Source organism: Centroberyx affinis, unplaced genomic scaffold (genome assembly GCF_046629955.1).
Source record: "Centroberyx affinis isolate AG114_WGS23_722 - 3 ecotype Tasmania unplaced genomic scaffold, CSIRO-AGI_Caff_v1 ptg000730l_1, whole genome shotgun sequence".
NCBI lineage: Eukaryota > Metazoa > Chordata > Actinopteri > Beryciformes > Berycidae > Centroberyx > Centroberyx affinis.
The window spans coordinates 140,190-283,114 of record NW_027279345.1 but is presented as its reverse complement, the minus strand read 5'-3'; the positions used below and the strand labels follow the sequence as shown (position 1 = coordinate 283,114).

The 142,925-nt window shown below is 40.7% G+C and overlaps 1 protein-coding gene across 1 annotated transcript; it reads left to right on the top strand.

Annotated features, from left to right (window-relative positions):
• Nucleotides 1–22,254: 22,254 nt before the first annotated feature.
• Nucleotides 22,255–100,573, top strand: LOC139644379 (VPS10 domain-containing receptor SorCS1-like). The gene is given in 28 exon segments (XM_071519746.1): nt 22,255–22,398; nt 42,319–42,386; nt 52,694–52,793; nt 65,129–65,287; nt 71,907–71,980; nt 74,582–74,646; nt 75,704–75,822; nt 76,023–76,112; nt 78,315–78,494; nt 80,038–80,107; nt 80,110–80,183; nt 81,195–81,297; nt 83,573–83,649; nt 84,382–84,473; nt 84,847–84,954; nt 86,403–86,520; nt 88,141–88,274; nt 90,174–90,287; nt 91,186–91,357; nt 91,851–92,037; nt 92,776–92,909; nt 94,002–94,125; nt 94,389–94,501; nt 96,410–96,544; nt 98,410–98,509; nt 98,986–99,091; nt 99,776–99,933; nt 100,463–100,573. Coding segments are annotated over 28 exon segments (3,162 nt in total). The 3' UTR covers nt 100,507–100,573.
• The last annotated feature ends 42,352 nt before the right edge of the window (nt 100,574–142,925 follow it).

The window sequence follows — 142,925 nt, the reverse complement described above, 5'->3', positions numbered from 1 at the left end:
ACAACAGAGACAAGTAAGGTAGCTAAGTGCAACAGAGATCCAACAGAAATGTCTCGTGAAGAGGTGATATCAAAGTCCCTTTAAGGAAAGTCGGTTCACTCGGGCGGTTCATCTTGGTAACGTTTTCTTTGTAAGTTTGTGACTAACAAGACAAGACTCCTGTCTCTTTGAATGGGGAGTCGTCTGTATCTAAAGTTCTGACATGCATACAATCATTTGCATTGCATATTTACCAAAACCATAACAACATGGAGTGTTAAAATTTGTTTCAAAGGACACTGTTGTCACAGTCTATATATCTGAGGATATCATGTTATTAAATACAATTATTTAGAATGTATTAATAAAACAGTTGCTGGCAGAGATAGTTGGTGTTGCCTCCAACTTGCGTGAGTTGTCGTAAATAACAAAGTTTTGCCATTGCCTAAACCTGAAAGTATGATTGGCGGATTTTCATTATGATATGCACACATTGGCCACTTTCGCTGATGACACGTTTTACATTGAGCCGCCACATCAAAACTGATAGAGTGCACTGTCTCTATATATAATACTGTCTCTGGTAATATATCAAGATGTAAAATATTGCAATAATGATACTGCTTTGTCATTTGCTTTTTTGTCTTGAGACCAAAACATCTTGCGTTGCTGGGCACTTGCTTGTAGCCCCGTCCTCCATCGTTCAGCAGTTGAAAATGTCTGGGGTTTGTGCCAAAACAAAAAGAGTACATACCAGAAAGTCAGTTTTGAAAGCCAGAAATCTCAGCACCTGGTGAAGTAATCCCTAAGCCCATTCAAACTCCTGCAGATATCCCAATTTTGTGGTATGTGACAGCAAAAATCTTACTTTGCATCTGTAACATTGGACTTGGATTAGTAAAGGTGAAGGCAACAGTTTGAAAAAAAAAAAACTGTGACAGAGTACATGATACAGAAATAGATCTAATTTCAGTTCCATTCCCTTCAGTTTGAGCATCAGTCTGAGAAGTAACACTTCATCAGCTGTCCTGTTGCTCAGAGGGTTCAGCTTTCCTTTGCTGGCAGTTGTAAAATTCAAGCCAGCTCAAGTCCACTCTATTAAGAGACTGAATGAAGGAGCACTGATATTAAATGAGGCTTTATGAAAAAGAAATCTCTGGAAAGCAACATCAAACAGCTGCTATAGAGTGGATGGGTGTAATCTTACAAATGAGAGACATTTCAAAGGCAGGTGTGAATTAATACATTAAATAAATCATGCCCAAAAAGTGTTCTTCTACACTAATGCATGTAAAAAATTCTCCTACAGTCTTGCTGACTTTTGGCACTCACTCTGCATGAACAGTCTCCATGTTTTGATGTCTTAGCTTTTTCCCTGGCATCGGCAGCGTTCGTCAAACGGTGTCCATTTGTTTGCGAACCAAGAATAGTTACCTAGAAAATCACTTCCTGCTTTTTGGCAGGCCCCATCTGTGTCTGGAGTCATCCTTGAAAAGACACGCTGGGGACGGATGAAGACATCTGGAGATACAGTACCTGCCACATCTGCCCATGTCTAAGCACATTTACCTCAACCCTGTCATCACCGGGCGAATTACCATGTATCCCTCAGATGAGGCTTTGATCGGTCCCGCTGCCGGTGTCACCGCTCCCGAAGCCAGCATCCACCTATCAGACCCCATTAGACGCCAGCAAAGTGAGGCTGGTGACACTGCACCTACTGGAGCTGCACTGGGTTCATATTTGCAAACTATCCATCTGCTGGTAACATGCTGGAAAAGCTGCATGGAGGATCTAGATGTCAGCTTTTGGCCAGTTTATTATCAAAATGTTTTTGTTGTTTTGAGTTAATTTGAGTAATTAGGGTTAGAGTTAGGGTTAGGTAAGTGAGTTTGTTTTTAGCTAAACAATACCGCATTTTGCCTCTGAGTTTTGTTATTTATCATAACTGGCTCCAGATCACCACTGGCTAATTACAACCGTCTGTTTTTACTGTCATTTATCCTCCATTTATCAGATGTGATATGCACAACCAAACGTTGCATATTAGACGGGCCTAGAATAAAGATTGCATTAACGGTTGTTTTTGGTGTGTAATTTATATGTAAAGTAGCGGAGTGAGGGGGTGCAGGTGGCAGAATGATAGATTGGATAAGTGTCTGGCTACATCAGGCGTTAGCTCATTAGTATTTGGGGTCTTTCTGGTGGACGCCGGGAATCCAGGGGTCTAATTAATTCATCCACTCAGCAGCGAGTCAGTCCAGGGGACGGCAAAGACCCTATAAAGGGAGACTACATCACACCATGAGTCCTTTCCAGCGCTGAGATGGAGTAGAAAGAAATCACCCCAGACTAGATAAAAATGTGTGGCAGTCATGGCCAATTGAGCTCTGTCTATGTGCGTTATACCTTTCATACTTCTTTCCGCTGTTAAGGTAACGCTCAGAGAGTCAGGAAGAGGCTTATACTTCTCACCACAGCTCCAGAAAGCTTGAGTTCAACCGTGTGAGATAAGGTGATACTCTGTTTGATTATCATTGTGCGAGCTGCGGTAGGTACTTCACATCTCTCACTTGCCGCTTTCCTAAGTTGAGCTGCGTTTCGGAGGGATGTGGAGGTGTGTGATAGTGTGTGGCTAGAGGGATCGTGTTTTGAGTGGGAGCTGAACTGTCTCTTAAATAAAGAGGCAACATGTGTATTTGCCCAAACGGCAATCAGCAGCGGTGTTTGTGAGGCACTCTGCTGGAGTAGTTTGATCTTCAGTAAGTTAAGCTGTTAAAATGATACTGTGAAAAAATAAAGCCAGCCCTTAACCTGAGAACCCAGATTGAATTATGTTGTATCTGTATTAGAATTACCGTGACTATTTTCAATTCCATATTTGCTGATTTTATCGCTGTACAGAAAATGGTGAAATCATTTTACAGTATATAGTATAATAAAAGTACATTATTTTTCCTTATCCATACATCCTCAGATGATCTAACAGCATGCTCATTGGTGAGAAGGCTCCTAAGCAAATGTATTTCTAAAGCAAAGCCTTTTCTGTTAGGAATAGTAATGGCATCACAGCATTAACCCTCCCAATAACACAATCCAGTAGTCCTCTCTCCATACAGCAATGTAAGCAGAGAGGAACAGAGCCTTGCTTATGCCACAAGAGAAACCTTAACTGCAATCTTGGTGTTTTTTTGATGTTAAGTGAATTTCTTGACCATTGGGCCCATGAACCATGTTAAAAACCCGGTCAGTTCATTCATATGCTTTCAAAAATACTGGGGTGTCAATGACAAGATGAGGATGCCTCATTTCTGAAAACCATACCTTTTGGAAAATACATGGTTTTTGCCTGACAACAGTGATATTCATATGGAAGTCCAGCGGAGCTGCCCTTTGAACTTCCTTCCCTCCATTTGGTAACCTTCCAGCCAGAGGATCTCCATGCTGAGTTGTTCTATCCAAATCAAAGTGGTATCTTTCCATATCTGGCAAACTGCCAAGGTGTATGTTGCCAGTTTTGCCAGGTGCCCATGGCCCCAGTATAGGGGCCTGTGTCAGGTAGCTCTCCCCAGGCCAGATGGCCCTTGCATGGGGCTACGTCACTCAGCCCTCCCCCTGAGCCCTTCTGGTGACCACTGACCATCAAAATGAAGAATGATAAAAAATGACTAAAAACTGCATTCATATTAAAGCTTTAAAATTAAGGACCCAGTATAGCTCTACCAATTGCTATGCTGTATGTCCCCTTACCTTGCAAAACTGTCAGAAATATTGCCCAGTGGAAATGTTTGGGTTTAAATCAATATGAGACGTATGGAAGTCCACTGAACGTAGATCCTTCTTACAGTATATTATGGTCTGGGCCAGGTTTGAAGTGAAATGACAGCAGTTCTTGACACAATAAAGGCAATCAGGATAGATTTAAATTCAACTTGACGCGTCGTTAACAGCAAAGTGCATCGATGCAGTCTACGAAGCCATTGGCCAGCTAGGCTTTTTCAACACTTCTCCAGTGCTTGATTGCTGTAAATCAAGAAAGGAACAATCAATGGTAAAAGGGCAGACTGCATTGCAGTAGCATGCTGAGGGAAGTTGGGGCTGGAAGTGATCTGGCCGCTCTTTCTACACAATGCACGCCCCCCTCCAGGCCCATACAAGGTCAAGGTGACAGGCAGAACCAACTGTGCGGACATATATATTAACTTCATATCTGTAAAAACCGCAGTCGGTCGCTCACATGAAACATGCCCGGGGCTGCGCACAGCCGAGCCGCTGCCACAATGTTATCTGCCTGCGGATGAAGATTGTGTGACCAGATTACAAGTTAAATGGCTTTTAATACAAATATCTGTGATTCCTCAAGATGATAAACACAGTTCTCAAACAGTGTTCAAACAACCGAGCCCCCGCTCTCCAAACATGTTTCTCAGAATGTAATGCTGTGCTAATCAAGCTGTTTGGCCTCTGTACCAACAAAGTTAAAGATGTAATTAGCTGAATTCATAACTGTGTTTATTCTTTATTTTTCAATTAAAAGGTGTTATATTTATTTTAGGATTTGACGGCCTCCATTCTGGATTCCTTGTTAAGTTTTCCTCTTTAGTCTCCGCAGATTAGTAGTCTCTCACCAGAGAGTAGGAGCAATAACACAACATTCTTCTGGTGGAATAAAAGTAAAATAGAGCGACCCTTGAAAGAAGTTACTACCCACAACATGGCACCTCTCACATTTCTCAGCGGCAGAGCAGAGACAGGAACAGTATTTGCTTTGTGTGGGGGTACTTCTATACATATCTCTCTGTTTCTCTGTCTCTCTCTCTCTTTGTCTCTCTCTTTCTCTCTGTCTCTCCCTCCCTCCCTTCCTCCACTGTTTCTTTTTCCATCTCACTCTCTGCTGTCAGATTTTGACTGAATCAGGTTAGACATGGGAGGCACAGAAACAGAAGCATTGCTGATGAAAATGACAATGCATCTATCCTCTTCTTATATTCAGATGCACAAACTAGCTGCCTTCCCCAGGAAAACATCAACTTATGTAACTGGTAAAAAAAAAAAGAACTGCAAACTTCTGGTACAGGTGTGCTGGATTAATTCTACAAAATTCTACAAAACAACAAAAAACTTCTTCGCGATGACTGCTAGATCATTCATGCAGACGTTCATTAGAAGAGATTCCTAATGATTACCGCTTATTGTTATGCGAAGGTGTTTTGATTTATCGTCAGAACAGAAGCAAAAAGTAATAAAGAGCTTCGCAGATAGCGATGAGATTACAGTATGCTCTTCTGTTTTATTTGATGGCACTCTGACATTTACTGATTTGTTATTCAAATAAAGCCTGACACAATGAGCACAGATAGTCTTGACATGAAGGAGCTCTATCTGCCTGCCTGTTGTCTACACTGCTGCTGCCATTAGTCTCAACCAAGACATATTCCTCTCTCTCTATTTTCGACGCCATGCTCACCTCAGTGCTTTACGCTTGGCTCAGACTTTTAACACTTCCCAGAATAACGCGATAATTATCTTCAGTGTAACGCCGATGCCGTGAACAAGCATACAATGGATGTTTAGTGTTAAATATTTGAACCAAAATTAACTGTAATCCAATCTTTTCTGATGGCTGCACTCAGGGTTTTCTGAAAATTAATTAAACATTCATGGTAAAACAATTGCACAGAAATAATCAAGTGAAAAAACAAAAAAACAACATGCTCATTGTTAAGTCAAGTTAATCTGCTCATTCATACGTAAAACTGCATCTTGAATTTTATGACTCATAGAGAGACGGCTGAATTTCACCCAGCTAATACAGCTTTTATATATGAGTTCAGTAAATAGCTATAAGTTCCCTATTGTGCATTTAAAAGCAGATTTACATTTGTGTTTACTTCTTACTTCATACTTCTCTTCTTCATACTGTAAAGTCAGTTGGGGTGGTCTTGAAGATATTTCCATCAGCATGTCTGGAGCAGTGGCATTGACTGGTAGAGCGGCGTCTTTCCCCAGCAAGCCTTGAACAAAGTCTCCGCTTGTTTGAATCTGTCTATTTTTGTCTTGGGGAAGATTTTTTTTCTGTTTATATGTGCTTCGTATGCAAGTACTTCCGATTCTCCACCTGGGACTTTAAAATATTGCTGGTTTGAGCACTTTTACTTTTTTTTTTTCATGGCGGGAAATTTGCAGAACGGCAGCTTTTTTTGAAAGCGTCTGTTCCAGCGCCGCCGAGGCACTCCGAGACGAGCGCGATATCTGTGTCAGGTTGCTGCCTTTTTCTGAGCGGTGTCCTTAAAACTTGAGTGCTGGGGTTCCTTAAGCTCGACATTGTGATGGGGGGGCCTGTGTAGAAAAAAGGCATGGTATTGTGCCTAATGAGATTTCCTCATGCTTTTCCCCTCGCCCGGGGGCTTCGAGAGCCTGCTTAGTTCAAATGGAGGCCTTATTACCGTATTCCTCAATCGGAGGACTCCTTCAGATTCACACCTCAAGCAAATTCCATCATGTTTGATCCCTCAACCCAGCACTGATGAGTTGATCTGAGGTGAAAAAAAAATAAATCTGAGGTGCTGCACTCCCAGATGAAAGGTGGAGGCACGCTGTGTCTACCGCTGGCACCTCTTTCCAGATTTTTAATTACTGGAGAAGGAAGCATTAGGCATCAGTTAGGTCAGAATGACGTAGGCATTAGGCATTAGATGACATTTTCTCTCTTGATATTGCTTGTCATGAATTACCCATATGGATTGAATAGATAGGATGGACAGGGTAATTACTACAGATTTATTTGGTATACCTTTCAATGACAGATGGCAAAGTATTGCTATAGTGATGATAGCCAAAAGGTATGTACTGTATTTAGTTTCCATTTTTGCTAAATCTTTCCTGTTTTTTTGGCTGGACCGCAACAGCGGGGCCAGCCCTACAAACGCGAATGTCTGTCACTGACTGACTGACTGACTGACTGACTGACTGACTGACTGACTGACTGACTGACTGACTGACTGAGTGATCAAGTTACACCATTGGTCGGCCGTGGCACATGGCACATCATAGCGTCACAGAGCCAGAAATTTCAGTTTCGTTTTCTCCGCCATCTAGTTTCTCCGCTGAGATCAGGAGCCCATTTCTCCCACACAGTAAGCAGGCTGACCAATATCATGCATGTAAGCTGAAGCTAAAGTAGAATCTATACAATTATATCATATCACCGTTTATGTCGATGCATATGCGCGAGCTCAGTCCACCTGAAATCCTCCGTTCTGTCGGGGGAGAGAGACACACAAACAAGCATGGAGGTTTCATCACGCTGAGGGCTTATTGCCGACCTTCCTGAAGTTTCCCGGGGCCACGGTTCCGGCCAGTGCCACTAGCTGGGCGCCGATTTGTTCCCGATGATCCGGCCGAGATTTCGGCACGGTGGAGACGACAGCGGTGGAGAGAGAGACGGGACGCGCTGGAACGATCAGTATGGATGTATGGACTATTATTCTGTATTAGCAGTCTACAGCGGAGTTAGTTACACCATTGGTCGGCCGTGGCACGTGGCACACTCATACACGGTCCAGCCATATACTAGGTTGTGACCTAGTCTTGTTTTTTTACACTATTATTTTGGCTTTTGGGTATTTCATGGATCACATAGATGCAGAGGGTAGCCTCATACATACAGTCTTTCTCATCTGTTTTCGCATGCAATATCCTTCAAAAAACTTTGCTCTGAGGGGAGACTGATTTTCTCCTTACAGTTTCCTGTTTACTCTACAAACTTATAACACATTACCCAAGCAGAATACCTTGTGCCTATGCATGAGTTGTTATGGTAATAACACCATAGATATCACAGCATCCAAGAGGGTGCTGAAGTTGAAAACCACTAATGAATAGAGTTGGGAGAGTTTTTTCATTACCATCAATCATGTTATTGTTAATTTCAGTGATTAATGTTGGCTTCAGTCTCCTTTGCTATTTCTGCCTGTCTTTACACACATATTTAGCTCATAGCCATAGTTTCATGCAAAGCAATGTCACAGCAAGGATAAATTAATGGACTTTTGTATAAATTAATGTTGCAGAAATTAATATGAATGGATAATTGGTACAGGAGTTTTAAGCAGTCTTCATTAATAGAAAGTGATTTAAGACTTAATGATTAATGGAAATTAAATTTATGTCATCAAATACTTTATTGGCAGCAATAGCCGATTGCATATGGTAGTAATGTTGCAAAACAGGTTGAATGCTCACACTCTTTATTTAAAATTCAAAACTTTACATTTTTTAAGCTGTCAGTGAAATATTTGTGACTGCACTCTGTTGCATCATTTTGTGTTGATGCTGGATATGCAATACACCACGCAGCCAACTGTACTGCCTTCAAGTTTTCAAGGAGACCGAAGATTATTTTGTCCTCTGTGAAGCGCTGCTGCATAGCCACCTATTGTAAGAAAAAATAGATATCAAGTGTAGCAGTTTCTTCTCACTCCTTATTACTTGCAGTAGCTCTTCAGGTGCACAAGGACGCTTTAATATTAGTATGATAGACAGCATGGCCTTGGCATATTTAAGTGACAACATCTGTCATGTGAAAGAAGTGGAAGTCAACTGATATGGAATGATTAGATGGCTGAATTATGCATAAAGGCACTCTACCTGAACCTCCCAGCACCGAGTCTATGTTATGGTGCTTTAATTATGATGCAGAAAACGCACAGAAGTGTCAAATTTCCATGGAGTGACCTGATACGCTATCCACTAATGTTTTTATACTTGTTTTTACCATATAGAAGGAGACACTGAAATTGAAAAAGACAGCTGCTCTGATCTGTCATTAAACGTCTCTGTAGATTCATGCCTCCTATGGATAGAAACAAGAACGTGCGATTAGCAGCACCTTGTTTTGATTCCACATACATTTAGGCATCGCTGTTTGTGACAAATCCAGAAATTGGGACAAATGGAGAATGAACAATTTGCAATTTAACTCCATTTAGCCACAAATTGGACAGACATCTGTTTTCTCTTCCCCCATATTGACATGTCGCTGTTTATTCACCCCTACTTCTAAGTGGTGGTGATAATCCAGCTCATTCCTGTCATTTGGACAGCTTTTTTTGAACTGATTCCTGTAGTGTGCAACACTGTGGATAGCTGTGTGATGGTTTTCCATGATCTTTCCCCTCGAGGGCCATAACTCTCTTTATAATGTCAGCGGCATCTTTTATTTTGACTCCAGCCTGTCAGCGCCCAGAAGAGAGGACAGGTTGTGTATATCCATCAGTCATTGTGTGTAGTCATTACATCAAGCCTGGCATCAACCAGGTAGGAGTTTCAGCTCTCTGATGTGCACCATATTGTAATTGGTAATTCTTTTTCACACCTCCTAGTTGCATCTGGGAAGATTAATGCTCCTGCATGCCTCGGTCTAGACTGCAGTTAGACTTGAATGGCAACTTTTTTATCACTCATTGCAGCATGATGGGCATCTTCATTAGCATTAATTAGAAAACTTGAATTAAATCACCATGTGATACATTTACAAAGTCTTGATCTAATGTGCGGTGTGCCCAGAGGCCTTCTGGTTGTAAAATATTAACCAAATCATTGTTTTATTAAAGGTCTTGATAAAATTAAAGTAGTTTCAGTTATTCACTGAATAACTCAAGCTCTTGAGGACAACAGTGTAATATAGCAGAATATGAGCTGTAGGTGAGATAAGCAGAGGGAGTCTAATATGTGTTAAAATAGACTAGATCCTCACAGCATCTTTAGTCTCACATTTTAGACAGTTCACACCTCGTAAGTGACATAAAAAATTCTCATGCATATACATTTTTTTGCAGTGAGCGGCGATGGCTTGCTGGACTACCCAGTCAGTGCATCAGTAGTCCCTTTATCTCATGCGCACGCTTTCAACAAACAAGACACATCAGCAATTCTTAAATTAAAGTGGTGAGACTTCTACAAGAAAGCCCATTCCATTTAATCCATAGGTTGAGGCAGGAAGCCATTTTCCTTTGGTTATAGTGAAAATTAGAAGCAAATGGCTTCATCTATCCTTAGCTGGCGTAAAGATCAAAAGCACTGCTGTTTTCTTTAGAGAAAAATATTACGGTAGAAAATAGTTTTCTGCTCTTTGATGATAACTATGATTGGAAATACAGTATGAGAATAGCTGCATATACAGCAAGTAACAAATGCATGTGGGCGGCTGGTAAACAAATAGTGATCTAGAGACAAGCTAGTAGAAGAAAAATGAGCTAAAACCAACACCAAACAACATTACAAATTTTATAGTCTAGAGGTTAAAGAAGCAGGCTTGAAATGTCTGCTCTGAATTCCAGGGTTGAGTGGGAAACTCTGGGTGGTGGAGGTGAAGGAGCGACTGAAGCGACTGAAGCGACTGACTGTTGGGCAAGGCACTACACTCAAATTCAGAGTTGTGATAAGCGCACATAGTAGGGATTGTGGGGGTCAGTATTCAGACTGCAGCCTTGTCCGTGCACCGAAGCTCTCGCTAGGCGCCTCTGGAGCAGCAACACATGCAGGGCAGAGTTTCCCCAAAAAGAAGAGCGGCCCAACATCTCTGGGATTCTGTCTTCTCAGCATCTTGTTCTTTTCTACTTTGTGATGTCTGCTCTGGAGAAAAGATGGTGCAACTTCAGCAGCCACTATGTGTTTTTGATTAGGTTTGCATTCAATACCCAAAATAAAGACAACAGCTTAATTTTATTTAACCTAACTGACCTCTTAGACCTCAAGCCATTTCCAGATTACAGCACTTGACACTGAAATCAAATTGAATAAAAACACATATTAGCTCTTTATAGTCCTAATGAACAAACAATGCAGTGATGCAAGCCTATATAATAATGCTAATAAAAGGCTGTCATATAATTGGAAATATGGCACCACTTTTCTTTTTTTATATATATAATAATAATAATAATAATAATAATTACTATATTTGTATAGCACTTTTCTAAAAACAATGTTTACAAAGTGCTTTACAAAAAATCCAAAAGCAGCAATAAAAGAAAATAGGCATAAAAGGTAATATATGAGGTAGACAGGTACAACTAAAAACCCACAAACAAACAGAGATACAATTAAAAACAGATCGAACTTTACATAAAAGTGTGTGCCGAAAAGAAATGATAAAAGTATATGTAAATATGTTTATGCTATGTTTCTCTTTAGGCCTATAGAATTTTCAGGTCCTTGAAATTAAAGGCCAGTACCTCTCTTAACCCTCATCCTACCGACTGAGGTACCCGCAGACCCCAGAGGTATAATTTTTTGTCATATCTCACAGGTGCTTTGTTTCTAATGCCCTCATATCATTGTTTTCTGTTTCTGTTTTAATCCGTGCTTTTTAAAAAATAACAATGTATTGCAGTCAAAAGCATCCAATTCCGCCTATGGAGTTTTAATAGATGGAACTATTTATTGAGTTCATGTTTGCCATGGGTCCTAATTTAAAGTATCACACACTATCAGGGGGGGTAGGGACACTGTCAGTCAATTTGAAGGAGACAGACACAAGCAGCAGACAGATTTCCTCATGTGCTCTGTGACGACCCTAAATACTGCTCTTCCTAAGGTAAGATGATGTTCAAAGTCAGAAATACAATACATAATTTAATTAACTTTCCTAAAATAATAATAATCAGATTTTTTTTCAGATGACATTAATTACATAACTAATAATGTTTTGAGAAGAAATACGTTTTTGCTATGATGGTTGTTTCTTGCAGTAGTTTATTATTGCTATTATATGGTAGGATGAGGGTTAAAGGGAAAAACGTACTAATGTCAGAAACATGGCAAGAGATAATTTAAACATTCTTCCCTACACCGCCCCAACTCAGAGCTATACGTCTGCGTGGCACAGGTCAAAATACAGATATTTTGTCTCACGTATATTTTGCCTTGGCTGAAGGAGCTCCAACTCTGAATCGGAGCTGCTTCCCAACTGCTCTACTGGAACTACTCAGTGGCCAACAGAAGAAGACAGTGTGAATGCTCGTGATGCTCGACATAGCTTCCTTGGATGAATAACAATTAAAAAAGTGGCATTATCAGTGGCACAATATGGAGGCTTTTGAGCAGGATTGCAATGACAATCACAAACTCGTAATTTCTTTCTGTTTGACACTTTCCATGTTCTTTCAGTGGAAGCAAAACAGTTGAGTTTCACGCTGTTCAGTTTGGATTGAGGCCGTTTTTTTTTATCCCCATTAAACAGCTTGTTCAGACAGACAGGTCTGTGTTGAATTGAAGCAGATTGTGGTTTGGGTTTGTTTTCCCTATCAAAGGCAACAGAGATTAGAGCTTTATGGAGAACTACACTTCCCTGCATAATTACACCGAATTATGCGCCGTCATATGTCACCCAGTGCTAAAAAGCTCATCAGGCAAATGTTTGGGCTCTCGGATGTTATTGTCTGTATAATAATATTGAGTTTCTTTTTCATGAGAACAACAGAGTCTGTAAAGTACAACTTGTCAGGATTTTACTGAAATTGTAGTTCTATTGTAGTGAATGTGATATGGTTTTACTTGGATTCCTGCATAATTAATTTCTCTGCTTAATGTCAGTCATTTTGCAGCTGAAGTACAGTTTCCATGTTATCAAACCTCTAAAGGTAAGTGAGCTTACTCCAATGTCAGCGTTTAACTTATTAAAAATAAAGATTTATATCACCTTTATATCCCTCCTCTCTTTGGCACAGATCAGGTGCTGGGAAATGACCCATAACAATTGCACAGTCTTTAAAAAGCATGCCTTTTTTGGAAGGCATTTATTAAATAATGATTGTAGGTGTATGAAACCACACTGATTTCTGCCAACACTTTCTGTACATCATGTTAGCAGCCGTCATATTTAAAGAAACAGTTTATTATTTATGGTCTTGTGTGAGTATGAGTCTCACGCACCAGTCAAGTACTAGAGACTGAGGCTGTTTAACTATATATGCATGTGGGACATAATGAAACCAAACAAAATCTGAAATGTAACTGACTGGTACAGACCCACTTCTTTTCTAAAATCTAGGGATTTCTTAAGGCTGTGCTCTATCTTGAAAAGTCTCGATCTGAGGGAAAATATATAAAGAGACACAGCATTACGTGTATGTGATTTGCTTCAATTGACAAGACTACACAGTCCAGAGGCCTTTGAATAATAGCATTTGGTTCCTTACATATTCCCAACAAGCCTGGATCCAACTAAATTAAGCTCTAAATAACAGTAGCTTTAGCTGCCATTCTTAAATCTGTCACTCGGTGCCCAGGAGATACAGTGCTACAGGCTACAGCTAAATTTGCTGTCTGTAGGACTCTGGGCAAGCGAGAATAGAGTGAAACTCAACTAGGGGCTTCTGGGCTTTCCAGAACATAGGCTACTCCACATGATTTATGTGGATTTTTTGCAAAAATCCCTATTCACTTAAGAAATCCGAGAACATTCTGTCCATGGGGTGGAACAAGCTGTCATGGAGTTTTCTTTAGTCCACGATCAATGACACAGCAGTGCTATACAGTCAGTGGTGGAGCTATTGAGACACTCAAGTGAAATTGCTTTGTTTTGCTGTAAACTTGTGAAATTTGTATTTCTGGACAAAAGATAAGGCAAACTGTAAACTAATGATTTGGGTAATGCCTTTGTATGTTGAGCTGTTAACATGTCAGTTGTCATCAGTCCCTCCAAACTCAGGTGAACATAATAATTCATACTTTGATTGAATTAAAGTCCTGAAAGGTCACAAACCCCGTGTATAAAATAATTGTGTGAAATTTGGAGAGTGACTTTGAATAGGACACTGAATGCAGAAACTGTGATGGTGCCCAGATCAATTTTCCATGGATGTGCACACCAATTTGGATCAAGCACAGTTAACACTCCTATGTAATAATGCTCATTTTAGTGTAAAATCCACATCATTCACATTTTGTGAGACCATGAAGTCAGACTCTCAATCACTGTCAGAGGAGCAGTTCTAGAAAATGTGTCTTGATGACATCAGGGACTGGAGTCATTATATTCCCAAACATTAATTAAACTGATCAAGCTCATAGGAATAACATGCAAATTCTGTATTACTGGATCTTTTACTTTAACTGTGCATTTGAACTAGTTTGATTCAAATGTTTGTTTAAGTGATATGTGTTTGAGTGTTATGATTGGAGTAATTATATTATAAATGGATATAAGAGCTTAATGGGATGTGTGATCTGAAACATTGGTCCAAAGCATCCTCTTTATTGGCTCTGGAAGCAGAATATTCAGTTCTTGATGAATTACCCCGGATCCCCAAGCCTTTCATTTGTCAGCACTAATGACCACAGTTCCCTCCCTCTCGCTCTGGTGTTGTTTTACCTGCAATAATGGATTGATTTGTGACTCTGAGGCAAAGCAGTGAGTGAGAGAAAGTTTGCATTGAACTCATTAAAGTTTGTATTATCCAGTGTTTAGCACACTGATTATGGCAAAAGGAGCCATCTGCTTGGGGGAGCTGGGTTCCCACCACAGCTCTGTATAATTTACCAAACAAAGTTTCTCGCTCCAGTCAGAAATCAGGAGCCCTGTTGGGCATAGCCAAGGTTTCTATCGCTTGGTAATCTAAAAGCAGGTGGATCTCAAGTGAATCAATATGTAGATGATCTTTTCATGTTATCTTCATGCTCTCACTGTGAATCAATTAATGTATGTAGTCATTAATTTGTTCCTCAAAATTAGATTGGTTTATTAAGGAATCAGATGGAGTTATGTGTCATTAAAGGGTAATATCATTGGGCTTTCTCTTTGCTATTGCCAAGATGACCATATTTCTCTTTTGTGCTATTAACATTGTGGACTGTTATTTGAGTGATCACATGGTATTTAGGATATTGTTGATTTTTAACCTATGTTACTTTAAATGTCATGATGGGACTAGCCTGTGAAAGAATACACGTGTCACTCAAAGGAAACCGCACATGCCACAGACAAGCAGGGCAAATGGCAAAACGAACTGAAGGTATTTCACGACTCTTAAAACATGACAAATCGATTTGGAGTGAAGCAATTTAATGGGATGGATTTTGTGTTAGTCTCTTGATTGCCCCAATGGAATACAATGTGATAGACAGCTAACTCGCTGACTGTTATCATCAGAAGAAACAAGATTAATGATGAATTAGGGCTCCATTCTTCAAACGTCACACCCCATTCTGAAGCAGCTGATGGTCTTAGATCATTTATGCCTTTGAGGAGTCTTTGTGGAGGACTTGGAAAGAAGTTTGAGCATACAAAAATCACAACTAAATGTTTGGCTGGATTTTTATTTGCTGCAAAGCTGACTAAAAGGACCTCTGTTGTATTTTCAGGTAACCTCATTTATTTAGTAGTCAATTTTAGTGTCTGATTTAAGTGCCCACTCCATTTGTTGCAGCTAATAAAGCCAGCAACTTCATAGGGATAAAAAATGTTCATTACCTTTCAAAGTTCAGTGGGTTTTTATCTGTCCTGTTAAGAGGGTTTTAAGTGCCTTGTTAAGTTGCCCATTAATTCAGACCATATTGATCTCACATGCCTGCCGGAGAGCTGGCCAAATATCATATTTTTGAAAACTTCCTCTTGACTTCGTAAAATGCTTACATGCTAATTATTTTTGAAATGTTGGACCTTCCACACCCTATCCTAACCATTACTGATCAATGTTGTTTGATATTTCACTGCAAGCGGTCATTATTTGTGTCGCTGTTGCAATTACTGCACGGTGGGTATTGATGCAAAGCTTTTGCCTCTCTCCAGGGTTTCATACAATGTGTTAGTTAAACGTGTGACAGAAGATTTACCCCGGCTTGATCCTCCGCTAATTGTAAGACTTTCCACCGCCTGCTTGCCTCTTACTTCTCCACTCCTGCCCCCTGCCTCTTGGATGTCTCGGTCAATAGTTTCCTCAGTGTTTGATCTCATAGTTCAAACAATGGCTTTGTGTCAGTCAGACATCTCTTCACCTTTCAGTTTGGCGATGTCCATTCTGCTTGTTTCTGTCATCAACAGCAGTCTCCTATAGTTCGGCATGAACCGACTAATCCCGTGCGAGTGCCATGTGTGAGACATAACTTTTTCTGTAGCACCTATGACAAGCCAGAATAGATCAATGACACGCAGTCATGATTCACAAATAGTTTCTCCCCTTCTCCATCACAGCCGAGGATCCAAGTTTTAGACAGTGTTACAACAGCTGTAACTTTTTCCATCGCTCCCCTCATTCGTAGAGATGAGAAGTTTCTCTCATCCAGCTCCCCCCCCCCCCCCCCCCCCCCCCCCTCTCCCTCCTCTCTTGTCACGTCTTTTGCCTGCCATAGACATAGACAGAGCAGTCCTATTTTATCAGTTATTTACACTCATCCCTATTTATGCCTTTCCTTCCCTATTGGGCAACGTAGTCAATTATGGCTGCAGGCATCCTTCCATTCCTCCCTATCATCCAGTGATGCAGTGGTAAATATAGTCATGGGTAAACAACAATATGAACCGGAGTCGGTGAGTGTACCAACACTAATATAAACAAAAAGCAATTACATGTATATGTAGCTCAGAATATTATTAATTTAGATTTTATCTTCTGAAAAAGAGGCTAGTTTAATGAGGTTCCCATCAAAGACAGCTGTTTACAGAAACGAATAATATGAATTTGAATCATTAAGATTGATATCATCATTAACAAAAGTGGGTAAACAATATCACAAATAAGACGATGGATAAACTCAGTTCAGGCGAGTTTACCCTCTACTAGGGATGGGACAATATGTTTACCTCACCATATCATTTGAATACGCAATATGGGGTTCACAATTTGATACAATATGATGTAATAAATAAAAGTTCAGTGACAACAAAGTATGAATGTGCAGATTTATGTTTATTTCTGAGCCACAAATCTTTCTAGCAATGGCATTAGCTTGCTAGTATGTAAACAACAAAAAGTACAAATAACATAATTTAGATGGAGAGCTTGTGAAATTGCAATGGGCAAGCCGTCTCATTTGTGATTACTACAGCAGAATAAAATGTAGGTAATATTGCAATTCATTTTTTTGCCCCACGATATGTATTGCCACATTTTTGTATTGCGATATATTTAATTTCGATATATCGTGCCATCCTTACCCTCTACTGCATCACTGCTTCCCTCGTTATCCCTCCATCCATTCCCTACTATGAACCTCTATGACCCTATTACTATGTAATTTATATCAGTCTGATAATACTTTAAAATGTATGCTAAGATTTGATATCATAAAGATATTTCAGCTTAAAAAATGCGGGGAATTCTCTCTCAAAAATAGGAAGGTGGGTAAACTGAGTCCACTGCATCCATCCCTCCATCCCTCCATCCCTCCATCCCTTCCCTGCCACGCACCTTCAAGATTAATCCTGGGGCACGGGGGCCCCGGCCAGCAGCCAAGGCTCCTACCCGAGCCACCTCTGCCTTCCTTCAGGGAGAGGCCTCCGCTCTTTTTACCACAGAGAAGAGCGATGACCTGTCTGAAGTGATTGAGCTCCTTGAAATGGCGGCCGGACGACACGCTTCCATCTCTTCCTCCTCCTCCGGCCGACTGTGCAGGGAGACCTGTGAAGGTCAGGCTGCCAGGCATCATTCATGAGTATTCTGCACGGACACCAGTAATGCTTTGTAGGTTTTATTGAAACAGGTAATAATATCACGAGTGTGGACTCAGAATGTGTATTATTAGGTTTCCTCAACCATTAGATGACTTCATACTTATATAGAGTCATGCAACTTTTTGCCTTTGGCATGTCCAGGGACATTTTAGAAGTTTTCTGTATAAGAATGAGTGACTGTGAAAATAAAACAAAAATAATGTGATATGCATTAGTTTTGGTAGTGTATGTTAGAGGCTAGGGATAGGATGATATATCAAAATTCAATATATATCGCAATACAAAAATGTGACATCGCATATCGTGGAGCAGAAAAATAAAAATCGCAATATTAGCTACATTTTATTCTGCTGTAGTAATCACAAATGAGATGGCTTGCACATCACAATTTCACAAGCTTTTCATCTAAATTATGTTAGTTGCAATTTGTAATGACATTTGGAAAATTGTTGTTTACATTCTAGCAAGACAATGCCATTTCTAGAAAGATCTGTGGTTCAGAAATAAACATAATTCTGCACAGTCAGACTTGTTGTCATTGAACTTTTATTTATTACATCATACTGTGCTTGTATTGAATTTTGAACTCCTTATCACGTATGGTATCGTGAGATAAGCATATCAGCCCATCCCTATTAGTGGCTACAGCATGCTTTATGTTTGGCATACCAATAATTCAAATACATGTGTAGTTATACTTGTTGTGCAATATTATAGATACAGTACGTGACCCCAATGAAAAAAAGCAAAAACAATGATTTCTTCATTCCTAAAAACAAGACAATAAATTTACAGCATTACTATGCTGTACTGACACTCACCCTTGACTCTGTATACTCATCCACTCCTGGTACTGTACTACAGTGAGTTGTTATTCGGTTACAGTAGAGTTAAGGGGAACATTGGACCCTACCAGTGGTGCAGTTGAGGACATACACAGGTAGACAGAGTAAACACATATCTTTTTTCTCAGTATTTACACTCAGCTAGAAATCTAAATAATAAATATCATTGAAATGCATATGAAGGTGGAATTCCATCTCTTTAACTACCGCTACCTGGGTTCCACTTGTTTTCAGTCTCTCTGCTGTGCTTCAGAAGTACAGATGTAACTGTTTATGTGTCAGTTTTTTCTAATATGGGCTGTTTTCCACAAGCGCTGGCTGTCAGCCATATAGCTGATTACTGACTCCTTCCCAGCCAGCTATTTTTTAACACTAACTTTTGTTTTAAAACACTTTGTTTTACTTTGTTTTAGTGCTGTGCAAGCAGCACCACTGCATCTCATCCAGTTTTACAGAGCCTATCATTGCAAAAGCAAAAGCGAAACCTAAAATCCTACAGTATGCTTGTGAAGGTGTGTGGTAGACAGTAGCTTGACAGTGTATGTAAAATAGCCTAAGGTGAACATGAGTACACTGCTGCATTGCCCCTACTCTCTGCTCGCTGCTTTGATTTGACCTGACACACTGCACTGAAATTGGCAAGGACAGTTCAGCAATAAGCTATGACAGGCTGTGCTATATTGTAATCACAGTTAAGCTGCATTGTCTGCGCCGTGTGCAGATACTCAGCTTTTTGTTTCGTTGTTACATATGATGTCAACACATCTTCCACTGAAACTATTAGCAATCGATAACTAAAAATACACTGAATGCATAGATTTGCACATAGTTAATGATCTTAGTTGGAAAGTATATATTTTCTGCTCTATATACTAATGCTCAATTCTCAACACCACAAATCACAATTAAACTGGAAAGCAAATCATGCTCATTAATTAAGACAGTGATGTTGAATGTGATCAAGGTGTCAGAAAACATGAATAGACACCAAAATAAAGCTTGTTCATCAAAAACATTTCCCTTGCTGGCTACTACTTCTGTTTGGCTGGCTACTCAGTGGGCTTGTGGAAACCACTGATATGAACAACATTTGTTTTATTCTTTTTATGTAATTTAATCGTTGTATGTTATTTAATTGTTAGTTGTAGCGAGTGTGCAAATTGAACGGTTACTCTCCATGTAAGTCATTTGCCACAAAAACAATTCAGAAAATGTTCTCATGCTTTGAAAAAAAATAAACTTTTTGATTTTCCTGTGCTATAAATATACAGCCGCCGCCTCTAGACCCATGAACCTCTTTTAGTGGAAAATATGGCATTGATGCATGATCATTCCTTGGTGGAAATGATTGATACCACACATTGAAAGGGCTAAATTGCCACAATTTGTTTAGATCCTTGGCAGAGAATATTTTGCATTAATAAAACATTATCAATCATTAGCATGTAACTGATTGTGTGAGGCTGGGTGCAAATTAGTCTCCCGTTTTAGCCTGAGATGTGCTACCCAGAAAAGCAAAACACATATGTCTTGTCATTCGCAATCCGCCCCAGTCTGAAAATTTAAATAAGCCAAATAAAACATGTTAGTGTACTTGAGGTGTGTTTCAGGGAGGATTGCTGACAGTGTGACAGATTTAAATAACAGTTTCCTGGTTGTACAATATCCTTGATTGTAGTGTTTGCAGCACTCATAGTATTTGCCTTACACTTATCAAATTAAAAAGATTTAGGATGGGAAATGACTCATCTTTGGTGTAGCTGGTACACGGGATGTGATGCCAAACCTATAATTGTCTTGTCAAGTGTGTAATGCCTCGGCGAGTAGATGTTGTGGTAGAAACAAATGAAAATAAGTGACATGATCCTTTGACCCTCTCAGCATGTTACTACTGATGCAGTGGTTTCCACACTTTCAAGTTCTCCCTTTGTGTTCCCTTAAAATCAGATGACAGCAGAAAGCCTCATAAATAAACCTGAGGCAACATTAAAAAATAAGACCTGGAAGACAGAAAAGAAATGAAAGTAAAGGGGGAAAAAAACAACATCTCTGTCGTTCATTCCTTCTCTCCACTTTATCATTCTCTTCTGTTAAATATAGACGACGACTAGGAATGAGCAAGACTTCAGAAAATAATTAGTCTCCACAGGGATGAGAGAGAAAAAGAGAGAGAAATAGAGATTGAGGGAAAGACAGAAATGAAGACAGAGAGAGAGAGAGAGAGAGAGAGGGGGAGAGGGAGAGAGAGAGAGACTGTTTTGTTTTTTTCATCCCTGGGCCTTTTCTGCGCCAGGCCTTTTTTCTTCATTCCCAGAGAACACAGACATCACTTTGTTTGTCCTACCTGTGATGTTTGGCTCTATTTGCTCTGATTTTAGCAGTGGTAATTATTACAATAACCACAGACATGCAGGGGCACAGGGGGAAATTGAGATTTTGTTTCTCTCTCTTCTGAGATCTCTCCGGGCCAAACAAATTGCCTTTTTTTTGGGAGTGACACAACATGAATGACAGATGCGGTATGAATAATACCCTCTTGATTGTGAATAATATGCAATGTTTTCAGAGATGATGTGCTGTTTTCACACTGAGTAACTAATGTCAAATTGCCATTGTCAAATTGCAAGACATTCTTGTTTCTTTATGGTGGGGTTCCCTGAGAAAAGAGAGGAAGCGTGCTCAAAGCACAGGTGCATGAAACACCTGTAAAGGAATCACTCACACATCATTTGACTGGGAACACGATCCCAGAACTGTAAAATAGTGTATGTCTCTGATGATAATCTGAAGCTTTTAAGATTCAACTTCTTTGAAGCAAATGGCTATGTATATTCAATAGCTCATCTCGGGTTGCTATATTTCTGGGGATCTCGTGATGTCAGAACCATTATGGAGAATGCTACTGTCTGCAACTTGGCAGTTGCGGTGGTCCTGATGCTTCCCACATGCAAATTAAATAGACAGTGTGACATTTAAGTAAGTGCCATGGCTTCGCCTTTGACTTTCCTCTCCCAAAGTCTCTAACCCTGTCTCATCTTGGGAACTGATGCAAGCAGTCCCCGGCACGAAGGCTTTGGTAATGGATCCCCCAAAGGAACACTGTGTGTCACTCACTTATGCGGAGCCACTGCGGTGGTAAAATAGCCCGCAATCTGGACCAGTATGGGGGAGAGGTAGACACGTCTGTAAGAAGTGTTTTTTAAGGCGCTTTTTTACTACAAATCACTGAAGACTCATGCCATCCCACAGACTTGCTAAGGCTTTTAGAAGGATCCCACTGAGCTGAAAAAATCCATCTTGACAATTTGAGCTTGGGTCACTGAAGATTGTATGAACAAAAATGGACAGAATTGGATGAATTTTAGGAAATGTTTACACCTCAAATGAGGAATCCAGATTGCATCTGTAAAGAGGGTAATCATTTTTTTAGAACAGAATACACTGGAATTGCTCCGTGACTTTACATCTCACAAAATGTTGGTATATAGTTTGCTGCTATGGAGTGTTTTCCTCTGTCGTTTCTTTCTAAATGGTTCAACGGATCACTGATTTGCTACTTGTATTTCTGTTAACAATTCTGTTTTTTATCCGAGTTTTCTCACTGTTGCTCTCTCCTGGTGTCTCATCAATGAAGCAGAGCTCAGATTTCTTGTTTATTACTTTTTCTCCCCATATAATATCAGAAGGTCTCTTTCGATACTTGTAGAATTTGAGCGCTGGTCTTTTTCAAGGATATTTCGCTGCGGTGTATGAAAAATGTACAAGTGCAGCACGCTCCGACTGCGTGATACAGCCTCATGGTGTATAGGGTATGGAGCTACCCACACTCCCATCAACCCCACAGAGGCCCTTCTTATTGGAGCACTGCTGACAGCTTCCCGTGCCTCCATCCACTTCAAGGTATTTAAGATAAGGTCCGGGTGGAGATGGAGAAAGAGAGAGGGGGAGAGAGAGAGAGAGCCAGAGACAGACAGAGCATTTTCTTTTGTTATCAACCATGCCTGCGGCTGTATGGGATTTCCCATGTGGGCCGGAGTGCAAACAGACCTTATGGGGAACAGAGTGAGCGAGACTCCGGCACAACCACTAGGGCTGCGCTTGGTATCCTGGGACTTTAAAGGAAAACCTATCTGGACTTCGGTAGCCAATCAGTCCCTCAGAGAGCTTAATTCAATCAACACATTTGGAGCGTCCTGCCTTTTTTTTTTTTACAGCTCAAGATTGCACTCGGAATGGAAGATTTCCATCCGTGCATTTTTACCCTTTAGACCTCATCATTGCTTTTAAATTGGATCATCCCTACAACGGTCCCTAGTTACGCTCGGTTTTATGTACTGATGAATTTAATGGCACCACATTGTTTCCAAATTGGATCAGAGATTTAGTCTTGCAGTGTGTTCCCATAAGTCCTTGGCATATAGGAAAGGGTCTTAAGTCGCAGGCTATAGTTAACACCTTGTCAGCAGTAAAGGATTCCTTCTAATCTATCTGATCTCATTAAAATGCTCTATATGCTATGGCTGGATCTCTACAGCTGTCAGTTTTGAGCAGTGTGGGGGCAACGCGTTACAAAATAATGTGTTACTGTAATCACATTACTCCTGTAACAGAGTAAAGTAAGGCATTACTGTTCCAATTCCACTTTTACAGTTACTGATCGAAAAGATACTTGCGTTACATTCTTTAGCCTCTGTAACCTCTTTGGCATAATATTACATTACGTTGCATTACATTACATTACATGATGTCATTTACCAGATGCTTTTGTACAAAGTAACTTACAATAAGCACATTTTGTCAACAGTAGTCAAACTGACCGTACAGTCTTCATTAGCTAAGCCTTCAGAAGGAATGTTTATGTCAATATGTTTGGGAAGATTCCCCTCGTCTTATCCTGCCTTCAAGTCATGTCGGTAATATCGAAATTACAGTAGAGCGAACATAAACGAGCAGTGGTAAATATGACTTGGACAGTCTGAGTTTAATGCTGTAGGCTCTGTCTTTATTAAAAACCTTGAAAGAAAGATTTTGTGACTGTCATTATTTAGATGCTCCTGCTGGTAATGTGGCTTAGCTCGACAATATTTATTGGCACAATGAACACAAGTAAGCCTATAGCACAACGTTTTAGGGTGAAACACAAAAGTAATGTAATGAGCAGTGTAACTAATTACTTTTCTTGGGGAGGAATACATAAAATAATTAATTACTTTCTAGAAAAGTAATGAGTAATGTGTAATTTATTATTGTTTTTCCAGTAATCACCCCAACACTGGTTTTAGGCTATATTTAGTGTTTGTACCATATTAAGCACTTGCAAAGGGGTGTGGGGTATGTGTGTGTGTATGTGTGTGGGTGTGTGTGTGTGTGTGTGTGTGTGTGTGTGGGGGGGGGGGGGGTATTGGGGGGTATTGATATTGGTTCTTCAAAGTTATATATGGAGTAAGTGCAGTCAAACCATCATTAATTTGTGACCTTACTAGTAGTAAATAACAACTGAGTTTGCACAGTATGTGTCTTCAAGAGAGTATTTTTATGAAAAGTCCTTCAGGTAAGTTGGCGAGAGACAGCAACTTGGTGCCAGTGGGGAGAGTATGACTTTGGTGTCTGGCAAAAGTCCCCCGTCCCCCAGTGGGATAGGACAGAATTTACATAAGTAACATCTTGATTTGCTGTAACGTGAAATTAGGGCCTGTGCTATGTTCAATTAACTCCACGGATCTTGTTGTAATTAAAACTCAGCGGTCCCCCACTGTTCAATAACTCCTTGCCAGGAGAGGGAGGGAGGGCGAGAGAGGGAGGGAGAGAGAGAAAGAGAGAGAGAGAGAGAGAGAGATAGAGAGAAGGAAAAAAAAGTGGAAAGATAAACTGCTGCTTCATCATGATTTCATCAGATATGACCTTGGCAGTCATAATGGTGAGGTTGAAGATATCGTTGGAGAAGAGCCACACTATCCATAAGTTGAAAGTTAATGTGAGAAGCATCAGCCATGGTGCCCCCTTTATGGTGCCCTTGCCAGCTGTTGTATGGAGAACGGTGGCTGCATTGCTAGCCCCTAATGAGATGTTTCTCCTTAAATTGATTACATAGGGGAGGGATTATGTTCTGCTGTATAATGCTAAGTAGTTTCGCTTTTGAGGTTAACAATTTGCTATTCCCTCACGAGTCCCTTGCTCTTCGGTAATTGCTGTAATGCCAGCATTTAAGAGGATATGGGACGGAACCCTGTGTTTTGCATTATTTCTTATCTTCCAATCCCTATGGAAGGCTTAGAGAAAAAAACAAGACTAATCACTTCTTTGATTCCTGATTTTGATTGTTGGGGAGTCATGATTAGGCTCTTTCAGGGACTAAGCGTACTCAGGAGTGCTGCAGTGCAGCCTCGCTCGGGGAAGGGCTGTGCTGTGATTCAACCTGGATAGGTGAAACACTTGTGTCATTATGATATGCCGCTATTCTAAAACTGCAATTTAGCTCTCATGCTTTCCTTTTATGCAAGCCATTAATCTTTATTATACATTTACCCTGAAATTGAAGAACCATGGAAAAGCAGCGTCTGTAGTTCTTTCTTTGCCTATACAATGCATCTAAAGTGGTTGTTTTATGAGATCAGTTAGAGAATTTTAACTAAGCCATAATCCCCAAATTCATAAAATTGCCTCCAAATATACTGCAATGTTTAATTCATGAGCAGTAATATGCAGGTAATAAATCTGAATATGAGAAAAAAGGACCCAAACCATATTCACACACCCTCTTCAACAGTTGTATAGTGCTGCAAGATTTTTCAGTTGCCTTCTTTCTTTAAGGTTATCCTGCATGAATAGTGGACAGTTTTATCAAACCTCTCTGTGTCTTTAAATTATTTTCTTGTTTCATTAAGATACAACTAGTGAAATATCATAGAACATGATGCAAACATGGAAAATAGATATGTACAGCAGAAGATGAAAAACTGACCTTGCATTTTTAATTCATATATTGTATTTTTTTTTTGTTTTTATTCTGTTTTCATCCTTTTCTTTTTCTCTCATGAACCTATAGAAAATGAGTAGAACGCTCTTAGAAATTAGAACTTCTAGAGGACGGCTGATTAGCATGGCGGTAAAGACCAGCTTGGCCATGTTAATTTTGTGCATGTTCTGCTTACACCTGCAATTTCTAGTCCAAGCTATCACCCAACATCCCCAGCTTACTATAAAATGGGCTGCATAAATTACATCTATATTAAATGCCTCATCCTTACTCAGGAAATATACTCCCTCTGTGGGATCACTACAGTATGTGGTCTATTTATAAAAAGTAAAGACACAATTGGCTAGCGTGGGGCTGTTTTTGCTCTTTGGGAAATAATGAACATTTGTCATCTTAAAGTCCAGCTACTTCTAATTACAATGGTCTGCATAGCTCTTCAGAACATCCCGAATAAGATTTTAAACATGCTGACAGACATGATTAGTCAAACAGTGAGTGAATGAAAGACCTATGTTTACAAGTAAGTTTAAAGCTACACTAATGTATAGCGAGAGATAAAAAAAACAAGACGATATCCTCAAAAGAATTAGCTAGCGCCTTGGCAGCGTCTGTCCACTTGTGAGCATCAGTAGAGCAATGCCCTGCTGTGAAGCGCTGCTTGTGGATATCATAGATTCGCTGACAGTAACGGGCGCCAGGGGTGGGGGGTGGTAGCAAAAGGCAGGATACGGCCTAATGGCTGCACTGAGGCAGCCCTCTGTGAAAGAGTATTTTTTAATCACAAGAAAAGTTAATCCTCAATCAATGAAAATGTAAAGCGGCGGCTTTCTGTTCTATTTGTGCTGATAGCAGCTTAAAGGATCTCTATTGAAGGGCTCAGACCGCATTTGCAAGAGCCTGGCACGACTCCTAGTCATGTCTCGCCCGGCACACACACTGGGGAAAAAGGTTCCTTTTTTCGTTTTTAGAGGCCTCTGAAATGGGGGGGGGGGTGCATCTATTAATGTCTTACATTTTTCTCAAATGCCAGCTCACAAAGGCTATTAGAGATTGTTTGCCTGATATATTAATAGAAGCTTGCTGTGTGTTTAGAATAGGTGTTTTTGTTCTAAATCTGGAAGCTGTAACAGGTTTTCCACAGCCTTATTGCTGAGGAGTTAGCAATACCTTAGCATTGAATGCATAATGAATGTGATTTCAAAGGCTGCCGTTCCTGTATCAAACTCCTGTCTATGGCATCTTTATGTCTTCAGATCAGAGGTATGCATGTTCTTACACTTGTAGCCATACAATTTGTTTTGCTGACACCAAGGTTTTTGCCAAGTCATGAAAATGCACTGCGGCTTGTTAGGGGAAGACTTTGTCAGCTAGCGTGTCAGACCCTGATAAGGAAAGTCGAGACATTATTCACCCTTGAATCTTTATGGCTTTCACTAAGCGGCTCCCCTTTAACGGCCCTAAGAAAGGCTGCATCAAAGGGAATAAGGGTGTGCAATAATAGGCAACATTAAACTTGCATTTATGCATGCTACGATTCTCAATGTGCATTGACGATACACTGCAGCTTACACTGCCATATATTTGGAAGATATAACCCTTAAATGACTGTCAAACTATTTGTTTGCCCCTTCTTTGCTGCTTATTATTTATCACCTCCATACTCTGCTTTATGCCATACCTATCCTAGTCAGACAGTGTGGCTATAGGCTGTAATGGAAGTGGAAGTCTAGTCAAATATAGTTTGTTATTAAGTTAGGTAAATTATATTCTGTCAAGGTATTTATCTACAACATGATGATACCACAGTCTTTATGGGCATATTATTGATGTTGCATCAGTGGATGCATTTGTATCATTTGAACGCTACCCATTTTGTCCACTATAAATCATATCTGCTTTGCCTCCAAGGATGGCCTGAGGATAATACAGATTCCTTCTATCCTGACACCATCGTAATCAGATTTACCACCTGTTCATCTAGCTGGTGGTACATTTTTCACCTCAGAGACACCTAATTATGTATCATTTGATGCTATTTTCACAATAACATTATGGAATTGTTTGAAAGGCTTCCAAGTTTTGCATTAGATTTTGTTACAGATTGTTGTGTGTGTGTTTGTGTGCATGTGTCTGCGTACTTAGAGGATAATTCACTTAATTCGTAACTCCTAAACCTCATGGCCACTGCTTGTGTGCATGGAAACGTCTGATGGACATAAACTGGTCATGTCTGGATTTTTTTCGAGCATCACAGTTTTTGCACCAATACACCATCTGCTCAACATCATTTATGCAGAAATTACCCAAAACCTCACAATATGATAGAAGACATTTAATTTTTTGAGTTTTACCCAGTAGACTTTAAGATTATCGTCTCTGCCTCTGCTACCAAACATCAAATTAAATTTGGCTCCCAGGCCTATGTGAGTTTTACTAGATTTATTACAGATTTAGCAGTATATTCGAAGGATTGGCAACAAAGCAACAAAACAATACAAATAACACACAGAATTGCCTGCTGATTCAGAAGTATGGAATTAAACTTGGCTTTCCTAAAGTGTCTTGGCCAAAAATGTAGTTACTTTACAGTAGTCTTTCGCCTGAAACAGGAGCAATAAAAACAAATGCTTGATGGGTCCGCTTTTCAGATGAAGAAACCTTGTTCAGTGAGGAGTCTGTCGGTGAGTGCAGGCCAACCTGAAGGGAAAAAGAAGACTATAAATTGTTTTGGGAAACCAGCCCCTGGAATGGTTTTGTCAGTCCCAGAGCCTGGTGAAAATTGAAGCAGAGTGAATGTGTCTGAACTTAGACAGATGAGATATCAAATTGGCGGGCGAGAGTGTGATAATCAGGGAATTGGAGAGGGAAAATTGCATCAGAATGGAATCATAAGCCCGGCCAGAAGTGAGGATTTGCTGATCCCTGACCTTCTGTTTCAGAGCTGAGGATTTTAAGTAATGAGATCCATGCAGTGAAACAACTCCACTATCAGACTGCCAGACTTCAACACATTGGGGTGAGAGTCTGCCTCTACGCTAAGCACAGCCAATGAATTTAACGCAAATTTGGAAATATGCTGTGGCAGCAAAGAAGGACACTAAGGGTTAAGGTAGGGGAATGAGGAAAAGAATGACATTTTGTTGCTATTAATAGACCTTCCATGAAGGTATAATGGTGTGCTGAAGGACTTTCATGGTGGCTAATGTAGAATGCTTTAACCATTGGCCTTCTGTTAAAACAAAACACTAGGAAATATTTGCTGCCTACGGAAGGCAAGAAAGAAAAAGGAGGTTTTTGAATTAAATAAGCAGTAAGGAGACAGTTGGCCATAAAGCAGTTCTTTTAACCCTCTCAGTGTATTATAGTTTTTTACAAGGCTGGGTGCTGTATGAGCCAAGTAAACAAGTAGCATTGTTGTTGGGTCATCATCTTGAATACTTGCCAGTTTGAATTTGGATGTGGAATTAATATGCAACCGCCGTAATCACCATATGTACTTCTAAGAGGTTACACAAATACACCAAGTGAAGGTCCCTTGTGCGAACTTGAAGCCTTTCATTCCTACTCTTTTTCATATTATTCATCAGTTTCCATCCATGGACATTCAAATTTACACAATACAGCTTAACAATAATAAGGACAACATGCAATGAGGCGCCCTCCTCCAACCCTGAACCTTGAACATCAGTCCCTTCTCTCCTCATTTAAATCACTCACTAATTGGTCCTTACTTGTTGTTTTTGGTTGGAAATGATCCCAAGTTAAAAGAAGAGGGTTTGTATGCCAGGCAGCATTGAAACTCCTCTCATTAATCCTGCCTTTATCATTGATGTGAGGAGGGATCATGTTTTTGAGAAAACTGCAAGAAGGTCAAAGAGCTTGAGATGTAGAATTACAAATTTATTCTGGTCTAAAGAAACCTTGTGAATGACATAATTTATTCAGATAATTAGTCTAAATAATGTGGCTAATTGGTCTAATTTGTTCAATTATCCTCTTTCCACTGAATGTTTATAGCTGGGCGGTGCATGTTTTCATGCCAAATTTATATAATTTATGAAAGCTTCTTATGCGCAAATTGTGCGCTTTCAACCAAATCCAAATCAAAGCTGTGGAAAAACTGATCTTGATGCCAAATTCAGTGGGTACAGTGCTACATTTATTTTCTTCAGTTTTCTCATATATACAAAGAAGATTCTAATTTCCATCATCAAAGGTGTGAATGCCATAGATACAATTTTAATGATGTTTTCATCATATTCTTTGAAATGATACAGTGATACAGTGAACTAAAAAACAAAGTCAAAGAACATTTTTATAAATGACGCCCCTTGAGCTGTACGTTGTATCATGAATTATAAGCCGATGTTTGATGTTTTCTAGTCACCTTAGACATGCTGCTGTACATGAAGTGGAGTCATAGTTAAAATAATGTATGACCTGAAGTATCTCAACTGTAAAAATAAAGCCTGGTACAGGGACGTGCACAGACATTTTGAGGGGCTGTTGCTCTAACCTGAAAAAAGGGCACCCCCCCCCCCCCCTTTTTAGGTGTCACCCATCAGCATGTACCTGAATGGTGTAAAATATGGTCATTTAACTAACCACAAATCAATTTTAAATTTGTAAATTGTTTTAAATTTTAAAGATTAATGAAATTAAAAAAACTGCACACTGTTAGTGCAAGTTAACACATCATTGCAGATATAGTTTCTTGTAACTAGTTTAAGCAGCAATATGATTCTGCGTCTTAACACTGCCATCTATCAATTTGTAGTAGTAATATATCTAGTTTTGTATGTAAAAATATGTACTAGAATACAGAATAATTACAAAATGTCATATAGGGTTTCATGAACATATTTTCTGGCCTTACCATCCCACATTTCACTATAGCTATTAGAAGTATTTTACTTGATCACCAGGCTCTCCAACGCTCTCTGAACTGGAGCTTTTGGGGTTAGCCCCCTACAGAAAAGCATTCTCTTTAACATTATGTTAAAGATGAAACTCATTCACAATACTATGCACAGATATAATATACTGTGCATTTATCATTGATTGAAATATTCGTTTTTAGTTAGTTATTAGCCTACTCCAACTTAAAAAAAAATGCTTCTGAGAAAATAGGCTTACTTCACATTAAATTATTATTATCCCTCTACTGTAGTCTCCTCCTTTTGGAAGGCATTGTAGCCTACTGTAAGCACCAAAATTAACATTACATTAAAAAAACAAAACATGCATTCCATTTTAACCAATTTGAACATTACAAGTTACCATCTCATAACGAAAAATAAGGCGACTTCTATCAGCTACATCTGCTTGTTGGTTGAAAATTCATCACAATGAAGCATGTTCAAGAACATAGCTAGCAGCTCATGTCACGAGCTAGAAAGAAGCTAACGTGGCGTTAGGTTGGTCTGTTCACACATGACACATAGCTTCATATTGACTCTAATCTACCATGATTCAACAGTCAAAACCATCAGATCCCCGTATCTCTACAGAACGCACACTTAATGTCATGGTCGAGTTATCTTGCATATAGCCTGCTGCCTATATGTTAGCCAGCTAGCTAGCTAGCTAAGATTGGTTCATGTGATAGCATAATATAAGGCAATATTGCGCGACGTGATGCAAACGTGACAAGCTGCATATTGTTCAGAAGCATATGTGGAGATTTTTATTCACAGGGCATCCCATTGGTTATATAACATTACCATCGTAGTTAATCATCTCCACAACTTCAAAAGACTCACCCGGAGCCCTCACACAGGGGCAACAATACCACAGTGTCACATGACAGGGGGCATAGGGCATCGCTAACATGACATGATCTGGGCCGCCCCATCTCTGTGTCCTGCGGAGGCATGCCTATCAAAAAGTAATAAAGGTTTGGATGATATGGCGATTTAATTTGGTCTAACTTTAAGAATTATGGGCTACTCGTATTTATGCAGCCACAACAGCAAAAAAAAAAATATATATTTTTTTTTTCCCTCCAGAGGGGCAGCTCAGCCAAAGAGGGCAAATGGGCTGTTGCTCGGGCAACTTTAGCCCAGCCTTGTGCACGTCCTTGGCCTGGTATATCTAGAGAAATGCAGGTTCAGTACAAAGGATGAACCAATGTCCAGCTCACCTTAAGCCTTCATTGGAAGAACAAGGCTTATGAGACACATGGATGCCTTAAGGCCCTCTCATTTGGCCCCATCACATGTAGCCACCACACAGTCTAGTGCTAGGGGTCCTTATAGCAATCAGACCATCCTATGTTGATGGGCTTCGATGTCTGCTTGCTCCAGTTAGCTCTTGCCTCTAGCTCACCACAGAAGTCTGCCTTTGCTGCCTAATTCTGACCATCGATGTGAAAAACGGGCCTGCCCTGCCATTGGATCCCTGTTTAAAGAGATGGGGATGATTGGATTGAACAGTGGAAGACAGTGGAAAGGATCGTGTCCAGGCAACCAGAGGGAGAGGTGCTACCTTAAATGAAATTGGACAGAGGGAGGACGAGCTGCAACACTCTCAGTGAAGATTGGCTCAAGATTGCACACCCGAGTTTAGACTTGGTTTCACGCACACAGACATTGGATAGCAGACAGAAGGAACAACCACAGATTCATTTCCATTTTTCACCACCTACACTTCACAGAGGCCTGAACTGCTCTCTGTCCTGGAGAAGCATTGGCATGTTCTAGCCTCAGACCCGAGCCTGGGTCCAACACTTCTTGCATGAGCCTACTGCATTTCCTTTGTGAACACACTAATTGAAGAGGAATGTTATATTTTACAGTGAAGTAATATCAAGATTTGTGTCCACACTTTCCTCTGAGATTTCTGTGTTGGACAATATCCATGTTTGCTGTGGGATTCTGTCTGTGTATCTGTCTGTGTCTGTGTAACAATTTTGTAGAAAAGTGTCAGTCATTTAAGACTTGGGGACTTTGCTAAAATCCCATGAAAACAATCTCCTTGTCACAGCAAAGCCATCAGAAACTGGACTTTGAAATTTGACAGTTCTGTTACACAGGACCTCGTTTGCCATGTAGTTTCGCTCATGAGTAACAATTACCTCCTGCAGCAGTGAACCAATTCATCAGCCAATTTTTAATTATGGAAGGTAAATATGCAGACAGTGAAATTTATCAGGCAACTTACTTGTAAGTGCTGATAAGGCAAATTTGGTGAGAGATGGAAATGAATTGTAATGTTGGGCCAGGCCCTTTCTCCTTTATCTAGGTGCTCACACATCCTTTGCTAATCACAATATCCCCTGGATACACAAAAGTAATTACATTTCACTGAACACTCCGAAGCTGAAGTACAATAAAGCCCCTCCATTCACATTTTTGTAACCATAGAGAACATTTCAAAATGTCATTTACTCAGCAGGAATGTGCAGATTTACCTGGGATTTTCAAAGCCCACAAATCAATCTACTCATAACCATTTGACAAATTAGTTAGTGACCTTTCACAGATTCACTTTCTGATTTGATCATGGTCGGGAGAAGTTTTATTTCATTAAATCTGTGTTAAAAATGACAGCTCTACTGAAGAGTCTTCAACAGCCCCAATATTTTGTTCATTCTGCAAAACATCCAAATCCTCTAAATCATGTCAGTCTCTCAAATGCTTCTTTTCCTCTCTCTCTGCTTTGTAACAATGAAATGATTGTAACAAGGTCAGCTTCCCTTGGCTTTTATGGATCTTAGTGCTTAGACTTTGCCAATAAGTCAATTGATAAAAACTTAAAGCTAGGTATATGCCTGTCAGTTGTTAATTCCTCTTTCCATAATCTGCCTCTAGCTTCCCTGAGGACTCCCTCCCTCTCCTGGTTTTAGCTGACCATGGAGAATCCTACTCCTGCACTCCACTGTTTTCTAGTGTGCAGAGGTGAGCTGAGCTTTTGTGTGTCGCTATATGAAGCCACAATATGCAATAAATATGCTTGCAGATAAGGGAGTGGAAAGTTTATGGTTTACCAATAACTCTGCGTTTTATTGCTTTCGACGGTCCTATGGTTGACTTCCTTGTTTTCTGAGTTTCCTCTGCTCCCTACATTCTCCAATAGACTCCACATTCCCTCCCAGTCAGCCACCTATTAATTTATGCATTAACTTGGAACAGGTCCAGTCCGAAATTTCCAATGGCATCCACTCATCGGTGCAAGCCCAAATGATACCACAGTAAGTAATTGGATGGTGTTAGGAATGCCATTAAAAACGGTAAAGGGGCAGGCGGAAGCAGGTCAACAATCAATCACTCTTGTTTCCAAACCGCCCATACAACAACACAACTCATTTCCTTAGAGCTTTTTAATAGGAGTTTGCCTGTGTTCTGCCCAGTTCCTTGTACCCCTATGGTAAACAATTACATGGCATTGTGTGTGATATAGAGCTTCACACACTGTATACAAAGGTCAGCATTAAGATTGGTCCCGCAATTATTAGCTTAAAGCACTGCCTTGGGAGGGAGAGACTGATATGATATCCCACATGTAATCACAGCGGTGAGAGAAGCCCATAAATTGTTCTTCATTTTGGTTTACAGTTAAGGCCCTTGGTCATTTAAGCCATGCTGAGAGACCACATGAGATAGACATTGATCATGTTTACTTGTGTCCTCTACATTAACCTGCAGGTAATGGCACCCATTCAGATCAATGTTTCTGATTGCATCCTCTATAAATGGATCCTGCGGTTAGAAGCCAGCACTGAGCTTCTACAGATGATACTTAAAGAGAGAAACGACTCGATTCTTCTGATTCGGCTGCTTTCCTTTCGCTTTCGGCCCTGCCAAGCTTTCTCATTTTTCCCTGGATTTATTCCCCTAATAGGGGAGCCAGCATCCCTTCTGCCTGAGCTTGTGCATGCGTGCTCCAGCCAAGGCGAAGGTTGGCTCGATTGGCCTGGCCTTGAATGACTTCCTGTGTGGGCTGGGTTGAAGTCTTGGTCAGGACTGATATCATGAGGAGACGGATCAAATGCCAGCGCTAACTGGACCCCAATAAAGTCTGACAGTTTGCTCGCCATCATAACATCTGACCGTCCTCGTCAAGTTTTGTATGGGGGAATAATGATTAAGCCGCATGCACGCTCACATCTCTTGGTTTATTCAGCGTTGTGGTGTCAATGAGCACAACGGCAGTCGGTGATCTGCACATTAGTTAGTGTGCAGCACATGTAGCCTAATTCTATCCCAGAGTCGAAGCTTGTGATAATTTTGTGGGCCTTGATACAGCTGTCTACATACATGCGGAAAACAGCTGGTTGTAGGCTCCCAGGGGAAAACAGTTGATCATCTCATTACGGTGGCGTTGAGACAAGGTCAAGACCTGTGTTGATTGCAATTTTCACTCCTGTGCAATAACTTCTCCTTAACCAACATGTCAACTTCCCTACTTGAAAGCTTGTTCGTCTTTTGTGTTATTATCTATCTACATAACACTCCTGTTTTTTGGGGGTTTTTTTTTTCAATTTAAACTCTCTGTCAGTCTTTCTTAACAGATATTCCACACAAATGAATGCATAATGCTGGTATTTGCAAGTACAATTCGCACCGTGCTTGATGATACAGAATAAGAAGTAGGCATAATAAAAAAGGGGGTCAATGTCAATTCTGCATTGTTGTCTGTGGTGATTAAGCTATAGTGGAGGTAGGGCGAGCGGTTGTTCGGAAGAAGTGCTGCTTTGTTCATCACAGCGTTGTCTAATCACCTTTAATCACATGCAAATGATGGGAATAGGGAATCTTTGATTCTGAATAATGGGAACAAAGGGAGAGAAGGGAGGAGACATAAGAGCTTGTTAGTTACCACCATCGGTTTGCTCTCCCGGCAGGTCCTAAGGGGACTTTTTTAATCTAGTCTCGCCTTGGGCTACAACTACCCAGCTCGAAAGTGTCCATGCTGGATGAAATTAAGCAAAATCAATTAGCCTTGACTCTCTTTCAGAAAGTTGACAAATTATTTTTCCTCCGCTACCAGACTGCCTTGGCTGCAGATGATGCCATTGTAAATTCCTTTAAAGGCCTATTACCCAATTAGCCGACTGATGGTTCTTCTGACAATGTCAATTTGAATAATTAATCTATAATGGCAGCAAGTTTCCTCTGGTTCAATTCATCACAATCCATCTGTGATAGCAACTGTGGTTAGTAAAGTAAGCTGTAATGGTAAGACATGGGAGAGATCTGCCTGATCCTCTGCAGGGTTTTTTTTTAGGTCCAGCTGTCCTATCCAGTTTTTTCTGATAGATATGCATTCCATCTCTATTACATTAAAACTTCTGGTTCTACTTTATAATACTGCTGGGGGACAAATACATCTATCTCTGGGGCTGTGCAGCACCTTCAGCAGTTCTCACAAACTTCAGCAAACTTGATTGTCTGCCATGTGCCACTTGCATCCATGGTCTTATTTATTACTGCACATGAACATCCCTGGGTAACAGGGAAATTGATACATTTGATTAAAATTCATATATTCAGTTTGTTTGTCCAAATGATCAGAATGCAGAAACTGCATCCTACTCAAGCAAGATTTACTATTTACTAGGTGGGTAACCCAGTTTTGAGGTAAAACAAGGTTGTTGTTCAGCTTTTCATTCAGCACAGGGAACCTTTACCTGCTCGAAATGATGTTCCGTCTGTTATCAGTGTGTTGAGTGTCCATGAATTCCATTTCAATAATTGTGTCAAGTGTTATCTCCCCCTTATGACAAAGCACTAAACAGTGATTTATTACCTGAATAAACATCCTTTTCAGACACATCACTCATTTAAAGCTGCGTGTTTGTGGATGCGTAGATTTGTGCACACACATAGACACCCTGCGCACACACAGCACAGACACTTGTTTCACATAGTTTTGTGCATACACGTTTGCACATACAAATACATTTGCATGCACACACACAAACACACACAAACTCATAAAAAATAGTTTGCATAATTCATAACCCTGTGCAATGAAGACACTGGCCCAGTGACAAGGAGATATCGCATCACAAAAAAAAAGAAATTCTGTCGTCCTGTTACATGTGCAATTAGCATGAGGAATAATCACCCTGTACATTTAAATATGCTTTTTTTATGCTTATTACCAGTAAGTATCCTGTTAATGTCTTGCTTTAGCCTTTCATGTCTTGAAATGCATTAGCAGCTCCACACTTGAGAGATACTTAATTGCAATATTTTTTAATACACAGAATCCATCCACGACACTGTAGAGTAACTCTACAAGTTGCAAAGTAGGTTAACAACCAAGTAGGAATAGCTAATAGCTACAGATCAAGGAACTCCAAATGACTCCCAGTGTATCCAAAGGCTGCGTCATCCTCCTTTCCCTCACCAACAAACAAAACAAAAAAACACAGAGACAGTTCTACATGCATCAAACAAACAGCCTCCATACACAACAAAACTACATGATACTCAAATGCAAACTAAAATTGGAGACACAGCTGGAGACACTGTCAGTATTCCATGACAAACCGCACATAACAATATAATCTGTTTGTTATTCTCCAACGCAATCACAAATAACGGAAAGTATGTTTTTTCTGCAAAAAAAAGTGGGAAATGAGATTTTAACAATTTGACGGATAGCCTAATAGAACACAATGCACGTCTGGCTGGTTGCATATTTAAATAAAAGTCGTCCAAAGCTTCTGCGTGTAACAGTAAAGACAGAGAGAACTCAGCCTAAATGAGGCCACAAAAGACTGATGATTTGCTGAATAATAAGCAGCCCAGATTGCCTGACATTAGTATGCGACAGCGTATAGCCTCCCTGGGACATGCACCTCTGACAAGCCTTGATCAATTTTGATCCCGATGAAGATTATTTTTAGATATCTGACAAGTGCCTGAAAACCCTGCTTCCCAGGTATGTTTCACTTTTATATTAGCAATAGGCACAAGTGGTGAATTTTCCAAAGGAAGATATGACAAGCTAATCCACAGAGAGAAGCGTTCTTGGCTCAATGATCCCCCAAGAGCTTGACAGTTTCAGGTATTTGGAAGAGTCAGTCGGTAAAACTTGTTTACATAATTATATGGGTGTATTTGGCTGTTTTTCCTCTCCGAGTCCTGATTAGAGAATGAATTGATTTATTAAAGAAGGAATGTGATAGTGTAAAAACAATTTTCATTTTCATTAAAAACCTGTGGCAAAAAAACCCGCCGTCTATTTTGTTTCTTAAAATATGCATTGACTACCGTGCTCATATAAAGAGACTTAGAAGATGTTTTTTTTTTTTCTCAGCTTTATGAGTGGAAAAAAAATAAGCTTTCCTCAGGAGAAATCTGGTCTCACGTGATTACAAAAATGAGATGTGAGAAAAACAAATAGTTCATATTAATGCCCTGCAGAACACGAACCTAACACATTCCCTTTTTAGGGAGGTTCAGAATCTGTGCTAGGATTCTGCATTTCATATTTGTTTATTCTGCCTCCTTGTGCCCTAGGAAATAGTAATTGTTGTTTGTATATGCATGTTTGGGGATTTTGATCCATGATGATATTTTCTCTCCTCCAACCAAGGACAATTACCAAACAGTATAGGAGATAACATTGTTTGCCAGCAGCAAAGGCACACTTTAGTGAAAAAAAATAAATAAATAAATAAAAATAATGGGGGAGATATTTTAAACACCTAAAGCTTTGCACAGACACATTTGTTATTGATCCATACCCGGAGCTTAGGCTTCCCTTCGCATCTGTAATATCACCGTATTTTTCCCAGAGACATTTGCAAAGCTCATAAAACAATCTCATGAGACTAATCAAAGTTTCTTCATTTCAAAAGCGCTTATTTATTCTTTTAAAATCATGCACTCTCTAGTGGCTCCTGACATTAATTATTATTTTGAGTCAGAATTTTTGATGCTACGATTATAGTCTAAAGAAATAAAGACATTTAAAAAAAATAACAATTTAATTAATAATTTATTTTTACAACACTAAGGATGGGGACAATCAAATGTGCATTTTATAATTAATTTTATTATATTTTTTCCACAGCATTTATTTTGGCCCGAGAAAGAAAGCATGTACTCTATACTGAAAACACATTCAAATACGGTGGAAAATAGTATGTAGTTGCTTTGTAGAATGCACAGTAGCCGCCTTTTGAAACATAAATAATAATGCAGTAACTCTTTTGAAAACACCGTGGAATAGGTTAGTCTTTTACAACCTGATGCATGCTGCATGATGGCAAAAACTATGAAAATAAGCCCAGGTTGAAAATAACTGGAATTTTCCTTTTTCTCACTGTTGATTGTAAGTGACAATTTTATATGTAACTTTTTATTAAAGCTAAAAATGTTTCAACTTAGTTTCTCTTATTATCTTGACTTGAGCAGGGAAGGATGGATGGTGGTCTGGAAGATGCTGTCGCAAGTTAGATGTGTTTGACACTTTGGCAGCCACTTTTTGCCGACACGTTTTGCAAATTGGATATCAGTCATCTTCAGCAACCCCCCCGGTCATTTTTGAGGTATTCAAAATGCTGAGTTAAGGCACTTTTTAGGTGGATATAAGTCTGGGATGTTGTCTCCTCTCTGTTAGCTAATGTAGCCCCCACACAAACACACACAAACATTGTGATTCACTCTTGTGAGAAGTTTTGACAGGCGCAATCTTGTGCAAACGCAAGGCTGCATTCAGTGAGTGTAGATCCATAGACATTGTAGCTTCTAAAACGCTTACGGTTGGAAAATTGTGGCATTTTAAAGTTAATAGCAGAAGTGCAAAGTAAATAAGTACATCTACTCAAGTACTGTACTTCAATACAATTTTGAGGTACTGAAATGTTTCCATTTTGTGAGACTTTATACTTTTACTCTACTACATTTCAGAGGGAATTATTGTACTTTTTACTCCACTACATTTATCTGATGGCTGGAGTTAGTTACTTTGCAGAATAAGGTTTTACATGCAAACCATACAATGAGCTCATAAAATATGATGCATTGTTAGAGTTTAAACTACCCAACAGTATATGGAGCAGTTAGACCTACAACATTAAAATACTTCTTACAGGTTATTGCATCAATAATTTAACACTCTGAAAGGGGCCATTCTTCAGAATGAGTACTTTTACATTATGGTATTGCTACTTTTACTTAAGTAAAGGATTTAAGTACTTTTTTCTCCACTGGTTAATAGTGACAGATCAGATAATCGCTGCATCCCTATTTTCAACATAACATACGACCACCAGCTACATCCTGTTCAGCTCCTACGCAGAGTTACATACTTCTCTGCACATCTCCAAAATGTCAGAAGTGAGTGTGTGTCTCTCCACAGGCCGGCTCCCCGGGCCCTGATGGGGCGGAACCTTGCGTTATTGCAAAGTAATATTTACAGTAGGAGAAGCCCACAGGCTTAATTGGCATGGTCAGTGATGGAGCATATGCACTTTCCAGTGGGAGCCCATCTGACATGGCCACTCGCTGATGACCACCCACATTAGTCTCCATATGTGGCAGACAGAAGGGCCCGTATGCACACTGCCCTTCAACTAATGAAGCCAACTCACCCGGCTTATACCTCAGCCTTTTAGAGGACTTTATCCAGAGTCTGGAGCCAGCCCCGTACCTCTCACAGCGTGCACACACACAAACACGTGCACACACACACACACACACACACACACACACACAAACATATACACAAGCCATATGGTGTAACTCGGAGTTGTAAAAGCATAACTGTTCCCTCACCTTCACCTCCGCACACACACATACAGAGACCCAGACAACACACGCACACACGCACACACACACACACACACACACACACACACACACACACACACACACACGCACACTCAGTACGCAGTAACTCAGAAATGTTAAAATATAATTGCACCGTCACCCTCACCTTCACCTCGCACACGCACGCACACACCCTTAGACTCGCAGCAAGAAAACTGTGTTGAGATGTGAGGAGAGAAAGAAATAAGGAGAGAGAGAGAGAGAGAGGGGAGGAAAGGAAAGAAAGAGAGGGAGAAAGTAAGAGAGAAAGAGAGAGAGAGAGAAGCTGCGTGGTGCGAGTGTGAATTCACCCTCCAGCTGGGCAGCTAAATGGACTCGGTCGGTCATTAGCATGCATAGGTCTAGTCCGGACATTTAAGGTTATTCATTCCCCGGGCTAATTCTCTCCACGCTGAAAATGCCGGGCTACTTCCTGAATCACTCTTAATCAATGCCTTTTTACTAGTTGTTGTTGTCCTAGTTGCTGTTTCCCACTTACACATCCTCGACAACAGCCTCCACTCTGCCAGCCAACAGGTCGGCGGAGTGCGCCGCACGTTTGGGTGTTTTGGGGCTGCAGATGTTAGCGCATACTTAATAAGCCCGATCACAGGAGCCCCAACCTCGCAATGTAATTCCGCTACCCAAGGTGCATCTGTTCTGCTTGTACTCACAGGAACCCCATGCTGGCGGAACTGTTTCACAAAGTCACACAAGTCATACAGTGACTCGGCGGCTGCCTCCCTAACAGGCGGCGGAGGCATCAAAGCAAGCCGGGGCAAGGAGAAACAGCCGGATACCACCGGTGCCCAGCGTGGCACTTGACTTGGAGGCAACAAATACAAATTGTATAGACTCGGGTTGTTTATTTTACTCTGTGCACTGGGAAATATCTGTGTGTATCGTCTGCATTGTGCATACACTGCAGTTTCCCCCGATAGCAAAGTTTGAGATAAGGATGTACCGGCGCATCAAGCGATACATTATGTGAATAGACATTTCTCCGCTGGCAGAATCTCTTCTTCGCCCCCGCGGTATCACCTGACCATTGTGCTGTAGGTTACCCCCAATGCATAGGGGTCATCAGATAACTGTCAAAGTCACAACAAAATCCCCCCGGGGATTTCCGCACAGTGTTATCGAACTAAAGCGTAACTCGCGAGCAAGAGAAGTGAGGACACTGTACAACTGTTAAAATAGACTATATTGAACTGAAACTACAGCGCTGTGAAGATTCCTCCCCTCCTCTGCCTCTTCTGAGTTTTATGCATTTCAAATACACCTCCAGTCACAAAGTAAATAGATTGCGAGTTTCCGCGCTGCTTTACTTCTTTTATGCTGGGAGCGGATTGTGATGTTTCTGCCTCTGTTTTCCCCGGAGACTTCGGCTGACCCACTTTCCCCAATCCCGTGCACCTTGAGGGTGTTAACTGAATAAGGAATATTTACAGTGGAGTATTTAGAATCAATCTGATATGATTAAGTAATGAGTTCGAAACAATTAGAGGGAAGCACGGAGGGACTTTGAATGAGCTCGCCTTTTCAAAAGCCCACAACAATGTGGTGTGGGCACAGACTCCCATTGTCGAACAGAATTGAGTTTCGTTCTAAAACGATATATCCATCATTTCAAAAAAGTGACTCTATCCTCTCCCAAAGTGATTGGTAGCACAAAATGAAAACAAATCATGGTGCTTTTTGTAACATAATTCCATGGTTGACAAAACACTGCATCTTGAGTATTTTTTCTTTTTTTTTTTCCTTTTCAAAAAGGGATTGACAGCATTTTGGAATTGGATTTTTCATATTCTTCAGCAGTTTGAGGCGATAAGGTGGTGGTGGTGTCTGTGTGTGTGTGTATGAGCGTGTGTGTGTGTGTGTGTGTGTGAGGAAGTGTGTGTGGCAAATGATCAGTGTTCAATATTTTTTTGACCGCTGTTTGCTTTGTTTCCTGTCAATTCTGTATACATACTGTATAACTTGTTGACCAGAGGTTCGGTCAATAGGCCTATATGTGTGTGTGTGTGTCTGTGTATGTGTGTGTGTATTCATCACATTGCTTGTTTTGTTCCGCAGGTGATTCTGATGCTGACCAAACTGTTTGACTTCAACCTCAACAGTGTCACAGAGAGTTCATTGTGGAGGTAAGCTTATCACACTACATGAGCTCCTAACATTTCTTTAAACCTCAACAGATTATAATGTTGGCACAGTAAATTAGTGCAGAGGTGACTTTGTGTGTGCGTGGGACTTTGTTCTATGTCTTTTTGATGATTTTGAACTGGCGGTTTGGGCTGCTCTTAGCACCACTCTGAGGTGTAAAGCACAGCATTACCTTCTTGGATCTCGTAATATGAATCAGTCAAACATTTCAAGATCCAAATAGAGGCAAGAGACTAAGAAAGATCTGTCAGTTTAAGAGCTGGAATAGTTGACTCTGTTGTCCCTCAGCACCACAAACGCCTCACATGAAAGTATGAGTCACAGATCAATGTCATTGAAGCTGTCGGTGTTATCCAACAAATTGCCTTGACCAGCCTTGAACGCAGCATAGCCTCGCTTGGAGCATCATCCTCATTTCTGAAACGGGTTGCTGATGCAATCTTTGGTAGATGCCTGTTAGGAAGGAATGTGTGTACATTTGTGTCTCAAGGAAAGAGAGTCTCAATCAAAGACTGCAAGAGGTCTGCAAGAGTATTTCGTATTATGAAATGTTTTTTTTTATTATTATTGTTGCTATTCCTACCTCCTAAACTACTGCAGCTGTCATGGACCTCAGTGGGAGCAACCAGGATAAATAAAGATTAACTAAATAAAAATAAATGAAATTAAAAGTAAAAATATATAAATAAAAATGAAAGAGAACCATTATAGACTGTATTTGTTAATATATTAGAGGGGGTAAGCTCGCATGGTGTGATGACGCTGTCTTGGTGTTTGAGCTGGTTCTCATTGCATATGCCAATTTGAAAAAAAAGCTTTTGCAATCCTCAAAATTAGTGGAACGTCATAAGATGTTTATATGAAAGCCATTCTTGCAAACTGCATGCAATAGCTGGCGGCAGTTTGTTTGTCTAAGTGAAAAGAAGAGCTGGATTTTGACAAATTAAAGTTTTTAATAGTGCAGGATGGCAAGAATTTGAAATGTTAGATTTTTTTCTCACAGCTCATTCTGCCTCATTCTTCAAAGTAAGAGCAATCATCTTTTACCATCCTGACTCATTGCCAATGATTGACATCCATTTTCCCATCTACCAGCTCACTCTAAATGCAGCTAAACCTGTTTGAACGCTACAGATTTGTGTCTCTCTGCCTCTTTCGAAGGCTCACCGTTAACAGCATTTTTTCCTAATTCCTCCTTGGCCTTTAGCGAACAAGAGAAAATTAAATACTCTTAAATTTGTTCCACATCACTATCATTAAAACTGATGGAATTGAATTTTGGGCTGAGGGAACAGTAAGGCTGTTAAATGGACCTCTGTGAACCAGTAGTGGTGCAGGAATTAAATTCACTTTACTTTGCTTAACTCGGGTAGTTTTTAGAGTAACAGTACTTTTCAGAGTAAAAGTTGTGGCATGAATATAGTGAATACAAGCAAGATCTGGCATTTAAAGTGAATCATTAATTTGGACTCGCTGCTACTTGCTGCCTTACCTGCCATAACTGCCATAATAGCTTCGTTAATATGAGCTAATAAAGGAACCATTCACAAACCTTGTATGTACTGGAGGAAAGATTTTGGAACATGCACATCATCTCAATCAATTTGTCTCAAGCCCAACTAAGCACTTACTAAGCTACTTTTACATCCAGCTCACTCTTTTACATTAACCTGTAATTTTCTTGACAAGCTCTTTTACTCTGATTTGAGTGTTGAGTGAAATTTAACTGAAGTAGAACTGCCTCTGCTTGAGTCAAATAGTGGAGGAAAAGGCAGGATCAGGGAGAAAACACTGTGCATGTTCTCCTTACACTTCCAGAGGTTGCCCCAAGGCTTTGGCTCTCACCCACAGCAATGGTAAATGTACCGTTATATGGCTGCACTTATCTCATGGTGGCCTAAGTCAGGTTGTTTCTCTGTGTCAGTGGTGTTGACAGCACATTACCCTCTTAATGGTGCGTCTACCATTGACTTTTCACTCACACTATTATGAATCTAAAACCTAGCGAGAACAGAGCTTCGAACTGTGCTAATGCATGGGTGATTAAGGCTGCATGTGCATAAGCTAAATAGATAGATTGACAGAAAGACAGTTAGACAGATAAAAGACAGAGAGAGAGACAGAGAGAAGAGGCTAATGAGGATGCAGGATAGCAGTGGGGGTTTTACAGAAAGGAAGATGCAGAAGCAGAGAGTTGTATTTGAGTTGCTGCTTTGTGTCAGATTGCTGGCACTCCTCAAGGTGAATTTAAATCTAAACCAGGCAACTCTGCACGTCAGCAGCAAGAGGTAACTGTTTGAAAAATGTGAACTTCAATATGCAGAAATCATATGACGTGACATTAGCACGCTCATGTTTATCAACCCAGACAGTCTGTGATTGCTTTATACTAGTGCTGAACAATTAATCGGAAAAAAAGAGAAATTGTTTTCTAAACAAGGTGTTTTGGAGCTGCAGGTAATCTTTGGTCCATGAATCAAGTACAATATTGGTGAAAACCTTTCATCATACTCAAACTCAGTAAACTCCTGCACACTGACATTTTTTTTTAACAAAATCACTTTTCTTCAAACTAACAGAAACAAAAAAATTTAAGAAAGTTTTAAGAAAAACTTGTGGTGATATGAATCGCAGTTTAAATCACAATTGCAATATTCTGTCAAATAGTCGCAATTTGATTTTCTGTCAATATCGTTCAGCCCTTGTTTATACCAAAGGACAAGAGAAGCAAAATATCTAACATTGGTTAGCTCAGCTTTCTCTGGACCGAGCGCTCCATCACTGCTGTTTAGAAGACAGAGAGAGAGAGAGAGAGAGAGAGAGAGAGAGAGAGAGACAGAGAGAGAGTCTGTACCTGATACCAGAATTTAATTTAGACAAATAGGGCAAATCTGTGAGGTCTCAATTAGACGGGATGGGAAGCTCTTCTCTGTTGCAGCCCCACCTTGTGATTCAGGCTAATAAGTGGGGTGTATTTCCACATAAAAATCTTAGCTTAGTGTAGCTTTAAGAATGGAAGTTTGCCATCAAACCTGAGGGCAGCAATATGAAGGAAGGGGGTGGATGCGGATGTGGAGGGAGGGAAGGGTATGCTTTCGCCTGCTGCTCAGAAGATATACTGTCTGAGCGGGCTGAGCGTTTCATAAATTCATCTGGAACACTCAGCAAAGCTGCCGTCTGTCCAGCGTCTCGGGCAGCGCTGGTGGTGTTTGCACCTTGCTAATGCAGTGAGTGACCTCATGTTAACTATCCCAAAATGCAGCTCCCATCCTCCAGACCATGATTAATCAAACCCCAATAGAGAATGTGAGTGCTGTATAGTAGCTGTCTATCAATGTACAGTAGACTTGGAAATTGGAAATTCTAATTAAAACTCCAGCGTAATAAGCCTTTTTAATAAGCGAACATAGCCATAACACTAATCTATTTCAGGGAAAGTGAAATAAGGGGGTCGAATCAAGGAGGTTTAAGGCTTTTGGTGTGCATGTTTTGTGTGTGTGTGTGTGTGTGTGTGTGTGTGGGAGAGAGAGTGTGTTTCAGTAAGAAGGGAGGAGGGCTCCGGCTTTGATGGGGAATAGCTCAATCGCCTCCAGCATATCCAGAATCCATTTTCCTCAGTGAGCCATATCACCTTAATAGGACTGATATCATTCTTGTGTCCTCGTATAATGTTTCATTAACTTTCCCTTGTTTAATCCAACATGTGGACAGTCTGAATTGTATTGGCTCGGCTACGGATCCTGCAGAGCCAACAGCCACACGGCGGATGAAATCACAGCAGTGTGGTCAGGGCGGCGTTTTACACCCACACATAACCATCGACTAGCCCTTCAAAAAGCACTAGCAAAGCCCAGAGTTGGGATGATAAAGGAGAGGGACGAGTTTCACTCAGAATCATCGTCCTTGAGAAACTATCATTTTCCATTTAATATAACTTTCATCTTCTTGAGATCAGGTGGGGGTGAGCCGTTTTATCGGTTCATGTTGAGAGTTGCTGTGACACTAAAAGTAAGTCATTGGGCCTTAAATCAAGCAGCTCCGTGACAGAGGCCTCTGAGGAGCAGATCAATAGCCTGATGATGTCATTGTCCCGTGGTCCAGAGTGTCGATGGTTTCTCCTTTTGATAAACGATATTGGACTGATCCAGAAGAGTTCACCTAGTGGCAGTGTATTTCCTTACCATGGAAACCAGCCCGTAATAAATCTCCAAAGGGGTGTAAATGAGAAAGTGTTGCCAATGCACCATGAAAACTTCTGTATTTTCATGGGTGTTTGTCAACTTCAAGCAAAAAAAAATGTGAAGCACTCAGAAAACTCAGAACGCTTCTATTTCAAACAAGTGCTTCAATCTGGACTTAACAGCTGCATGGAAATAGGATGGGGGAAAAAAATATATAAAAACACATCAATCGATGTCACTGATTGCTTCATTTGAAGTGACAACAAGCATTCTAAGGTGATTTTGCTGCATTTTGAAGCTTTGCATGCTTTAAGCTTTTTTTTTCCCTAACTTAACATGAAATTAGAATAGCTCCTTGATTGAGCCTCATGCCTCTCAAAATAAATTAAACGTGACAGCTGAGATAAGATTTTCAGACTTTTTAAGACAGCCTGAAATGTTCAATTTCAACCGAACACAAATTTCGCATTAGTACTTTGACCAACATTTGAATATTTCAGCACTCATCTCATCCAGTGTTGGTCTTGATTCAACTGTTTAAAGCTGGCTTAACTCTTTTCTATGTAAATGAAGTTTAAGAAATTATGAAGTGCCTCTGCTTGCCAGTCACGTTGGACAAGACCCATTATTCCACTTCCAGAGATGAGTGAAATGTGACTGCCCACCCGAGGATCCACCCCAGGAATGCAGAATTATGACCGGCAATGGTCAATTTAATGTAGTTTAAAGGTGCACTTGCTTGTTCCATTTTCTGTCTTTATTTAAAGGCATACTGAGCAGGATTTCCCCCCTTGAAATAGCATAAACTCATCCAATAATTATCCTACTCAATAATTACTTATGACCCATTGGTAGTCTGTGACAGTGTGTGTGTCTGCAGAGAGCCTGCCTTCTGCCAGGATTTTGTTATTTCTTAAAGGAATAGTTTTTTTTAGAATTAAAATTCGGTCATTATCTACTCATTCTCATGCCAGTACAAACTCGGGTGAGTGTTTTTTCTTCATACAACTTACCTGGAGTTCTCCAGGCTCGTTGCTGGAGGAGCTTCTTCCAGTGAATGGGGAGCTGGACGTTCTGCTTCAAAAAGGGCAATAAATGTCCATAAAATTCCTCCATAAAGCTCGTGTAGTATAATCAATGTCTTCTGACGCCTGGTGATCGCTCTATCAGTTGAAAAAAAATGTAATTTGATCCATTATTTCATTAAAATCCAAGTCAATCGCCATTGTCTATATATGTCTATATATATGTCCGGTGTTTGGAGATTCCCATCCCATATCTCCACTAATGGCCAAAACTGAAGTAAATTTATGGACTCCCAAAAAAGATTGAATAGCTCTGTGATGCACAGTGTTGCAACTTGTGTGTTCACGGAAACCCCAAACACCAGAAGCATAGTCAGACACAGGACACACACATGAATTATAGAGTTGTGTATAAGTATGGAATCCCAGATTAACACATTGTTTAACTTTGTTTAGTAGAAAAGCTGATAGCTAAGCTAACTGGCACCTACCTGTCCAACAGAAAACAGACCAAGTCTGTGTCGCTCTTCATCCCGATCTTCTCCTTCAATACTTGCCAACCCCAGATTCACTCTCATTTTGGAACGTACCTTGTCTGCTTGGTGTTTCGCCCCGCTGAACTTTTTCACAGTTTTTTTTTACTGTTCTGGCAACCGCAGAGAGGAGGGGTCAACTTTGAAAGTTGTGTTTACAAGCCACAACCAGCAAAATCCTGCTCAGTATGCCTTCAACCAATTTTACTTGAATTTCTACTACAAATGCAAGCTATGCAATCAAAACCTTATGTCTCTGAAAAGGGACATTTCCACAAGTCTAGACTCACCATTTATTTTTTACCAAGACATGATAGATAGATAGATAGATATATAGATAGATAGATAGATAGATAGATAGATAGATAGATAGATAGATAGATAGATAGATAGATAGATAGATAGATTATATATAATGTAATGTTTCCAAACACAGCTATGCATGAGTTGCAGTGATGTTCTGATGGCACCGCCATATTGACTCCCAATTTGACTCCTAATACAAACATTCACAGTTAATGAGAGAATGTACCACAGTTTTATTAAATAATGCACTTTACTTACCGAGTAACAATTAAAACGCCTTTAGTATGTTGTGACATTGGCTGTAATATTCATGTTGAGATGGAAGGGCTGAAATTTCATCATCTTCCCACTGACAAAGAGACACGTGACATAGCAGTAACAATTTAAAAACGTAACATTATCTCACCTGCTCGGGGATCAGAAACTTTTCCTCTTGAAGATGAAGATGAAGTACTTTTGGATAGTTCACCCACCCCGAAGTGAGATACCGAAATGCATTGCAGTAACCTAAGTTTAGAAACAAATAATGCCTCATCAGATTATTCACTTTTACTTATACCCACACCACAACAGTCTTTTTTCAGGTAGCTCTTTTTCTAGCTTTGTTGTTATATATTTAGCCAGCCGGTTGCTAGGCGATTTGTGACGTAACTGCAAAGCCTCTACACTACAGGCCTACCAGCGCTCACGCACTGAGCGTCACACTCATGCAATTTGCACCTCTCACACGTACTCACGCCACACTCCCTGTTTCCCACACTAGGAGAGAAGTTTTTCTTAATTCTTGGTATTTTCAGGAATTAAAAGCCAGGTTTCTGCCAGCACAGGTACTCCTCCTGTCCTGTGTGTCTCTCATCAAAGAGTGCGCTCCACCTTACCCTCGGGTGCAGCATGGAAGCATTATATAGGCATTAATCCAGTTGTTTCTACTAAATTACCACACCTGTCTTAAAGTAAACAAATGCATAAGGAAGGAACACAGGCAACACAGTTTCTTAAAGAGACAGTAATGATTACTCTAACACCTATATGAACAATACATTGTGTTTCATTAAATCATTAGAAAGATTATTGCATTTTGCAGATTTTTTTATTTTTTCGATTGTCACAGTTTCAGGAGTCTTCAACAGATGTGACTTAAAATAAAAGCCGTTCATTACCTGTTCAGTTCATGTGTTGGCATGACTGACAACAGGCAAGAATCACTGAAAACCTGCCCACAAAGCTCCCAAACCAGCCAATATTCACTTGCCAGCACTGAATGCCATTGCAAAAATTAGTTCGTGTAATTTTAAATTAGATTTATTACTATATTTGTATTGGAGTCATAAACAAAGTAAAATATAAATAGAGATAAACATTATTTATCTTCAATATATTTATTGAAGATATAATATAATATAATATAATATAATATATAACCTCAATATCCTTTATTTGACTAAAACTAGGCATCCTTCCCAAGTAATCAATGTAGTCTAATCTCTCAAGTAGCAAATACAGTGGATTTACCTAGAGGAAAACTGATGTAGTCCTTTCTCTCACACACATTCTTCTCTCTCTCTCTCTCTCTCTCTCTCTCTCTCTCTCTCTCTCTCTCTCTCTCTCTCTCTCTCTCACACACACACACACACACACACACACACACACACACACACACACACACACACACACACACACACACACTCTCACTCACACACACACACACACACACTGCATTTGTGTATTATACATAAAAGATAAATGCATTAAAGTTATTTATACTTAAAATAACAAGTATAATTTCTCCTTTGTGTCTTGTGCTCTGTGTTCTAATTGCACATAATTTAATTTTGTTTTTTTCTACAAACAAAACAGCAAAAGGACAAATATTGGTTCAGTTCATTGCACTTGCCTTAATCTTTTGGCTAAAACTATCAAAAAATAGGTTAAAAACTACCAAGTTATGATAGACCTCTTGACTTTGAATTGTACACATACAAGCCCCCCAAACCCCCATTAGCATTGCATTGCCAGCTGTCAGCAATTACAAGTAACAGGTAAGGTACACTTGAACGTTGCCTTACTGCCAACAGCTATCTCTTTATTACGTTGTGGCTGTGACTGTTTTGCCTAACATTTGCCGTTTTTCTTAGATAGTTAAAGAGATACAGCTACAGATGTTTGGCTTTGCAGCTGTCAAGCTATCATGCTTGCTGATTTGACACTTGCTGTGCTTAGCTAAACTACTAGACATGTTGCATTTTATGGTAATGTTAGCTAACTGCCTGTAGTCATATTTGAAAACACAAACTTTGATCAGTATGCAACACTGATCAAGTGTTTAGCAGTGACTGTTGTTAGATAACTTCATCAAGACACTTAAAAAATTGGTGTTTGGCGAGATGAAAGTAAGGCAAGAGGATCAATGCACTGATATAGGGCAACACGACAGTTACTATGCATAAATCACATTACACTCACTTGTGGCCAATTTGCCAACCTAACTGGTTGCTTAATGACTCACCCGCAGGTGATCACTTACTTATAGTCCAATTTGGTCTATGTAGTACATCTAGGGCGTTTGTACGGGGGCTGGGGTTGGTGCAAGAGGGACTGAAACAGTATAATTCAGAAATTCCTCCTGAAGCATTGCACTCAGAATGATTAATAGAACACACAGACTTTAGCTTTCCTTTGCCAGTGAAAAACAAGACAGGTGATGCCCCTCACTGCTTATTTCCTTGTGTGATTATAGAGGATAGATAACTTTATCTATAGATCTGTAAGACATTTGTTGTTTATTTAATTTACAGATATCAAAATCAAAGAAGGCAAGCAAGGTATCGTATTGGAAAGGATGCATTAAAAATGCCTAAAAGTGAAATGACTAACAGTGAGCTTTAGAAACATCAATGGACATACTTCGGCTACATAATTTTGCCATAGACTTCATACGATTAAAAACCTTAAGGATTAAAACGTAACTATATGGTTGTATTCCTGCTTTGGCAGTTGAATCTCCCTCCCATGGTCTGCCTGCACACTTTAGCTGTGATGTTGCAGAGAAACACATCTGTATGCAGTAACTCCTGTCTTAGTCATAAGACAGAGTTTCATATTTTGGAGCACAGCTGATGTCCTTTCTTTTCAGCCAGAGCTACCAAAGTACTAATATGCAATATATCAGCTAGCATGCTGGAAACAAACACATGCTTACAATGCATCATCATTTATTGACAACTGATAAATATGCAGTCAGGTGCTTTACTAATTCAAAATATATTTTTCAAATTTAATGAAATGGCTCTAGCTGTCTCCATCTCTAGTGCAAAAAATTGCTGCTAACACAACAACCACAATCTTTCTTAGGTCATGTTTTTTTTTCCATTTTCATGTTCCATGTGTTGCTTTTATGTTCAATCTGTTCTCGCAGTATTTCACCAAAGTGATGAATACTGCACCGTATTTAAGTTGTTTATGTCTCTGTATAAATGCCACCAAGACAAATCCCTGTATGCTGTATTTTATTGTACATATACAAATAGTGAATATAATTCTGATAGTGGTTATGTTGTTCTGTCATGTTTAAGAACATAACTGAAGTTTCTTAGCATATTCAGATTTGACTAATAGTGTCATAATACCAACAAAAGTAATACTGTTAAACTGCAGAATGCCCTGCCACAGGTACAGCACAGTCAGAACATGGATGTTGGACCTATGTCAAAAAATCAGTGGAGGAATAGTGTTATGATGTTTTATGCATGTGTGAGTGTGTTTGTGTGTGTGTGTGTACGCATGTTTGTGCATGCATGTGTGTGTGTGTGTGTGTGTGTGTGTGTGTGTACATACAGGCACATGTGCATGTACAGATGTATTGATGTGTTCATGTGTTAAACAATGCACGGCATACAATTCCTGGAAACTGGCACTGCATAGGACAAGAGAATTATTACTTAGGCCGTATCAATTTTATATGCAGTGATAATGATATAAACTCAACAGTAGGAAGAACGTACGCATTTATTAATCCGTGCTGGGTCTTGTTTATGTACAGTCTAAACAGCTGAAGTCACCGCACAGTGACCGTAATGATGTGGCCCCTGTATTCTGGCTGCGGCTCAGGTTGCTGTGTTGAGCATAAAAGGGACTTAATTGCGTCAGTGCTTTTTTCCCCTCTCGCTCTGAATTCTCGAGGGGACTTTTAATTGCAACAAGTAATTCATCAAGTGTTCATCAGCCCCTTCTGATTAAATTTCAGGTCAACTGACTACGGAGCAACGTACCAGAAGCTGAACGAGAAAGTGGGAGCAAAGACAATACTCAGCTATTTGTACGTCAGCCCCAACAACAAGAGAAAGGTAATGTTTTGTTTTTTAACATCTCCTTTCAGTTTGATAGTCGTTGCTTTGGTTGATTTTTCACTGTCGCTCAGTTTAAGGTGTGATATTGTATGCAGTGTCTAGTAGTAATACTAATGTCAGATCCAGGTGCAATCTATAGGCAGACATATTGATGCTGTCTGTCTCGCTGGCTGTGTTTGATCTCTTTCTCTCCCTCTGTCACACTCTATAATGTCAGAGAGATCCATTATAATTCATTCATTAAAATGTGGTACCCACCCAGAGAGTTATCCGACCTCAAAGAAAATACTCTCCAATTTTTAATATTAATAGCTGGGCTATAGTTTCTCTTTTTTCTCTCTGTCTCTCCGGAACTAATCAATTATAAACCAGATGAAGAGGGGTAAAAAGGGAGGGGGTTTTGATAAATTCCAGTGTTTTAATCAAAGACAGACAAGGATGGGTTCATATTTACAGCCGTTCCTTCACTTGGCACCCCAACCCCCGCCCCCCCCCCTCGCCTTTCCGGGTTTAGGCCAAGTGATGGTTGGAGCCATCTGTCTCTGTTCGCTCCTCCTCAACCTCTCTTTCCACGTCTCTCCTTTAACATGACTCTAATCAGTACGGGTCATTTTCTCCTAGTTAATTATTGTCTAATAATGAAGATGAAATGCAGCCCCACCTCATCCCCCAATCCCACCGGCCCACCCTCCCAGTCTGATCCAATGAGGGAGTCTGTCAGTGGGAGGGACATCCTTGAGGTCAGGAAGAGGTGTCAAGGTAGCGAAGGAGAGAGAGAGAAAGCGAGCGCGTCCCGGACATAGAAAGAGACGCTCCTGGCTGCATGGTGGGGCGAGGCTGCGCTCATTTTGTTATCAGGGGAGGATTGAGATGGAGTCTCACTTACATTATGAGAGATATTACTCTGTGTTACACTGTGAGGAATATAAAGACGAATGACTTCCTTTGGCAATGTATGAAAAAATACCTTGAGAAAAAAACCCACTGTATGGCAAGGAACTAAAAGGAATATTCCACCCTCACATAATCGTACATTGTAATATATCATAAATCTGTAATGTAACGCATTCCAGTTCTAGTTTCTTAGTGATGAAGGGTTGTAATTTACCTTTTTGTTGTATCAACTGTCCCTCGACCTGCCTCGTCTACTTGTCTACAGGTCTACTTTTTTTTTTCCTCTTTCTGTTATCGCTATTATCGTATATTGTTTTCATTTTATGGTAATTTGGTGAGATACTATAAGCCTCTCTCGGCTTGTTTTCCTCACCTGCACATTCTGTGTTTAGCTGCATATTGTGTATATTTTGTGTTATTTTCTTTGTGCGAAACTAAACTAAACTAAACTAAACTAAACTAAACTAAACTAAACTAACTAAACTACTTCAGCTTCAGTTAGTGGTTCCTACATTTCCCAGAATGCCTTTCGACAACCCCCAGAGAACTTGCCTGGACTTGTTGCATCCAGCATGGTGTTAGTGTAGGTGATAAGCTAGATAGATATAGATAGTAACAGCAAGAGAGCAAGAGTTTCCAGAGTTGACAAAAGCAAGATTGGTGCCCCTTACTCAAAACACAGCATGTGGCTGCATTGCACTCTGGTCTATTGATGTTGCTGTCAGTGGAGAAATTGGTCTCTCTGCCTCTTCTACGATGGATTTCTCCCTGTATGATTGTTGAATGTTGGTGCAAAATGGCGGCTCTAGAAAGAAGCTCTTTGATTCTGAGGGACTGACACCAAAACCTGATGTTTACCAGTGATGTTTTAGATCATGGGAATAAGAAAAATACACCACCAAACAACAAAACAGACTCAGGAATGCAAGGCACATCAGCAATAGCTGTTCTTTTAACAGCGTTAAGGTATTTTAAGGTGGATTTTTCCTTTAAATGTGCAATATTAGCTGCAAAGGTTGTTGATGTTCATGATTGCAACGTTAAAAAAAAAAAAAACAGCAATACTGAAGAAGTCTAACTTTTTTTGTTCTGATTGTAAATCTTCCGTAGTGAATGAAGTTAATTTTGTTACCTTGGTGAAATATGGAACTTCTATGCCATGCAAATAAAAAGCACCCATTGAATTGACTTGAACAGAATTGAAAAACTGAGAGAGAGAAAGAGAGACTGAAGTAGCAAAGAGTCTGTCGTATTTGCTGCTACCTTTTGTTGCCGCTGCTTTCAGATCCCAAATGAATGGACGAACAGCGTATGTTGTGTGGGACCTTGGCAAACTCACTGAGGGAGACGGTCACCAGAAAACACAAAGGAAATGGGGTGGGTTCTTCTAACGAGGCAGAGCTGCAGAGAGCGCAGTGGGGGAAGCACAACAGCCGCCGAGTCCGGGAAGGCGGCTGGCCCAACAACGGCCGGCCTCGGTTTAAACACACAGAGCAGCGAGCAGATGAAGACCTGTAAACAGCTCGACGGGTTGCTAATGTCTCTCTTCGCACACAGGGACACAGACAAACAGCTAGACACACACACTCTCACGTACACACAGAGATACACACTGGGGTACACTTGGGTACAGACAAACGACAGACGCGCGCGCGCACACACACCGTCGCTCTCTCACATGCTCTCTCCCCCTGTCTGTCTCACACATGCACATACACATAGACACGCATGTTCTCTCTCTCTCTCTCTCTCTCTCTCTCACACACACACACACACACACATTATCCTTTTCTCACATGCACACTCACATAGACACATACTTTCTCTCCCTCTCTCTTTCTCTCTCTGTCTCACACACACACATACACAAACATTCTCTTTTTCTCACACATTCACACATATGGACACATGTACCTTCTCTCTCTCTTTCTCTCTCATGCACACACTTCTCTCCCTCTCTCTCTCTGTGTCTCTCTCTCACACACACACACTCATTCTCTTTCTCTCACATGCACACACATAGACACACGTGTACTTTCTCTCGCTCTCTCTCTTTCTCACACACACATGCACCCACATTCTCTTTCTCTCACACATGCACACAGACACACATGCATTCTGTGTGTCTCTTTTATTCTCAAACACACACACACTCTTTTCTTCTCTCCCACACACACACACACTCTCTCTCTCTCTCTCTCTCTCTCTCTCTCACACACACACACACACACACACACACACACACACACACACACACACACACACACACACACACACACACGTGTAGGAAGGTGGCAGGGAGTGCAGGTTCGTCACTCCTGCTGTCACCCCCGGCATGGCGCCATGTGACTGCTGCTGGTGGCAGACAAAAGCCCCTCTCTTCACCCAGTGGTTGAAGTAAATCAGGCCTCTGTGGCTACAGGGGATAGGGGGAGTAAGGCATTGGGAAAGAGAGATGGAGGGAGAGAGGGAAACGATGGAGAAAGAGAAAGAGACGGTGAGCCAGTGAAAGCGAAAAAGTGAGTGGGAAACGAGAGAGTGAGAGAGAGAGAGAGAGAGAGAGAGAGAAGGGGTGAGACAGCAAAAGACAGACAGAGAGCAAGTGAAGAGTGGAGGAGAGAGGAAAGAGAGAGAGTTAAAGAGTAAAAAAAAAAAAAAAGAGAGAGGGAGTGAAAGAGAGCGAGACGGCCCAGGGGTCAGACATGGACAAGGTTCTGCACAAAACAAAATGACAACACGGCAATTACATCAATTTTCATATCCTGGCTTCACATTGAGCCAGCGTATGAGAGAGGGCTGCGTCTCCAGCACACATTAGGGGAAATGATTTGGGGTTTTAGCCTGAAATGTTGTGTGAGAGCATTATTACGGGAAATAACCGCGGATGGTGGGCACTGGCGAATATACAGAGAAAAATAAATTAAAAAATAAAACAACTTGTGGCATAGTCACAGATTGCTGTCTCGTACAAATGGGTATTGCCTCTAATGGTTTCAGAAGAAAGAGGAATTTTCCAGGGGAAGTGCATGAGTGACAGATGGATTCAACCTCTGCTGCTTTACTTTCAGTCTGTGAGTTCTCTTTAAGGAATAGATGACTGCTTTTTCTCATGAATGTATTGACTAAAACAACAATCACCGGGCTCAAGTGTTTTCACGGCAAAGGCCTGTATTTGTGTTCCTGTGTATGTGTGTGTGTGTGTGTCTGTCTGCCTCTTGTGTGTTTGTGTGTGTGTGTGTTTGTATGCATAGTGTTCAAAAACAATTACGGCCTTGTGTGGCTCAGACAGCAACAACAGGCAGGTGGGTGGAATATGAATTCACCCCAGATGAGATCTCTCTCCCACTGTCGAGGTTCAAAGACTTTTGTTCATTGCCTCACTTTTGGAACAAGCTCAGACTTAAAAGTGAACTTAAATATTTCATGTCCTCGAACTGTCCTCAAAATGGCAATGACAAAAAGTAGAGCAGGAAGAGAGACAGAATCCACACACTTTCAGGAAAAAAAGGGAGAATGTCCAAAGCTTTATGATGCAGAAAGTAGAAGAATTTAAGACATAAACACTGTCCGTTATATAAAGTCGATGCTTGTCTTTGTAATAGAGTTGAGTAGCACCCTAAGGGACCCGGGGAGTTCGTTCTAAATATCCAAGGTTTGTGCAGTGTGAGAACGAACTGATGATGGCATATCAAAACGTCTTAAATGCTTTTTGTTATTGCATTTTTTACTCATTTTATACTTTAAGTTATTATTTTTTTGCAGCACAATTCTCTGTTTGGACATTCTCCTTGTTACTGAATTTATGCAAATGTATACCAAGTTCATTTTATGAACCCAAAATGTCAATATGAGAGCTACAGCTTGTTTATGGAAAATAAATAGCACGCGAAAGGAGTATGCAAAAGTCATCCTCACCTGTAATTGATAGCATGTTTTCTGTACATAAAAAAAACATGAGGCATTAGATTTGCATAAACTACATCAGAATCAGTCTTTCGTCAGCCAGCCAGCTCTTTAAGGAGACAATGCATGCAAGGTAAGTCACAATGAATCAGCCATGCTTTGCTGGCTGGAGCCGCGTGCATGCGGTGGTGGCAACGCAATCGAGGACAACCTAACGGATGACGGTTTTGCGGGCGGCGGGGGCTGGTTCTGGGGGGGATGGAACATCTGTCAGCCCTAAGGCACAATCTCCAAATGGCTGCCACGAGTGGAGAGGCAAGCACCCTGGAGCCCATGAGGAGAGGGCAGAGAGAGACAGAGGGAGAGAGAGAAGTGATACAGAGGGAGAGAGACAGAGGGAGAGAGACAGGCTGAGAGAGGGTGCGACGCAGATATAGACGGACAGAGAGAGAGAGAGAGAGGGAGAGAGGAGGAGAGGAGAGGCCGAGGCAGACAGAGAGAGGCAGGTTGACAGAGGGTATGACACAGAGAAAGACAGTTACAGAGTGAGAGAGAAAGAGAGAGAGAGAGAGAGAATAGGGGTTGTTAGGGAGATGGAGAGAGTATAGCTAGGCTTGCATTGGAATTCCATCTACACAGAAAAATAAAGGTGCGAACTGAAAATACTGTAGTTCTTCAGAGTGATGCCATAGAAGAACCATTTCTGGTTCCACAAAGAACCTTTCAAGAACCTTTTTAATGTCCCAAAGAATATATGGTTATATGCCATACATATGGTTCCTTTATTAAAAGGTTCTTAAATCTTATTTATTGGATGGTGGGTGATGGCATAAATGTGGAAAATAACCAAACTCCTCCATAGTATATGTTGTGCAATTGCAAATTAGGCTTTACAAGGGCAGATAAACAAAAATACAATGCAGGTGTCTAAGCAAAGAGAGTGCAGAAAGAAAGAAACGTTCTTTGTGGAACCAGAAATGGTTGGTTCTTCTATGGCATCACTCCAAAGAGCCATTTTCGGTTCTAGTTCGCACCTTTATTTTTCTGTGGAATTGGAATTCCATCTCTTAAGAATCATAATGGCACATCATCCTCTTCCTCAGCACGTCTATACTGAATCAATGTTTTTCAATTTTCTACATTCCAGTATTATTGCGTCTGTTGTCCTGTATAGCTCAATGGTTAGAGCATTGCACTGACGCTGTCAGAGTTCAGCTACTGAATCCCACCCATACTGAAAAGACATTAACTCATGGTAATGTAAGACACGGTGGATAAAAGCATCCACCAAATGGCATATGTTGTTATGTTATTTATTAATGACCACAGTGATGAATTCATGCGTTTCAGCAGCTCATAACAGATCAAGATGTCTACACTCGGAATGCTTCTAGTTAATTAACTAAACCTTATCTTGCTTGTCTCGTCTCCCTTCATTCATATGTAATGAATCTGTAGCTCTGTGTTTGTACACACAGCCTGTATGCTTTTCCAATTTATGTATTTCCATGAGGGCAGCTAGCCTAGCACGGAGACTTAAACCCAATTACCGAAAGGCTGAAACTGACATGTTACTGTTTGTCAGGTCCGGCAGGGGTCTGGGTGAGCCAAAATGTCAGGCAGTATTCAATTAGCACAGGCTGAAATGCCTCAGATCAAGAGACAGCACTTGTGTTTAATAAGATGGATCAAATAGTTAAAAGCACCTAGTCAATGAACTGGATCAGGCAGAAGGGAAAAGAGAAGTAATAATTACGAATATCTGTATCAAAGCATTTTTGTTTTTGCATTTCCTGCACTCACAGCCCGTAGTTGCATATCATGAATATTCATGTTACGAAGTCATGAAAGAGATTTGATTTGCTATGCTGTCAATGTAGACAGTTTGCCAAGTTAACATGGTTCTGCATGGATACACACAGGCCATCCGAGTACTTTAACCCCACAAGTTAACTCACTAGCGATGCTTCCTGTCCATCTTTATGTCTATTAGCATTGCAAAGTTATTAATTGTTACCATTTTATTTATATACAAAGTAGAATTTTAGATGCATGTATTGTACACATGTATTGGCTCTCTTTGTATCTGCTACATAATGTTGCATCAATAACATAAGCAAAAAGACATTCCATATCCAGCAGTCACGCTTGAGATACAGTAGGCACTCTTTGTTAAGTTTTGAATAGCAGCACCTTATGGACTAAATAAACTTCTCCTCCTTTTAAATACTTACCTTTTTTTTCACTGTGACTTAAGAAAAACATACAATAGTGTGGCATTATAAAATTTTGATCTCATCTTATTGTGTTTATCTGTTTTCTTACATAAAGCCTTACGCATTTATACTGTAAGTCGGCACTATACTGAAGTGGCCTCAGCCCACTGCGAATGCATTCAGATTTTCTGAAGTGCAAACAAAGTTGTTGAGTGTCTTGGTATGGGCAAATAGCAAAACTGACCCCGTTTCAGAGTTTAAGGGCATTTTGCGATTGTCCAAAGTCTCTTTAAGACACTTTTAGATGCATTTGAACACATTGGTGGCTAGGTAAGTCAGCATTAATTCAAAGTTTTTGAAGAAGCGATGAATGGAACTTGAGTTAGAGGTTGGTGTAAAGTAATTTCTTGCCACTGGAGAAGCAAATTACCTGAAACTGGGAAACCTTGGTTCTATTATTTGTCTGTATCTAAATGCAATACAGGACGGAAGCACAGACGTCGTTAAATGTGGCAGAATCACAGTGTAGAGTGTATGAAAAATGGAAATCGAACATTTATGCATAAATTTCAGAGTTGGCTGACCTATGGATTGTGGCATGCATTCCCTCCCAAAATAAGTTCAAGATGTGATCATAATTTTGATAAAATAACATACTAGGAGTGTAAATGCAAAATCGCTACATTTCCCTGGATTCTTGCCTTTTCACCTTTTTCTTTAGGCTGTGGGCCGGTGGTGATGCCAGGAGGTGTTGAGACCTTTATCCGGTGCAGCCCATGTTTACTACTGACATTTATCACCCTCTTGTGAATACCTCGCTCTTTGCTAGCTAGACCTGCTCCGCCCCCCTCACCCCCCACCCACTCCTCCCCCAACCCCCTCCCTCTGGCTTAAGTACGACCAACAGCTGACATGGGTGTAAAATATTCCACCGCGTTCCCTGGCTCGGAGGAGTATTCGTACAAAATAACTTGTATCTCTTTTATCCCTTTTGATAGCAGGTACATTGTGCCTCATCAAAGAATCCCAGATGAAACGTAAAGAAGTGATTTGGCAAAGTAGTCCCCTCTCTCTCTCTCTCTCTCTCTCTCTCTCTCTCTCTCTCTCCCTCTCGCTCTCTCTCTGGTTCTTTATGAAACACTTTTCAACATTTTCAAACATTTGAGTCAGTGTAGAACGTGGACATGGGAAGAGAAACATTCTCAGCCAGACACAAAGAAAGGTAAAAGGAATCTTATTTTGAAAGGATTGTATGGACAAATCAAACTCACAACCGAATATGCTTAAGACAATTTACACAGAGGTTAGAGAACATATACGAAGAGCTGCTCAAACAATGGTTGCAATGGGAAGAATGTGAAGTAGCTTTGATCCACTCATTGTCCCACGTTAGCTGTTTACTGTCATGTAAAATTGATTTAATCTGCTGGATATTAGCTGCCTTATAGGGTCCTACTGGCTCCGTTAATACCAGTTCAAGGCCTTAAATTAATCATTACTTTTCAGTGGTTCTGAGTTTGCAGATTGGTTTGACTCGGGAATCAAAACAAACAGGAAGTGGCTCTGCTCTGAGATCAAGTTGTTTACTTGTATGAAGTCATTCACAACCAAGTTGCTGTCACTGGGAAGCTAGAAAATTGGCTTGCCCCAGGGAATAAATCTCAAACCCTGTCTTTGTTCCACTTCTTAAACGTCTTTTCCATTCTGAACCCACTTGAACCTCTGACAACAACAAAAAAGCGAATATTTATTGCTGGGGTATTGCAGAAAATTAGGCATAGATTTACAGAGAGGAGTCACAATCCAATTACTGAGTGACCGTGTGAAATGGAAAATATGGAGCTAATTTCATTAATATTCTATCTCTGAGTATTTACTGCGGCAGTGGAGTTAACTCAAGTATTCCTTACACATATCTTAAATGTCCTCCAGCCGGCACATACGCTTCATTAACCTTTGTCATTTTCAACCTTTTTGGCCTCATAATTTACAGTCTCTCACACACGCTTACATGCACTCGCACGCGCACACACACACACACACACACACCCACACACACACACACACACACACACACACACACATTTACTCTCCTATGTCTCATAGAGAGTGTAGAGCAAAGAAATTAAACAATTCTCCAAGTGTAAGTGTGGATTCCTAACACTGCCCTGATAAGGACAGTTTCATGGTTAGTGAAGGTCCCAGGGATTTGGGATCCAGGCTGTCCGAATTCTTAAAGGTCTGCTTAAATGAAGTGATGGGAACAGCAAATCATCAGTGTCCCTGAAATTCCTGCCCTGGTCATGACCGCAGCACCAAGTAAAACCATTTAAAATGCATTTTCAAGCTCAAATATGGGTAGCAATGGTAAACTCAACCCGTTTTCTTTTTCTCATATCCTTCAAACTTGACTTTTTTTTTTAAATTTTATTTATTTTGACTTTATTTTTCAAGTATTTCGCAAATGTTTGCCTTGATTGTAGAATTTCAACAAGGCAAGGTTGCCACATTTTCACACTATAACCTCATCAAACTCAATAACATTATCCTATCTGTCCTCCAACCTTTTTCCCTTATTTGTTTTCCTGGAGAAGGTTAAAGTGAAGGTTCTTTTACACATTCTAGGTTAAAGTAGAGCAAACCAAAAAACACAGCCTCTTGCATCAGAGGCTTAGAAATCTCCATATTCCATTTACACACCTCACCGGGGCATATTGATTTCCATATTCCGATGTATATTACTGAAATAAGCATTCCTGCGAGTATGTCAAATCGTATAAAGTGCCTATAATCCCCCATTCAACACAACTGCTCCAGCCAATTATAAACCTGTCTGGTATTCCAGCGGTGTTGCAGTTCCAGGGAGTGAGCAAAACGTTAATTGGGATTTGTAGTTCAGACAGTGTTCGAGTGCATGTGATTGGATCGGTCAGCATGTGGCTCACGTATGTGGTGCTATATCTGCCGTCTGTGATTGATGAACTGGTGTTTGTGGGTCTGCCCACCATGGCTGCCATTACCCAGACGTACGCTGACAAATGACTCACCAGCATGAGGGACCAGAAACACTTTGCAATATGGTGCCGTACTGAGAAGGATATTGACTGTGAGTGCAGTGCGTATTTCCGTCCTCACAGCTGTCTGAAGACAGTAATAATGGGCGTGCAGACATTGTCATGCCAAGGGCCATGTTTGATCCAGATGTCAGCCCCTGTGCATGACATTAACACATTTGCTGCCGTTGCTCTTACAGTACACACCAGCACCTTTATCCTTCAATGCAATCCATTTATAGTTCCTATTCAGTGATGAAAGTATTAAACCACATACTGAGAAGCTCTTATTGTACACTGATAGGCTTCAGACCTTTCATACTCCATTACGGAGCGAACTTAAAGGGCCCTTAACAAGTTGAAAATGTCAGTATGTGAGGTGGGGGGAGTCGTTGTTCCAGAACGGAGAGTGCATTTTGAAAGCCTAGGAGTCGTTGGTATTGATCAACAACCCTGTCATACCCCAGCAGATGCATTCTGGTCATTTTGTGCTATGAGACAGTAAAAATTGTACTTAATGCTCCTTTAATGAAGCCTGATGGCCCATAGTTTGCTCCAAGGTATTTTGTTTTTTTAGCTACATTGGAGATATGTAGCATATGCAGCTACTGTCTCTCTCTAAAGTAAAAAAAAACATGACCAAATGAAATTTCTAATGGTAATTTGCATGATTTTTTAGTTGTTTTTTTATTTCGCTGACATTTTTTGTGCTAAGTGTTCATTTCTATGGTGTTCCTGCACTACTCTTCCCAGAGATCACCTGTCAATCAAGCAGTGTGTCCAGTACTGTGACATCTTTTTCCTTGGATGTTCTGTTGATGGAGTTTGAGTTTGTGCAGGTGGCGCTCTTTTCTTTATCTCATCTTTGTCTGTTCAGCCATGGTGGCTGTCGCTGCTCATGCTAACGACCCAGTTCTTCTTCTATTTATTCTAAAGAAACCGCTGTTTCTGCTGCTAGAATCGTAAAACGCCAGAGGATTTTACCACTCACACCGGGTGTTTAGAATAACAATTGTAAAACCTTTCATGGACTGGGTATAGGTTGAATCACTATTGCTCTGCTCACTTTTCTGCTCTTGTTATCAAGTATTGTTGTTGATGTATGTTGATGTGAATATTTTGAGATAAGTTTGTTGATCTCATATTTCCCATCATTATTTTTGTAACACTGCTTCAGCAGCATTGATGTCTATGTTTCCAGTTGGCTGGCATTATGAGACCAGTGATTTGGCTCTGCAGTGCAACTAACCTCCAGTTATACTGGTGGGAGACATGCTGAGCAGCCACTTAGTCTGTTATGAACTGGCCGCCCCACATCTTTATTTGGGGACCTGGAGTCGATATGCATCATTACAAACAAGGTTTACTCCTGAGGCAGATATTTGCCAGGCTAAGTGCCAGTCAGTCCTTAGTACTGGTAATAGAGTTTATTTGCAAGCACACACACATGAATGTAATTGCACGCACAGACACACACGCACACATACACACACACAAATGCATGCATTATGATGCACATACCCACAAGCATGTATTTCCAGACTCTCTGCTTTCTGCACTCTGCTAATGATGAGAACGTTTGTAACTGTTCAGGTCCACTGATTTAATTATATTTGCGGCTGATTTTATCTGAGCATTTTTTTTCTCTATCCGAAACTTGGCACAGTCACAAAAATGGTCGACCTCTAAGAAAAGAAGGAAGCTCATGGGAAATTAGCGCTTTCAAGGCCTGACTGAGCATAGGCGGCGAGAATGAAGAGAGAGAAAAACACAGCAGAAATCAGAATGATGAGACACACGCACACAGCCGCTCACACACACAAAAACACACACACACACACACGCATTTGCTGCAAGATGTATCGAAGAGTGTCTGTCTCATACTGATTATGATATCATCAAGCCGAACAGATACAAATTATTAATTGAGATATGGCATGATCAGTGAATAACTCTGACAGCAAAGATGACAAGTTTGAAGATGTTAATCTGGAGCCACAGTCAGTTATAATAATGTACTTTATATCTCAGATTAGATATGGTAATCGGTCTTGATTGACTTGTCTGTCTTTGTTCTCTGTTTTGAATATGTAGGCCACGGTTTAAATGGACTGTTGTTTAGCCCAAAACCAAAGAGATATTGTTTTAGTCGTTTTCTGTTTTGAGCATTGAAGTCAGCACAGCAGAGCTTCCCTAATCTTTGCCCTGTCTCCATCCATCCATCCATCCATCCATCTATCATTCTCTCTGTTGTGTTCTGGTTCAGATCATGCTGCTAACTGACCCGGAGGTGGAGAGCAGTCTGCTGATCAGCTCCGATGAGGGAGCCACCTACCAGAAGTACCGGCTCAGCTTCTACATCCTGAGCTTGCTCTTCCACCCGGAGCAGGAGGACTGGATCCTGGCCTACAGCCACGACCAGAAGGTGAGAGAACGGGCTTGGCTAGTTTGGGGCTCGGTTCGCTATTTAGGGAATCAAAAGAAGCTGGGTGGTAAGTCAGATTTAATAACCCACTCCAGCTGCTCTGGAATATCGCTCTGGCTGAATGCCACCTCCACATACGATGATACCTGCCGACGATATCCATTGTCTGGTGTTTTGTTTTGTTTGGTTATTTTATTTTTTATTATTTGTGATCTTTTTATACTTACTGTGAACAACCCAAATGTGTTGCACTGCAACCTAAATTTCCCCATGCGGACAATAAAGTTCCTGTTCTAGTCTATTCTATTCTACAAGGAACAAAAGGGTTGCAGAGCCTGTCACAACATCATCTCACGATCTCAAAAAGTTGTGAAATGAGCATGAACTCTGAAACGCAGATTAACCTGCTGTGGACATGAATTATGGGAAAATTACATTCCTCCACCACAAACTGAGTTCTGTGACAATAACACAAATTGGACACAACATTTTCAGCTAAAGGTTGGCTAATGGTTACGTTGCGGCAACTAAAACAACTTTGGTTAAGGATAGGGTTAAGGTTAGACAACTAAAACAATTTGGTTAAAACTCTAAAAATACTCTACAGTTTCTGTCACACTAGAGGGTGACAGAAACTCGCCCACTGCACTACAGAGGCCTACCAAGGACAAACATTGCAAAGCACCGTACATAAACGCTAATAGCTAAACTAACTTTGCGAGGCCTTTGTCCTGCAGAAGGTTATGTCTCCACAAACAGTGTGAACAGGTAGGTAGCAACTTTACTAGTTTACTAAGTTTACTCCATTGCTTCATCGATTCCGTCATTATGAAAAACTTTTCAGGAATGGTAGTGGGTGAGGGCCGCTTTTACAGCGAGGGAGGTGCCAAGCTAGTTTTAAAAAGACAATCAGACAGCTACTGAATGGAGCGAGAGGAGATTCGTTCCGGAGCGGAATTTGACAACAAGCTTTAGAAAACAGCTGAAAACAGGACTGATAAGGACTGATATCGCTATAAGGACCGATATCGCTGATATATTGCAGGTTTAAGGTTAGGGAAAGGCTTTGGTCATGGTTAAATAAGAAAAATATTAGCTAAAAATAAAAATTTCACTCACGGTAGAATTTCCTTTGTACAAGCTTGGACTTGAACCCCGGTCAATGGCATTGAATAGAAACACATAGCCTACACCCATCTGCCACCCTGACCACAACACCCTTACTTTCCACTGTGCTACTTCAGTGTGAAACTACATCCTGTCTTGCATATTTCATATAACCGTTTTGTTCTGGGAACGCGGAATTCACTTTACGTGCCACCAACACATAATTTGGTGTTAAGTCCTGTTCATTTCACGTATTTGTGTGAGATCAAGTTGACCTGACAGAATGTTGAATCAATGTGAGATGTTGTTTGGTTCAAAACACATACCCAGAGTTAATAAAGTTTATTTGTTTGAGAGCGAGGGGGAGAAAGAGAGACAGACAGGTAAGGATGAATCGTATAATTCTGTCACTTCAGGTCGTTCCACACTCACTGTGGGTGTCAACTCGCAAAAGGAGCAATTTTTTTTAGAGGAGCTGATTGTTGACACTTCCGCCATGTGCAGCAATAACTGAGTCAGAAGCTCAAATACGCCAAATTTACTTTATTCATAACCCACTCTAAATGGCACAGCTCATATTTGAGGCCTCGGACTTGGGAGGACTTTCGCAGCGCAGCAGTTTTTGGGTGATATTTTTTTTAAAACTATGAATCCCTGTAAATCTCTAAGCTTTGTGGACAGTAAATGGTCAACTGGCTGGGATGTGTTCCAGGAACATCACAACAAACGGAAAAGCAACAGTGAGGGAGGAAAACTGATTTTAATAAAGTCCAAAACACATTACCATAGGTCAAATGCTTCCCCCTCTGCGCCTTACACATGAAGCCAGACTAACCTGACAGTCCGTCGGAGTGACTCAGTGGTTTTATATGCCCATAGAGCTCGGTCAAGTCAAATTTATAATATATTAAACTGTAAATCTTCAGAATTACAGTGCTAGAGACCGAGTTCAAATGTTTTTCAAATAAATAATCATCTAATATAGGAGACAGTGTCTGGGCAAAGATAATTATCTGTGAACTAGTGAGGGAGAGACAGTAATGTAGAATGGATATCTTCCAGTTTTCTTCAGAGGTGCAATTTATAGCCATTTTAGGAATGACCATTTGCATTAATAAAATGCTTTTCTTGCAGCCGAGCCCATTTGGGTCTAATGTTTCAGTTCTGATGAATAATGAAGGCATTCTCCTCTGCTGAGGAGACTTGTGTGTGTGTGTGTGTGTGTGTGTGTGTGTGAGCATGCTTCTCAAGGGGCTCTGAGTTGGCTGTCCCTTCTGGAATGTACATCACACCTGCATTGTGCAGCGAATATAATCTCTCATGCACACACACACACACTCATGCAGGGACACACACACGCACGCACACACACACACACACACACACACACACATTTTAACCTAGTCAAACATTTTATTGTGTGATGACTTCTAGACACCTGAAACCCATAAACACCACCAGATTCTTGAAGTTCCCTTTTCAGCCATTTTGCACTTCAGTTTACTTCTGTTACAATTCACCTGAGACTCCAAATTATACCAGCTAGTAAACAAGAGCCTGAGTTCTCACACTAGTCTTGAGTCATCACGCTCCTACTACAGTGAGGTTACTGTGTTGTTAATGTGCTGTCAAAATCTGTACCAATAACAGATTCTTGTACATTTACTAAGGGATAAAATTCTCATTCTGGAGCCAATAGTGCAGATACTTATGGAGCTCACTCTACAGAGTATATCTGTTCCTCCTCATATCGCACTCATATCCTGCCACTCACTCTCCCACTCACAGTAACACTGGTTACTAACGTACTGCAAGCAAGCAAAAGCCCGGCGATATCGCTTTGGAAAATGTCTAAACGGTTGCTGAGGTACAAAATGGCTTTGGCAGTTAACGCCAAGTGTGGGTTAAGTATGGGCTTTAACTCTAGTTTGTGCCCTTTTCCTGTGTTTTTTTCCCTATTTCTAAACCATACTAGAAACACTTTTGCTAGTTTGTATATTTCTTCTTTGTCCTGGTGCAATCTAATGCTCCAAAAATGTATATTTAATCAGTTTTAAGTGTACCAATCCTAACATAATTTACAGCCTAAATTATTGGGTGGCATAGGTGTACCAGCAACTTATTAACCACTTGACCAAACAGTCAAGTACCCAACCCACATGTTTATTAAAGGTACTGCCTTATTTTCTAAGCACTGTAATGTGTTGGGGCTCAACAAGAGAAAATCCATCTGCATGAGACCCCTAGTTTGTCCCATTCCAGCCCCTGTAGTCGGGCAGGACCAGTGGCAGGAAATTTTCTGGGTTCACAGCAAGTGATGCGTTTTATGTATTAGGTAAACAAGGAGAGAGAAGTATGTCATGATCTGCGATTATTTTGGATTGTAGCAGGTGCAGTGTAGCATGGCAGAAACAGCTCTACAGGGATCAAATGCCTGGAAAAACGAATAGATCTTTGCAAAATATCTAAGCAAAAAAGGAGAGTGATAAGCAGCACTAAACAAAAATAAATGCCTTTACTCAATGGAAAGACTTCAAGGAGCAGAAACCTTTTAGGCATGCAGTAGCAAAGATGGCTTCTATTTTTGATTGACAGGTAAAAAAGGCATCTTATGTATTATGTATTAATTTGGATTACTATCAATCATTATTACCTCCGCCAAGGAGGTTATGTTTTTGGTGCCGTTTTTTTGTCTGTTTGTTTTTCTGTTAGCAGGATTACGGAAAAACTACTGGCCCGATTTTCATGAAACTTCGTGGAAGGGTGTAGCATGGGCCAAGGAAGAACCCATTAAATTTTGGAGCGGATCCAGATCCAACTCACGAACAAGCAATAATAGCACAAACCTTGGCGGAGGTCTGCGCTCTCCGAGTGACCTTCTAGTTAGCAGTGTGAATATTGGCTCTAGCCTTGTTAAACCACTGAACTGTTACAGTTCAGTTACAGAGTTAAAGTTACTAGCTTTGAGTGTGGGGTTAGGGAGTACAAGAACTCTTTTCCACCATTACAACAATCCAACAAATAGTTTTGAGGCAGGTTAACCTCGCAAAATGTCGCTGGGATAGAGACAACATGACAGATTTTTGAGGCCAGAATGAGTTCACTGACAAATGCTGTCAATATGTAATCTTCATTGAAACCGCTGGCTGCCATTTCCTTATTGCTGCTGGTTGCTCACTCGCTACGCTGTCTGTTAGGAACCGATGGTACTCACTCACTCATGCACTCATCCACTCACTCACACACACACACACACACACACACACACACACACACACACACACTCCCCACCCCAATACTGCTTTTCTTCCAGTGTCTTCAGCCTCTCTTGGCAACGCTGCTGCATTTGTAGATTGAGAGACCTTTGGAGTTTTCAGAGGCAGTGCGTATTTCAGATTAGACCCCCCCCCCCCCCACAACACACACACACGCACACACACACACACACACTCCCATCTCCTCCTCTCCGATTCTTCACTGTGACTTGCTTGACTAAATGCTAACTTGGTGTTGGAGGATAATTAGTCAAAGTGATTTCCTGCACCCCTCCCCCTCCATCGCATCTGCTTAATGCAACTCGGCATGGAAGTCATATCTCATTACCCGTGCCGTTTTTCTCCCCTGGTTTGACGTGGAAATATACGGACCGTATTCAGTAGTCGCAGGGAACATATAGTTTGCATATGCTCCCTGTCTGTCGTTCAGTGATCCGGTGAAGTGGACGCAGGGGGGAAAAATGTACATGCTAGACTTTATATTGGAGCAGTATTAGGTCATGCCTCGCTATTTGTTTAGTGTCATCCTCAGAGGGGCGGGACAATGCCAAGTCTGTAACTGATTTGTGCCTAAGCAAAGATAACTGATCTGATGAAGTCAGCAATGCCGCTCGTCCTTGAGCCCTTGACACTTGGCCAAAAGATTTGTTTTTGTTGCTTTAAAATGCAAGGGAACGTAAGGAAACAAAGAAGAAGTTCCAACAATAGCACACAATTTTCTGACATCACAGCATTTTCTGGAAATCCTCATACTCATTTGAATAAAAAAAAGTATCCCAAATTTGACTCATCAGAGGTAATCTTGGGTCAACATTTAGAAGCAGGAGCACTCCGTTTTGGATTAGATGAAAGACAATTATTGTCTCCAGAGCAGTGATGATCAGGATAGGCAATGAGATTGGATGCTGTTTAAATGCAGACCTCGACTTCACCCTTCGGGATAGAGTAAATAAATACAATTAGAAAATAAATTAATATAAACAAACAGAGTCACAATTTTGTTATCCGCTAATAAATGATTGTTTACACATTACATGTGGCTGCTCATGCTTAAAATGGAAAAAGTCCAGCCAAAAACATTGAAATAAGTTTTATGCCTCATTAAATTCCAGCTGTAATCTATAGAGTAAATTAATTTATCATTGTGCTTTGCCAGAGGATGCAGGTGTTTTTGGAGACAAAAGAAAACTTTTGCGAGTGTATCATTTTGACAAGGTTGTTGACTTACTGACTAAACAGCAAAATATGCAGACAAAACAACCAACCTGAAACTGTTTTTTGTTTACTTTATCCTGAACCAACACTTAATGTTGGCTTAATTAATTCATTTAGTTTAGAAATTCCACTTTAATCAAATGGAAGAGGGAACTCGGGAATCTCAATGAAACAATTCTGGGAACAAATTAAAAGGCACTTGAGGTTTTTTTTTTTTTCCTACAGTTAGTTTCAATTATACAGCGAGTTCACACACGCTCCCCGCCCTTTCTGTGTAGCATGGAGAGATTGTGAAATCTCAGCAAGCCAGTGATCTGCTGACTAGTGAACAATGGCTGTATTGAGACCACCCGCCACGGTCTGCCCCCCCCCCCCCCCCCCCCCCCCCCCCCCCCCCCCACGTCTCCCCCTGCTATTCACAGCCTTGTTAGAGCAAGGTGCATTTCTCTAGTGCAACAAAACTCACACATTTTCCTTTACAGTTCTCGACCTGGTGTTCATTATGTGTGTGCGTGTGTGTGTGTGTGTGTGTGTGTGCGCGTTTGTGTGGCAAGATTATATTAAGTCTCCGTTTCTGCTGTGTGCGATGTGAGACAATGGTATTTTTATCCCTAAATGTCCTTAAGCCATGTTACACCTCTGCAGTATTTGAATCATATGTAAATTCAAAACTAATTTAGTGGATTCAAATAAAGAACTTGTACATATGTGTCTGTATGTGTGTGTGTGTGTGTGTGTGTGTGTGTACAGGAGGCTATACAGCCTGCTAGCACAACACTGTGAGAGAGGTTGTCTCCCACTCGCTATTATTCTACTGCTGTTAAAAGGATGACTGAAGTACTATGCAAATCAACGCATGAAAACAAATCCAGAGAAAAATCTAGTGCAAATGCATAACCATTTCTAGTGCAAACACACCATCTGATAGAAGGGTGATTTATGTCTAACAAAATGGCAAATATGCTCAGCTGTTAAGATTTTATGTGAATAAATACCTGTTTGTGGTTGGTTGTCTCCTACAGCTCTACAGCTCGGTGGAGTTTGGGAGGAGGTGGCAAGTGGTGCATGAGAGAGTGGCGCCCAATCGTTTCTACTGGTAAGCACGGGATACTGGGCAATATTACCCAAGCTGCTGGGCAAGGAGTAAGCCTCAGGCAGAATGAAAATGTCCCTTAAAGTTAAAGTTTCTGTTTATATTCTGGTGGGTCTGTGGCTCCCCATGGATAGGATTCCTCCACTGAAAAGTCTGGAAAGGTACACTACCAGTTTGGACACACACATTCTTCTTTATTTTTACTATTTTCCAATAGAATAATAGTAAAGATGTCAAAACTATGAAATAACACAAATGGAATTATGCAGTGACCAAAAAAGTGTTAAACAAATCAAGATTATCTTATATTTTAGATCCTTTAAAGTAGCCGCCCTTTGCCCTTAGATCAAAATGGCTTTAAGAGAATGAAAAACATAGTTCATCTAATCAGGTGTGTCCAAACCTTTGACTGGTAGTGTATGGAAAATGAATTTCATTGTTTAGAGATAATAAAAAGTTACAGAATTGTACAAAAAGTCTAGAATAGTATGGATGCTCATTGTTCATTCCCCACACATATCACTATACATTTCATGTAGTTCTACTCCCACTGTCATTTCAAATATCATGTTATTTGTGGTTATGGAAAATAATTGCTTGGCCGCTATCAGCAAAACACCATATTGAGCACCAGCCAAAGCCAAATCCAGTCAATAAATTAAGGTCTTGAAAAAGAGGAGAATTTTAAAATGGTAAATGTGTAGGAAGCCTGGATGGACTAAGACATCGCCTCTCCACAAAGTGAAGAGGAGATGAGCCAGAGAGGTTTTTAAGTTTTTTATTATTCATGTGTCTGACATGCTTGATCTTTCTCTGAGGCAGACAGTTACATTATGCGACCAACAGCGCTCAGCTTTGGAAAGGAGCTTTGGAATCTGGAATTTGGTTTTGTGTGCAATCTCAATATTGTTATATTCTTTTGAGTCCTAAAGAACTGTGCAAATGTGTTTGTCACCTCTAGACAAGGCCTGTAAAACCAGATTATGTTCTTACACTCCCACCAGGACTTTGTTGCATAGTCATTGTTTCAATTCACTTAAGGAGAACAATCCTTAACACCTAAATTTCTCACTGTCATGTTCCTCAACCTTTTTACCGTTACATTTAATGTCTCCAACTGTACTCCAGCTAAATGCTCTCACAGCCACCACGCAGGTGCTGTCCAAGTCAGTAGTTTTTAGCATGACTGGCCTCTATAAGTAACGTGTAACAAAAAGCTTTCGCCCCAACAAACTGCCGAGGAACTGTCAGGGTAGTAACAAGCTAAGCAGCCAGGAGTGAAGGGAGCCGAGAGGGCTGATTCTGCAGGAGCTGACAGAGTTCTATTTTGGGACGCGCGCTGTGCGGTAGGTGTGGTGTAGCCCCGGTAATGAGGCTGCAGAGGGAGCTTATGTTCGATGTGCGTTTGGCCACCAAACATGTAATGAAGATGAAGAGTCTTAAGCCGATTTTGCAGTCCGGTCACGACTCGCGAGCAACCTGAGCAGTGTTTCGTCAAACAGTACAAGCCGGGCGTGTGAGAACTGAGAACGCCTCGCGAACTTCAACAAACAGCGGTCTAAATTCAGACGCGTGCAGCTAATCAGTCTGTGAGCTTAGCAAGCACAGCCATGAAATATTTTGCATATGACACTACAAATCTTCACAAAAACATCTGGAGCTGCCTCTTTGATTTTTTTTTTTGTTAGGCAACAGCTCCATCTCATGACTAAGTCCTATTTTTTTTTCCACCTGTTCCTACACCAAGTGCTAGTCTCCTGAGAGACAACACAGCTGTCCAAATCAATGTCATACCTTCAGTCTGGTATAGACCGGCAACTTAGAAGCTGAGTTTTGCCTCCCATCGGTAAGTACTGAAAAATAGAAGTTTAAACAAACCATAGCTCCACTAACTCAAAGAGTTATTCTCTGCTTCCCCCGTACTGTTCTTGGGTACCTGACTGGATTATTCAGTGAAAATGGAAATGTAGCTTGTGAGAGCTGGAGATAAGTAGGCCATCCTTTTCAGAGCTGTGTTTCATCTGGGAAATCACCAATACTACCAATAAGTATAATAATTACAAGCCAAGGTGGTCCACATGTTCCCTCTTTCTCTCTCTATTTCTCTCTCTCTCTGTCTCTCTCTTTCTCCCTCCCTCTATGTGTGTGCTGCCGTTGCTTCTCTTCTGATCCCCCAGTCTTTTTAATACATATTTAATGCCATAATGATTATATGCTATTCCATCTGCGGGCATCCCTACTGTAGCAGGCGAATCAATGGCTTTCCCTCTCCTAATGATGTCAGGAAACGTCTTCCTCAATCTTTCTGGGGGAAAAAAGGACGTTTTGGGGGCTCTGAACATTTAGATCACAGAGTAGAACAGAGGTCTTTTTTCCTTGCACTTAAAACCGTAATCTACAGTGAAGACAAAGACACGGTGTCCGATGTTGACGTTTACCAGAATTGTCGTAGCACTTGTTATTACCTCTGTGCAGTTATGAATTTGTCTGGCGCCGAAGCAGCAAGCAATCTCACAGGTCAGACGACAGCTACAGTGGGTGGCATCTGCCCCCAGCCAAAAGACCGATGGTGATGTTCCTGAAACACATTTGTCTCTTTTACAGGTCGAAAATGGGTTTGGACAAAGAACCGGGCTTAATTCACCTGGAAACCAGCATCTCTGAAGGACGTGAGTAATTGAATTCCGAGTTCACCGCTCCGTTCTCCGGTGGCTTTGTACTGTATCGTGAGCGTTGTGTTAAAGTGGAGTTGGGGAGTTGTGTGGGCAACGCCGCTGAGGGGTAATGCAAAGGGACAGTGGAAATGCCCAAGTCCAGGGACACACAATGACAATGGAGAGAAAAGTAATGCATATATTAGAATGCTTTTAAAAGCGAGTGATTTAGCCCAGTGGCGCTCTCGTAGGTATAGAGAAATATCACTCATCCTCCTGAATGACAATGAACGCTGGGACACTTTGGGTTTTGCTGGCTGAGTTGATATATTTGACTGGATATACTTACAGAACTCAATATAAGAATCCTTCAGAAAAAGTCAATTTTCACATTTCAACTAAGGCTTTTTTCCCCAAATTCCCCCATTTAAAAACTGACTTTTTCAAATATTCATCTCAAGTTGTCAAATACTGCCAATCTGCATAATAAAATGCTACTGGGACAAAAATATTTCCACACTAAAGCCATAGTGTATTTCCCCATTCACTTAATGTCGCCTTCAAAGCATTCATGTCACCTATTTGGCTGTAGCGGAACACACTCTTGAGGCCAACGTAATAGAAATCACCCTCCATACATACATACACACACACACACACCCTCACACACACATCTAGCATCAGCCGTGTCAGATGTCGCCGTCACGTAGCCGGCCTCCCCTCTTTGAGACTATCACTATTGATCATGTGCATGTGGAAGAAGCAGACACGTAGTTGGCAGAGGCTAACACGTGGGGACAGGCTCGCTCCCCGCACTGCGATTGAAGGCAAAGAAAGCAATTGGCCTCTCTGGTCTCTGTCTTCCACCTCCGCCCACCTCCTCTCTTACCAGGGCCACTTTATTGACACTAGTAATGTAAGAAGCCGATAGAGGCTGCTTTGCTCTGGGTGAAGGCTGCCTTTCTTCATTGGCTAATACCATCGTTGATGCCATGGCTTGACGTGTGTGTGCGTGTGTGTGTGTGTGTGTGTGTGTGTGTGTGTGTGTGTGTGTGTGTACACGTGGAAGCAGAGGCGCTGTATGTCACCTGCAAGCTGCAGAACTGCACCGACGCCAACAAGGGCAAGCCATTCCCCGGCTACATTGACCCCAATTCCCTGGTGGTGCAAGATGAGTATGTGTTTGTCCAGGTAGGTAATTGCCCAGTTTGGTCAGAACAACATTAGACCAATGTAAGAGACAGGATGTGTGAGGATTTTAATAGAAATATCACTAGGTCGTTCTTTGAGACGTGCTATAATGCAGCTTAAAATGTCCCTGTTGTGTGAAAAATGCTTCCTCTGTTTTTTATGTCTAAAATGTTTTCATCCAATGGTTTCTTCACCTTAAGGTGTCAACCGGGGGGCGGCCAATCTACTATGTGTCTGCCAAAAGAGATGTCTTTACACCCATGAAGCTGCCAAAGTACACCTTGCCCAAGGTAACCAATATCCCACATGATGGCCAAAAAATTAATATGCTCAGGACGATCTTGATGATAGCTTCCTCAAATTCACAGGTAATACATCAGCAATTAAGTGATGTGCATTCTGTCAAATTTCAGATTTGGGCAGTATTCTTGCACCAGTCTGTGGAAATGTTTCTGCATTCAAAGGCACAGAACAATAATCTTCCAGCTCAGTCAGAACATGGGCTCAAGTTGCAACACTTCGCAGCTGGCTCTGCTTGACGCTCTCTTTGTTATTTATGAGTGAATCAAGGCCAAAAGTAACTCTCAGTGTTTCTGGAATTGTTATTCCACGCAGCTCTGTGTGCACATGGCCTCCCTCGTCACATCCCCATTGACAATTAAACATGTTTTATTCAATCAAGCCCTGGGCGCCCCAGTCGCTCTCGGCTCACTCCAAGGTGTTATTGGCACAGCGAGAGGTAGATGAAACTCACAACCAACCAGCACGGCCTCTGCTGCATAATCTCTGCCCAATAAGCTTGACATGGCGTTAATAATTGCAGTATCCTCTTAGCCAAAATATGTGAATGCGGAAGATGTAGTGATTCTGATTATTGAATATGATTGAGCCCAGCAGGAATGTAAGAATAGTATACAGTCTAAAAGATTGCACATCTCCTATTGAGACTTACGAATTCATGTCCCTTGATTGTAAGGAGAAAATCAAAGCTTTTATAAATGTCAGTTGTATTTAAAAGCAAATTAGGCAGGAGGTTAGGCACTGATTTATTTAATTATTTTTAGAATAAATTAATTAATTAATGTTAGAATTAAAGTAAACATTTCAAAATTGTTAAGAGAGTATTAATATTCAAAAGGGGTACAATCAATGGGACATATTAAGTAATCAATCAAATATTAATAAAAACATACTATATACTGAAGGGTCCATTCTGAAGCACTAAGTATTTATTTATTTATTTTGTATGTATTTTATTTTAATTTTATTTTTTAGAGGTGGGGGGTGTGTTACAAAATCACACTATCTTCTAAAATGTTGCTATAGTAGTGTACTTCACTTTCATACCAAGAATCACTTTTTATTCAAATAGTGGATATCACATTTTGAAATGAAACATTTGGAGATGCATTAAGTCATCTGAACTTCCACTGTAATCCCATACTGCTGTTTAGTTTATGTAAGAGGAAGCTTGTGCCAGAGTTAGCTAGATAGCTAATTCACATATGTGGTCCCTGGGCAGAAAAACATTAAAACAATACAAGTAACAAACTTATCATCAATACATCACGTTGGACAGCTTCATACAAAGGCAAGGCAAGGCAAGGCAGCTTTATTTGTATAGCACATTTCATACACTGGGGCAATTCAAAGTGCTTTACAGAGTGATAAAAATACAGTAAAGGTAAAAGATTTACAATTAAAAAGTGCAAAAGTACAGACAAGAGATACAAAAGATAAAAGACTTAAAAAGTAAACTAGTGCAGTTCAAATCAAATGAAATAGAAAGATAAAAGAACACAACAAATACTCCCACTTTTAGATGCACATTGTGAGTGAACCCATATGTTTTTCTTTAATTTTCTTTTCCCCTGTCCTTCCTGATTCTACTCTTGATCTGATATTTACGTCAGATCTCACTGCCTAAGGCGGACGAGAATCGTAGATTCTCCTCTTGGTCAAAAACCTCACCATCCACAGATGGATGAGAATCATACAGGGTAAAGCTCTGTCCCCCCCACATATAGTGTTCACTCATGCGCAAGTAAGCATTACTTGGACAAGACGAATGAAAATTCATACTTGCCCGTGTCAGCTCTGTTGGGATCCTGAACAGAAACAGTTAAAATTAAGGTTATTTAAAAGCTAAGCTGAAAAGATAAGTTTTTAGCCATTACAGGGTAGAGTAGAGTAGGCAGTGTAAAATAAGAAAGTTTTTAGCTTTGACTTAAAGGTGGTCAGAGTCGGGGCTTGTCTAATATCATCTTGTGTATCAAAATACACATGACACACATTCCATGTTGTAAAACAGTTGATTCCATGCAGAGGTGGAGATCAGTAATCACATGATTGATTTGTCTTGAGCCATGTTTTAAGTGTTGCTTTAAAAATACAAAATCGTATGTATTGTCTGGTATGATATGGGTATTGAGTTCCATTTACCTGCTGCTGTAACTGAGAGAAGTTCCCGGCTGTCGTTGCGTCTGTCCCAGGATCTGCATGTGATCAGTACAGATGAAAACCGCGTGGTGGCTGCAGTCCAGGAGTGGAACCAGAATGAAACCTACAACCTGTACGTGTCGGAGACGGCCGGGGTTTACTACACTCTGGCCCTGGAGAACGTGGTCAGCAGCATGGGACCAGAGGGCAACGTCATGGTCGACCTGTACGAGGTAAACAAACATGTTGATGCAATGTGTGTATCTGACTTGGCCAAAATATCATCTATGTTCCTTAATATATTTTGATTGCCCAGTATACTATCTATCCATCTATCCATCTATCCATCTATCTATCTATCTATCTATCTATCTATCTAGTTTATGCCCAAAATGGTTGAGTCCAAAATGGATTTCTAAATAATGTGTGTTAGAGCTGCAGTTAATCTTTGGTCCATGAGTCAAGTACAATATTGGTGAAAACCTTTCATCATACTCAAACTCAGTAAATCCTACACACTGACATCAATTTTTTTTAACAAAATCATTTTTCTTTAAAAAATGTAAGACTTTTCTAAAGTTCTAAAAAAAAAGTATCTATCTATCTAGCTATCTTTCTATCTATCTATCAAACCTATGTAAGTGCTGAAACAGAGGTTCTCGCTCCCTCTCTCTCTCTCTATCTCTCTCCCTCTCTCTCTCTCTCTCTCTCTCTCTCTCTCTCCCCTAATACTTTTCACGCCTATGTGAGTTTTGTAGGTGGTCCATGGTAGCATTTGGGTTGAATCGGTATGCTGTACACGAGGCAAATATATTTTACTTTCAAGTCTGCAGTTCCCATTTTGGCAAATTTCTTTGATAACAGCATCAAATAAAGGCCCGATTGATGAGTGCCCAGCACACAAGTTTATTATAAACACTGATCAATATTTTAGAGCTGGGAGGTTTTGTCATTTTGGAAACAAAGCCTGCTGCTGTAGGCCTACGGTTTGCTGAGAACATTGTGTGAATATGAAGCAGCTTCAAAGTGCTGACATCAACAAAGGCAACGGAGGACTGTGCCAGGGATATGGATTTTTTGGGGGGGTGAGATTATTTTCTTTCTTTGATGAATAAGTGCAGATATTAGCTCACAAAATGCATCTGATACAAAAGAATCAGTGTTAAGAGGTATTTTTGGGGCTCCGGCTCTGGATGCAGGACATGATTTTAAGGAAATACCAGCATCCAGCGTAGGATAGAACTATATATCTGAATCAAATAATTAAGCTGCTGATGATACCGCCCGTTCCTGTGCCCCCGGCGATAGAATCAAATCCACTGGCTTGATTGGGGTCGCCACCCGAAACGTAGCATATGCTAAATCTCTGCCCCAAGTGAGATTGAAGTATCTGTCAATTATTGAAGCGGGGTTTCACTTGCCTGATGCGACTGTCATTGACTCAATTCAGTATCCCTAAGCTATTTCTTGGGGCCTCCAAGAACGAGTCAGTTTCATTTAAGACACGCATTGATTACTTGCAAGTCCCCAGACAATCAATCATTTCCCACTCAGTGTATGTAGCTGTATTGAGTTTTGCTGGGAATACAGAAGTAGTAAGCAGGCATGGGTGTTTCTGTTGCCATAGGGCATGGGATTTGCATTGCGGTGTATTGCATGCGTTTTGTGAAATCCCTTCTACGCCGGTGCAAAGATATGGAAATGCTTAATATCACTTGTAAAGTCCACATCTGTTTTCATTTGAGGCTGACAGCAATATTCTTTCCCATTTTCTAGGTAGCGGGGATAAAAGGGATGTTCCTAGCCAACAAAAAGACGGATAACCAAGTGAAGACCTACATCACCTACACAGAGGGAGAGACTGGAGGTTACTGCAGGCCCCAAGCAAAGACCTGAGGGGCAACAGCATCCACTGTGTGCTAGTAAGTGTCCAAATGTGTGTGTGTGCGTGTATTCATACATGTTTTTATATGTGTGTGTTCCCATCAAAGAGAGGCCTTGACAGAAGTTGACTGATCCCAGCAGCGATGAGGGCTGAGCTCTGAAAGAGCAGCGCCCGTCAAAGCTGAGTGCTCTGAGGCTGTTGAGCTAAAAGGTCAGCCGTTTTGATTCAGTCCAATAAGCTGACCTCCCATTTAAGAAACACAGAGAGAAAGAGGTGTCAGACAGAAAGGCAGACACTTTTTTTTTGTCTTGTCTCTTTTTCCCCAACAAGTTGAGTGATTCTCATACTGTAGTCGAATCTAGACTGAAAGTTGGAAATCTTGCAATCCTTTGTTTTAAATTTGAGAATCTAGCTATATTCTTAACTGCAGATGAAGTGTTTGTTGATGAAGCACAGCTAGTTCAATCAATCCCTCTGCTGACATGTACTGAAATGCAAGAGTAGTTGGACTATGATACAGTAACAGAAAAACTGCTGGCTTAGATTTTATGGTTTGTGTCATTGCTGCATACATTAGCACCTTGACAGCGCAGAAGGCGCATTAGCACATCTTCTCTTAACGTTACTTTATATACAAAAATAATCACCCTTTTTGATAAACTAATTAGCGATTCTGTGGCATGCCTTGCCTTCCTCCCATATTATACAGTCATTTGTCAGGAAATGTCAGAGTTTTAATAAACCTCTAAACAGCCCGTCACAACATGGCTCGCACCACTGGCATTTTGCTGGGTCGTAATGAGAATTGTGTCGGTAAAGGTTATCCCAATCAAAATTAATGGTGAGACCAGCCAATGGGGAAATGGTGTTTGTGATAAAACTTATGATTGGGGGGGGGGGGGGGGGGGGCGGGTTGTTGTGCGTCCAAGTCGTAGCAACAACCAATTTGTTCTGAATCTTCTTATGAGGGTTTTGGTAATACTGTTGTGTAACTGAGTTTTTGATTCTGGTATGTCTGTTTGGTTGTTTGTTTTTTTCTTCTCCGCAGCCATACTGTTCATTACATCTCCATCTCCATGTGTCTGCCAACCCCTACACATCTGGAAACATAGCCAGCAAGGACTCAGCACCTGGGATCATTGTGGCTTCAGGTGAGTGAAGTGGGCGCTCTGTAAAAAGGACATTTTCTTTTTTTTTTGACATCATGGGTAAATTAAGGGATTTAAAACTCCTAACAGGAAAAGTACCCATAATGACAGTATGTTGTCCCATGTTGAAAACCTGTTGTCCCACTACTGTTTTGTTTTGTTTTCGGTTTTTTTTATAGATTGATTGTATTGATTGTATTTTTCTCACTGAAATTAACTGTCTGAAGTTTTTGGCTGACAGCTAACCAGGTATTTTACATGTATTTTGAGGCTGTAAAAGGTTTGTTTACACTTGTGCCATTTGAAAGCACTAGATTAAAACAGACTTGCATTTAGAGTTAAGATGAGTTACAAAAGTTGCAAAAAGCTTTACATAAGTCAAACTACTCAAGACAATTGTGGTGAATATAACTGAATTTGAGATGGTCAAATAAATTCCAGATTGTATATTTAGGGTTTGCTTAAATTTCATTTGTCAGAAGAGACAATGGAGATAAGCAAAGCAATCCTGAAATATTGTTTTCCCCAGCTCTGTATTGGCCATACAACTGAGAGTAAATCACTGATGTAAATGAGAATGGCCATACTTAAGGATTGTGAAGTGGAGCCACAACGTCCACGGAGTTTATTCTCTTTTCTTTGAAGTTTCTCCTCTCCATCCAAGGACACATTAGTTTTCATGCAGAGTGTTATGCTAACTCAAAGAGACAAAGACCACAGAAATCACTTACGTAGACAAAGCCAAGAGAGATCACTTTGCCTCTTTCAGTTAAAATCGTCAGTTGAAAATCTTGGCACCCATCATTTCAGAGCAGTGGTGTTAGCAATGTGGCACTGCAGCTCTCAACACTGCGTCATATCCAACAGCACAGAGACTATGGGAATTTTTGTTTTCTTGCTCTTTCTTTCTTTTTGCAATTGTCCCGGTTCGACACCAGTGTATGCTTCCCACAGGCCCCCGACGACATGCATGTGTCATCTCACATTTGAACAAGGGCAAATCACATCACAGAAATCCAGCCCACAGTACCTAAAAACCATGATCATCATGGTTTAGCCCTTATGGCAAGCCGCCGTTCCCGAGCGCACAGGAGGGGAAGCGAAGGTACTCATTGACTCGATGTGGAGTAAAAACAAAGAAATGGTGGAATATGAGATCACCAGCTCCCCCAGGTGACTTCACACCTCAGTGATATTTGCTCCCTCATGGACTGCTATTGTCAATAACACATCAGCACATGCCTCAGGAGCCGGGAGAAGGCCAAAACGTACGCTGCCAGCACGGGTGTCTGGACCTTTGTATCACAAAGATGAAACAGGTTTCAGGGATGCGGAAGCAAAACATATGACCTACTTTTGCTTGATCTCTGTGGATATTCAACACTTTCCACCAATCGTGTCCTGACAACGCAGGAGCTACAGTATTACTGGACTTTCTCCATGGCGGAAGGAAATGTGGTTGACGAAATCTGTCTGTAGTTATTCTGTAGTAGGCGTATGACTTTGATTTCACCTCTCAATCTTAACAGTGACTTAACCTCCTAATTGACAAAAGCGCCTAATCTTAAATGTCGGGAGTGAAAAGCTAACCGAGCCTGTGGGAGAGGTTTAGACTACTGTAGGGCACAACCGTACCTCTGAAACACTTGCGTTCCAGCCTCATGTTTAACCACCTGGCGCCAATTACAGGCTAAGTGGAAGCAATTACAGCATTCTGCACACCATTAGGAAAGCTCAAGTCTTAATATGGTCAGTGCTGCAGCAAGATGAATGCAGAAATCTGTATTTATTGGATAATTTTTTAGCGTGGGGGCGACTGGCGTAGATCCGATGTAGTCAGCGTTGTAATTAAAGCCCCGGTCTGCAGCTGCAGTTTGGGGCCCTCTGCTGAATCACTGCTGCCCGGCTAGTGGCTTTGTTTATGTTTTGGATTCATTGGGTTGCTGCCATTTCTTCACTTTCAAATTGACGGAGCTTTGGATTTGGACAGTATGCAATCGCTAAGCATGGAGGTGTAAAACACTTGCCAATTGTTTGTAAACACTGTAAGTAAAATTGACCGGTGCTTTTTCCAAATGCAAAACTCTAAAATTAGCAGAGGTGGTCCTGTATCTAAAATATTTATGGCTATATCAATTCTGGACTGGACTGGAGGTTTAAAATGGCATTGTATAGACTAGTAAGTATGCCTTGTAGTGTGGATTTAGATTACTGGCTGTTTCACCCTCTGACTTCTCACCTTAAACATTTCTTCTTCTTCCATCTATTATATTAATAGGCTCCATTGGCTCAGAGCTGACCACCACCAACGTCAGTGTGTTTATCACCTCGGATGCGGGCAACACATGGAGACAGGTGAGAGTTGGAAATTGGAAATGCTTCCTTTTGAATATACACACACATGTACACATCGATAGATGATGTAATGTTATGATATTAATATCATCAGCAGCCTGGATCCAGCCTGACCACATATTTGCTCATGTGTCCAATTGATTTTTCCCCCCTTTCAAATAAACTAAAACATGGTCTCTAGCCATAGGAGGCACTATAGACCAATTGACCCATCATCCACCCGCTGAGGGTGTCATCCCTCACTCCTCCTCTTCTTCATCATCGTCCTGATTTTATCACAGCCTTTTAATCCTCATACACTGGCCAGTGTTTTGGAGGACGATAATCAAATGAGATCTGAGGAGTAATTTGTTTCAGTCACTGCGTACAATGCTGGTGGGTGGCCCTCTCCTCATTTGATGCCGGCGTTTTAAATTTATAGGGCTTGTTTCTAATTAAGGACGGCAATGAAAAATAATTATTCGGAAACTGATGTGGCAAGGTCTAACCGTGTGTGTGTGTGTGTGTGTGTGTGTGTTTATCTTTTTTGTTGGGGGAGAGACATTCTGATATAGGCCTATTATCACCTTGCTTGAACTATACTGTTACTCATTTCAGGTGTGTGTGTGTTTGTAAGTGGAATACTTGTGTGGGTGTGTGTACACATGTGAATATGTGTGTGTGTGGGAGGGGAGGTGGTATGAAAGATAACAAGCCTCCCATCGCTGACTGTTCTCTCTCTTCTCCTTGCAGATCTTCGATGAGGAGTATGCTGTGCTGTACCTCGACCAAGGAGGAGCCTTAGTTGCAATAAGACACACTCCGCTTCCCATCCGACACCTATGGTGAGTCATTATGACTGAGACGCCATTTGTCACAGCATGACTAATTCCCTCGGAGGAAGCTCCAAGTCTCACACTAGTCAAACAAAGGCAAATTAGTATGTCTTGGAACCAGGGACGATATTATTCTGGTTTGAAGAACCCACCAGCCGTGGAATATTCTTCTTTGACAATTGTCATTCAATTTCACCTTTTCCGTGTTTGAATTCGGAATTAGTCTGGCCCTCTCTGTTCAGAGTTCAGCGAGCATCAGCAGTCGCAGCTCTGCGCGGAATATGAAATAAAGTTGTTAGACAACTCTCAGGGTCATTAGCTTGTGTACACACTTGGGGGGATTAGCGCCGGTCCCTTGTGTACTGTTTGTTTTTGTTCCCAGGTTAAGCTTTGACGAAGGTCGGCAGTGGAACAAGTACAGCTTCACCAACTCGCCTCTGTTTGTGGACGGGGTGCTTGGAGAGCCTGGGGAAGAGACTCTCATCATGACGTGAGTGACGAAGATTTGCCAAGACAATAATCAATCAATCAAATTGCATGTATCAAAATTAAAACAAAGAGTCTGTGTGTATGTGTGCATATTGTGTGTGTGTGCATATACTCTGCCTCTGCCTTTACCCAAGCCTATGCCCTGTGCATCTATATCTAAGCTTGCTAGATTCAGCATTCCTGACTGCCTGTTTTCCTTTCATGAATAAAAAAAAATTCTCTCAAGGTCTACCCAACATCAAAACTGGCTGTCTCCAGATTATGATCACAGAAGATCAATGCTTTGGCAGCCAGCGACAGCATAACTGTCCATTTGAAGAACATGAGGGAAAATGATCAAAATGATCAAAAAAAAATAACGCCTAGAAAAAAAAAGAGAAGAAAGTTGGGCTCAAAAAGTTTTAACAGCATTAAAAAGTGGGAAGAGCAGTGACTATCTTTCTGTGTGTCCTCAGAATTTATGAAGTTCCCTTTTGTGTTCTTTCACATTTATTATTAGAATAGCCCAGAGCTCGAGTGCATGCATATGGTATGACACAGCATTATTCCCTTATTGCAGCAGATATTTAGAACTTCGGGATATGTTACCAAAGGATTTCCACAGCCATTACATCAATGTTTCATGACACCTGCCATAAATGACAGACTGACAGTCGCCTTTGTAGTCAGCACTCCGGGAGAATGATAGGGCACAGCTGGAGAGACAGCAATGAGAGAGAGAGAAGAGAATAGGAGAAGAGGAAGGGAGAAATTACTTGCTCCCTCCGATCTGCTGCAAATCTCTGAAGTAGAAGAGACGGCAAGTGGCGGTGGTGGCGGTGGTCGGGGGGGGGGGGGGGGGGGGTTTGGAGGATGGGAGGATGGGGCAGTGTTACGAAAATGTTGGGAGGTTTTTACTGAGAATAGGCAGTTCTTGAGGATGGAGCCCCAGACACGCCATTAGTTCTCATAAGACCATCATGCACTGTTTTCTTATCAATTTGTACTCATTTTTACAGTAAATGCCTGTCATGGTCGGGTGCCTCAAGAGCTAATTGACAGATTGATTGTGATAAATTTGTTGTGGTATGAATGGTGAGGGGGTCAGTGCAGAGGAACACGCCCACTCAATTTAGCTCGAGATGGAATATTTATCTGGTTAGTCTCATAACCTTGGATTCTGTTTCTTTTTTGACCATAGCAAAAATATTGGTATTCATTCTGATTAGCTTTCAGAAGAGAAACTTGGAGAGCATTGTGGTGCTTTTCAATAACAAGGCAGAGGCACATTGTCAGTATCACTTCAAACTTGCTATAGACAACAACAACTACCAGAAGTGCGTTGAAGTTTGGGGCATTCAGTTTCTATCTTTACCGCCGATTCGGCTCCCTACAGTATGCTTGCTTGATCATTATCTGCAGCATGTTATGTGCGTACCTGACAAGGCAGCACGCTTGGCTATTTTCCAGGATATTCGGCCATGTCAGTCATCGCTCCGAGTGGCAGCTGGTGAAGATAGACTTCAGGTCCATCTTCAACAGGAGGTGTACGGAGGCGGATTATCAGACATGGCACCTACACAACCAGGTACGATCCGTGCCAGAAGAATAGACGTGTTCATCCCACAAACAATTTTTTCCCAGGTGGTGGGAAAATCTAGACCTGAGGCACGAACTGAAAAATATATCCTCATACTAGATTCAAGCATACTTTGTTGCAATATTTCAACAAGTAAGGTGTTTTTTTTGGTAATTGTGATATCATTGACCACTTTCCCATGAATACAAGTTTGGATATATTTTCAATAGATTTTTGTATTTGTGTTTCAAGATGCACATTGGTGCCAAAGTCTGACAATAGTCTATTTGGCTGTTTTTTTTTTACAGTCAGCAGTCTTTGCCTGTGGCCTCTCCGTTCTGCTGCATAAACAAAAGCCCTAAAGAGGATTAAAGTTTTGACTTAATGAGCTATTATTTCAAAAGAAGATGTCAATTCTTTCATGGAAAATTAGATCATCTAAAGCCCGGTCTTTAAATTCTGTTAAACTCTTCTCGTCCAAAGCACTGTCTCTTAAAGTTCAGTTGATAGAGAGGTTATCTGGAGTAGGACCCCTTGATCAAATGCCAGGCTTCATCGCCGGGGTAATGTTTGATCACTGGCTTACCCCCTCTGCTTTTAGCCAGGCGCTGTAGTGAGTGGACTAAGGCTGGCCGTCTCTCGGCTCCCAAAGCACTTATGCATATTCTCCACTAATTCCCGCTGATGCTCCGAGTGAATCCACCCCTGCATACATTAAACCTTCCCCAAACCCTTCAACCTGGTCAGGCCTAAAGCCAAGAAATAGACTTAGAGTGTTCCTTTATTCAGCGCCCAGTTCTGTAATTGGTTTAAACACCCATATGCTCAGGGAAGGCTGATGATCAAAACATATAGTAGTGGAAGAGGACAACAGTCCAAGCCAATTACAGGAGTAACGTCCCTGAGCAGAGGGGTAGACCCCAGCCAGCCCCGAGAACAAATCGGTCACCGGCCCAAAGGAGAGGGACGATGTTTGTGTTTTAAGACAATTCATTCAACATTAGAGACATTTTCAGGACTTGGGTATTCTATCCAGCTGCAGTAGACACAGCCAGGTTTTTAAGCATCTCACTACTGACACCTATTGCACAGACAAAGAATGCCCTTGTAATATGTGAAAACAGTGAAGCAGTCGAGGAGAGAGAATCCAGTGAAACAGGCTTGTGTTATCTTCTCATCGTTTTTGTATTCCAACTGATTTTATATTCACTTCCCACACGTAGATGCATTGCTAAAAATGGATTGGGTGCTGGCAGCTTTGCAACTCAAGATCCTTCTTATTCGTTCGGCTCAATCCTGTGTATCGCAACAAGGAAAAAAAATAAAAAAAATCTCCCTCCTATCTCTGAAAAAGAAGCCAAGCAGCACATTCTCCAGTGTAAGACTTGCGATACAGCAGTTAAGTTTAGCACACCACACAGCAAGAGCCCGCAAACATTCGCTGAACAGGAATGCAGAACGAGCCAAAGTTAAGCGAGGCACCGGCGCTTTTCATACACAGTATGATGCACACATGGTTCGTTGCACCATGTAAATTATTTATGGCGGCTAGTGTTACAAAAGCAGCTCCTTTTTTTATTCTCTCTGTATTACTTTCCTCTCAATTCTCTTTTGAAATCCGGTCTACAGGGTGAGCCGTGCCTCATGGGAGTGAAAAGAATCTACCGGAAGCTGAAGCCCACAGCCAGGTGCGTTATGGGAAAGATGTACTCTGTCTCAATGACATCGGGCCCCTGCGACTGCACGGAGTCTGACTTTGAATGGTGAGTTCACATTATGAGCATTTTTCTCTAACAAACTACAGAATACTGCACTCAGTCTATTGCTGTCCCAATTAATCCTGTATACAGTATACTGGCATCTCCTCTGGTAGTAGGTAGTTAGATGATCTGTCTATACACACTTTGGATCAGAAGGTTGGGGGTTTGAATCTCAAGACTGGCTGGTAAAAGTTTGGTTTCAGGAAGAGAGGGGGAAACACTCTCCCTCCCTCAGAAATGATGGTTGAAGTGCCTTTGAGCAAAGCACTGAATGCCTGCTGCATTCAAGCTGCTCAGCAGTCAATAGAACATATGTAACATAACATGTGTTTAGAGATATGTAATTCTTATATCTCTAACCTCTAGTACAAGGTTGTATATATGCAAGAGGTTAAATAAGAGCTTTAAAAATCTGTTACCCAAGGAAGAAATGGGATAATTCTTACATCTTTAAACACAGTGAATAGCAGAATTCATCTTAATCTTAGTCGTTGCACAGTGCCAAATGTTAGTACATTTTGGTGGGAGGAAAGTTTGTCATATAACCAGCCATCATTTGGAGATTCTTTTATATTTGAAATATTTAGTTGGCTGGGGAAATTGTGAAAGTGGCTGCAATTTCGGAGAATTACTCAGCCAGATAACAAAAAAGACACTGCCAGACAACAAATAGCAAAACCCTTGTTATACCCAAGAACATTGTTGTTATTTCTTTGGTGGCAGGCCTAAGCCGTATCAATTCTGGCAATACATCTGCAACATGTACCGGGGTTTAAGGAAACTGGGTCTAAGTGAGGGATGAAAAGATAAGAGATCACCGTCATGGATAAGGTCCTCCAGATTATAATTGTAGAGGAGCTGTGGCAGATTCTCTTGGAGGCTGCCCCTGCTAAATGGAAACCAGTCAACTGCTCAACTCCAAGCTGTGTGTGGGTGTTTGTGTGTCCAAGCACAAGTGTGTGTGTGTGTGTGTGCAAGTGTGTATCTCTGCATTGTGAATGAGCATGTATGTGTGTGTGTCTATGTCTGTATACACATTACCGCAGTATTCCATTGATTTTGTTTGAATATATGCCATCCATCTCCACTTGAAGGACGCTGTGATCAGAGAAATCATCATACTTCACAGCTGCTTTTGTAGCTGCTGCCTGTGGCTCTTTTCATTAAAGATGCACTTGCAAAGAATGTTTTGCCACATCCTTGCAACCTGTTTTCTTTGAATTATCAGCAGTATTAATGTAGCTTTTTTCCCCCCTGCCTTATTCCCAAATCTGTGGGCCCCTTGAGTGAGGCAGTACTTGGAATGAGCACCATCAAAACCATAAATCACCAGGCCTAATAGCTTTCATTAACAATCACAACACTTTTGCATCTGTGTATGTAGCACTAATTGGGGCAATTTGTTCCTATCATTTTGGGGACACAGTGCTGCATTGCCTTAATAATTTGTAGGACAAACAACTTGTGGGTTGTATTTAAAATGCACTAAAAAGGCACAGTGCAGTTGCTGTCACTATTGTGAAGTTACAGTAACACCATTCTACAGCCATTCCACAAGCTCAAATATTCATTTTCAAAATTATGTATGTACAATTTGAAGTCATTACCGGAAATTCATTATCCAATATTTCTAAAATATAGAGCAAGGGTTCTCACTTTTACAACCAATAAACTTTTATTACCTATAATCCTTTGGAAATCACCTTAATTCGTTTCAGGTTTGTGCTATCAGTCAATCTAAGAGTAACACTTTTCAAATTGTGGATGTCTCATTTTGGAATTCAACTCTTCAAATCGAGCCTCAGGAATATTGTCTGTTTGCATTTGTCTCGTCTCTCAGAGTTTCCTCTGTGCTGCTTGACTTGGATAACCGTTTCTCTCGGTCTGTTCGGATCATTACAGTGATTATGGCTATGAGAGGCGATCCGATGGCAAGTGCACCCCCGCCTTTTGGTTCCATCCTTCATCAATGTCCAGGAGTTGCACCACAGGGATGACTTTCCTCAACAGCACTGGGTACGCACAGGACTAGAATAGACTACAATTGGCACACAACCTTAATACTGACTTGTAGGCATTGGGTAAATTGAATTGTATATTTGAGTTGAATAGTTCAGGGTACATTAATTAGTGTCCTACAGAAAACAAGGACGGGCTGAGGATAATTTGGTCTTTCAACTTTTAAAACAATCATGAACCAACAAAGTGTAAACCGCAGGTAATAACTAGATCTGGGTCAGCATTTGCACACAATGTTAAGTATTTGAAAAAGGTAGAAAAGAAAATCACTGTACCTGTACACTAACAGTGTGTTTTCAGAAATCAAGGCACTGTTGTATAGGCAGGACAAGAAAAAATCTATATTTGTTTTATGTCAAAGTGAAGAGAAGTCAGTCCAAGTGTGTGCAAATCAAAATAGCTACAAGCTACATATCTTTTTATAATCTCTGGAATAGCCTCGCCATACTGTGCACTCTTTCAGTCACATTTCACAAACTCTTCTGACGTTTTAGATACCAAAAAGCACCTTGTTTATATTCCTGCTTACATACATTGATTACACACGAAAAAGACACTTTTTTTACATTTAGCATTTGTTTACAAGTGGGCTTCCTGCATTAGGGCAATGTTAGATAGGTTGTCAATTTCACAACAAAATCGACTTTCAAATAGTATTAACATTTTCGCAGTTATCTGCATTACCCTGTGTGGCAGACCCACCCCATCTTCTACTCAAAACAGGATAAAATAAATATAAAAAATGACTGTATTTGACCCAGGAATTATAATCATTAGTAACTTTTAAGTCAGGATGACTCTGATAGTCTGTGTTCTTGTATTTGTGCAAGGGAATGTTTTTCTCTGCTTGCATATCTATGCACAATTATGCATAACTGCGTTTTTCCACCCCCAGCTACAGGAAAGTGGTATCTAATAACTGCACAGCTGGAGTGATTGCGGAGTACACAGCCAGGAGGCAGCAGTGTCCCATCCAGGCACCCAAAGGTCTCCACCTGGTCACCAGCGAGGGCACGCTCACAGCCACGCTAGGCACCAATGTCACCTTCCTCGTCTTTCTGGAGGAGGTGAGACCATTTTGCGGGGATGCTCCTTGACAATTAAGCCCCATGGACTGTCAATATTCATGAACGTTAACTAAAAATAGAAGTAACAAGGCATTGTTTTACATTACTTTAACTGATAAAATGATTTAGATTTAAATATTTTTTTAAAAAGAGTCTAGAACTGAGCGTTTTTGAAACAGTTGTTATCATTCCTTTGTACTTATTGTAAAATATAACAACATGAATAAGTATTTTACTATACAGTATATGCCATTTGGTATATTTGACACATTTAAGAGTGCATACCGTTTTAGCATGGATGACTTTAGTGATAACTGAAGCCCTAACAATGGCAATGTCATGCTACATATGTCACTGAGCTACATAGGGTTTTGATTGCCTCTATCTCCCCTTGCCATCACACATCTCTCTCCAAGAAGAATATATTCTCTGCTGGTAAACTACAACAAAACAATGTTCTGTGAGCTTTCCTGAAGCCCTCTCTCCTGCGCAGGGCGACGGGGTGAGGACGAGCATCACGCTGGACTTCGGCGACGGCCACGCTCTCACCTACTCCAACGTCAGCTCCATCGAGGACGGGATCAAACACGTCTACAAGGCGGTGGGGATCTACCGGGTGACGGCCACAGGGGAGAACAGCCTGGGCTCAGAGAGCACCGTGCTCTACCTGCACGTAACATGTGAGATACTGTTTGGTCTTGGAAGATGTGTGTATGTATGCATATGTATAAGCATCTGTGTGTGTGTGTGTGTGTGTACACGTGTGCATATCTGTGTGTGTGTGCATTCGGATATCAGTTTCTCCCATTCTTTTACTCACGCATGAGGCTCTTCCAGTGCTGTTCGCTCTTTATCACAGTCACAGAAATTGCGGCTGTCAACCTGTACACACAGCATACCACATCCTGTACTTTATCTGTTTATGGAACATGCTCCTCTCCCATAACCAAACAAACAACCGAGATGGAACAAATCCCATTACGATTCCACTCAAGTCAGCTTACCCTTCATAGCCGCTCAACCCACGGAAGTCACTGCTGTCTTCTACGTGACAGGGCTGACCACCCCCGGTGTATTCGGGGGGTGACAGATGTAACGGAGCTGACTTATTGATCAGGGAGCGCCGAGCCCCCTCCAATCTGTCAATCCTGTGTGCCAGCCGTACAAATAGAGCCACCGCGGGCTCAGGAGTGCCACGGATGAAAAATAACACACAGATGGCAGCCAACGGTCCCAGCGCAGGAGGGAATTCTGAACCAAACTCATCCCCCCCCTCATCCCCACCCATACACCCACTCTCCTCCTTTTTGCATTTGCAGTGAAACGGTAAAGTTGTTGTTTCTTTTTTTTTTTTTCTTTTGCACAGAGTAGCGCGGTGCATCGAGTTCACTCTGTGATGTATTTGTGTGCCTGAGTAGGTCAGCTGGAGTATATCCATCTCTCGGCTCCCTTTGTGGCGGTGAGGAATAAGGAAGTGAACCTGACTGCTGTGCTGTGGCCCAGCCAAGTGGGAACGGTCACCTACATCTGGTGGATCGGAAATAACACGGAGGTAAATTCGAGACTTTCCCACTTCTTTCCCACTTCTGCTTCTGCTATGGCTTTGCTGCTTTGTAATTAACTAGGTTGCTGACTCCTCTGCTCTCCAGCGTGAGAATCATGATTTTGTTTAACTATCTTTGTGCAGCAGGGTTGCAAAAATTGCGACCTTGTGAAACTGCTGTAATTTGATAAAACTTGCAGAGCATGCTGACTTATCAGATACACAAATGTGTAGTCTACTGATTGGGTTACTGATAGCTACTGAAGTGTATCAACCTTTAATTCTTACTCTAAACTCCTCCAGCTGAAGTCTGAACCAGCCGATCAATCCCACACACGTTAATGTTCACTTAGGGTGAAAGATCCCCACCTCTCAAATTCGCACTGAAACAATAGTGTAAACTGTCATTTTCCTTCGGCAAGATAGTATTTTACAGATATAAGATGCTGGAACAGGGGTTTGAAACACTGAAACTGTGTGTCTCGGTAGTATGGGAGTTGGCATGCAACCCTGAGTTACAGAGTGAATCCCAATGCTTATCTCTATTCCCACTGGGCCATCAGATGTGCTGTATACTAGAAGTGCTGCATGTAGGAACGCTACAGCCTCGGTGTTTTAACAGTGTCTGTCTTCATAATTGCGGTGAATGTGTTTGTTCAGCAGCAACAGAGGCCTGCCAAGAGGACAGCCAGTTAGTGGTGATAAATCAAGGCAGTATTAGCATCTCATAGTTATTTGAAGAACAAATGGAGACTTGAATAATGACAGGAAGGAGCTGCTGGTGTCACATAGGGAACTCTCCCTGGACCTTATACTGTATGCAGCACAGCTGAGATCGTTGCAAAGCTCTGTGTGTGTGTGTGTGTGTGTGTGTGTGTGTGTGTGTGTGTGTGTGCCAGCAGGCTGACACCTCTGTAGTGTAAATAACAGCAGCAGTGTGAGATGTTAACCAGGCGTTGATAAGGATCTCTCTCGGGAACCTCCTCTCTCTGTCCCTCTCCCTCACCTTCCCTCCATCCCTCTCTCTCTCTCTCTCTCCCTCTCTCTCTCTGCCCCCCCCCCCACCCCCCCACCCCCCTCACCTTGTATGTCCCCCCCCAGCCGGTAATCACCCTGGAGGGAAGTGTGGCGTGTACGTTCTCCCGGGAAGGCATCAATACAGTCACTGTGCAGGTGTCTGCAGGGAACACGATTCTGCAGGACAGAAAAACCATCGCTGTCCATGGTGAGCCAACTCTGCGACTCCCCTCCGCTGGGATTTTATAGCTCTGTAAACACACTGACAAGATATGTCACTAGGATCCATTTAATGAGATTTATATATATATGTTTATATATATATATATATATATATATCTTTTTTTTTTTTTTATTAAAGTCAGTGCTATAAGGCTGGGTAGATTTCAGCCCACATGAGCTGAATCAAAAGGCTGCATTTAATGACAGAAAAATAAAATTATGTCATTTAGCTTTTCTTTCTTTTTTCAGAATATTTCAGATCTCATCTGCTCGCCTTTTCATCAAATCTGGACGACCACAACCCCGATGTGGCAGAATGGAGGCTGGACGTGAGCCGAGTCATCAAGAACTCCCTGATCCAGGTAACTCGCTCTCAGGTCTTTCATGGAACATCCAGCAGCACCGTTCCTTTACCCCGCCCGGTAAATACTGTTGGCGGTTGACTGGACCTCTGAGAGTCTTGAATGGAGCGTGACCCTCGGTGCTTTGAGACATGAATCTTGACTTTTATGATGATAAATGACAAGGCGAGGGAAGGAGAGGAAGAGAAAAAAAAGAGTCCAAGAACATTCTGATTGCAGTGGCTCCCACCCAGTCTATGAGTTCAGGGCCATATTTGTTCAGCGGTAACAAGGTTGTGGATGTAGAGCTGCACAGAAGAATAAATCTCAGTATATGCTTGATGTGTTTACTGTACTGACCTGAAGGGAAGCATAAAGTTCAGAGTTTGTGACCTGTCAGTGTAAGACGCGCTTCAAACCCACACATGACATGTCAGGTTTAGATTTACACATTAACTTCCTTTTTTATAGATTCCCCAGAATGAAACTTTCTGAATACCATGAAGAAGTAATCTAAGCCTTGCTTTGAAATTTAGACTGATGCCAGCTTTGTTGCTTCAATGTGATACCGTTTCTGAAATGATGATTTACTTCAATACATTTTATATTTGTGTTTGGTTTATTTGCAGAGGAACAGGTGCACACACATTGTCAAATATATAATTCCCAGTATATCGCCTGCACTCATTTTTATGTTGAACCCTCACATCCAATTGCAAGGATACATCATATTTTCTACTTTTCAACTTTGTTTATCATATTTTCAACTTTTTGATCTCTCAAAATCATAAATGATGCCAAAAATATACTGAACTCTTCAGTCTCCAGTGAATGTCAGCATGCCCATTTATACTGAACTCTTCAGTCTCCAGTGAATGTCAGCATGCCCATTTTGTTATTTGTTATTGACATCACTTTTTCATGACGACCCCGGCCAGGCAGCAGCACACGAAAAGTTTCAGATCAAAAGGTGGCATGTTAGTTTAAAACACTCATGAATAAAATCAATATACAGCAAATATGGAACAAGAACCAGAGGCCCTTGGAAGCATCCGTTAAAAGGTTAACTAAATCACAGGCTCTCCATTTGTAGCAGCCTTAGATCTTGATGTTGTACATCCCAAGAGGACAGAGTGGGATAGCTATATGCATGTATTCCAAATCCAGTTACATGATGGCGTTACAGTGTTTCCTCTGAATTCATTTAGCAGCGGTGCCACCACAGCAGGGACATGACCACCAGAGAAAATGTGCAATTAAAATCAGCATTCTAATTTTGTCTTATAACTATAATCTAAAACTAAAATAAATGTAGTCCAAATGTTTTAGAAGTGATGGTTTTATTATGATTAAAAAAAAATTTTTAGCACTAAAAGCTCAACTTGAAACATAACATAAGCGACAGATATGGGACAAAACTAGAAATATCCAAGTGCTACAGCTGCATACAATTACAGAGGAAACGCTGTGCTTTTACAAAGTGTCAGGACAAGTGACACATTCACACATACAGTTGGGACTGGGCGATATAGCGTATAATCAATATCGTGATATGAGACTACAGATATCATCTGGGATCATAATATTGAGAAATAACTTAAATGTTACTTCTTCCTGGTCTTAAAGTGATACAATTTTCTGAACTTATCAGCCTGTTCTGGCTGAGTAAAATGAACAATGATTGGCTTTACCTGCTCATCATATCCACATTACTTATTACTGATTACACATTACTGATTACTAATGATCATTAGTAATTCTTAAAATTGATTTGTGTGTAAAGCATGAATACTCATGCCTAAAATATCGTCACATAATTGATATTGAGGTATACGGTCTAAAATATTGTGATATTTGATTTTGTCAGTTGAGCGAAACTGAACTCTTTCTTCCTCCCTCCTCTCTCCTCTTCCTCTTGTTCCCCTCTAGGCCACAGGCATGCGAGAGGAGCAGCTCCTGGTCACTGTCCTGCCTGGGTTACCCACAGCAGCGGAGTTTTTCCTCCTGCCAGACAAACAGTTAACTGAGGGGAAACCAGAGAAGAGCGCTGCTCATTTAGATCAGGTGAGAACAGTGCAGACAGCATCTGCTGCCGCGTCTGCTGCCGCATGTGCACAACAAAGCCGTGCCTTTTTTCCAGCACCTCGACAGTATTTATGTGGGTGGATAGATGTCACCTCGTTATTCTCGCTCTGATGCCACCATAAGAGCCGCGCTCGATGTTGTTTCAAGCTTTGTGCAGGTGTGAAGCGTCGGAAGATCATTTCATTTTGTTGTTTTGCGTGTTACGGGTGACTCTGTTTTGTGGTTTTTTCCTAGGTGTGGCATGTCCAGTAATTGCTCCCCTTAAAATAATTCCCAGGCTTGAGTTCCTCTTTCCTCCAGCAGATGTCAATGTTGGTCCACCGAAGCATGTCCAGCATTTTTACATGAGTCTAATTCTAGCACACGCCTGAGGAATCTCTACAATAGACTCATCAATAAGCCTGACAAGTATTCACAAGTCATCAAGGGGAATGACTTTCAAACTCCCTCAAGTCACATCCTGTGGGTGTGAGGGTGTGCGGCCTGAGTCTCAGAGGAGCCTAAAAAGCCAGACAAAGAGATTGTCATGGCTGATCTGTCCACTTAATCACGGGCGTATCAAGACGGACTGAATTAGCTCCGAGCCTCGCATAATAGATAATGACTGATAATAATGTAAGATCTGCTCTCCGCGGGAAGCATTCCACAGGCACGTGTAGAAAAGGGAACTGGGAGGGAAATCAATTTGATCTCCCTTTCCCACCGTTCTCACACCTGGTTGATCGCTTGGAAAGATCCTCTCCTATACAAGCCGGCAATAAATCTTCATTCAAGGTTGGCATCTTGAAAGTGTAGTGCGTGGACTGCTTATTAGAATGTATAATAGATTTACTGACCCTGGTACACAGTGGGAAAACGCAATTATTCATAGCATAGTCTAAATTTAAACTGCTAAGAAATATAAAGGGAGGATGAAGGACTACAGAAATTAGTCATATCACAATTAATTTGGCAAATGAGGCAGATAAGATAAATGAAGCCTCTGCATAGAAAAAAAAATGAGATCTGGAGAGAGAAAATGGAGGAATTTGTTTAGCCCGTGTCTCTTTATCTCTTCTGTATGCAACTCTATTTCTGCTTGTTTCAAGGATGCAGATTAGATGGAGAGAAAAAAAAAACGATATGCTTTGTGATATCCTAATATCATGTAAAAAGAAACCATATCTCATTTTAAGATTCAGTATCAGGATTAGGGCCTCGGGGCAAAGATTTATAATGACCTGAATAAGACCATCAATGTGGGGAAACAGATTATGACTGAATGAGATTGGACTTTCTATAGTTTACCTTCAGGTCAGGGTAAACTGTTTGATTTATGTCAAAGTTGGATGTTCTTAGCACAGAAGGTTACTTGCCACTCTGAAAAACAGGGGTCAAGCAAGGTTTCATCATATGCATAATGTATCACAGTGGAAAGGTCCCACGCACAAAGATCATTACATAAACCCATAACCTCAGACAGGGTTGTTGGTGGAGTCACAGCATCAACTGAGGTCTCTTCAGGTCACGGCTGCTTACTGTGGCAATCACTCAGAAACTGATTAAGCATGCGTTTAATCAAGAACACACTAGGAAGTGCCATCAAGGGCAGGGGATGTTTGGACTCAATTATTTTTCAGTTTGACATAAAAAAAAAATGGATGATTACCTGCAAAAATTGATCAGGACTGCAAACAAATTTGCTTTGAAATGTCAGTGTGTCAATACAAAGTTGGCAAACACGTTGAGTCAAAAGCAAGGAGAGGTTTGATGATGTTGACACTGACCTTAGTGTGCAGTTACATTCTGTTTTTGTGCAGTAGGGTATGATATTATTAAAAGCTCTTTCCTCTCTGCCCCAACAGCTCTCTGAGGTTTTGCTCAGTGCCTTGAATCAAAACCTGGTCCAGTTCACTTTGCGGCCTGGGGTCCAAGTCACAGTGTACGCAGCACACCTATCAGCAGGTAAAGCCCAACGCCTCTACAAATACAGCTGCCTGTGTATGTTAAGAGCTGACTAGGAGGGACTATATACTTCCTAAGTGCGATGTAACATTAAGCATGCACAAAGTTAGAAGGCTATGGAGAGACCTTAGATACAGTGGATAGTCAGGTGTTTTTTATTTTTGTTGCCCCGTCAACTAACGACCCCAACCCTGTGTGTGATTGGCTCCCACCATGTAGCTACACAGAGACATTCAGAGAGTGAGCATCGTTACAAGTATGTGTGCCTCTTCCTATTGGGGATGCTGCTACTGTCCTAGGGGGCTTATAAGATAAAGAGTAAGAGAAGTCAATACTACTGTATTAAATTAATTCATATACTTTTTTTACATAGGCGTCAATTTTCTTGTTGACCGCTCAATGCATGATTTAGCTGGGTGGAAATACAGGTTTTGGTTAATTTATGCTTTGTGACTCTTGTCTCCCTGTCTCTGCAGCGCCCCTTGTGGACACCAGCGAGAACCACAGTGGCTCCGCCATGCTAATGCTGCTATCAGTAGTGGTTGTGGGTTTAGCTGTATTTGTCATCTACAAATTCAAAAGGTAAAGTGTTTATGGCGTGTCAAGTGTGTATATAGCCATCATACTGTACCTTTTATGAAGGTTGGGAAACGTGTCTAACCATGTGGGAGCAGTGCTGACAGCTCAGTAAACAAAGCTGCCAGCAAGGCTACAGAAAGGGTTGATCGCTGTCTGTCAAACATCTCCACCTAGAGCCACAGCCGCTCAATGGAGAATTGGCTTTTCCTAACACTTCTGCAAGAACCGTGTTGAAATTCTGTTGTCGGGTCGTTCTTTGCAAAAGAAATGTCAGTCAACTTTCAGTCGCTATCAATATTAAGCCCTTTGAACCTGGGCAGTTGACCTTTCTGAAATGCTAAATTATTTCTCCTCACCAAGGTGCAGTTCCAAGAGAAAAGGGCACTAAGGGTCATCAAGATCTATAGACAAGCAGAGGGATAATAAAGCTTCAAACTTACAGACCTTATTGTTTTCCAGAGCTGTACAAATGCTCATTTACATGCAGATATGCTCGCAAATGTTGTCAAAATGCATAGAAACAAAGTAATTAAGTAAACAAGGTTTATTGCCTGGTTCCAGTTGAAAAATAATTGGATGGTTATACGTAACATATCAATCCTCTGGGCCTCAGGCTGCGTCCTTGCTCTCTTTTTTCAGTTAGGCTGTTATCTTTATCCCTTGCCTCATTGTAAATCTTTCCTCAAGGAAGATCCCAGGCCTCAATGTCTATGCGCAGATGCAGAACGAAAAAGAGCAAGAAATGATCAGTCCAGTAAGTCCAGCGGAGAACACGCCCAACCCACAACGGGACATGGTGACTTCTTTGGAGATTCTGGACACAGAGTTTAACTCACGGCCCATCGGTAAATATTCACTTTGATCAGTAAATGTTAGGGGAGGATATGCTTATCTCACAATACGATTCTATACATGATGTTGGATTCACGATTCGATACAACCACAATACACTGTAATACATAAAAGTTCAATGATGACAAAGAATGACTGTGCAGAATTGGACACAAATCTTTCTAGCGATGGCATTGTCTTGCTAGAATGTAAACAACAATTTAAAAATGTCATTACAAAGTGCAAATAATATAATTTCAATGGAGAGCTTGTGAAATTATAATGAGCAAGCCATCTTATTTGTTATTACTAAAATGTAGCTAATATCGCAATTCATTTTTCTGCCCCACAATATGCATTGTCACATTTTTGGATTGAGATATATTGAATTCTGATATATCGTCCCATCCCTAGTAAATATGACTTTCATCAGTGGCTGGCATTTTATTTTTGCTCCATTGCTTGTCCTGTTTCATACCATTGTTGTCATGTACTGGTTGCTTCATGACGCTCATCCTGTGTTTCTCATTCTGTGTTCCTCAGAAGTTAAATGGGTTCAGTCCAATCATGGGTTGAGCGATGGCTAAAGCAAAATGAGTATGATGGGTATTTTGAAAACTACATTATTATTGCTATATTATTATTGCTTCCCGGTAATAAGTGTAACTCAGTGTTCTCCTGGATGCTATCCCCCTTTTATCAGTTGAAATATCTTGATTATATATTTGCCTGTGCATGCTTGTTTGTCCATTAGTTGTTTCCATGACCTAACACACTAACTGGGTCTGGTTTGTTGCAGCATCTGTTGTTTCATGGACTTGGAATTATAAAGTCCCTTGCACATTTTTATGTAAACGGCTAAAGATGGAAACTACAGAGGGAAATTAAGTTATAATTCTGTTCTCTGTTCAATGTCAAAATTTACATTGCTAAATCATGAATGCAGATGCATGTATTAGTACATGCTCAGTATTTGTTTCTGTTCTGTTTTACTTTACTGGTTCTCTTATCTTATATCATATGTCCTCTCTCATCTGCTCTTTATTTTAATCCAAATTTCCTACCACACTAAAAAGGCTCCTCTGCATGGCCTTTTAAATCAGAATTAGCTTTTAATTGACATATCTGGTAAAATAAGAGGGTTAAATAATCGCTTACTCTAATGTGACTAGCTAACTTTTCTAGATTAACAAAATATCTTCTGATCTCTGTTTCTTTCTCTTTCTTTTCCCCCCAGGATGTATGAAACCTCACGTACATGTGAAATTCTCAACAGAACTCCCCACATACATCAATGTCTAAACTCTGGACTGGATTACCAGTCCAGCTGTGTCATAGATTTTTTACCATTTGGGACACAATGGTTTTGAGCTTTATACCTGTGCATGTTGGACCTTGCTGACACATACTGTGCTCTGTGAAAACCAGAAGAAACTGTGTACAGGTTTTTTTTTTCCTTTCTTTTTCTTTTTTTTTTACATACACATCCAATAAATTAAACATTTTTAATTACATTTATTTATACCAGTCAAGTACATAATCTCTAGAGGGAGAGCGAGCATGAACTAGAAAGGGGGAAAAAAAAAAGTAATAAGCAACATTGTTTTGGTTTTGCTTATGTATCTGAGATTGGTTTGCTGTTTATGATGCTAACAGCAGTAGTGTATTATTTATTCATAAGAATATACTTTTATGAAGTATGTTATTGAAATGAAATACACATTTATTTTGTAAATCATGAATGTCTATGTTAGAAATTTGTGTATTTTAATAACAAATGTCATACTAAACAGAAATACTGTTATAAAATATGAATAGGATACTTTGCTTTTGGTCCATTGTCTCTTGGAAAGCTGATTATGGCACAATACACATTTTCTACTGAAATGTTTCCTTTAATTCTGCTTTTAATTTAATAACAAACCGATACAGGGTTTGTTTGTTTGTTTGTTTTTCTTAATTCCTTTACATTTTGCTGTTAATCTAACGCTTCTAGTACGATTTAATGATACATACCAGTTTGTAAAATGTTTTGTGCTTCAACGTGATAGACCACTTGATGGCTCAGGTGCTACACTGTACCTTCGGACTGCAAGTGATCCCCAGACATCATCAGGCATCACGCACACACCGGGGATAACAGAAGAAATTGGGGGGGTGGAGGGGGGGGGGGGTGACAGGAGGACTATCCCAGAGAGCAAAATCGCCCAAAAGTCTTCCTCAGCCACACCCCAATCACAGCCAACATCCCTAAACCCGAGGCAGAGGACAATTTATCCAGGCCCAAATTTTAGGTGACAGTCGGAATGAGATGCAGTTACTTTGTGGGAGGATCCAAAGAGCTTGGCAGTGAGAAAGAGAGAGACAGAGAGAGAGAAGTTAAGAGAAATGGAACAGTGCTTTTTGGGGACGTGACGCATTATGGCATTCTATTGGATAGAATAAGAGAGGTTGACTTCTTGAATACTTAATGCGGCCAGTCAAGCTCAAGGCTGGCTAAGGTTGGTGACACATTTAGGCTAATGTCCTGACCCGCTCTCTAGTAGCGCCCATCTTCATCCTGGCTCATTATAAAGCTCTGTAGGAGCTGGAGAAATAGAGCGCAGATGCTACCAGGCTACATGGATGGTTACCTTGTTCACGCCCGCTGGTATTTTGGGTGCGAAATCTGACAGATGTAAATGCTTGATTGACGACTCTTAAATCTTCTGAAGGAAGTTTTTTTTTTGGTTTCTTTTTTTTTTTTTTTTTGGTCTTTTTACTTTGTGGAGATGTGATAATGCATAGAGAATGGGATTTTGTCAGCTTTTGGATGATCTTTTCTACTATTCTTCAGTCAGAGTTGTACAGAAGTTTCTGCAGGTGATTGTCACATGCAAGCGTGTGCACACACACACACACACACAAATTCTATAGAATGTAATCCAGGACATCCATGGTTAGACACTTAAGTCTGCTCTTTGCTAAGAGGTATGACCTGTTACAGTGTGGATTCACTGAGTAACTAATTGACTTTTTCTTGTATAAGTTGTAATAAACAGCTATCTGTCTGTTTAAAAGCAAACATGTATATTTTAAAGCTGCATGCTAAGATGATTTCTGAGAACGAATCTGCTTCCATCCTCATTTTCATTGTACCTGTGTTGTATCATCAAGATTGCAGGACAGTAGTCCCACCTTGCCATCAGTTGATTTCTACTGTCCAGTGGCATGGTAAGGGTCATTTCACATATAGTGGTGGTTGAATGTTTGTAAATCAACAGAATCAATGAAATGTCTGGGGAACTTAGCAATACGACAATAATTTGACTCCCCCATAATTAATAATATTGTGTACACAAAAGGGAATTTAAAGATTGGATAGGTTTCTTTTACACGTTTTGCAACAGCAAGTAAACTTCTATAGTGAGAGAGAATGGAATTGGAGTTTCAGGCACGATTCAATGAGCGACTTTCCACCTACCTATCTCCACCTGGCTCAAATCCTAACAGCTTGAGGTAGACATAGCCTGTAACCACAGATCTAGGGTCAGAAAAAGCGGAGCGATAATCCTAACCTTAACTCTAGGGGACATGAAATGACTCTGGCCAGATGAGATCAGCAGGTTAGAAAGGACTTCATAATAAAAGCACCTTCTGCTTTTGAGTTTTGCAGTAAGGCAGCAAGGAGGAGGACAGGTCGAACTTTCTGGAAGTTCTGCTAACAAGAAGGATCTTTGGACAATATCAAACTTGTATAGTAGCTTTGAGCCGCACTCTCTCTCTCCCTCTCTCCCCTCTCTCTTTCTCTCTATCTCCTCCTCCCCTCCCCCCGTAGAGTTAGCAAGATTATTTTTGTAGAGAAATATTAATAATAATAAAAAGAGTTTTATTACTGTACAGCTTTTGTATAAGAACAGACGGTAAGGTGTTACAATGTTTTTTGTTTGACCTCAACTGTGCTGTGTGTAATTGTTTTATGCATTTACAATCATATTTATTAAATGGAAAGAAGTCTGTTAACTGTGTTTTCATTTTCTTACAATATTTGTAAAGAAATACTATGTATTTGCGGAAGTAATATTCAACCTATAAAGAAAACAAATCAAACAGGTGTTGGTGCTTTCTTTTACATGCACTTTAACACATTTAGACAGCACCGATAAATGTCTACAAACCTGTCAGATGAAGAATCGAGTGTTCAGAATAATGGAACCATTGCTCAGTCAGAAGAGAGAGAGACAAATCCCTGTTACCAACTTCTGTGAGTGTCTCCCTATGGCTTCCTAATTATTAACTCCCTGCCTGTCTGCTCATCACAACTGCAGAGAGAAAGGTTATGGTAAGCAGAAATGAAAAGTGGCAAAGTATTACTGTTTGCAGTTACAACACTGCTTTTTTGACTACTTTTGACTTTTTCCTCCTGAAGCAATTTGTAAGTACTCCCACTTAAACTGATGTCTGTCGAGTCAGACATCTGTCAGTTACAATAAAATATTTTCATTTAAGACTTCATCGCCCAAGTTTCATACTAGCTTTGTTGGAATGAGATATGACAAGGAACCATCCCCAAATCTTAGATCGATAAAGACGCCTCCAATTAGTTGGCATGACGATGGCAACATGGTTAACTAATTATCGAGAGGGAAGGTTTTGGACCCTGCGAAAACATCTCCAGTATTATTTGAATGATAACTTGGAAGTACTCAAGCACTTTTAATGAGCTATTATTTTATTATTACCACAATTTTATAGAGAAGAACTGGGTGAAACTTAACTCTAATTTGGAGTAAAGTATTTTAGCGCTTATTTTTTTTTTTCTTTTCTTTTTTTCTTATGCTGAGAGTAGTTTAGACCAGTTTGTCAAGTAGTTCTAAAGAAGGGATACTCTCATGAATAGGGATGAGAATCCAAGATGGAGTCATTAAAGATGGAGATGTTAATTTCAGCAAGGCTGTAACCTTAACAAGGTTCAGCACAGAGTATAATGATGATGCTAAAGTGAGTGATACTGCATAGAGGATAGAGGTAATTATTGCTGGGTTTTTACACATATTTATGCAGTTCCTAAAATGGCTGTGGTAGGAGTAATAACGACAACAATGAGGATTTGAAATTAGCATCACTTCGATAGATAGATAGATAGATAGATAGATAGATAGATAGATAGATAGATAGTATAAGACGCCACCTATGCAGTACATAACTCAATTCAGCAGAGATATCTACAGTTCTGGGAGCATCCATCATCTGAAAACTGATGATGACTGTGTTACTCTCAGGCGAAATAGTGAAGCAGTCATCGTTATTCAGATGATGTAGATATCCAAAGGCCTGCGTTGTCCTTAACAAAGGGGATCAGAGGGAGGAGAGACCACAGGCCAGTGTCATTACTGATGTGTAGTGATGCTGCTGCTGATGATGAGAGGAGAGGGGGGTTGGGGCAGAGGGAGGGGGGGTGGGGTAGAGGGACTCTTTAATCGTTCTTCGTCAGACGATGCTCGGATGCCCGGGGGAGACAGAAGATTACCCAGAGATCAATGCCAACGGGGGCCGGCTCTGCTGACATCTCAAGGTAGTGCACTGCAGTGCCCCCATGGGAGCCGGCTGCCAATACAGCCTGGTATTACTGCGGATTTAGTGTGAAGGAGACTCCTAGAGAAAAGAGGAGTGCTTTCGGTGGAAGTGAATAGCAGGAGGATTACACAATATGTTACGGTGTTTAACGCTGGTGTGACTTTTACTAGAGCTAAACTATAATTTAAAGCTGCTCTAGGCACAATTTTTATGCAAAAATGCATCTGTGTTATCAGACTAAATCACAAATTAGGGCTGCAGCAGAGAAGAGTGCCTCACTCTGCCTAACTGAGACCACGTAGATACACTTTATTTGCCCAAATTAATTTGAGGTTTCAGGTATCGTTACTGGCAGGAAATCTTCTCAGTACACAGGAGGAAACTAATTGAAACTTAGGAGCTGCTATACAGCGCTCCATCCAGAGAAACCTGGACTCACCAGCGATGTTTGAACCACCTTAACCCCCACCAGCTACGAAGATGGAGAAATTTAAGTCAGAGGAATGTGTGGTTTACTGACACCACATTACATAATTTCTGGATAATGAAGTCCTTCAGACTTTCAACAATAAGTGGGTCTCTCACTGCCTCTTGGTCAAAGTCGCTTATTGCAGCTTTAACCTCAGACTACATTATGTATAATTTCCTAATAATGTGTGTGCACCTGGAAATGGCTGTTTCACAGTCAGTGGCTTCATTTGCAATTGTTTTAAAACTGATTTTTGGGTTAAGCAAAGGAAAATACTCAACATTTTTAAGTTGCGTCCATCAGCTTTTGCTTTCTTAGGAAGAGTGAGGTAGTCAACTATCACTTCTGATGTAGATCAGGGTCACACCAGGGTCAAATAATATATGCAAATAATTATTAGCATTTGTTTTAAAAATGCTTTTAGTAGCATATGGGTGGGATGTACCACAAAGAACAATACGAGTGCCATATAGTAAATTTCTCCATTATCGACAGTTTGCCATTAACTGAACTGTCCAGATGCAGTAAAATGCACCTATCTAGAAACCCAGTCAGTTCAAACAGAGAATTACATGAAAGTACCATTTGATTCATGTCTGGTAAGAGTAAGTCCAATGTTGAGCTTTTCCCACAGCCGTTCGAGTCAAAACCATTGTTAAGCCACAGTGAGAGCAAGGCCAATTATTCCCCTCTGAATCTACTCGAAGAATAGCTTTAACCTAGATTTTTTGCTGATTGATCATGCTAGCTGGCTTCATCTCCCCTTATAATGAACACTGAATCTGTTTCATTCCCCAAAACACTGCTTAGGCCACCTCTGATAATGTCAACTTCAATGGCCCATGACGTCATGTTCAATTAAAAGCCTGGCTTCATGACGAGGACTCTAGCACTGCAGGAAATAGACCTAATTGCTCGGAGAGAGAAAACTCTGAGAGGGAAGGGCAGGAGGAGGACAGTCTGCTACTTTTGCTCAGGGATGTGTGTGTGTGTGTGTGTGTGTGTATGTGTGTGTGTGTGTGTGTGTGTGCGTGTGTGATGCACGCACATGTACAAGTGCATGTGTGTGCGTGTGCATGTGCATGCGTGCATCTGTGTGTGGTAACAAGTTGACAGCCTGTTACTTTTGCTCTAGGATGTGTATATGTGTGTGCGTGTATGTGTGTCTGTATGTGTGGGTGTGTGTGTGTGTGTGCGTGTTTGTGTGTCTTCTGTATGTACATGTCTTTGTATGCTGTGAGTACATGTGTGTATAACAACACCCAGGGGCTTGTATGAGAGCCTGTGTAGGACATAATTCAAACTTTGCTGTTCACACACACAGATACTCACACATATGAACCACTATCACATACATATATGAAACACTTGCACAAACATGCCTGCTGTACTCAAACATACATATATGAAATGTGTGGAAGGCAAGAAGCTAATCCCAGCAGGCTTTGAGTGGAAGGGAGGGAAACACAGGTCACCAGTCCATCACAGGGCGAAAACACGCTCTCTCTCACACACACACACACACACACACACACACATTCATACCTATGGGCAGTTTAGAGTCTCCTGATTCCTGTCTGAGGAAACCACAGCACCCCGAGAAAACCCACGCGGACATGGGAAGAATGTTATTTATTTACTAATCATTATATAATCCTTCACCTCTCTCATTATGTACATATTCCACATTGTCTTTCTCTCTCAGTAAGTTTTTGCTGATACTGATGCTACTACTGCTTCTCTACTTACTGTAATATTAAAGTTTGAGTGTTAGGCCGCGTTCACACATAGCGCCCTTTCCCCAACTGCCAGCGGCCTTTCCTCATTAAAAGTAATGGGAAGCGGCCGCAAGGCGCACTAAAGGCGGCCGCCCCCGAAAAGTGCTGCAGCCGCCGTTTTTTTCGTCAGAGCGGAGCACTATCAAAAGTTGAGAAATGTTCAACTTTTCAGAAAAGCGCCAGGTGATGTGAACCGCTTTTTCCCAATGACCAACCGCAATGACAGAGACGCTGGCCGTTTCCCATAACAACAACAAATATGGAGAAAGTGAAAGTGCCGGTGGAGAAATGGGACGTTGTGAATTTCCATTACCGCAACAGCGATCATAAAGGCAGTATGTATTATACTGGACATGTATTGGAAATATCTGGTAAGCCAACACTGTATTGTCTGCTAGAAGAGCTAACCAGCTGGTTAGTGAGCTAGCAGCTGCTCAGCTAATGTCAGGTTCTTATTGTTCTTATTTCTCCTCACAAAAAGTGCTCTAGGCAGCGCTTTTTCCGCGTCAAAAAACGCTATGTGTGAACACAGCCTTAGAATTGTTGGTTGTGTATGTTTATACACACCCCCCATTTGCTCTATTATTGTCTATATCCTATTTTTCTTTGATTTGTTTTATTACTGCTTGTTGCTGGAATTTGCCCAATTTCTCCTTGGGGATCAATAAAGTTTAATTTAATCTAAAATTCATACTCCTTACAGAACCGGAAAGGGCCATGGATTGAAGTCAGGTCCTTCTTGCTGTCCGTCAATGGCCAAACAATGATCAATTATTTTCATACCTTCTGTTTACAGTGAGATACCTTCCAGATAAACTAAGACACTCAAATGGGACACTTGCACATTTGTATAATGCAAGAATTTTACATGCTGTATGCATGTGCAAGTATTCCATATATTTGTGTGAGTATTTAGGAGTATACGTGTATGTGTGAGTGTTTCATATGTGTATGGGCGAGTATTTCACGTGTGTGTCTGAATTATGCCCTACACTCTTCTCATAGATGTAAACCATTCAGATCCACGGCATCAATGACACTGACAGATCTCTCTGTCATCCTGAGCCTTTCAGTTCAGTTGTTAGTTGCTCTGGCAGGATTCATGACATGCAAACATACAGGTTTACACGGCTACATGGCTTCTATCTAATATTGCAATTACTTATTTTTTTATTTTACATGGGATCTGGAATCGTAGACTGAATTGAAATATGGGTTCAAATACTTGAGTTAAAAATATAGATTCAGAAAAAGGCAAACTAAATTAATGAACAACTAAGAGATTTGAGGCTGTCTTTTCTCACAAGATGCAGACTTCTTGGTAACACTCTCTTGCCTATATGATAGATACCAACCTCTACTACTTCATAGCACAATACAGGGAGTCAAAATAGGGACTGCAGAGCATGTTTGGGAATCAATGCTTTGAGTGCAGCTGCTATCCAGAGCCTCTGTGGAAGCTGCAGAGCCCTTTGCACCGTGGAGGGCAGGGAGGACAGAGAGGGACCACCTACCCCCATTTCTGGTAAAAGCAGGGTTACGGAGAAAGGCCACTGCTAACAAGCCAACCATCCGCTCTGTTACCTTTTGTGGTGCACTCTGGGTCTTAGTGTCCCTCGAGGAAAGGAGGTGCAGAGAGTAGACAGAGAGAGAGAAGGGAGCCGGGGCGTTCATCGAGGGAACATCATTTTGCTCTCCTGGGCAATTTGCATGCTCTAATATTAATTGCTATTGGAAATGCTTGATTTGATTAAGGGGGAGTCCCGGGGGGTGGAGGTGTGGGGGTGGCTCTCTGCAGCAGAGTAGAGTGGAGCAATGCCTTTGCTCCTAACCTTGTTTTGTTGAGAGGCGACTGGTACAGAGTCAATGATGTACACAATGCACACCCATACACTCTCTCATGGACGTTTGTGCATTTTTACAAGTGTATTTTTCAGAGTAGTTTTTAATTGTGCATTTATCAGAGTAGTTTTTAATTGTGTATTTATCAGAGCAGTTTTTACATGTATATTTATCAGAGCAGTGACACAATGAGTTGCTGCATGTGAGAGAGATTTATTTATAGAGAAGCTAGACTTGTTTTCAACATTGCGTACGACTGGACATGGAGAAACACACACATGCAGTCGTTTACATTCCTCACAATTCCTCAAGCATGCACATGTTAAAAGCATTATTTCCATCCACTGAATTACTGTAAATTTGAATTTACATGGGATTCAAATATAACACACACACACACACACACACACACACACACATACAGTATTTGTATTATGTATTTGTATACTTTATTATCCCCGTGTGGAAATTTGTCCTCTGCATTTGACCCATCCTATACACACACTAGGAGTAGTGGGCAGTAGCAGTACAGCGCTCGGGGACCAACTCCAGTTCTTTTGCCAGTGCCTTGGTCAGGGGCACTGACAGGAGTATTAACCCTAACATACATGTCTTTGATACATTAAATGCACACATGCACACTAAAAAGTTGGCATTTTCGTCAAGGCTACAGAATCGATCACAGCTTTTCATATGGAAATGCTGCATAAGCACACTGTAACAACTATTAATTTGCATTCTGCTGATTACTCCTTGATTTAAAGCACAGGGTTTCTGTATATGTATTTTTTCAGTGTGCAGCAGACAGCTCAAATGGATCTTTTGCTTTGACTGAAAAGGGCGTCTTTGTCCATTGGCCTTACCATAAATAGGAGCTAACTATGAAATGTGGCTTAAAGGAGAATAGCAATGCTAATGTATCATTACAGGCTGATTTACATGACTATGTGTGTGTGTGCGTAAATATGCTCAAGTGTATGTGTGTGTGTGTGTGTGTGTGTGTGTGTGTGTGTGTGTGTGAGTGTTGCTGTTACATATGTGTGTTGCTGTAACTTCAATACCATATGACTCATGGTTGTTATGACAAGGCATGAGCGTTATCATTATAACATACAATTACACAATCTTGACGCAACTTCAAATTGTGCACCTTCTGTACAAAAGCAAAAATGGAAAATGAAACCTTTTACATCCATCCACATGCTGCCTGCAAGCATACATATGCAAACTTACTCCTTCTCTCTCTCATTCTCTCTCTCTTAGGTTTTGACCTCCGCCCAAGATCATTAGCATACAGTACCCAGGATTCCAGTAGGCTTATCTTAATGGTCTTCTCCTTCTAATGAAACTTACTGCCAGCGAGTTAAATCTTGAGCTCACTGGACTTATTTGGCGGATTATTGGGCCGCAGCGCTGTGCACAGAACACTAGCCCGCATAATGACTGATGAACTCATAATTCCTCAGAGGCTTTTATGATTAACTTCTGTCATAAAACCAAAACACACACAATATTCAGACAAAAGTCTTTCATTCGAAACACTTTATTGAGCTCGCGTTTGTTTTCTCCACAGACGTGACTGGCAACGCAAACAATGCAAATACTTACTCAGACAGACAGACTTTCATTAAAATCCACTTCAGAGGTTCAGACATCTTATCTCTGTTTCTGATTGAGCCGTAGAAGACGAGGATATCATCTCAGATTTGTGGTTGTAAAGGGGCTTTATAACTGAATTTAGATGTTCTGATCAGGGAAGTTTAATGAAGCCATTCTCAAAAATTGATTTGTTTGAGCAAAGTTAGATTCCAAGTTATTAAATTTTCAAAAAATCATTTTTACAGGCCGTTTCAGATTAGCTCCAATTAATGCATCACAACTACATTTGTTGCTGATCGGAACTCTTCCACAACTGTATAATGTGATGTGGTACTTTATTGATGCCCATAGGGAAATTCTCTTTTTATTTGGCCTCCTCCACAGGGAAGTCAAAGGTCAGAGGTCAGATTCACAGCAGCACCCCAGGAGCTGGTAGAGATTCAGTGTCTGGCTCAAGGTCATTTCCGCAGATGCTTGCAAACATGGGAGCTTGAACCAGTGAAGAATAATCTCTCTACTCAATGCCTACACTCAAAAGGTTTGGATCATTTGAATAATGGGAGATGGTATTGTTTACCAATCATGCAGTATTGTGACTGTTCTAAGTGCGAGTACTGTATATGTATATAAACTACATTTATTTGAAAATATTGTGAAACACATTATGCTTTTGGTGAGACATATTACATTTGAAAACAAATCCATGCAAAGTGAATACAATGGGACTTTTAGTCATTCTTATTGACTTGAGTTTATTTTGTGTAGTTATTAAAGGGATTATAGAGATTTTGTATATAATTGGAGCCCAGTGAAAGTCTCTTGAAAAAGGACTAAAGCTAACGCTAACTGACAAGCAATTGTATTATTATTCAATGACCACTAAGGCACAATCTCCTGATGAGTGTAAATTAAATGCCCTCTCTCTGTGGGCAAATTATAGAATACTGAATACTTACTATAGTGTATATATGTAATACATCATGTTAAACAGTCAAAGAATTTATTCATGCAATTTATTCAATGCATCAAACACAGTTTCATCTAAAATTGCTGTTAGAGAGAAATGCATGGCCCAAGATACTGTCTCGTGTTCAATGTTTAAATGGGACGGCACTAATGCTGCCAATCTTGAGGGTTAAATTCACTGAGGCCACCCATACTAAAAAACACTCAAGGTATTGTATGCTGTTTTGTAGAAGTGTCCTGTCCTGTCAGGTCACATTACGTCACATCACATCAAATTATGTTGCCTGAACAGAATTAAACATGACTTATAATTTCTCTCAGGGTCTGTGTGAGGCCAGGGCACCAGTCACACAGTATCACCTGCATCAACCAAAGCTGGTGGCAGCGCATGCAGAGATTTGACAAGCAGTATGCTTCTCCCTCAACAGGGGGAGATGTGGGTCTGTCATGTTTCGCAGAGTCCTGTGTCAGTGAAAAGTGCACCTCGCAGAGCAACCTCCCCGCAAAACACCCGGCTCACTGAAGTGGCAGACAGTGATCAGCGCTGCGGTCTCCCACTACCTCCAGGCTGCTGATCTGGTTTGAACTTGCTGTTTTTTTAATGTCATTTGATAGGATTTCCATAGCAAAGTATGACTCAATCTGCAGTCTGTCACTGCCAGCTCGCTGCATACAGTAGGTAGACTACAGCTACACAGGAATTGTGTGACAGGGAGTTCATCATAGCTGTTTTAATTCCATGTTGTTTCTCAGTGTGTGTGTTGTCATGAAATAATCTGATCTGTGGTATATAAAGAGTTAAGAAACCAGTTCTAACTTTATTTGTATTTTATTTAACCTTTTAAGTAAAGTCTCATTGAGATTTTAAATCTCCTTTGCAAGAGAGACCTGGCCAAGACAGCAGCAATTAAACATACATAAAGGTACATATAAGACAACAAAGAAAATAAACTTAAGTATTGGTACTGTATGAAAACACCAGGTTAGGGCAGCCAGATGTTCGGCATTAGACCGGACAGCCTGCTGACAGATGCCTATTTGTCTGGCATTTGGGGTGTTGAGAAGAAAAAATCAGATTGCAATTGCAATATTTTGTGAACTTGGTGTACACTAAACAAAAAAAAAAATCTCATTATTCATTGGTTTAAAAGGTGTAACCAAACTGACCTCTAACCTGCTGCTCGCTGGGACTCGCTGGGTCAAAGCTTGCAGTAGGGCAGCATGGTTGCCAGCAGTGGCTGTTGTTGCAAAAAGTCATCAGAGACTTTTTCAAACTTTCCATGTTTGCTCATTTATTTGCTTGCAATGCCCACACAGTGTGCACATTGTAATGAAGACCTCAGCATGGAGGAATGAGACAAAACCGTCTGTAAGTGGACCGTGTCAAGGCAGAGCTCAAATCTGCGCACAGACATGTAGGAGGCACAAAATGGTCAGAGAGTACAGAGAGGGCATGTGAGTAAACATTTTAACTCCTACCCATTTATACCATTTCATATACAAGGTGTATACCCTGAGCAGTGCACTTGTCCGCATCTATCCGCCCTGCTATGCGAATGTCTCCTCTCACTCAGCTGCGTTGCCTGAGGTGACTTCTAAGGCTGTATCATTTACAACAGTTGTGCACGGACAGAGGCCACCACTGTAATAAACAGCCCTTAAATAGCTTATTCACTCTTTTCCTATTTTGTTCCCCATCCCTGTCTGCACATACACACTGGCCCAGATATGTGCATGTACCTCAATCTGCCTTAAATCCTCTGCATCTCTACCCCGGTGGTTCCCAAATGCTCCTGTGTGTGTAGCAGACTACGCCACCACCGTGATAATGGAATGAATATCTTGGTGTATAACTGCTCACTGTGTCGTGTTGGATAAAAATGAGGGAATAAATCTTTCTTTCAGTCTGAACACACTCAATTATTCATTTTGTATCTTTTAAAATCGAGGTAAAATCTGTGTCAGTAGTAGAACTTTAAGGACTTCTTTTGCATACATCCATACCACCACAGCGGTGAGTCGTGTGCTGCCTCATGTCCCGTATTAAAGATGTGGAACAGTGACACAGATGCAGGGAACATTCTTGCTTTGCTATACTTTAATGTACAATTTTGTGTGGAATGCTGCTTCACGCTACCATAACACCTCTCTTAAAGAGTTTAGAGTGAAACAGCTATTGAAAAATGAGGACAAAAAGACAGAGGAGACTGATGTTCATAGCTTTCATCTGTTCCCAACAGGAGCTGGCCAGAGACCAACTGCTGGGCCGGAGAGGGAACGCCCCCGAAAGAAACACACAAGGGGAGAGAGAGCGGCTCGCACTGAGATTACATGCATGGCCTGCAGATAGGACACATCTGCAGTAATTATAGATTTCATCTCTCTCGCTCTTACTCTCTCTCACTTATGCTCTCTCTCTTTCCCTCGCTTTCCTGCACTTCCTCTCTCTTCCACTGTCTCTCGCATACTTGCTCTCTTTTCTTCTCCCTCTCCCTCTCTCTCTCTCATACTTATTTTCTTTGTCTCTCACTTGCTCTCCTTCCCTCTCTGATTTAATGTGCAGTTGCTACTGCTGAGTGCTAAATTTACCCCTTACAAGGCGAGAGATAGGAGACCAAGAGATGAGTGTGCTTCTCATTGATGTGGAACAAAAAGCAGGGGAAGCAGCTTGTAGGTCAGATACTAATTGTTTTGTCATCCAAAAATGGAGTTGGTTTACAAAGAGAGATCATCAACTTGTGTGGGAAAACGTCTTCTTTCTTACCTGTTGTTTTGACACTGCCCTCTAGGCTTAGGTAAGTAAGAGAACTAATTTTAGATGTGTCAAGAGTTCAGAAAGACGAGCACAAAGTAATGGCACTATAGCGGCAGTATAAAAATATCATGGCATTTATTCACAGTGCAGAAACAGTTTGTGTTAACTACCGTGCGAGGAATGTTTGATGTCAGCCTTACATCTTTGATGACCTTTGTTTGTGTTCAGTACAAAGCATAGCATAAACCTATTATGACATTTGTGTGTGTGTGTGTGTGTCTAAAGTATGCTTGATCGTATGTGTGTGTATGTGCCTGCCTGCCTGCCTGTCTGTCCATCTGTGTGAGTGTGTGTCTGTCTGTGCCTGTGTACGTGTGTACGTGTGTGTGTGTGTGTGTGTGTGTAGGTGTGTGTGTGTCTGTCTGTGTGTGTGTCTCACACAATCACAGATTCAGTTTTCATATTTCTTACCTTGCAGAGGTAAATTTCCATCAGTGCAGGTTTTACAGTGTTTCTGCACTAGATGGCACTGTGCTCATGGGTTTGGGAAAGGTTATTTTCACCTCTTGAATAGTGTGACTGGATCAAAGCGCACCAACATCATCTATGATCAGTTATTGACCCTGTGTTTTGTATTTAGACTTCACCCTACCAGACTAACTCTGTTGCCGTGGAAACAGTCTAGAAACAGGCTGCTCAAAATCCACAGAGTGTAGTTAACTTTCTCTCCCATGCCTCTATAAGGCGAGCCACTGGAATGCATAGCTGAGTTGAGTCAGCAAAGGTCATCGAAGACGACAGTACGCTGTGAGAGTGAATTAGGACGGGTCTCTGCCAGGCCCAGGTGCCGAGCCGTTAACCCTCGTTGGCTTCCATCCAGACAATAAAAGTCGAGTCTTGGAAACCGGCGTCCTGTAAAAGCAAAGTCTTACTAGAGCATTATGCCGGTTAGTCCTACAGTTGAATGAAATGTCAGCCTAGTTGGATGCGCTCGGCACACCTGTCTGGCAGTACTGTAACGCTGCTTTGTCCAATGCGTGCACTTGGGCCAGTGGATATTTTTCCAACATGAATTATGGCCTCATTTTGGGCTTTAAAATCCTTAAATCTGCATTCCTCAGTTCCCCTGCCTTCCCATGATGAGCTCATTGATTTTGTAATGCATGATTGATGGATACATTTAGTTGAATATACCCGAAGTACAGACTCTGAATTTTCCCTGCAAACCAGGGTGAGGAAGACGGGCGTGGAATATCCCTTCTTCGAAATCACTTTCACAAAACAGTCATCAGTGAACCTCCTCCAAATGTGACACTGAAGTTCACAGGTGATGTTCTTGCTTCTAATAAATAGAAAAATCAGGAAAATGGCAGTTTAAATGCATAGCTTGGTCTCGATTGTGCTTGATAAACAGTGGCTGTCAAGTAGCCAGCGCCTGTGGTCAGAGACTCATGAATAAAGATAGAAACTGGAAACACGGCTTTTAACATTCAGTAAGCTTTCCATTGTGGAGAAAAGAAAAAAAAAAAAACACATACATTTCAAAGGTTTGAAAACAGGTGGTGTGAGTGCAGCGATGCCATTGAATACTTGGCTTCAGACTAATAAATCTGTGGCACCCTGTTCAATACATCTGTGATATTGCCCCAGATTTCATATGCTCAAAATAAGGGTTCATCCGCATATCACCAGCTCCATCTGTCTGTGCACCCGCTCAGCACATAACGTCACTGGAGTGGGAAGCTTAACAAAGCCTAACCAACCCATTTTGTCGTGCCGTGCTGCTGAATTTGACTTAGTTGACAAATTACAAATTACAATCACTCTTATTACTGTAATTGAGTAGCTTTTTTGTGTAATTTTACTTTCCTACTTGAGTATTTTATTAAATCAGTAACTTGACTTTTACATAAGTATGTTTTGACTGAAGTACTGTACTTCGCTAAATCACATCCATTACAGAGTACAAATTTAGTAAGTTTCCATTGCATTAAAAACCAGCGAGTCCTAAATTGGCCAAATGTGGAGCTCACTGTGAAGAGTCAGCCAGTTGAGAAGAGAAGAGTAATCTGGCTTTACTGTTTTTAGTAGTTTTTTTTTTTTTTCAATTTCCAGAATCTAGTTTGAACTCTGTCTTCTCGGTCCTTTGGAATTGCGTTGAAAAGATTACATCTAATGTCTCTTTTGCAAAAAGTGACTCAATAACTTTTACACTGAGTACATTTTAAATTAGGTGCTTTTTTACACCAGTACTTTTACCTTTCCTTAAGTAAAATTCAAGTAATCGCATCTACTTGAGTAGGATATTTTGGTGCTTTTTCCACCACTGATGAAACGATAAAGGCTAAAGGAAAGTCTGTCAGCAGTGCAGGGAAAATGAATATTTGTGGCGTGATGCCCATGGTTTGTTACTCCAACTGCAGCGGCCTGAATATCATGCAGGGAAGAACTCAGGACTGCATAATTTGTTCACATCATTTAGGGATGTGAAGGGAATCAATCTCACATACTATACTTATTATATTCAATGCAGCTATTCTTCCTTTCCCTTATTAAACTCATGGTTATGAAAGCAGTAATATAACAAGGGCAGCTTTATCAAAATCATATGAAAGATCTTATTATACTGAAAATTTAATGTTTTATATGTCTGGCCGGTTTGTCCTGTTTTCATCTGTTCATTGTTCAGTCAGCAAGAATGAATCAGACCAGTGAATTGGAACAGTGGAATTAAGAAAAAAGTAATTGGAGCCTCTTCTGAAGTTCAGACAGTCATTTAAAATGCATCTGCAAAAAAGCAACCAAATGTTGATTCAGCTGTTTATTGCTAAATGCTGCGAGGAGTTCCCTGCCCCGCTCTGAAGACTGAATTTGTATGTGAACTCTTACATATGCTCTTGTGTTTATATACAACAGCTCGTTTTCTATTTTTCTTGAGGATTATACAAATAAACCCCAAGCAATCATGAGCATAAATGATTAATGACGTATATGTACAGACAAGTAAACACACAGTTGTTTCCCTCTTAAACACGCCAGCCATGAACCTAACCATTATATGTCAGTGCTGTCCCTATGGTTCATTCTCTGCCTCTCTGTCTCTCTGTATCTCTTTCTTTTTCACACACACACATTTATGCTGTGTACAGTATGTGTACATGCGTATGTTTGTACACACATACACATGCGTATATGCACAGCAGTTAAATATGTGCTCAATTCATAATCACCCTGAACATATGCAAGGGAAAAACAGAGGAAAAAAGGGAGGGAAAAACAGCATCTTTGCGGATGGACATATATACACACATCTACAAAGACACACACACACACACACACACACACACACACGCTACTCCCTTTCGCCCCCTTCTCATCAAGGCATTGTCAGTGCGTTTGGTAGCGGGACGTTTGCTGCTAGTCTGAAGAAAAGGGGGTAATAGTGCCTAACGTCCTCAGCCTCTATTTTGCATTTGCAGGGGAAGAAGGCCGGCCGCTTTGACAGTGAGCGTAGTAAAAAGACATGCTGTCACAGCGACTGGGACTAACAGGCTATTTGCACATTTCCTCCACTGTGCAACCGAGAGTAATTATCTTTCTCTCTGGGAAATCAATTCCATATCATGGAGGGTTTCCAGAGACCAGCTTGCACCCAGAGTCAGAAGCTGAGCAGGATAATGACCACTATGTACTACAAATTTCACTGTCTTAGTGGCTTGTAATTATTCCCTCTCTTTCTCCCACCCCTGACCCCCCAGCCTCCACGGTAATGACAGTTGCACAAAAACAGGTTGGGGACAAAGTAAGGTATTGCTACCTAAGGTAAACACAGCAGCATATTAAGAGAATGTGATGGAGAAGCTTTATTGTTTGTGTCACGTCTACACATCTACACAGCCAGTCTGGGGGGGGTCATCATTAAAGATGTTGAACAGTGACGGAGATACAGTGTTGAGCATGGGGTGCTGTTTATGCAAGATCATGTCTGCTGTTAAGCCTGTAAAACTGCAAGCTATAAGATAAATGTATGTGACTCTAGTTAATGGAAGCCAGTGTGATGGAGGGCACCCGATTGAAGATGTGTCCCAGTCCAACCATCTTGATGGCAGAATAATGGACGCCATGTTTCCCATTTCCTGGTCCATATTAAGGACAAGCCACACATAAGGAGAGATGGGAATGAAGATGCACTCAGATTAGCTCAGAGGGCAACAGCTCACAGATGTGAGCGCTTCCAATTGAGGTCGCTAAGGTTGCTTTCTCCACATCAAGCTTTCTTCATCAGTGGAATAGGAAGGGTATTTTGTTGTATTTTCATCTGACCTGTACGGTGGCCGAGAGAGCTCAACGCACTGCAACTTAAGAAAACACATGCAAATAGACAAAACACAAGCAAATTAAGAAAACATCTTTATCAATTTGACAACACATGCGCTGCAAATACACACAACACAACCAAATAGACAAACACGCTGCAAATACACACAACACAACCAAATACACAAACACGCTGCAAATACACACAACACAACCAAATAGACAAACACGCTGCAAATACACACAACACAACCAAATACACAAACACGCTGCAAATACACACAACACAACCAAATAGACAAACGGGCTGCAAATACACAAACGCGCTGCAAATACTCACAACACAACCAAATACAGAAACACACTGCAAGTAGCACAGACGACAATGGATCTGTTTCCAGGGGACACAAAAAAGTGATGAACCCGGCTGGGACACGCTTGTTGTTCAATGCTTTGTGACTGACTACTCGTCAGTGGTGTTGGAAAATGAGCTAAAACGTAATTTTTTTGGGTTTATTTTAACATTGTGATCGCATGATTCAGATATTATTGCAGATATCTGCTGTTAACCTAGCCTTAGCCTCACTTTTTTGTGTCCCCTGGAAACAGATCCGTTGTCGTCTGTGCTACTTGCAGCGCGTTTGTCTATTTGGTTGTGTTGTGTGTATTTGCAGCGCGTTTGTGTATTTGGTTGTGTTGTGTGTATTTGCAGCGCGTTTGTGTATTTGGTTGTGTTGTGTGTATTTGCAGCGCATTTGTGTATTTGGTTGTGTTGTGTGTATTTGCAGCGCGTTTGTGTATTTCGTTGTGTTGTGTGTATTTGCAGTGCGTTTGTCTATTTGGTTATGCTGTGTGTATTTGCAGCGCATGTGTTGTCAAATTGATGAAGATGTTTTCTTAATTTGCTTGTGTTTTGTCTATTTGCATGTGTTTTCTGCGTTGAGCTCTCTCGGCCACCGTAGACCTGGGATCAGTTTAGCAATTGCAAATCCCATTCACCCCAAGCATGTTTGGAACAGTTTATTTGAACTCATTTGGACATTTACCCCTTTAGTTTGGTTTGCTTGGGCAGGTGAGAACAATGTCATTTGAACCTGAAAATGTAGGTCTTGGTCCTCTTTCAAGCAAACTGCACAGCGTTTGGTTAGGAGTGAGAACATAATCCGAACCAACTGGAGGAAACAATCCCACAACCTAAGGCTTTGTAATTTGGCTAGCATATCGTCATCACAAGCACCTTTATAAGTGTTGCCTTTAAACAAGGCTATAATTTATTTTTTTTTAAACCACAACTGTGAGTGGGATCTCTTGTTTGTACATGATGGTAAACTTATGGTTTTGTATAGCTCAGTGGGCGGAGAATGGCACTGACACCCATGCTAATAATGTATGCAGTCATGCTACTGCAAGGCACTTTGGATAAGAGCCTCCACCAAATGACATATGCAACTTCAGATCCATTTCCTTTAAAAGACAGCCTTGTGTTCTCATCTTAAGTATAATTTCTACTTCCTTTCATTAATTTATCAGGCGATAAAATGCACAATGAATACCGGCCAACTAATCAGCAGTCATTTTTGCTCCCCCACTCATGAGAAATTCTAATTATCTCAGCAGTAGACCAAATTGCCCGAAACAAGACTCTACAGTGCTTTGGATAAGTAATTACTGCCAATTAATATGTGCCATAATGCAGTACGTATGCAGTATGTTTTACCTTAACTATGTATCACCGAGCAGATTGGTGTCAGTTTGGGCTAATACGTAAAGTCGTTTGTATTTCAGTAGACGGTAGCTATAAAAGAAACACTGATCATGATTTCATTTCTCCTTTCACTTGTGACTCAGACCATAAACCCATAATGAGAGCAGGTTATAGAAGTTACAAAATGCCACTGCACAAACTGAATACTACCCAAGAGATTTTATTCTATATTCCATTCCACTCTTTTCATCACATTTTATGTGGATAACAGTATGTGTGTGTGTGTGTGTGCGTATGCGTGTGTGTTTGTGTGTGCATATGCGGTTTGAGCGAGCAGAGTAAAGGTTAAGGAAGATGAAGTCTGGGAAAGTTATGGAACTTGTTTTGACTCTCGGAAAGTCGGATGAATTATTCTGCCCGAAGAGTCGCAGGAGCTAACAGTGAGAGAGGGTCAAATAGGTTTGGGCTGAGGCTTTTGAGAAAACTTACCAATTCATCATCCCACTGCCATTATTTTTACACATTAGGAGTCACACATTACAGTTCAGAGCTCATAAAAAGGAAAGTCTTAACACACCTGTTGTCTGAGGTATAAAATTCAGTAAATAAATAGCACATGTGCCTGCAACTTGGAATCAAATGTGTCAATAAACAAAGTTGGTGTGAGTTGCAAAACATCAGTATCACACAGATGATTCACAGCTAACTTGCACAGAATCATGTTTGCCTGAAGTGATATGCAACGTTGCATTAACAATACAATATACATTCGGTATCCACTTTATCAGGTACTTTATCAGGTATCTCCCTGTTCACACAAGCAGCTCACTCCTCCAGACAGTGAGTCACATAAATGGAAGCATGCTCCACTTTGGAGATGAAGGCTTGTCCTTAATGAAGCTCAGGGGCACAAAACTGTACAACTGAAGAGCAGAAAAACAGACAAATCCTAGTTGGTAAGGTAAAAAGTAAGGCAACCGTTTGGCATAAGCGGCATGAATGGATGGATCCATCGTGCCTGGTGTCAACAGTACAGGCAGGTAGTGGTGGTATCACGGTGCAGGGAATGTTTTCTCGGTACTTCCAGCAGGATAATGTGCCATGTCACGAAGCATGCATTGTCTCAAGATGCTTCAAGGAGCTTGACAGTAAGTTCAGTTTACTCCAATGTCCTGCACAGTGCATAGATAGAGCACCTTTGGGTGTTGAAGCCATGCCTTGAAGAATTCAGGCTGTTCTGAAGGCAAAACTGGGGTCTTACATAGTACAAGCTAGGTGTACTGTACTTAATTAAGTGGATACTGAGTGTGTATGCTCCTCTCTCGACTTCTTGGCATTGAACTGGGCTCTATGTCTTGAAATGCAAACACCAGAAAGACACGTTATCCTGCTGCCTCTCTGGGGCCAACTCAATCTGTCTCAGATTGGCAGTGGTAACAGGTAATCATTAAGGGGTGTCATCCAAACACTGTAATTAAAAGACCCAACTTCATTTTCCTGGAGGTCAGTTGTCATTGAACCATGGCAGCGTCCCAACACTTTTAAAAAGATGCATCTCTTGGTCCACTACATAAGCAGACAGCAAACAGCTGAGTTTGAGGCATAAGTATCATTCAAACCCGGCTTTCATCGCTTTATCATTTTAACATAGAGCAGTTCTTAACTTGTGGGTCATGAGATGATTTATTAAATGTGAAAAAAAAATAAAAATAAAAAATGTATGATCACATTTTTAATCTTTGTGATGAATGTGCTGTTCGGTGAAATAATGTATATTTGCCACTTCCAGATTTCTACCAGTAATTATTCAAGTGAAATAGCCTGAGTCGGAAAAATCAAAACTATTATTTGGTGTCAGATTTCACCATTCTGTGGGTCTATGCAACAACATGCCAACTAGCCATCTCAACATTTTTGGCCATGCCATTTTCACCTGTTTGGCACATGAGAAGGTTAGCAAAGTTAAGTTTAGGCAAGTAAAACAACTTCAGCTGACCCTAACCTTTGAAATTTGATTAAGATTAGGGATATAAGAGAAATAGGCCTAAACTTTAAGAAATGCATCTTTAAGGTTGCATCTTAGCAGATCAATGTTAGCCTCCTACAAAGAGTCTGAACATGTGACATACTCAAACCCCTCCTCACCCCTCCAACATTCAAGTCAGGTTTCTACGAACACGCTCACCTTATCTTAATAGCACAAGGGATAGTTACCTCAAATCCTGTTCATTGGTAAATAGTCATATGCTGGATTTTATCAACATCTCAGTGAAGAATAATAGTGAATAAAGGCAGAGCACGAGGTGTCATCATCTTTTAAAATCATCTATTGAATTAAACGCCAATTGCCGAGCGTAGGCGTTGAGTTTACGTTGAGTACAGTGTGTACTTTGTTCTCATCAAGAGAAACATATAAAAATATTCTATTTCCTGTGGAGCCATGCTGTAATTGAGTGTCAGAGTGACAATCAGGGATTGGAATAACTGACATTCTGCCCAGCATGGTTTCTCTTCCATGGAAACCAACTGGTACGTGAATCCATCGCTTAGGGTTTATTTTCAGAGATTAGTACAGATGGTATACAAAACTCTACACATTAAAAATGACACACAGTTGGATGGTTATGGATCATTCAAGTAGTCAGTCTCCCCACACATTTCCTAACTTGTTTACAGTCTGTTCCTGCTGAAGTGTGAACAATGTAGGCTGAGGCTGTAGGCAGTATACTAACGTGCACGTTGTATATTTGTATTGTTGTGGGTTTATGCTGCTGTCTTTTGTTTTGTCTCCTTTACTATCGATGTTCACTTTATGCTTTGCAGTCCAATAAAGTAGAAACATCAATAATTTAATACCTAAATAAAAATGATAAGAAAAAAAGGTGTAAACAGGGAAATACTGATCCATGTGCTCATAAGACCATAAGTTAATCTAATTAAAAATTGATATGCAAGAAAAGGCTGTAGTGTTACAAGAAAGAAAGCAACCAGTCAGACCTATAAAAATGTAATAAAAAAAGAACTAGAGTTTTAAAACTATGTTGAAAAAGTGTATATCATATTATGTCTCATGTGTCAAAGTTCTCCGAGCACAAAGACAATTTTTCATCAGTGTGCAAAAACAGTTTGAGATGCATCATTCATAACTCAACCGCTATGAGGGAGGATGATATACTGATGGCGATGAATCAAATGTCTCTCGATAAGCCACAATAATGTAAAGCAACAAGCCTCAACTGATGAAATCAAGACAGCGGATCATGTTTACTTTCTGATTAGAAGAAAAAAAAAACATAAAGTGACTGCTTGTGTTCGAGAAGAAAAGAAAAGGGAGTGAAATAAAAGATTTGCAGTTCCATCCTCCCACGTGTTGTGATGAATGGGAGCTAGATAGCTAAAGCTGAGGTCATCCATCATGAGCTATAGTGTTAATTAATGTTGTAGGAGGCGAGCCAACGAGGCCTGTTCCACATCAGCAAAAGAAAAGCTACTGCTCTACCTTCTCTCAAGCACCGTGGATCACAGTAAATGCAGTTCTTTGCAATTTGAACCATTCACATAATGGATACATGGTCGCACAGACACAGATAAATAGAAACACACCCACACACACATCCATGCATGCTTACACTCACGCACACAGCCAGCAAACCAGCCAGACAGCTAGTTAGCCAGCTAAACACACACACACACACATACACATACACACACAGCCAATGCCTTTCAGTACGATATGTGTCAATGTGGCAAAGAGCGAAGGCATTCCCTGTTCTGTAATAGCCTTGCCTATAAACTTCACTCTTATCAGCCTGAAATGTGACTAGTATTCACAGTAAGTTTTCATTACACCATGATATGATTTATGTGACTGGTCATTTTTAACGCCCTGCCATTGTAAATCATCCCAAAGGAAAATCCTGGAAATAAACAAGCATGTCATGATTGTCACCGCAAAGTGATTTCCATTCATTACAACAGGCCTGTGGGAACACATCCGCTCCTCAGGAAGCCAGCCAATAAAAGGGCTTACGACAAATAGGAGAAACAAAGTTTTATGTGTATAAAGATGCAGTGAGACTTCAGTTTGTTATTTGTATTTCTTTCGTGTGCTTGTTTTTTTCTGTCTGGGGACTCTGAAGGCGAGCTGGTGACAGAAATGCAATTCTAAGTGTAATGCCACAGCCTTGGGCGTAAAAGACTCAAAATGGAGGCGCAAGGTTATCTTACACAATGAATGCATGGAGACCTGATACAGGATACAAGAGCAACATGTTTGCTCCTGTTTTCACCTGGAAAAGAGAATGAGTGAAGTTTTGAATTGTGAAGAACTTTTGTGCATTTGACAAAGTGTTTCAAGTGTTTAATTTTAACAAAGTTTTCCACGGTGGGGAGGACAGAAAATAGTCTAGCCCATCAGTGTGATAGGGTAAACGTCAAAGTATAAAGAGAAAGGAATGATGTGTCTTAAAATACGAACTCTGTGATTAGCATTTAGTGGACTCTAAAGGGCAACTGGCCGAGCCATTGTCAAGAACAAAGGGGTCAATGATGTATACTTTGACAGATCTGGCAGAAGCAAACGTGCAAGTCCTATCTAAAGGTTATGAAGTTCAGATAGGTTGGCTCTGCTTAAAGCATTAACAGCAAAACAACATCCTCATCTGAACAGAAGACAGCCCCCTCCACTTTACTGAACTAAATTTTGGATTAGCACACGTTTTTATCAAACTTCAACTTTCTTACTCAGCAGAAATTCAACTTGGATGCCCTTTAGGTTAAGTTAGTAGTCCACATTTGCGAGACAGCAGTGTCAAATGAAAAGACAAATGACTTAATAAATGTCTGGTCCCTCTCTTTGGATTTTTGTTGAGTCACTAAATGCATCTTGCCTATTCTGCTCTGATCCTAAACAATATATTCTCCTGTCTCAGTGGTATTTCACCTCCATTACTCATTTACAATCGCCACGCTCGCCTGATAGTTTTTTTTTTAAACATCTATCTCTGGGCAAACCAGACTCAAAGTCAGCATTGGGGCAGATATCAAGAAGGCAAATTATCAGCTGCCATCATCTCTCCTAGGGCATTATAAATATGGCATTTATCTCAGAAGCGATCCACAAACCTCACTTTAATATATTCTCATATGACAGCAAGCAAAGTGATAAATCTCTCCTCGGACCGTTTTAGACGAGGTAACTACAACTTAGAGATGCAACAACCAGAAATGAATAATTCATACAGCGACAAAATGGTGCACCAATTACCCAGCATATTTACAGCACAGTGGTATCCCATCTCGTTTGCAGTTACATGTGGAGATGATGGGGGGATGTGAGATCCAAGTTTTATGCATAAGGAATCAGGGACACCACGTCATCATCGATTTCATGTTTATCGCATGCTATCTTTAGGCCATACATGAAACAATGCACACTTTTTCAATTAAACCATGTACAGTACAGTACAGCTTTTGTTGACAATAGGTTGTTATTTACTCATTGTACTCAGCTATTCTTGTTCAATTGCTTTGTAATGTAACCTAGGAGGTCACCTGAGCTGATTTAGCATTTAGCTGAATGAGTTTGCTCTTGAGTCTTGTGTGCTTTCTTTTGCATCCTTGTGTTTTATTTTTTTGCACACTGTATTGCATCATTTTGTCCTGTGATTGATTGTCAATCAGTTAGATCTAGGGAGGCTCTTTCCCTGGAAAGTCCTTGGAGACAGGCTTGTGATGAAGGGCTATAAAAATAAATGAACTTGAGTCTGTACTGTACCACGCAATGTGCACAGCATAGCACAAGATGTTTGTTTCTCACTGAGGTCATCCATGCTAAAAATGGTACTTGTGCTAATGTAAGGTCCTTCAGATAAAAGCATCCACCACAGGGCATATGTCCACCCAAATGTATAATATGCTAAATACAGAGAAAAATGCAATCTACAGCTACTGTTTGCATCTTACAGCACAGCAAGATGGATAGGCCCCATAACTCCATGAGAATCTTGTATCTGAAAATGAGAATCTGTGAATCTTGCAGAGAAACTCCAGTGACACCACAGGAGTATCTGATCGACACTCGCGGCTCCTTTCATTACAATTTATGTATCGCTCTAAAAACTCCATTGATTCCCAATTTGCCTGAGTTCCTCAACCGTGAACACAGTGCTCCAATAAGTTTCACCCTAGCACATCCACTTCCACAGTGGAGAGAGCATGTTTCAATCCTTCCACCAGTCAAATGGCCAAACTGGACATACAAGCATCATATTGCAATTTCACAGCAGACATGATTGATTTGTGTAAGTGGCTGGAAGGAAAAGAGACTATTATTGCCCCCAAATACACACATCAGGCAGTTTAAAGCTTAAATTAAATTTAAAGCTGCACTAGGAAAATTTGCAAATTGGTGACCCAGAAATCATCGTTGAAATCAATTTTAGTAAATTACACATAGCACGCTCATGTTTATCAATCTGGCCAATCCTTTTTGTGGTGATGACACTTATCAGCTGACAGTGAAGCCCATATATAGGACGAATAAACAGGTGGCTCTAATTTGAATTTGACCTGACAAAAATCTATCATGGATCCAAACGTTGTCATGCAATAAAGAGTTAAATCATACTTCGGTGTGCGCATTCTAGTTTTTAACTAATCCTTTGTACTGTACCAAAGGACACCAATGGGACGATAGAGACAAAAGATGTAACATTGTGAGTCCAGCACTCTCTTGCTACTGTTTAGGACACAGTTTGTATTTAATTTTTAAGTTTTCATTTGTCACTTCTTGTGATTTTCCGCCAGTGTACATTCCCAACACCAGAATATCATTTGGGCAAATGGAGCGAGTCTACAGGGTCTCTCTGTCATTTAAGCTGATAAGACAGGTGTATATTTACAGAGAAATCTTGCCTGGCGCAGCTTTAAGGTTTAATGCATGTATGGAAACATCTAGAAGGATAGCAGTCTCTAAATGCTCAGTATCACAGTTGATCTGATCTGAACAGGGAAAGTGAACGAGCACTGCACACTGCACTCCTACCTCAACAACTGCTACCGTGGTGCACATGAGCAAGATACTAACCACCCCAACTCTTCTAGTGGAGTTGCTCGGTGGATAACAGCAGAAGACTGTGGTCATACTTGTCAGCTTTCAGGTGTGAATGTGTGTAACTGTATGAATATGAAACAGGGCGTTGCTGAAAGAACATATGCGTTAAATAAAAGTTTAACAGTAGTGCAAAACATGAGTGACACCTGACAATTTTGTAAATGTATTTGTTGCTCATGGAATTGTGGATGAACACAAACCAGGCGACCCGATCCTTAGTGTTCCAGACAGCAGAGATTTATCTCCTCAATTTAATATTTTCACCTGACACCAAGGAAACAGATTGTTGCTGAAACGGCCTTATGGGGCTTCTGCAGGACATCTATAACAGTTCTAGTTATTAATCTCCTCTGAAATGTTCTAAACTTCCCAAAGGATGGCAGAGTTTCACTTTACAGTACTTGCCTTGACAAGGATTTTTTCCTTGTGATTGGTTGTTTAGAGAAAAAGAATTATACTCTGCACGCCAGCGCATTTGCAAATGCTGTCATTGTTTACAAATATATATCAGTACAAAAACAATGACTGTGGGGTTTTGTCTTTCCTATTCAGTTATTCAGAAAATAAACAAAGCAATGTCATGAATATGTATGCATTCTCACTTCTTGACTTGATTGAATTGGAACGTTTCCCAGTAATCTTATTCCAAGGTACTTTCCAATAATTTATAGCACTGTAAGTATTCTAAAACTCAAAATGTGGCAGCAACTGAGTATCCACAAGCCTAAGAAATACAGTGTTTTTGAGACTCTTTTCATACCATCATACTGAGTGCTGTGAAACGTTTTTCAAAAATTCAGATCATTATCATTAACAGTGCGGACACTCATCTCAAATGTCCTTACACTGTGTAAAACTTAGGTCCGTTAGTTTCATAATATGGAACCAAGCAGAGATTTCAGTATAATAGGGCAGTACAATAAACCCCCCAGGGCATAGTAGACCTATATCATTAAATAATATGAAAACCAACATACAACCAGAGATAATTCAGAGATGCAGTAGTTTGCACAAGTGTCCTGTGTACAGATAATAGCCCTTTTTGGCCAGGTTGAAATTTTGCCCAGACTACTGACCACCAACTGTGAACACACACAGAGCTGACTGCCTGAAAAAGGCAGTCAGTTGGTGCCTGCTGTCTGGCCCTGGAGAAACACCCACTCTCTGTCTGCCTTGACCCAGAACAGAAGAGACTTCTATAGACTGATATTTGAAGAGCTGCTGCCTTTGTTTTGTTTTTTCTTTGTATCATTACTCTCTCCCTTCTTTGTATACAAATCGCCATAAATATTTAAGTAAACCCACCTTTCAGTTTTAATGCTTTCATGTCATGTTTCACTCACCATGATACAAGTTGCTGAACATATATCTACAGCATATTGTATCAAAAGAGCTCTAAAAAGAACAAAAACAATATGTTCTTAAATTGCACTGCAAGTGTAGTGTTTTACTGCAGAATCTTTTGTATTGTTTGAGCTGCACTAGACCTGCTCTGTTTTAAGATTGGAGTTTATATATGAGTCTCACTTTAAGATGAATTATGGAAGCTTATTAATAAAGTATTGTCGTCATTTTCCTTTTATGAACATGAAATAATCATCACAGAAAGGCATCATTGCCAATACACCAAACATAAGGTGTGAAAAAAAAAAAAAAAAGTATGTATGTCCAAGAAATCACTTTCAACGAAGTTCATCAGTTCAGTCAAAAACCTCTTCTCAATAAGAAATGGCATCTGACCTGCACCACATGAAGAAAACACTGAGGACTGTAAGACTGCAAGTTATTTCTCATTTTTCTCAATATTTGTTATAGAGTGTCTGAGTCAAGAGAGGATTCATTGAAGGTCAACAGTGAATATCATTATTAAATGACATTTAATCACATTATAATATATTATTGTGCAATATTTATGATTTTTTTTTTTTGAAAAATGTCATGTTTGGTTCTGGGCCTCCAAGCAAAGTACAGGCTAAAACAAAAATATGTAAATGATTACAAGGGGGAAAACAAAGAGATTTTTAAAGATTCAGTCTGAACCACATCCACTTCCGAAATGTATCCAATATACAAATACAAATGACTTGGCTGGTTGAACAAATACAGATAAACAAATACAAGTTTGTTGCATTTTTGTATTTGGTTAATTTGCGTTCATACCATCCGCTTGTTTATTGGACAGAGTTTTGGTGACCTGTCATCCTGCCAGGTTTATGCAGTGGGGGGAGTCAATGCAAATGTGATTCTAGTTGCTGTAAGTTTTGCTTAGCATGATGGACTGGTCTGTGTTCTTTGTTGTAATTTATCTTCACTGGTGTTCATATCAGAACACATGAAGGCTTTTTTGTTCAGATCCCCAAGACACATGGAGTTTTCCTTGTTTCGTCCCTTTGTCAACATCACATGTGACTGTCTGTGTGTGGGGTATTCAGTCCATATAAAGGGCAAATCTCGACCATGTGATTAAAAAGAGAACTAGGTGGGCTCATGTCGACAACAATTAAATCAAAGTAATTAGTTTTCTTTCAAATTCAAACATTAGAACAGTTGTTGTTAAAACTGAGACACAAAATCCATGATTTCCCAGGGGTAAAGGTTGGGCCCGGGAAACCAGATTAAAGAACTGAAGGTGAAAAAAAAAGAAAAAAAATCTTTAAAAACACAAAAGGCCTTATGGCTTGTGTAGAGTGTTTTTGTGCACATCCGCTAAAGCCTTTCAAATCATGTATAGTGATCATTACCGTACAACGGCACATGAGAGGGAAACTGGGGCAGCGCAATTGTTGTTAATTTACCTTGAGATGACCTCGCCGAGTCTCTCTTTGATTCTCAGCTCATGCTAGATATACAATATGGATTGTATTCATATCCAAATCAATTATGATGTCCTAAAGGAGATAAAATCTTTACATGCACTAAATAGCCATCTATCATGTGGCTGTGTACTACACAAGGCGGTGACACAAAAGAGTCTGATTGTGTTTGTGCAAATAACAGCAGTCGGAAAACCCGAAGTGAGCTATTGCACTAAAGGTGATTTAAGGAACTGTTCAAGTTTTCTGAGACACTTTGTTGGCTAGTTAAATCTGAATGTTTAGGTTTGCAATGGAGTGTTTGAAAAAAAACAAAAAAACAGTTGTATTCCTTTTCTTTTCCTTTTCCTTTGCATTGTAGTCCTCCATACAATCAAACATCATATTTCAATTGTAGATTTTTTGTAGAATTTTTACCAGTTTATTTTTTATTTTTTTGGAAATATGAAAAAAGGCATTGATTAATTTTATGATTTGGCTGAAACGATGCTACTCATGCATGTGTTCCAATCTGGCTCACACTATGCTGTCACAAATCTCTTTCATCTAGAATTTTTTAGCTTCAAATGAGCTTCATGTCCTGACTCATTAACACAAAGATGTAACAGCTACTACTACTGCTGTACTGTCTAACCTTTACTGACGTCCATGCTGTAGATGAACAAACTCAACTTTTCCAGTAAGGTTTAGACCAAAGAAACTGAACTGAAGGTGTGTTCACACCCTAAGTGAAAAAAAAAAAGTCCCTTGAGGCAGATGTGACCAAGATGTGACTGGAAGTAACATGAAAGTAGTAAAGAACGAAAGAAAGAAGTATGAGGTGTCAGTTCTCCTAACATCAATGTGCCACAGCATTGTGTTGTCTCTTAGCTAGTATTCTGGGTATTGTGCTCCCTTCAAGTGCTGGCAGAAATATCATAATTTGCATATGAATGATACAAACAAGGGAGTAAATATGACAGAGAAAGTCTGGATTTTTTATGATCCCCAAGTTGCCAAGTTGTGACGTTTAGGGGGCAGAAGGCATGGAAGCATTGTCAGCAATTCATGGTAAACTTTTTTTGTTGTTGTTTCATTCATATTTATCACCTTATCTGTAGTATGCCACATGCATTTGAAATATTCTATAAAAACATAGGCTCTATCTCTAGTAATACTTTGTTCAACATGAGTCCTTAAAGTATCTGTAATTACAACAGTAAATAGGTAAATACTTACAAATCACAGCTAAATTACTGTCTTCCTTATAAACTGTTACCCTTCAATTCAAGAAACAGTCTTGTAGGTGCTGAATGTTTATGTTAGTAAAAGCCCAAGTTTAACTGTATACTTTCCAGGCAATACTTTCCTATAAATCAATGTTTCTTACACACAATTGTTCATGGGAATTATATCAATGACACTGCACAAACTGTGATAGACCACTTTGCTCCAGTTTCATGGTACACTTTCACTTGGTTACATTGGTATTCTAAGGTTCATTTCTGCTGAATGGCTACCGTGTATGCATCAGTGTTTTACTAATCAATGCTTCATTTTTTCAGAAACTAAGGTGAAACTGGACTGAAATCACCAGGTTGTGAACATATCCTCTATAAGTGGTTATTTCCTTTTCAGTTCAATTAAGGCCAAGATATACCATGAATGTTCTGCACAATTGAGCATTGGTTGATCTTGTGATATTTACCAGTATCTTACCATATTCACCCGTTTCCATGCAATATGGTCAACTTGTGCTATACTGTGCTTTTTCTGAAAAGGTACGAAGGAAAACAGTCCAATATACTCAGCAAAAAAGCTGCAACTGGACTGTCAAAGAAATAATCACCAGCAGCCAGTTGCACCAGCTGAACTTAAGTTCAAACGTAGGCTAGTTTGAACGTAAAGTCTCACTAAGTCCAAGTTTACGCATTACTAAAATTTTAACGGTTGCACCAACTGAAATAGTTACAACGTAGACTTAAGTTACAACTTAAAACTTACACCTACCTCCTACTAGGTGTAAAGTCCTCCGCATCAATTTGACAGACATTTTTAACTTGCTAGAGGAGCAGGAGGGACAAATCCAGGGCGGTTTATGTCGGCAACGCGTCCTCCGTGACGGATAACATCCTTTTGAACAGTATGATGATTTTGATTTATACTCGTGCTTTCGTTTTCCCCGAGCAGAGATACGCATACAGCATCAGAGCCTAAATTAGGCTACATTTTATAGGCTTCCCCGGTGGTGCTTCAGACTTGGGTGTTAGCCAGTATTATAGAGTATTATAGAAACTTGGGGTGATTATTTGTATTCATCTATGCAGAATACGTACTTTATACAGCGATTTCATAAAGTTTCCACGTGTCTGTCATGCATATTTCAATAATCCGAACATTTCAGTCTCCCTGATGATGTAACAAGCTACATTCCCGATGTGAATATTGCTCCATTTCACTTGCTAAGGAGAGATGCTCCAGACATTCAGGTAGTATGGAGAGCAACAACACTGCGGGGGGACAGGAGGAACCACTGACTTATATCTTGGACATGAGTTTAGATCACTGAACTGATGAATAACTTTCTTTAGCCATCAATAATGGTTACTGAGGGGGAAATGCCTAACTTTTGCTCCGTTGAAAATAACGGTTAAACCGCTTGATGTCACCTGTTGTCTATATGAATTCTAGCCTAGTTGTAGGCTACTTATAGGCTAGACTGGTATAGGAGGCAAACTAACATGAATCCTTACAGCCTACTTTATACTCCATAACGTACCTATTTGTTGATGTGTTTGTAGAGGTTTGCAAATTTCCAAGGTTTCTAATCTTTTTCTGTTGCTATCGCGTAGCCATGGTTAGATGATAGTCGTTGATTTTAGCTCTAGGTGCCGTCAAGGAGGTTCTATCAAAGAGGTGCTATATTAACGGGTTCTATATTAACGGTGCGGCAGGGGAAAACGTCACTGTCCGCGACAAATGTTTTGGTTAGTGGTCCGTTTACGCTCTACTAGTTAAGATGTAGCTTAAGTCTCATAGTGCAACTAAACAAAGACACAACTTTAGTGTCAAACTAACTAGTTTCAACGTATCAGTTAGTGTAGATTTTACACCCTAACTTACGATAGAGCTTACGTTCAGCTGGTGCAACTGGCTGCAGGTTCTTACCACATGCTTTCCCAATTCAACAATAACAAATGTACCGTATATCTTCTGCAGTTCATGTCACACTGTACATCCTGAGAAAGCCATGGCTGCTGGGTTATTTGTTCAAAAGCCCAGCTGGTGGAGAGGACGACAAATAAGAGAGTGTTCCATTTGAGAATTATTCTTTTTCAAATGTCAGAGGATGAAATTATGAGAAATTATAAATTGCCAAATCATATTATATTATCACTGCTTGATGAAATAAAATAGACACTGAAACCTCGGACCAAGCCGAGTCATGCCATTGAGAATACCGCATTGGGAAAACCTCTGGCAGCCCTTCATCTCTTGGCCTCTGGCTCAGCTACAGTGCGGAATCACAGTCTGATCTCTCACCTGCGCAATATTAAAACGGCTTGCCATAAATGTCTCACCTGGTAGACATGCGCACTTAGTACTCAGATATTCAAATTGGAAAATCGCAACTGACCTGATTTGCACAAGTGGCCTTAATAAATACTGCGCTAAACTGGTGAAAGCTGTGCTCTGTATGCACTGTATAGAAAACACTTGGCGATCAGTCCTATGTTATTAACATTTTCACATTTTATTTATGAGTGCCCACATTAGTATTAGTCATGTGTTTTCATAGGGTTCTTGGAGGGACAGCAGACAACCCACAAAGCTTTAATATTCTATATTCAATAGCTATGTGCATTTCCACAGCATGGCATGCAATCATATTGAATTTGAGTATTTCTATGCAGTTGCCTGCTGCTACGCTTTCTTTGCTGTTTGTGTGGACTTTTACATTTAAAGAAAAATATAGCCAGGAACAAACTCTTGAAAAGAATAGTAGCTACTCACGCTGGTGGTTTACTTACCTTGCCTCCACCTATAAACACAATGGCAGTCAGCACTCAGAGCTTGTTATGTTTGTTCTCAACTATCTCTGTCTACTGACCCCGTCCTTCTCCTCTGCTCTACCTGGTCTAACAGCAGCTGTGAATATGGTGTGAGCAGGTCAGTGAAGCAGCCAGCAGGGATATGGTTCCTGAATGCAGAATTTGTAGATGCTGCACTCAACAGCACAGAGATACACACACACACACACACACACACACACACACACACACACGCATACAGGTTATCTCTCAGTCTGCAAGTAAAATGCAATAGACACTAATGGCAGTGACTCTTAGTGGAATTAACAGTGTTATGCATTAAAATAGACTAAAAGGCTACATTTTCTCCATCACATTTAAAAACGTGATGGAAAAAATATCATTTGAAAAGTGCATTTGATGTTATTTCTAGGAAAAGATTCATAATACCATGTTCTGGTGAGGACTGTCATGTATGTTTGTTATGGCACCTCTGCTGTTAAAGACACAAATCCTTTGTTGTAGTGTAAGTAACATTATGATAGGTGTGTGCTTTTACATCCTCATAATAACAATGATTTAACTTTGTAGCGCACTTTTCAAAGTAGAGTTGCAAAATGCTTTATGGAAAGTGAAACCATGATAAATACGAGGCAGTAAGATGCACAGTAAAAACGTTGGTGAGATTTGCAAATGAATTCAAATTTGGCCTAGCCTGCCATAATGTGACATAATTTTATGTAAATGTGCTCATTAAGAAATGTTAGTCCACCCTTTGAGCTCAGAAATCTCTAATGTGTCACAACAAAGTATATCCAGGCCAATATCAGCCATGAATAGCAATGCCAACACATCTGCCATCCCAAACTGTGATGTCCAGCTGTTGATGACGATGCAGAATTCACAGCAGCAACCTCCGAAATCCAGCGCCTTCACAGAATCATTTTTTTATTTGTTTACTCTAACTACTAAAGGTCAAACATCAAAATGATTAAAATAACCACAGCCACACAAGAACAACCACACAACAACTTTGCACTTACCAATGGCTCCCACTGGACAGCAACACCAGTTGTTTCTTTAATCAACAGCTTCCAAGCGTTTGACTGCAGTCCATGCACACTGCCAACTGTCGCTCTGCACAGCCCAGCCAGGTTGGGTCCCGGGGAGTGGGGGATGTGGTGTGGTGGGGTGTCGGGTGTGTGGGGTGGCTGGGGTAGGGGTGCGGTGGTGGTGGTGGTGGGGAGTGGGGGGGGGGTGGAAGCCCAACTTGTGAAATCACTTCTGTGAGGAGGGACAGCGGTTGAAGCTTCATCAACATTGCAGCTTCTTAGCAGGAATCCAGTTGCCCTGTTTCTGGTTATGTTTATCCATCCGATTCACTGGTGGCTTAACGCTGTATAGCTGTGTTGAAGAATTTAGTATAAACTGATTAATAAAGCAAGTAATCAATAATTCAAGCAGAGGTTTGTGTATTCTTTCCAAAAAAGTTTATTATACATGCACAGAGAGAAGAAAGATACAAGCTGGTGTCAGGTTCTTTTTTCTCTGAATAGTGAAGCAAAAAAAGGGATATTAAGTATGATTTTCAGTACAAAGACAAGGAGTGGATAGGGGAGGGTTGAAAGCGTAACAATTGGGGTACTATGTGTGATTTCCACGTCCTCGACTGTCTGATAAAGGCAGGAACAGAACACAAAGATCTGCTGAACAAGTTACATGAAGGATTCAGTACTTTTCCACTCTGCAAATAGATACACACTGAAGAAAGAATGATACTTAAATGATTAGAGCTTAGTTTCGTACAGTCTGTGACAGAGATGAGATGTTAAGGGGAAAAAGCTTTGGCCAGGTTGAATTGATGTTTACTATGCGTGGACACTTGCTCCAACAAAGGGACTGAACTGAGGGCATTCTTGTAAATGGAATTGAATGTAGTTTCAGGAAAAGAGCCATTTCATCAACTGACCTACTTATCACAGTTCACATAGCCCTGAACACCACTACAAAACCCATCCCCATGCCAATTCTCCCATTCGTCAGAAAAGACATCTCGACCTTTCTCAATTTCTAATTTTCCGGTCACATCATCCCCACTCAAACATACAAGCAGTGATTCCCTTGCTTCCCCTAAATCAATTTGCCTTACACTTCCCACCACACTCCGCTCTGTTCACATTCCCAAGTACTTTCCTTTCCCATACCCTACCTCAATCTCAGTCTGCAACCGAGGGCTGACTCCCGGGCTGTGTTCAAATACAATATCTCTGTCTCACCAACAACACCTACTTACTTTATTTTGGCTCTTTGCCCCTATATCAGGGGCATGAGGCATCTACAGTTGCCCTTCACCTTGTTCTTTCTATTGGCAGTGTATTCAGCTTCGCCCCAGGAAATCAAAAACTTTGTCAGTTCAGCCTCAACTGTCGTGCACCATGTGATTTTAGGTCGACCAGGTTTCCTTGTGCCAGGTGCCAGGTGAACTCATCCTGAGGACGTGTCCAAGCCATCTTAAGCGCTCGATTTCATAGACTACACTTAGACAGTTTAATGTAGAGCTGTTCATTTGAGATGTTGTTTGGCCAGAAAATGCAGCAGAGGCAACCATTATGGAAAGCATCGATCTTCTTCATCTTCCTTTTAGTGGCTTACCAACACTCAGCAAGACAGGTTTGACAAGTGTGTTGTATAGTCGTATCTTGGTCCTAAGACCCACAACACCAACTCATACTGAATCACTGTTATTATACTAGGTATGATGTTCTTTAAGACATGAAAACACACACATTACACATTGACCCTGCCGTTCACACTGCGAGCAACTTGGTTGATGGGTCACGATGTGTAGTGCGAGAAGCTCCAATTACGTCTCTAAAGTTTTTAACTGTCAAATTCTGTATTTTCCGTGGCTTTGGTATTGCCTTTCATAACATTACATCGTTTTGAAGCGTTAACATAGCTAGCTTGTGGGCGCTTATTACTCCAGATAGCATTAATCAAAAATAAACAGAAAAAACTCAATAAAATTATTTCAGACCATACCATCGATCCCAACAATGGAAGCAGCTGTTCTCCAAGCATTGTTTCTGAGACATTTTTTCCCGTAGTCTTTTAAATTAAATAGTAGAGAACTAGGAAGCTTTGAACTGCTGTAATCAACTTCTCGTCCATTGTGCACTTGTCAGGCAGAACTATTGTTCATTAAACAAAATCAAATTGTGAATGTGTGAGGAAATTCAGCTGTGGCCAACTTTTCTTGGCCACCAAGCTTGTTCACCATCCACGCATCAGCCGGGTTTCCCTGGTCGCTCAGCTCCATAGGAGATGAATAGACTTCCGCTGACTTCTTGATTGTGTTGCTCACAGTGTGAACATACGGTAACAGTCTTTTGCATTGTATTGTGAGTAATTGTATTTGCTTAGACTATGATTATTTTAATTAAAATGCTGATTGGGAAAAGATATGTGCTGATCTAGATAATTGTTGGTGACAATCTCTCTCTCTCTTTTCTGTGGGACAGTTGTTATTCCAATGATCCAACTTCAGCAGGGGAATAATTGAAGGCGAGGACTAGATATTGAATTTTTAATTGTCGTGCCCTGAGAGTAGAGTGACCTGCTATGCATTGAAGTTATTGGGAGTAATTCAAGCCACATTAAGAATTCTCTTGGTATCTTAATGGAGGTTGATGAAGTGACCATGGATCCATAGTCATTTAGCGGCAGGGGGCAAAGGGGAGGATGAAACCCTGGAATGCAACAAAGAAATCCACTATTTCTCCATTGCACAATCTTGATAAAGTTGTATATATGTGTCATTGTGAGGATGAATATATGAGGATAGTGACAAGGATGAATATTAAGTGTATTCTGAAATGAACTTGTCAAACACCCTGTCCATTCCAATAATTGAGGGAATAGGAAGAGAGGGTGAAAGCTACAAAGCCTCAGCACTGTTTAGCAATCTGTAGGTAAGTAGGCATACAAATGATTGCACTGAACTGCTCTTTTTAAGTGTTGCGCCTCTCACAGTGCAACTAAAATAGCAGAGGAAGTTTTATGTTTATCTCGGCTGTTCATCTTGATATGTGTCTCCAGGTGCTTTGAAGTGGGTACTTAGCTCCTGAAAGCTGTAGCCCGTTCTCAACTTAATGAACAAATCACCTTGTAAAATATGTGCGGCACCCTATTGATGAAATGGAAATGGAAATGCTGACCTAGCAGCATCGCTCAAACACCGAGATAAATTACCAATTCAGGCCCCCTGTCTTTCTTATCAGTATAGCCACAGTGATAACTCACAAGACTAATTAATTTTCATTTAGCACTTTTTTTTGTCTTAATCATGCTGAAATATCACTGACATCAATATATTTTACCTTGTTTTTCAGGTGGTATATTTATGGGAACGTGCTCAAATGAAAACCTTTATCTGTGACACAATGTACTGTTAAGGATCCCAGTGCAATTACACATATTTAAAACTGGATGATGCACTGTGTAATTCTTTTGTGCCACCTTTATAGTTATGTAACAGCACCAGTGCATATACTGAGATTATGTAATTCAGAAAAGATCCAAACACACTTAAAACTCCTAAAAGTTACATAATAATATTATTTTTATTCAGATATAAGAGCTGTTTCACTATTCAAATGAAATAATTAATAAAACGACTGAGTGGGCAGACTCACTGTCTGTGGTGAGGCTCTGCTAACTCTGAATAAAGACTATCCTCACAGCATGACTCAGCAATTAAGCCTTTTGTCATTTGATGAGCATTTTGGAGAGGAAAATGTCTTGCAGCATCCACAGGTAATTTCAGTGGTTCATAAAAGTCGATAGAAAAAACACAGTAGGTCTCACTGCAGATACTTCTTCCCACACCTATGACAAGGAGCAGTGAGTGGTATGAATGATACCAGATATCTATTCTAATAGCAGGGTGAACGTTAGATCAGAGGATGAAATGGCCAATTTGTAGACATTCTGCAGTTTCAAGCTAAGCTTAAAGCTACACTTGAAGATAAAGCTGGCCAATACCTACCAGAAGAGAAATGCTAGAGGGTGAGCAAAAGAAGAGAGCGAATTTCAGCTTGTTGTCATTATATCATACTGTGACACATATGACAGATGTTCAGTCTCATCTAGCATGGGCTATTACAGAATATAGATTATGAAATGGGGCTGAGTTGTACTGGAGCCAAGATTCTAAGTGAGTCATATAATACCTGGTGAGGTCTGACTTTTGTCCAGAGATATTGAAATAAATGAGTGTAAACAGGGCAAAATTTTAAAGTTGGGGTCACATCACACTCAAAGCCTCAATGCTGTAGTATTTTATTTGGTGCTTGGGAGGAGCACCTCTGTGTGTTCGTTCGTTCATTCGTGTCTAATGCTTTTTGCAATGTGCAGTGCTTAAGGGAATTATGGTGTGTGTTCTTAGGCAGGCAGTGCTTGTACACCAGGCAGTACGGTAGGAGTCACAAGCATGACCATGTAGGGTCCTGGCTGCAGTCTGCAGAGATTCACAGACCAGGAAGTACCTCAGTGATTTTATAACTATAGTGGCTAAGTTAATGCATGAATTAATTTAATTTGTTCAGCGATACTCTTACTAACAACAACACTGTGCTACCACAGCACTTTGGTGTTAAGGGAAACCAAACACAGACGACTTTTCAGGTTGGACTGACATCTACTGGTTAAAAGCATGCTATTGCAATTGCAATCTGCTATTGGCTGATCTTGGTTATCTATGATGTAGCAACCAACTACCTATATCTAGCCTGACAGAGGAGTTTAAATGTGCTGAAGTAAGATTGTAAATGACACTGACAGAGTTGAAAGACCTAACAGGAGTGCAGCGCCTACTGCATCAGCGGCGTGAAAATGGAACCCAAGAGAAGCAGTTTAACAGGCGCAGTTAGGTCCAGCAAGGGCAGGGAGGACTAGGTTTAGGGCAACCTATAGACAGCCTCAGCGAAAAGAATGATGGTCAGTGGGTAGGTCTTCGCTCTTCCTCACATAACCAGATGCTGCCTAACAGCAGCAATTAATCCATCAACAGACAGAAAGGAAGATAGAAGAACAATTGGTTTTGTCCGTGAAAGAGAAAAGTAAAGATTTTCTGGTCAGGCATATTGTAGGCCAGCTAAGAAATTAAGGAGCAGAGAAAAAGTTGATAATCCCACAGCAAATCTTAAAACCAGATTTGTGGTCAAAGATACAGCGGATAGTGCATTTTATTGAGCTTACAGTGCCAAGGGAGGACGCAGTAGGTGAGACATGAAAGGAAAATGCTGGTACTGAGTTGATAGCAGAGGTGGAGCAGCAAGACTACTAGGAGAAGCATTTGTGGGCGGAGCATAAAGAAGATAGTGAATTAAATGTTTGAAAGAGCAATGGCAGCCAGCTGCAACTGTATGTCTTGAGCGTTTTAATTTGAACTAGCCTACTTGTTTGACTGAACCATGCTTGCTGGTGCCTATTATGTTAGTGTGTTGCTGGTATATTGATTTCTTTGCAGTTTGATATCTGATATGTTTGCTTGTTAACTGTTAGCTTGTAGCATTCTGTCCGACAAAGTACCCAGCAAACAAGCCCCTGAGGGGCCACTGTGGGTTTTTTGTGGGCAGTGTGGGCTGGGGCAAACCCACTCTAAACCCACAAGGGCCCACTCTGGGTTTGCCCATGCGGGGCCCGCAGTCTTTTCCCGCCTATGGGCCCTGTATGGCTTTTTTGTGGGCAGCCCACACTTGGGCAAGCAGAAAGCCCATACCATGGCTTTGCCCATGCGGGGCCCACAGTCATTTTCCACCTATAGGCCCCATGTGGTTAGTAGCATGGTTGCTAACTAGATTCCTTAGAATGATAATAGTTGGCTTGTAAGCTTTTGGTTGTCTGTAGCATACTATTGTTTGCAGGTAGCATAGTTGCTCTGGCTATTAGTTGCAAGGTTGGTGTTAATTGATTCTTTAGAAGGTTATTGATATGTTGGCTTGTTAGCGTTTGGTTGTAGCATGCTAGCTGACATGTTGTTTGCAGATATTGTGGTTGCTCTGGCTGTTTGTTAGTAGCAGGTTGCAGGTGTATTTGTGTAGGAAGTGTTTATATGTTGGTTTGCTTATACAGTTTGTTTCTCAAGCCACAACAATCAGCCATCCCTTTAGCCTAGAATTGTTGATACAATTCGGTTTCTAAACTACTGAGCAGGCCGTAGCTACCAAGCTAGCATTGTCAGCCACCCCATTAGCCTATTGTTGGTGTCGAAATCAATAGCGAGTTTAGAATTTATTGAGTAATGTTGGGAATTAGGGATAAGCACAGGGTAGTGGAAGTGACTTCAGCTGTATTTGGTGTGGAGAGTGGGTGTTGAACACTGTGAGCCTTAATTGTGGAGGTGTCGTGGGCCTAACAAAACATCTGTGGTGGGAGGAGCCCACTTGATAACCCCAGTGACATATTTGCACTCTCACACTCAACCCTGTAACATTTAGATTCTGATTTATGATGGCATTGCCTGATGCCCTCTATAGTCAGTCAATTGTAGGCTAGTACATTATTCTTTTGACATGTTAATTGGACTTATATATGGATGTTAACCTTGGATTATGGCACAAGGATTGCAACATTCAATCCTGTGTATTGGTAAGCGTATTGCAATAGAACAATTTATAAGGCAAGAGTGCATGAGACACATCTGGGCACCGTAAATACAAGGAAAAGACAAAGTGTGATGCTGATGAAATATCTTTTTGCTCCAGCTGATAAGATTAATTGTGTCCTCTGTATTCTAATTCTATCCACTGTGAGGAGATGCACTAGTGGCTCCAACAAAATTGTAATCTTGGAGTCCAGTATTAAAAGAGACAGCATGACACTGGGAACACCCATGGTCAAAATTATCCACTCATGGTACTCTAAGGTACTTTGGATAAAATCGTATTCCTAAAATCGTCAATTTATCATTAAGTTAATAATACAGTTTTCCCCAGTAAATCATTGTGGTTGTCATCGTCACCACCATAATGATCTTTAATTGTCCCTGATGTGATAGTGCTTCAGCTGTCCACTCTGCCC